Source organism: Antechinus flavipes, chromosome 5 (genome assembly GCF_016432865.1).
Source record: "Antechinus flavipes isolate AdamAnt ecotype Samford, QLD, Australia chromosome 5, AdamAnt_v2, whole genome shotgun sequence".
NCBI lineage: Eukaryota > Metazoa > Chordata > Mammalia > Dasyuromorphia > Dasyuridae > Antechinus > Antechinus flavipes.
The window spans coordinates 240531738-240675916 of record NC_067402.1 but is presented as its reverse complement, the minus strand read 5'-3'; the positions used below and the strand labels follow the sequence as shown (position 1 = coordinate 240675916).

Below are 144179 nucleotides of genomic sequence, written 5' to 3'. Positions count from 1 at the left end.
CCAGACCCTTTGATTTTTTAATGTGGAAGCAGCTAGATCTTGAGTGATCCTTGGTATTTGAATTTTTTTTTTTTGTGGCTGCTAATAATATTTTTTTTCCTTAGCCTGATATTTCTGAAATTTAGCTACAATATTCCTTGGAGTTTTTATTTTAGGGTCTTTTCCAGAAGGTGTTCGATGAATTCCTTCAATGCCTATTTTACCTTCTGATTCTATTACATCTGGCCAATTCTTTTTGATGATTTCTTGTAAAATAGTATCTAGACTTTTCTTTTCATCATAGTTTTCAGGAATTCCAATAATGTTCAGATTATCTCTCCTAGATCTATTTTCCAGGTCTGCTGTTTTTTTAAGTAGATATTTAATATTTTTTTCTAATTTTTCATTTTTTTGGTTTTGCTTGACTGATTCTTGATGTCTCAATGAAGCATTCATTTCCATTTGTTCAGTTCTGATTCTTAATGAGTTATTTTCTTCATTAGCTTTTTTTAAACTTCTTTTTGTATATGTCCAATTGAGTTTTTAAATGAGTTGTTTTGCTCTATGGGATTTTTTTTTCCATTTCACCAAATTTTTTTTACTATTTTATTTTCCCATTTAGCAAATCCTACTTTCTTGGGAGCTCTTTATCTTTTCCAATTCCCAAATCCTAGTTTCTTGGGAGTTCTTTACCTCTTCCAATCCACAAATTCTGTTTCCCTGCACTTCCTGGGAGTTCTTTACCTTTTCCAATTCACATTTCAGGAAGTTATAACTCTCTTGTATAGCTTGACAGTCTCATTGTTAGCCTTTTCCACCTGTGGAAATATAAGCAGATCCTCTTCCCCAAGCAATTAACCTAATTCCCTTCTATTTACCAAATTTGGGATTTCTTCTTATCATCTGGTAATTACATTGGAGTTGTTTGCATTGGATATTGTCTTGTTGTCTTAAAAGGCCTGTATTCTCCCCAACTGTAATCCTGATTGCTTTTCTGTTGGTTGATGACATCAGAGTACTGAATTTCTAAAGTCTCTCTGGGTGTAACCTCAGCTGCTATCATGCCCCACCTGTCCTTTGATTGATACTTTGGAGCTGGGCCTTGCCTCTCCTTCCTCTGGGTCAATATACATTTAGAGGCCCAGTGAAAGCCTTGGTTACATTTTGGACATGGGGTTTTGGGTTTTCTCTCACCCTGTCTTCTCATTGTATCTCCATATCTACAATGAGCTCTCAAATGTCCAACTTTTCCGCAATGAAAACATCGACGAGTTTCTCTAGAATTCCTCTGCCAAGAAGGACCTTGTCTTTCCATGTTCATCATAGTCTGGGCATAGGCCCATTTTTATCATAGAATTGACAAAGATCCTCTCCAACCAATTTCCATTCATTTAGATCTAATTCCTTATCAAGAGAGAAACAAGGACATATGTCCTTTACAGTTTGTAAAAGTTCAGTAATTTGCTGTAAACTTATAATTAAACCTTGGCTTTCCATAACTTTGACAATGCTCTCTAAACATTTTCCTTGAACAGAAACAGGCTGTTTTCTAAATATCTGTCCCATCTTAGCTGAAATTTTACTTTAACTCTTCTAACAAAATTTCTTTGTTGCACTCACCCTAATTTCTGGGTTGAAGAGTCTTTTCCATTGGATCAGGATCAGAGGCTTTTCCACTTGAATCAGGATCGTAGCTTTTCCACTGAAATCCACTGAAGGGTCTTTCCCCATTTTTCTTCCAGCTCTTTCTAAAGATTTTTTTATAGTTTATTCTAGGAGAGCCTTGTATGATGGGGATCAGGTTACATCCCCCTTTTTGGTATTGTCTGGAGACTGTCGGCTGTTAGTCTCCCCAGGGTTGAAAATCTGCTCTCTTTCTGTAAAGAAGCTATCGATAGTCCTTTTGATTACTCATTTTTTAAAAAGCTTTTAGGATCTGCCTTCAGGGCAAGGAGGTTACCAGCTTCCTCTGCAGAGCAGGAATCGGTATATGGACAGTTGCTGTCCTGCAAGTGGGCTCCAAAGAGCAGCCCAAGCTGCAGAAGTGCTCTGGGAAAAGTTCCACACTGGAAGTGATTCAAGCCTGGGTAGCACAAGCAGAGTTGGGAAAGTGCCCTGCAAGGAGCCCTGCTGTGCAGATTAGTGATTGCCCTAGGGCTAGAGGCTGAGTAGAGAAAGTGTCATTATCCCAAGTAAAAGCCCCTTGTGGGTATAAGCAGTTGCCCTGCCCCACACAGTACCAGAAGTGTCTCTGTCCAGGGGAGCACAGTCGCACTGCAGAAGTTCTATTGCCCCAGGCCAAGCCACCACTATGCAGATTAGAGGCTGCCCTAGGCTGCGCCCCACTGCTGTCCCGATTTGTGACTGCCCCAAGCAAACCCTGTGCTGCAGAATGTGGCTACACAACTGTGCTGTGGTCTGTGCTGATTCACTCACTTTCTGTTTTGGGTGAGTATAGCCAGATCCTGTAAAGTTCTGGCATTTTTTAGAGTACCCTCTATCTTTGGCTTTAATTTCTCTGCTGGTCTACTGCTTTGAAACCAAAGCAGAGCAGCCAAGCTATGGTAGAGTCCACTCTCTAAATTTTCCAACCATGGAGACCACCCCAGACCAGTCAGCTCAATATGCTAGTCTCTGGTTGTATCCCTGTTTGTGCTGGTCTGTTCCCGCTGCTCAGGACAAACCTTTTCTGGTGATCTTCCAGATTATCTTCAGCTGGTAAGTTGTTGCATTTCCAATCTTCATGAATTTTACCAGTCAAGCGCTAATTTTGAGGCTGAATTTAATAATTAGTAATGAGGGTATGAGAGAAGCTCAGAAAGTCGTGTGTGTCTTTTCTGCCATCTTGGCCCACCCCACTATGTTCTTTCTTTGGGTATAGCTGGTTCTGTTCATCACTGATCAATTGGAACTGAACTGAATCTTCTCATTGCTGAAAATATCTACTTCCATCAGAATATTTCCTCACATAGTATTGTTATTGAAGTGTATAATGATCTCCTGGTTCTGCTCATTTCTTTTAGCATCAGTTCATGTAAGTCTCTCCAAGTCTCTCTGTATTCATCCTGTTGGTCATTTCTTAGAGAACAATAATATTCCATAACATTCATATACCACAATTTACCCAGCCATTCTCCAATTGGTGGGCATCCCTTCAATTTCCAATTTCTAGCCACAACAAAAAGGGCCTCCACAAACATTTTGGCACATACAAGTCCCTTTCCCTTCTTTAATATATTACTCTTTGAGATATAAGCCCAGTAGTAACACTGCTGGATCAAAGGGTATGCACAGTTTGATAACTTTTTTAGCATAGTTCAAATTGCTCTCCAGAATGGTTGGATCCATTCACAACTCCACCAACAATGAATAATGACTTTGATTTAAAGAACATTTTCTATATTTCACTCTTCTCCAAATGAGTTTCTTTTTAAAAATAATAATGTTTAAATAATAATAGACACTAATAATGAAAATCCCTGATAATCTTCTCTTTGTGGGAAAGGTGCTAGGTTAATAAACATACTTACCAGGATCTCAGTTTTTTATTAGGAATGTCTGCAGGATTTCCCTCTGTGTACCATCATTTTATTCTGTAGGGGTGAGAAAGCTCTGATTCTATTTTCTTCCCCAAAACATCTGATGATTTTTTTTATAATGATGATATTCATTTTCTTGTCATCATAACTTATTTTCATCATAACTTATTAAGAAACAAAATAAGAAGTGTATAAAATTTTATAAACATTAAGATTCAGGAAACTTTTGACTGATTCAGATCATTAAAGCCCCTATGCTCATAAATAAGGTTTGGTTTGTGACAGGATAGATCTTGAAATCTTGGCTTCAAGTCTCTATAAGGCATCATGGTTCCTCAAGAATTACTTCATCCCATACCAAGGAAATTATAAGTACAGTTCAATTTTTTAAAAAAGATATTTATTCTAGAGTAGTATTTTTTGTTGGTACTATTTAGTAAATTATGTTTTGTGTATGCTGAGAGAAATGATCCTGCAATTCTCATTTCAAAGTTCAAACTCTTAAGAACATTACTAATGATGAGATTGAATTAACTTTCTTAATAATTTTCTTCAGAACTCCACAGAGATCAGGAAGCCATCATGCTTTACTCATGTTGGGTATAAATCTTTTGAATAGATTACCCAAGGCTGGAGATTAAATCACATAATCAAAGTTCTTTAGAATATGCTCCAGCCCTTCACTGTGATATTTGTTTTCTCATTAACTGTTAACCAAAATAAGTTGATTGCCACACTCAGGAACACCATTTTTCCAAGGGTTTATAAGCTTATAAACTCTTATTTATAAGTTTATATACTGCCATGATGATCTTTGGCATTCAAGGGTGTTACTGACTGTATTAAAGGGCTGACATTCTTAATAAAATGAACAATTACACAGAAATTATGTCTCTCAAAGTTTTAAAGCATCACAATACTTTCTGGAAAGAGGTGAGTCAGTTCATAGAAAGGCATTTTATTCAAGAAAGTTTTATCTCCACTATAGGGATAAATTTTTGACATTGTTAACTAGACAATGGCACCCATGGGTATTCTTTTTGTACTTTCCAAAAATTGCCTTTCTAAGGTATACCTTTTTGGTCTAATGAAAGTACACTGTATCTCCCACATTGCTTGTTTCTATTGCTTAATAGGTGATATTGAAATTCCCATGAATTACTGGAAGCATTTTCCTCACTGAGAAAAAAATATGCTGAGACCTCTGGTTTTTTTTGGTAGAATGGATGAAGCTTAGTGCTTTTTAATAATATTCTTCTGAGTAGGGTATAGAATTGTAAGATAAAATAAAAATGTCTAGCCTGATTCTTACCTCTTCTTATCTTCTGTGATGATCAATATACATCATTTATCAAAGAAAATGCTATGATAGGAGAAAGGACAATTCTCATAGAAGCAATGATACAGTGCTAGAAGGGACTATAGAAATCATTGAATCCAACTCATTATTCTTGAGACAGGGAGGTTATTTATGCACAAAAAATTGAGGTGACTACATCAGAATCATAAGCAAGTATCTGAGGGAGTATTTATAACTAGTTTTTCCTGAATGCAAGTCCATTGTTCTTTTAACCACACCATTTGTGGAAGAAGTGCAGGATCTTATTCTAGGTTCCAAATCAAAAGCCCAACATAGATTGGAATGAAATAAGGGTTTCTTTGGAATCCCTCAATCCAAGGGGTTAAGAAAGAGGGAATCATCTTCCAGAGTAGAAATTCAGGCCAGAATTTTGGGTTTGCACTAGAACAGGAAAGTGATCACCTGGGCTCAAAACCCAACTTTAGATATGAATTACCTATATAATCTTGGTAAAATTATACTTCTTTGGGCCTCAATTTCCTCCTCGGCAAAATGGATGGCTTAGAATCTATTAAGTCTTTGCTATCTCCTCCAGCTATGAATCAAGGTGATCTAATGAATACATTGGGGAAAATAATAGACTTTTTATTGAATGCTTCCAATCTTTAGCTTTCTGTAGATGTGCTAAATTCACAGTTAGCTTTCTATTTGAGAATAAGGGTCTTTCTGTATGCTACTTGCTCTGTAGGGAAAGGTAATTCTTATTCAGTGAGAGTGAGACTGAACCTATCTCAATTTTCTTAAATTTCTAATTTTTTTCTAATAAATTTTGGCATCACTGGAGCAAACTTTTAGTAGTTCTAAAGCCACAAAAATCTAGCTCTTGAATCAGATTTCAAAGATAGAGACTATTGTGTTTCCCCCCCAAAGTTTGTAGCCATAAATGCTCTGCAAAGTGCCTTTTTATTTTATTTTATTTTTACAAAGTAAATGCATGTTTCTTTAATCAAATTGCATTGAATGAAGGGTTTTAACTTTTGATGCAACACTTAATAAGAATTATGGCTTTTATTTCCATAATATTTAAAAGTCAGGAAATAATTTCCACCCTCATTGACTTTATGAGAGAAACAGTATTTATTATTGAATGTCGAAGTTGAAGATCAGTGAGGTGATCTGCCCAGGGTCACATAGCTAGTAAGTAGCAGATCTGGGACTCACACTCAGTTGTTCTGATTTCATAGCTGATGATTTCAAATGTCTTTCAAATATCTTTCCTATTTAAAAAATTTAATTTTACTTTTCTCAATTTTCATATTTATGTTTTCTCCAATAAAACAAGAGTGAAAAAGAAGCAAGAGAAAACTCTTGTAATAAATATGCATAATCAAAGTAAAATTCCCACTGTGTAGAACACTATCAGAGACTTTCAGAGTAAGAAAAAGCTAAAGGGTTTATTACGATGTCCCAAGAAAGGGCAACTCCCATCTGACAAAGTCTTTGTCAGCAAAAGGAGTGTAAAGTATAAATTGCAAAACACCAGATTAAATAGAACTGGGCCCCCCTCCCCCACCTTGAACTTTCCTCCCATTGTTTGGGTGACTTCAGGCTTATACACCATAAACCCAGAAATCTATGCCAGAAACAAAAGAATACAAGTCAATAATAATACTCTTAATTTAAATTTCCCTAGAGAACTGCTATACAAGCAGATATTCTAAGATAAGAGAATTCAAAGTCATCATCACCTTTAAAAGAAGTAATTAAAATTTAAATATAAAGTAGTGGAAAACAGGAGGGGACAAACACCTGCAACTTTTAGCTATAGTTCTATAAGTCCTAACAATTAAAGGACAGTTTAAGGCTATATTTCCATAAAAGTGTCTTCACTCAGGTAATTCTACACCTCACATGAACCATATCCAATATTTTTTTTTTTACATTTTAGTTTTATTTTATATGCAAAGGATTATGGTAAGAATTGAACATAAAAAGAATAAAAGGCTCTGTTCTCAAAGAATTTATATTCACTTTCACCCTTAAAATCTGAATGCCCCTACACAACATGGTCACTTAACCCCATTATTTCACATCAATTCACCAGCTCTTCAACTTATCACTTTTTTCCTTTTTTTTATTAAAGCTTTTTTTTTATTTTTAAAAGATATGCATGGAAACTTTTTCCACATTAACTTTTGCAAAACCTTTTGTTCCAATTTTTTCCCCTTTCTTCACACCCCTTTCCCCAGATAGCAAGTAATTCAATATATGTTGATTGTAGTAAAAATATTAATACTAAATCCAATATATGCATACATATTTATACAATTATCATGCTGCATAAGAAAAATCAAATCAAAAAGGAAAAAAAAAGTAAGAAAGAAAATAAAATGCACCCAAACAGCAATGAATGAGAATGCTATGTTGTGATCCACACTAATTCCCCACAGTCCTCTCTTTGGGTGTAGTTGGCTCTCTTCATCACAAGATCATTGTGACTACTCAGAATCATGTCACTGTTGAGAAGTGCCACATCCTTTAAAATTGATCATCATATTATCTTTTTTTTTTCTGAGACAAGTGGGGTTAAGTGATTTACCCAGGGTCACACAACTAGGAAGTGTTAAGTGTCTTAGATCAGATTTGAACTCAGGTCGTCTTGACTTCAAGGTTGGTACTCTATTGACGGCACCATCTAGCAGTCCCAAGATCATCATATAATCTTGCTGTTGCTCTTTACAATGATCTGGTTCTGCTCATTTCACTTAGCATAAGTTCATGTAAGTCTCTCCAAACTTCTCTAAATCATTTTCCAGCTTCTTGCCACTACAAAAAGGGCTGCCACAAACATTTTGGCACATATGGGTCCCTTTCCCTCCTTTAGGATCTCTTTGGAATATAAACCCAGTAGAAACATTGCTGTATCAAAGGGTATGCACAGCCCTTTGGGCATAGTTCCAAACTGCTCTCCAGATTGGTTGGATCAATTTACAACACCTCTAACAATATATTCATGTCTCAGTTTTCCCACAGCTCCTTCAATATTTGTCATTATCTTTTCCAGTCATCTTAGCCGATCTAAGAGGTGTGTAGTGGTACCTCAGAATTATCTTAATTTGCATTTCTCTGATCAATAGTGATTTAGAGCACTTTTTCATGACTAGAAATGGTTTCAATTTCTTCATCTGAAAATTGTTTGTTCATATCCTTTGACCATTTATCAATTGGAAAATGGCTTGAATTATAAATTTGAGTCAATACTCTATGTATTTTAGAAATGAGGCCTTTATCAGAAACTTTGAGTGTAAAAATGTTTTCTCAATTTATTGCTTCCCTTCTAATTTTGTTTCATTAGTTTTGTTTGCATAAAAACTTTTTAACTTAATATAATCAAAATTATCTGTTTTTTGTTCAATAATGATTTCCAGTTCTTCTTTGGCTACAAATTCCTTCCTTCTCCACACATTTGAGAGATTTACTTTATTCTTCTAATTTGCTTATAATACTGTTTATGTCTAAATCATGAACCCATTTTGATCTTATCTTCCTATAGGGTGTTAAGTATGGATTACAGCTTAATTTCTGGCATACTAATTTCCAATTTTCACAGCAGATTTTGTCAAATAGTGAGTTCTTATCCTCAAAGCTGGAGTTTGGAGGTTTGTTGAACACAAAATTGCCATAGTCATTGACTATTTTGTCCTGTGAAACTAACCTATTCCACTGATCAACTATTTCTTAGCCACTATCAAATGGTTTTGATGACCACTATTTGTAATATACTTTTAGATCTGACACAGCAAGACCGCATTCATTTGCATTTTTTCCCATTAGTTCCCTTGAAATTCTTGACTTTTCATTCTTCCAGATGAACTTTATTATTTTTTTCTAGATCTGTAAACAATTTTTTTGAGAGTTTGATTGATATGGTACTAAATAAGTAGATTGATTTAGATAGCATTGCCATATATTAGCTCAGCCTACACATGAGCACTTGATATTTTTCCAATGGATTAAATGAGACTTTATTTGTGTGGAAATTGTTTTGTAGTTGTTTTCATATAGTTCCAGACGTTGCCTTGGCTAGTAGACTCTCAAATATTTTATATTATCATCAATTATTTTAAATGGAATTTCTTTGTATCTCTTGCTGCTGGACTTGGTTGATAATATATAAAACTGCTCATGATTTATGTGTATTTATTTTGTATTCTGCAACTTTGCTAAAGTTGTGAATTTTTTCTAATAGTTTTTCAGTTGATTCTGTAGGGTTCTCTAAGTATGCCATCATATCATCTGCAAAGAGAGATTTGGTTTCCTCATTACCTATTCTAATTTCTTTAATATCTTTTTCTTCTCTTGTTGCCAAAAGCTAACATTTCTAATACAATATGAATAGTAATGGTGATAGTAGGCAACTTTGTTACACCCCTGATCTTACTGGGAATGGTTCTAGTTTATCCCAATTACATATGTTGATTGCTGACTGTTTCAAATAGATGGTACTAATCATTTTAAGCAAAACTCCATTTATTCGTACACTCTCTAGTATTTTTAATAAGAATGGATGTTGGATTTTATCAAATGCTTTTTCTACATCTATTGAAATAATCATATGATTTTTATTATTAGTTTGGTTTAGAGTCAATTTAGAGTCAATTATGCTAATAGTTTTCCTAATTTTGAATCAGTCTTGCATTCCTAGAATAAATCCTACTTGGTCATAGTGTATTATCCTGGGAATGACTTTCTGTAATCTCTTTGCTAATATTTTATTTAAGAATTTTAGATCAATATTCATTAGGGAAATTGTTCTATCACTTTTGTTCTCTGTTTTCACCCTATCTGGTTTATGTATCAATACCATGTCTGTGTCATAAAGAGAATTAGGTAGGTTCCTTCACTCCCTATTTTTTCAAATTGTTTATATAGCATTGGAGTTAATTGTTCTTTAAATGTTTGGTAGAAATCACATATAAATCCATCAAGCCCTGGAGATTTTTTCTTAGGGAGCTGATTAATAGCTTGTTCTATTTCTTTTTATAATATGGGACTATTTAAATAATTTATTTCCCCTTCTGTTAATCTGGGCAATCTATATTTTTGTAGGCATTACACTTCCTCCATTTCACCTAGATTATCATATTTATTGACATACAGTTGGGCAAATATAAATACTAATTATTGTTGTCATTTTCTCTTCATTGATGGAAAGTTCTCCTTTTTCATTTTTGAGACTAATCATTTGATTTTCTTTTGTCCTTTTTCTAATCAAATTAAGTTTATTTTGTTCATTTTTTCATAAAACACACTCTTAGTTTTGTTTATAAGTTCAATAGTTTTCTTACTTTCAATTTTATTAATCTTCTCTTTTATTTTTAGAATTTCAAATTTGGTATTTAATTGGGAAAGGTTAATTTGTTCTTTTTATGGCTTTTTTAGTTACAAACCCAATTCATTGATCTTCTATTTTTCTATTTTATACAAATAAGTATCTTTTTAGTATGTTGTCTAATTGTTGTCATTCTCTTGGATGAAATAATTGTGTCTATGATTTGTTGTTTCATTTACTCATTCCTTAGGATTAGAATATTTAGTTTCCAATTTATTATTGGTTGAATTTCCCTTGGCCTTTTATTGTGTGTCATTTTTATTGCATTATAATCTGAGAAAAATGCATTTATTCTTTCTGCCTTTCTGCATTTGATTTTGAAGTTTTTATGCCCTAAATGTATAGGTTCCTTGTACTGCTGAGAAAAATGTATATTCCTTTCTAACTCCATTTAATTCTCTCCAAAGGTCTATCATATCTAACTTTTCTAGAATTCTATTTACCTCTTTAACTTCTTTCTTATTATTTTGTGGTTCAATTTATCTAGTTCTGAGAGAGCAAGGTTGAGCTCACTCACTAGTATAGTTTTGATGTCTAATTCTTCTTGCAACTCTTTACCTTCTCCTCTAGGAATTTAGATTCTATATTGCTTGGTGAACATATATTTAGTGTTGATATTACTTCATAATTTATGGTACTTTTTGGCAAAATATAATTTTCTTCCTTATTTCTTTTAATTAGATCTATTTTTGCTTTTGCTTGATCTGGGATTAGAATTGTTACCCCTGCTGTTTTGCCTTAGCTGAAGCATAACAGATTCTGCCCCAGTCTTTTAGTTTTATTCTAAATGTATCACTCTGCTTTAAATGAATTTCTTGTAAACAACAAATTGTGGGATTCTGGCTTTTAATCCAGTCTGCTATTTGTTTCTGTTTTACGAGAGAGTTCATCTCATGTAAATTCACAGATACAATTACTATCTCTATATTTCCTGCCATCTTATTTACCTCCAGTTATATTTTTCTCTTCCCTTTCTCCATTTTCCTCCTCCCCAGTATTTTGTCATTGATCACTCCCTCCCCCAAACAGCTCTCCCCTTTGTAGCTCTCATTTTTTTTATGTCTTTCCCTTTCTACTTCTCTTCTCCCTTCTATTAGCCTCTCCCCTTCCTTTCCCCCATCACCTTCTCCTTCCCTATGAGTGAAACAACCTTCTCTGTGAAACTAAATGTTTCTGATATTCTCTCTTTGAGCCTAATCTGATAAAAGTAAGATTTGCACAATGCTCATCCCTCTCCCCTTTTTCCCTCAATTGCAATAGGTCTTTTTTGTCTCCTCATGAGATGTAATTTATCCCATTTTAACTCTATTTCCTCTTCTTCTAGTATAATCACCATTCCTCCTCTTAATTTCTTTTTAAAATTCATCATAATAAAATCAAATTACACCTACACCCTCTATATGTAACCATAACAGAACTACAGAGCTCAAGAATTAAACATGTCATCTTCCCATATAGGGATAAAAAGCTTTTTAATTTTTAAAAGGAAGTTATTTTGTCTTTTCTTTTTACCTTTTTATGCTTCTTTTGAGTTCTGTATTTGAAGATCAAATTTTCTATTCAGCTCTGGTCTTTTAATTGGAAATAGATGAAATTCACTTTTTTTTGAATGTCCATCTTTTCCCCAAAAGATGATGTTCAATTTTGCTAGATAATTGATTCTGAGCTGCAATCCAAGTTCCTTTGCCTTGTGGAATATCTGATTCCAGGCTCTCTGATATTTTCAGGTGGAAGCTGCTAGGTCTTGGGTAATCCTGATTATGGCTCCTCAATATTTGAATTGTTTCCTTTTGGCTGCTTACAATATTTTCTCCTTTATTTGATAACTCTGAAATTTAGCTACCATCTTTTCATTTTGGGGTCTCTTTCAGGAGGTGATTGGTGAATTCTTTTAATGGCTATATTACCCTTTGGTTCTAGGACATTAGGGCAGTTTTCTTGATGATTTCCTGAAAGATAATGTCTAAACTCTTTTTTTCATCATAGTTTTCAGGAAATCCAATAATTCTTAGATTGTCTCTCCTAGATCTATTTTCTAGGTTAGGTTAGTCATTTTTCCAATGAAGTGTTTTACATTTTCTTCTATTTTTTTTCATTTTTTTAAAAAAAAGTTGCTTGACTGATTCTTGAAATCTCATTGATTCATTCATTTCCATTTGTTCAATTTGAATTTTTAGTGAATTTTTTCTTCAGTTAGCTTTTTTGTCTTTTGCATTTGGCCAATTGAACTTAAGCTGGTGTTAAAGTTCTGCCATAGTCTTATCAACAATTTTTTATTTCAGGAAATCCAGTGATTCCTGATGGTTTTGAAGTTGTGTATAACTCTTATGTCTCAGGGAATCCAATGATGCCTGCTGGTTTCAAAGTTCTGTAACAGTCTCATTACCACCCATGATCTTTCAGTGTCAGATGTTTCAGACAACTGTGCTCATTTTATATGTCAGCAAGATTATGCTTAATACTTCCTAGATGTGTGATCCTAGACAAGTCATTTAACCCCAATTGCCTCAGGAAAAATGAATTTAAAAAAAATAAAATAAATTACTCCATAGCAAGTTGTGACAGGTTTCATGATTTCCAAAAATCTCTATTTTAGTCCTTTTGAATTAACTTCTTTGATTGGATCATTTTTTAAAAATGCTAAACTTTTTTTTTTTGATGTACAATGTAGTTTCTTTAGAAATCTACCTTTCTATCAAGTGTTTTTTGTTCTGGCCAGAAACTTTGAGAATTTTTCCCTTGTGATGGTAAATTATTCCATCTTTTGTTTCACTTCTTGTCTACATATTAATCATTGAATGGAAGTTGCCTCAGATAAGCAAAGACATGAGAAAGATCTTCATTTAGAAGAACCACTGTTCACCCACTACATCCCAGATCATCTCCAGTCATCTTGACTGATATTTTATCAGTGGACTTTGATATCTCTGGAGGAAAGTGAGGCTGTAAGCTCTACTTCATTTCAATCCAACTTACATGGATGTTAAGGCATTACTCTCATGTCATTTGTCCTCTTCAAGAACAAAGGATGAATAACCTCCTTTCTCTCTCCACATTTTTTTTTTTTAGCAAAGAAATGATACCAATGGTGTTCAGCTCTTCTTTAGTTTTCTTCCATGTCTCTGACTACCATAACATTTCTTATTCCCCTTAATTCTCTCTACTGTAGAAATCAGTCTGATTATTCCAATACTTATACAGAAGAGATATATGGGTTATTTTTCTCCATGGATCATCTTCATATGTCATTTAAAGTCCAGCACAATTTCTTCTCAAGTCTTGTATAACCTAGTGTAATATCTTTTGTTCTTAGATTATCATTTTTAAAACTACATTTTGTATACCATTCAATAATGATAATAGTAAGATTTAGTCCTAAGATCTAACAAAAAGTTTGCAATTCACTTATCAAGAAATGTTATTGTGTGTATTTACCCCTCCTATTCATTATTTCCTATTATCTTTATTATTTTCTATGTTGTTTTCAATACATCTTGCAGTTTTTTGTAGTTCAACGTTTCCCTTGGCTTTCTTCAAGTTTTTCATTGCTACAAGACTGAGCTTTATGGCAGTAGTTTAAGATAATTGCTGATTTCCTGTTTTCATATTTCCTGTTTTCACTATCTCTTCAGAGTCTAACAGTGACCAGGACTGAAGTTGTTAGGTTTAGAAGAAAGGCTAATTATCACCTTTTGGACATTCAGGAGCAGAAAAGCTAATCACTAACCCTGTTGAATGGCCCTAATTAGCCAGAAATCAAAAATTTCCTTCATAAAGCTTTCTCTTTTAGATGGTCTCCACCCTCTTTTCTGACCTCTTCCTTCAGGCTTTTAAGCTCAATGAAAACCTTGCTTTTTTCTTGCTAAATGCTGCTCCTCAGGGACAGACATATAATGTTCTTGGTTTGGGTTTTCTAGTGGTCTCTGGAGCAGCCTTCATTTCAGTAGAGTAATCACCATAAGAGTAGCCAGGGGTTAAAGTGCAAATCCTTTGTTATCTCTTTCAAAGTCTTATCTCCTTGCCTGGGGCTTCAGCTAGATTTCTTAGAGGCTTTCCAGAATCTTGGTTTCAATGAAGAAGCTAAGAAGGACAGTGCTAATGAAGATGGAAATGAATCTCTCCCTCATTGGTTCCAAGAGCTTGAACTTCTGCCCCCAGGCCTTTGTCTTCTCTGCCTTCTCTTCTGAATGAATCTGGTTGAGGCTCCCAGCTTATATGCTCAACACTGAATATAAACCAATCATTATATTACTAGGAAGCCATTATTTCTTGTTAGATTAAATCAATCATGCTGAATTTAGAGATCTATTAATCACCATGCTAAACTAGATAGCCATTGTCTCATCAATTCCACTGACTGTTAAGGCATCTTGTAAGAATCCTTGTTTCAGAGTTCTGGCCCATAACATCTCTCGCTTTCTTTTGTTTTAGAACATAAGGTGATCACACTCTCCCTGACTTCTCAAGAAGGTGAGAACCCCAAAAAAGGAGGTGATCATCCCTTCCCTGATGCCTCAGGAAGGGAAATGAAACACCAAAAAAAATGGGGAATCAAAACAGATTAGTGGGTTTCTGAAGGGTCTCACTTGAAACAGGTATACATAAATTCATCAAGATGGGAGTTATTACAAACAAACAACATGAATCAGCGTGAGCAATTATAAAGTTCTGTAACAGTCTCATTATCAGCCATGCTCTTTCAGTGTCAGATGTTTCTTAGGTAGTCTCCTTTGTTTTGAGGGTTTTCTCTTTTTCTATCTCTCTCAAGTTGCTTGTTGGCACCTATATGATTCCTTCTCCATCTGTAGAAATATAAGCAAACCCTTTCCCCCAAGCAGTTAACCTATCTAGTCCTTTCCATTTACCACTTTCTAAATCTCTCTTCATCACCTGGCAATTACATTGGACCTGCTTGCACTGGACACTGCCCTTCTGTTGGGTAAAAAAGCCTGTATTTTCCCCAATCATAATCCCTTTCTCCCATCTGATTCCTTTGCCACCATAGGGTGTGAGATGGGATGAATTAATCTGAGTCCAAGGGCTTGTGCTTCAGCCTCCAATCTGCTTGTCTTCCCTAGCTCTGAATCTGGCTGAGGCTCTCAGCTTATATCATTATATCACTAGGAAACAATTATTTGTTGTAAAATTAAATCAATAATGCTGAATTTAGAGATATATCAATCACATGCTAAACTAGATAAGCATTGTCTCATCAATTCCACTGACTTAACATCTTTTTTTATTTTTAGATAACTTTTTATTGACAAAACCCATGCCAGGGTAATTTTTTACAACATTATCCCTTGCATTCACTTCTGTTTTTTCCCCTCCCTCTCTCCACCCCCTCCCCCAGATGGCAAGCAGTTCTATATATGTTAGATATGTTGCAGTATATCCTAGATACAATATATGTGTGCAGAACTGGACATTTCTCTTGAACAGGGAGAATTGGGTTCAGAAGGTAGAAATAACCCGGGAAAAAAAACAAAAATGCAAACAGTTTACATTCATTTCCCAGCGTTCTTTCTTTGGGTGTAGCTGCTTCTGTCCATCATTAATCAGTTGGAACTGAGCTAGATCTCTTTGTCGAAGAAATCCACTTCCATCAGAATACATGCTCATACAGTATCGTTGTTGAAGTATATAATGATCTCCTGGTTCTGCTCATTTCACTTAGCATCAGTTCATGTAAATCTCTCCAAGCCTCTCTGTATTCATCCTGCTCGTCATTTCTTACAGAACAATAATATTCCATAACATTCATATACCACAATTTATTCAACCATTCTCCAATTGATGGGCACCCATTCATTTTCCAGCTTCTAGCCATTACAAATAGGGCTGCCACAAACATTTTGGCACATACACATCCCTTTCCCTTCTTTAGAATCTCTTGGGGGTATAAGCCCAGTAGTAGCACTGCTGGATCAAAGGGTATGCACAGTTTGATAACTTTTTGGGCATAATTCCAGATTGCTCTCCAGAATGGTTGGATTCATTCACAGCCTTGTTTCAGAGTTCTGGCCCATAACATTGCCTGCTTTCTTTTGTTTTAGAACATAAGGTGATTCATTCTCCATGACTTCTCAAGGAGGTGAGAGTCCCAAAAAAGGTGATCACACCTTCCCTGATTCTTCAAAAAAGGGATAAAAACACCAAAAAAGAAGGTGATCACACCCTCCCTGATGACTCAGGAAGGGAGAAGAAAACAAAAGGAAAATGGGGAATCAAAACAAATTAGCGGGTTTCTGAAGGGTCTCACTTGAAACAGCTATACATAAATCCATCAACATGGGAATCATTACACAAGCACATAGTAACACAGGCTAATGGTGACATAACAAACATGAATCAATATGAGGAATTATACATGTCCATAAGTCCTAGAAATAGTCCAAAACCAATCTATTGCCCATTACTTCACATGCATAGGGAATCCAATAATTCCTGAAAGTTTTGAAGTCCTATATTAGTCTTATGTCTCAGGGAATCCTATGATTCCTGCAAGTTTTTGTAGTCCTGTGCAATCTTTATCATGTCTCAGAGAATCCAATGATTCCTTCTGGTTTTAAAGTTCTATAACAGTTCTTATTATCAGCCATGCTCTTTCAATGCAGATGCTTTTTAGGTTGTCTTTGTTTTGAGGTTTTTCTCTTTTTCTGTCTCTCTCCAGGTGCTCGTTGACACCTGTTTCCTTCTCCTTCTGTAGGAATACAAGCAAATCCTTTCTCCCAAGCAGTTAACCTATCTAGTCCTTTCCATTTACCACTATCAAGATCTCTCTTCATCAACTGGCAATTACATTGGAGCTGCTCCTACTGGACACTGCCCTTCTGTCAAGTTAAAAAGCCTATATTCTCCTCAATTGTAATCCCTTTTACCATCTGATTGCTTCTCTGCTGATTAATCATATCAGAGTCCTGAACTTCTAAAGACTCTTTGGGTGTAACTTTGGCTGCCATCGTGCCCCACCTGTTTTTTGTTTGGGACCCTGGAGATGGGTTCCACCTCTCGTTTCCCTGGGTCAATCTACATTCTGAGGCCCAGTGGAAGCCCTTATGACATTTTATACATAGGGTTTTGGGTCTTGTTCTCTCACCCTGTCTTCTCACTCTGTTTCTATGCCTATATTGAGCTTTAGATGCCCTACTTTATCACATTGAAAGCATCAGTGAGTCTCTCTGGAAATCCCTTGCCAAGAGGGACCCCATCTTCCCGTATTCTGCATCATAGCATGGGTATAAAAGGCATTTGTGCCCACTGTGGCATAATGTCTTATGATCTCCAAAGGAGAAGCTTTGTGTAGTCCCCATATAATTCTTCTACAAATCTCATTAGCATTTTCTTTAGTGAGTTGTCTTATCAAAATTCCTGGAGCTGCATTTTTTCCAGTAGTTCTTGGGACAGCTGTTTGCAGAGTCCCACAAAATCAGCAAAGGGTTAATTTGGACCTTGCTCTATTTTTGTGAAGGCTTCCTCTCCATCTTGTTTTCCTGGGAGGGAGCCCCATGCTTTGATAGCAGCAGCAGCAATTTGCTCATATGCTACTATGGGGTAATTAATCTGTGCTGGAGTGTCTGCATTCTGACCTTTACCTGCTAGTTGATCAAAGGTGATTTATATATTAACCCCAGTTTGCCTATTTCCTTGGGCTTGTATCCTGCATAGTTCACTATATTCCAAAAGCCACAACAAATTTTGTCCAGGTTCTAAACATGTCCTTGTGATAGATTTCTAATCACTAGGGGTTAAAATTTCATAAGCCAAATTTTTGAATATCATCTTAATATAAGATGATGTAGCCCCATAAAGAGTGCAATCCTTTTTCAAATCTTTAATAATTTCCAGATCAAAAGGAGTGCATCTTCTCCTGGCTTGACTTGAAAAATCAAATTCTTCTATCACAGGGTATGCATTTATCAAATCAAATATATCCTGTCCTTTTTTGGCTTTAAAGTGCCTTTTGTAATCTTGTTATAGGCTGCTTCATAAGTGGTGCTGATTGTGTCACTGCCCAACCCCCTCCTCCTTCTCCCTCCACCCATGAAGGGTTAATTGAGGGAGGGAAGTCAGGGATTAGGGAATGCCCTAATGGCTCTGGATGTGAAGCACCATATTCCTTAATTTCATCAGAATTGTACTTAACTCCATTCTTGTCTAATTCTTCATCCTTTTCACCTAGTTTGTCAGTTTCCTCCCCCTCCTGCACTTTCTTCTTTTTCTTACGCTAATAATTATATAATTCTTAAAGCCAGTCATAATAAGTTATATGTATAAAATGTTTCTTTGGAAATTGAATTAGGGCCATTATCATTATAGTATTCACATAATTGCTTTCCTACTAATTTCCACTAGTCTGGATCTAATTCTTTTTACTTAGAGAATCAAAGAGATGTGTATTTTTAACATTTTGAAGAGTTCAATGATCTGCATCCAAGTTACAATCAAATATTGGTTTTTCATAAGTCTAACAATGCTCTCTTCACATTTTCCTTGAATTGGAAAAGGCTCCTTTCTAAACATTTGTCCTATTTCATCTGCAATACTAGTTTAGCTCTTTACAAAGTTTCCTTCTTATCTATTTTTGTACTTTCCCTAATTTCTGAGTCACAGATGTAGATTCTTAGCCCCACATTGGGCACCAAAATGTAAAGTTCTTAGATCAGTGCTTTTTTTTTTTTTTTTTTTTTTTTTACTTTCAATTTTATTGCTCTCTTATTTTTAGAATTTCAAGTTTAGTGTTTGATTGGGGGAGGTTTAATTTGCTCTTTTCCTAGCCTTTTTAGTTGTAAGCCTAATTCATCGATTTTCTCTTTCTCTATTTTATGCAAGTAAGCCTCTAGAGATATAAAATTTCCACTTATTACTGCCTTGGCTGCATCTCACACATTTTAGTATGATGTCTGATAAGTGTCATTCTCTTGGGTGAAATTATTAGTTGTGTCTATGATTTGCTGTTTCCCCCAATCATTCCTTAAGATGAAGATTATTTAGTTTCCAATTACTTTTTGGTCTATTTTCTTCTACCTTTTTATTGAATGCAATTTTTATTGCATCATGATCTGAGAAGGATGCATTTAATAGTTACGCCTTTCTGCATTTGAAATTGAGGTCTTTATGTCTAATATACGGTCAATTTTTGTATAAGTTCCATGAACTGCCAAGAAGAAAGTGTGCTCCTTTTTGTCTTTTTGTATATATTGGTGTATAATTTTCTTTCTCTGTTTTCAACCTACGTGGTTTAGGTATAAGTACCATGTCTGTGTCATAAAAGGAATTTGGTAGGACTCCTTCATTCCCTATTTCTTCAAATAGTTTATATAGCATTGGGGCTAATTATTCTTTAAATGTTAGGTAAAATTCACATGTAACTCCATCTGGTCCTGGGCATAAAATTGGGCAAAGTAACTCCTAATTATTGCTCTAATTTCCTCTTCATTAGTGGAAATTTCTCCCTTTTCATTGTTACTTTTTTCCCTTTTCATTTTTAAGACTAACAATTTGATTTTCTTCTTTCCTTTTTCTAATCAAATTTACCATGGGTTTAATCTATTTTTTTTTTCACAAAACCAACTCTTAATTTTATTTATTAATTCAATAGTTTTTTTTTTACATTCAACCTTAATGATGTCTCCTTTTATTTTTAGAATTTCAAGTTTAGTGTTTAGTTGGGGGGGGTTAATTTGCTCTTTTTCTAGCTTTTTTAGTTGCAAGACTAATTTATTGATTTTTCTTTATTTTATGCAAGCAAGCCTGTAGAGATATAAAATTTCCACTTATTACCACTTTGGCTGTATCCCACACATTTTGGTATAACATCTCATTAATTGTCATTCTTTTGGGTGAAATTATTAGTTGTGTTTATGATTTGCTGTTTCCCCCAATCATTCTTTAATTTAATCAAAATTATTTGATTTCCAATTACTTTTTGGCCTATTTTCTCCTGGCTTTTTATTGAATGCAATTTTTATTGCATCATATGAGAAAGATGCATTTACTATTTCTGCCTTTCTGCATTTGAAATTGATGTCTTTATTTCCTAATATGTGGTCATTTTTTTACAGGTTCCATGAACTGCTGAGAAGAAAATACTCCTTTCTTTCTCTATTCAGTTTTCTCCAAAGATCTACCATACATAACTTTTCTAGTGCTCTATTTACCTCTTTAACTTCTTTCTTATTTATTTTGTGGTTAGATTTATCTAGTTCTGAGAATACAAGGTTTAGATCTCCTTCTACTATAGTTTTGCTATTTATTTCTTTTTGCAGGTCTCTTAACTTCTCCTTTAGGAATTTAGATGCTATATTACTTCATGCATATATGTTTAGTATTGATATTGCTTCATTATCCATGCTACCCTTTAGCAAGATATAGTGCCCTTTCTTATCTCTTTTAATTAGATCAATTTTGGCTTTTGCTTGATCTGAGATCGGATCAAGAGTGGCTACCCCTGCTTTTTTGGCTTCACCTGAAGCAGAGTAGATTCTGCTCCAGCTTTTTACCTTTACTCTGTGTGTATCATCCTGTTTTAAATGTATTTCCTGTAAACAATATATTGTAGGATTCTGGCTTTTAATCTATTCTGCTATCCACCTCTGCTTTATGGAGGAGTTTACCCCATTCACATTTATGGTTAAAACTATTAATTCTATATTTCCTGCCACTTTATTATCCCCAAATTATGTTTTTCTCTTTCCTTTCCCCCTTACCCTACTCCCCAGTATTAAACTTATGAGCACTACTTGCCTCATGCAGCCCTCTCTCTTTAGAATCCCTCCCTCCCCCTTGAAGTCCCTCCCCTTTTCTTAAAACTTTTCCTTACTATTTCTGCATTCCCTTCTATTTAGATTACCCCTTCCCTTTTCACTTTTTCCTTCCCACTTTTGAGTGAGGTGAGAGAAGTTTCTATGTAAAGCAAATATGTCTAATATTTTCTCTTTCAGCTAAATCTGATGAGAGTAAGACTCACACTATGTTCAACTGCCTCCCTTCCTTGCCTCAGATATAATAGATTCTCTTTGCCTCTTTGTGAGATGTAGTTTCCCTCTTTTTACCTCCACTTTTCCCTTTTTTTGATACAATTTTCTTTCCACCCCTAGTTTCTTTTTTATATTATAAGAGTAAAAGCATATGTACTCTTTATGTATACTCATACCAGAAATCCAGTTCTCAAGAGTTCTTATTACCCTTTTATCCTTCTCTTGAGTCCTATAGTTGGAGGTTAACCTTTTTGTTTAGCTCTGTTATTTTCATCAAAAATAAATGGAATTCACCTATTTCATCGAATGTCCATCTTCTTCCCTGGAAGAAAATGCTCAGTTTTTCTGGGTAAGTTATTTATGACTGCATACCAAGTTCTTTTGACTTTAGGAATATCAGATTTCAGGCCCTTCAATCCTTTAATGTGGATGCTGCTAGATCCTGAGTGATCCTTATTGTGGCTCCAAGGTATTTGAATTGTTTTTTTTTTTTCCTGGCTGCTTGTCATATTTTTTCCTTGGCCTGATAGTTTTGGAATTTAGCCATAATGTTTCTTGGAGTTTTGATTTTGGGATCTCTTTCAATAAGTGGTTAATGAATTCTTTCGATGTTTATTTTACCTTATATTTTTATAACATCTGGGCAGTCATCAGATTGCTTTTTGACTGATTGATCATAACAGAGTATTGAACTTCTAAAGACTTCCTGGGTGTAACCTTGACTGCCATTATGCCCCACCTGTTTTTTGCCTGGGACTCTGGAGCTGGGCCCCACCTCTCATTTCCCTGAGTCAGTCTACATTCTAATCCCCAATGGAAGCCTCTGCTGCATTTTGGACATAAGATTTTGGATCTTGTTTTCCCACCCTGTTTTTTCACTCTATCTTTATGCCAACATTGAGCTTTCAGATGCCTTACTTTACCACAGTGAAAACATTGACGAGTCTCTATGGAAATCCCTAGCCAGAAGAGACCCTGTCTTTCCATGTTCCTATCTTGAAAAGTCTGCATCATAGCCTACGTATAAAAGGCTTTATTGCCCACTGTTGCATAGCATCTTATGATCTTTTCTAAAGGAGCATTGTTGGGTAGTCCTACTATAATTCTTCTACAAACCTCATTAGCATTTTCTCTAGCAAGTTATGTTGTCATAATTTCTGTTGCTATATGTTCACCAGTAGTTTATATGACAGTGATCAATGAATTCTTTCAATATCTATTTTGTCTTCTGTTTCGATAACATCTGGGCAATTCTCTGATGATTTCCTGAAACATAGTGTGTAGGCTCTTTTTTTCAATGATGATTTCCAGGGAGTCCAATAATCCTTAGATTATCTCTCCTAGATCTATTTTCCAGATCTGTTGTTTTCCCAAGTTCCCAAATATTTAACTTTTTTTTCCTATTTTTTTGGTTTTACTTGACTGATTCTTGGTGTCTCCTAGAGTCATCCATTTCCATTTGTTCAAGTCTGATTTTTAATGAATTACTTTCTTCATTTTTTAAAATTTATTTTTCTATTTGTCCAATTGAGTTTTTAAATGAGTTGTTTTGTTCTATGAATTTTTTTTCCATTTTACCAATTTTTTAAAAAAGAATTATTTTCTTTTTCCAATTCACAAATTATGTTTTCCTTGGAATTGTTTACCTTTTCCAATTCACAAATTCTTTTTTCCTGGGGGGAGTTTATCCTTTCCAATTCGAAAATTCTGTTTTTCAGGGAGTTGATTGCTTTATCCACTCTATCTTTTAATGACTTATACTGACCCTCTTGCAAAGCTTCCCTTTCCTTTCCCCATTTTTCATCTAGCTCTCTTTTAAGATCCTTTTTAATTTTTTCTATGAGAGCCTTGTGTGATGGGGATCAGATCATATCCACCTTTGGATCTAGAGACAAACTGTTTTTTGTCTACTCAAGATTTGAAATCTGCTCTCTTTCCATATAGAAGCTATCTATAGTTAGAGCATGCTTTGCTTTTTTGCTCATCTTGAAATAAAAACAAACAAACAAAAAAAACCTACAGTCTGCTTTTCAGTGGGGTATTTCTAAGTTGCCTCTCTAGAGAACAGGAAGTGGCAGTGAGAAAGCACTCATTGGCTGTGCTGGAACCTGAAATCAGCAACAGTGGAAAGGCAGCTACTAGGACTATGCTTGGACCAACTATTGGGACTGTGCCTGGATCAAGCTGTTGGTCCTGAGTGGGTGTGGCTATGTCCAGAGAGACTCTAGCTTTTGGGGTTATTGTCTTTAATGTATTTATAGCTTCTTTGCTGATTTACTGGCTTGCTGCCAGGGCAAAATAGCTCATACTGTGGTAAAGTTCTCCCAGCAGATTTTCTGACAGCAGAGATCACACTCTGCCCCACTCTGGTTTGCTCAGCATGCCCTGTTTCCCATGCTCTCACTGCCTTCCTGAGGTCTGTTTATGGCCTACCCCAATTCTGTCCCAGCCCCAAGCAAAAACCGACCTTTTGTGGAGAATTTTGAGAATATTTTCTGTTGATAATGTGTTATACTCCCAATATTCAGGGAGTGCAATAAAAAGAAGGCAGAAGCTGTGGGGAAGGTGAGGATGGAGCTACATTAAAATAAAATGTGAGCTAAGTTGGTACTATAAAGTTTCATCAGACCCACCCATCCTTTCTTGCCAAGTGAGCCTCAGAACATAAGAGAAAAGATTAATGTTGAAAGGACAGCTTTAGATTATGAAAGAATAGGTGCTTGTCAAAGAAAATGCCCTTTGCAAAGGCGACTTAACTTTCTAGAGGGGAGTGACTTTCATTTGGACCAGGAAGACACTTCAGAATGCTCCAATCCATCGGTTCTTTATTAGGGTTGGGGAGTACTGCTCGTATCCATCCAAAGCTCCATCCCCAGTTTTCTATGATGGTGACTGTGGGCTCGTATGCTGAAGCCTGGTGTACATCTCGTAACATGAACGCAACGACCCAGCTGTTTGGCAGAGGGGGTTGTTCCCAAGTTCAGCGTTGAGGGAGGCGGCATAGCCACCTGAACAGGAAAAAATCCAACAATTAGTTTCTCATTGGTGGAAAGAATATCGGCTGGGCAAGAAAGTCGAGAAGGGTTGGAAATCAAGCAGACTGATTTTCTCTCGGTCTCTCGCTTGTCAAGGTATTCTGGGATGGAAGGAAGACTGAAGAGGGAGGGAAGGAATGGATTTGGGGATGCTGTAGAATAAGTGCACTTGGCTGTCAGGCATACCCTCCTACTGTTTGGGCATCAGACTGTAGTGGCCTCAGGGAAACCTCGGGGAAAGATAAGCGGTAGGCTAGAGTTAAAACAACTAGTGGCGATGACTATCTGCCAACGGCTATCCGCTAAAATGTCCTCCTTGGATTGGTCTATATCCCTCTTAGAAAGCAAATGCTTTTCTCCGGTGTCCCCTTCCCCCATTACCTCCTGGGAATGAGAGCTCACTGAATGGATTATTTGCATTTAGAGGGACTGCTCCAAACAATCTGTTCTCCTGCCCAGCTCCCTTCCTCCGAAGGTGGGAAAAATAGGAGATTAGGTAAGGGTCTGTTAGGTAAGAGGCAGCCTTATCTATTTGTTTATTTATATTTATGTTATTTATATTATGACTTCTGCCTTCAATCCTTTTGACTATCCCCTAAGGCCAAGTGAAGAAGTGAACCTGAGTTAAAGATCTCGAGCTTAAATAGTACACTATTTCAAAGTCCGATTCTTTTTGTACAGCAAAATAACTGTTTGGACATATATACTTATATTGTATTTAATTTATACTTTAACATATTTAAGATGTATTGGTCAACCTACCATCTGTGGGAGAGGATAGGGGGAAGGAGGAGAAAAATTGGAACAAAAGGTTTGGCAATTGTCAATGCGGTAAAATTACCCATGCATATAACTTGTAAATAAAAAGGTATAATAATAATAAAAAATCTCGAGCCTAGGGGAACCCAAAACTCAGTTGGGAAAAGCAACTGTCCCTTCCGTGTTTGTTGAGGGTTTGCTTTTTAATTATTTATTTATTTAAAATCAGGGACTTTTAAGTCTGGCTAGGAATAGGGAAAGAAAAGGAAAGGTTGCGGTTACCTCACACTGGTTCTTAAATTGTGAGAGCAGTGAGGATCATGAACTCCCCAGCCCTTGGGGAAGAGTGGAGCAAGAGGAAGAAAGGGATGGATAGGAAGATAAGGGGAGGAAGGGGAAAGAGATGAATTAGGGGAGATATCAGCGGAGCCAAAAGGGCGTGAGCTAAGGAAAACTGAAAAGATCGGATAAGATCTGAGGCAATCTGAAGAGGCTGGAGTAGGTGTGACGAAGGGAAGTTAGCATCCAAAGCTGATTCCTCCAGCTTTTGGACCCCTTTCCACTCTCATTGTCATTATTCACTTCCTTTCGGGGGTGGAGGAGTTTGTGAGGAAAGCGGGGGTGGGGGGTTGAGGGGTGGGAGGTGGCCTCTTGCTTTGTTTTTAACCCGGTGGTGTGTTCGCCTTCCCTCAGTCATGTCTGAGCTACAGAAATGGGCAAGATCGAGAACAACGAGAGGGTGATCCTCAACGTGGGGGGAACCCGGCATGAAACCTACCGCAGCACGCTGAAGACCCTTCCAGGGACCCGCTTAGCTCTGCTAGCCTCGGAGCCCCAAGGAGATTATTTAACTGGAGGTGATGAGCAGCAGCCATCTCCCCCTCCCCAGACGCCTCCCTCTCCGCCGTCTGGCCCAGCTGGAGGCTGCTTCGAGAACAGCGCAAGCAACTGTAACCCCCCGGCCGCCCCCGGATGCGGGAGGGCCGAGTTTTTCTTCGATCGACACCCTGGGATCTTCGCCTACGTACTCAACTATTACCGCACAGGCAAGCTACATTGTCCTGCTGACGTGTGCGGACCCCTGTTCGAAGAGGAGCTGGCCTTCTGGGGCATCGACGAGACTGACGTGGAGCCCTGTTGCTGGATGACCTATAGGCAGCACAGGGACGCGGAGGAGGCGCTCGACATCTTTGAGACCCCCGACCTCATTGGCGGCGACCAGGGCGAAGAAGAGGATCTGACCGCTAAGAGGCTGGGCATTGAAGAGGTGGTAGGGGTGGGTGGCCCGGACTGCAAAAACAGCCGTTGGAAAAGGCTTCAGCCCCGGATGTGGGCTCTCTTCGAGGACCCCTACTCTTCTCAAGCCGCCAGGGTAAGACCAGGGTCGACCCCACCTTCTTCCCCAAACTCCCTAATTTCATTATTTCTCGATTGCTTTCTTCCTTTCTGCTCTCATTTTGGAAGGGTGGTTCTGTGAGGGTTCCAGAAGTGGCCTATGCTGCCTAGAGACTCCATGGATCCACAGGATTGTAGACCATAAAAAAGCAACTCTAGTTTTCTCCATTTAGGATGGGAAGCGGGGTATAAATAAAAGTTATCTTACTTTCTGGATTAGTGCAAATCTTGGTCTGGGAGTTCCAGAAATTCAAATCACTTTTAACTCTTATTTTTTCTACTCTATCTTCCATTTTTTTTCATTTATCTTTACCATTTTCTCCTACAGTGTAGTCATCCTGATTTAACATTTCAAATGAAGCATAACTTTCCATAATCTTCTAATTCATCCAGAATAGTGACTTCAATTAGAGTCCTATTTTGGGAAATGAAGGAATAGTGTGTGTGTGTATTCATGCAAGATGTTTGGCCAAGAGAATCTTACTTCTTTTTAAAGTTCACTCCCTCCCTGCTTTGGAAGTCTGCTAAATTTCACTGAGTTGGTTTTGAGGAATTTATAAAACTCATCAGGACAATGAATTTGGAATAATCCACATATTTTTTTTTTAAAAAAGCAAAAACAAAAAAACAAAGCCAGGCAAAGAGTTCAGCCAGTTTACTAACAGCTTAATTTTGAATTGCTTATTTAGGCAAACTTTAAATTTTGTTTGGAATTAAGCCCAGCTCAATTTTCTTTTTAGTTTCTATCTTCATTCATTGCTTAGAAAGAACTCAGATTAATTCTTTAATTTTTTTTCAGAAAGAATTTAATTTAGAGGTTCATTTATAAATACAAATAGAAAGTCACATAGTTATGGGGTTTTATTTTGCATGGGAAACTAACTTATTTTTTCCCCTTTTAAAATCATTGTATCAGATTTGTCAAAGGATTCTCTTTTTACACTTTAGCCCCATTTTCATTTCCTCCTCTGTCAATTTTCAATGGTAATATTTGGGAACAAGATTTGATGACTGGTTTTAAATAACACCTGTTTAAAATGGAAGAGATTTGTTACATATGTCTTGAGGAGCAGAGGGTAATAATATTTTTAGTTTTTGGAGAAGAAAATCTGGTATAGTATTTCTTTCCACCCCTTATAAAAGAAATCTCTCTCACACACATATTTTCTCTTGTTTGTTCACATATTTATCTTTAAAAATAGTATTAATAACTTTCTTTGGGATGATTTTTCTTAAAATTTAATCCTAAAGATCTAACATTCACAAAGAGAGAGCTACTAATTCCACTTTATGATTATTGTAGTCCTCTTTTTTTCAAGCTGAGAACCCCAGAATCCTCTCCTTTGTTGGCTGAAAAGAGAAGCATGTTTGGTTTTTTTCTTTCTTTTAGGGCTCACTACACATTAGAGTTTGCAGGTATTGTATATGCTTGACAATGTTTTATTAGCATTCTCTATGATAACTCCAGGAATATATTAGTCTAGGTCAATAATGAGGTGTTCACTTTGCGATGGAATTTCATCATGTTGAATTTTTCTTCATAAATGTAAATCACTGCATCAGAAGTGTTTTCAACACATTGAGATGAATAATATGGAAGATTTGACCTAACTTATAGATGAGATAAGAAACAATGAAGAATAACAATTAGAAAACAAAATTATCAACTTTTATGCCTAAATTAAATCTTTTAATTCTCTGTGGATCTATGTTGCTTTGTGAACTGGTGTATTGTTTTATAGTTATTGAAATTTTAATATTTAGGAATAATATGCAACTTTGGTGGTTTTGTAATGGCATTTAGGTTAGTAGAATTGATATTCTTTGCTTCCTGTGGAAAGAGTGAGAATGCAGAATAATTTAAAAATAATCTTTGAAGTTCTGGGAAGTCCCGTTTCAAATTACTAGAACCTTTAAAAAGATATTTATATTTGTAATTGACAAATAATAATAATGAAACGTTATAAATAATAATATCTACATATTTAAATAGTGATTTTAATGCAAGTGAGTTTTAATGATGACTCTGAACGTATTCAAGACTTTGGACAATGTTTACAATTAAGTCAATACCCTGAGTAATGAGCCCAATTTAATGAGCCTTGGTAGATTGAGGTAGAAATTATATCTCTCTATATAACATGTACATATATAATTGTTATCATAATAAATGAATTAATTAAATCATTTGATTCAGCAAAATATTTTACTGACATGTTTATTTTTAATATATCTTTAAGTATTTTAATTTTTATGATCATTGGAATAAAAAATATTATTTTTATTCCCTTTTGTTGAATATTTTCAGCTACACTAATACATTTAAATGTGTTTTCATCTTTTGTATTTGAACCTGTATTCTTCATCCTTTTTCTCAAATCTCTATTTTGTACTGTCTAGTAATTGCTTAAGTGAGATGTTTGTTTTGTTTAATAACTTAATGTTGCAGATGATGAAACCACAATTATTAGAAATTTGATAGTTTTGCTCAAGTTGTTGCCCTAATCCCCTCCTTCCACTTTTTTTCCCCTTAAAAAACCCATAATCACAACCCATAAATGTGCAAAATTAGTTTAATGTATTTTGGTAAACAAGATCACATTTCTTATTTATGACATGAAATTTTATCCTTAACTGTGTTCTCTATAAAAATAGAAATTTATAGAAATTCAAATATAAATTGTCATGGTAACCTGTTAGCAAGAAAATCAGATCAGGAGAGGAAAGGAGAGATTATTCTAGTGATATTATCAGATCATACTGTACAAACATTCTGAACAAGGTTATGCTGAGATGTTTACAGACCTTATGTTTTGTCTCTCACTTCTAATTCAGTACTTACATTTTAGAAGCAAATGGAACATGTATTTTATTTTCTGTTAAACTATTTTATTACTAGTGAACAGAAAGATGCCTGTAGAAAGATTCTTTAATGAACCTGAATTTTTAAAGTTTAGAAAAGATACTCTTAAGGACTCAAGGTGATTACTAAAGGTTATGTTTAAAAAATATTTACCTCATCTTTTTGGTATTGTAATTATGAATATATGAAACTTTCTCTTGAAACTTAATTTTTTGAGAAGATTGAAATTCAGATACTTAAAAGAGTTTGAATCTCCTTCAATGAATCTGTATACCATTCACAACTTATGCAACTCTATTGCCTTTTTCCAGAAACATTTTGTAGGGAATGTGAGGGAAGGGATTGGGTAAGGAAAGTATGAATTTCTACAATGACACAGCAAAGTATTGCTTTTTGTTATTACATCGAAAACATTTTTTAAACAAAATATAAAAATCTTGAGACAATTGTTAAGTGTGTCTTTTCATGATATTTAAAAATATCACAGTGATTCCAATGATACAGTGAAGAGGCAATGTTAGTAAAATGCTAGTGAAATTATATCCTCGATTGCCAGTAAAAGCAATGGGCATAACAGCACTTATTCCATGAAATCTGGTCTTTGTTTAATTAGTTCTTAAGGATTTTTTGTTGTTGTTATTCCTATAGTTGCACCAAAGTTACTGTAATATAATTATTGTGTAAAAAGGCAAAGACATCTGAAGAAAATTGAAAACAAAACAAAACAAAAAACCAAATATTTTAAGTGGCTGATCAGGAAATTTGCCCTAAAGACAATAGAACGACACATACTTAAATAACCAAATAATATTGAAGTGGTACTCCTTCCAAAAATGCAAATTGTTGTCTATCCATACCAACCCATCCTGTGTGTTTCTTGACTACCTTTGAATATAAATCTACCACAGGTAGACCATCCTTACTGGAATTTTCTTTTTGATATTTTAACATGGAGCACACAGACCATTTACTGTATGTCTTGCTGTGTGGCTGGCATTTTTATTTTTTATCTTTGTGATACATAGGAATGTTGATATGAATGAAATGAATGAATAAAATGAATGAAAGTTGGGTCAAACATTATTTTATTTTTTGTAAAAATTTCTTTAGATGTTTTGAATGAAGTATATTTGCCTTTATCATGGTTCTCATTCAAAGAATCGAGATTCCAAATGGACTTTTAAAAATCATATTAGCTAGTGTTAATGTAGTGCTTAAAAATTTTAATCCCACTTCATTCTTACCTCAATCTGAGAGGCTAGTGCTATTATTATGTCCATTTTACATATGAAGTAATTAAGATATTCATAAGTTAAGTGAAGGTCATACAGCTAGTAAATGTGTGAGATAAAATTTGAACTCAGATCTTGGCTCTAGGATGAGCATCCTATTCACTGTGATATCTAGCTACCTCTAACATATGCTATCTAGTTTTAGAAAGTTGGGTTTACTACTGTAGTGATAAGAATAAATTAATATTAAAAGGGATATTATAAATTGTAAAATTGCATTATAAAATATCTGACATTAAATATATGCATCCATTTCTGTTAGAAATATGATCACAAATATTGTCTATCATAATTGTGAGGTTATTGTGCTTTTGGTTCATTGATTTGTATTTCTCATGTTTTTTTTTTCAGTTATTTGGGGATATCTTTGTTATAGTAACAAGCCGTTGACATATCACTGCTTCAATGCTGTTCTTTTCTAAGACAAATGAACCAATTGTGGGATGTTCAATTCATGTTAAAAAAAAATGGATCAGTGGCTGACCACTTAGCATTTACCCAGTCAACTACATAGCAACACAAACTAAAGTAGTTCAATATTTTTTTTTGATTTAGGTATATGCCTTTACAAATGTCTTAGTTTGGTGAAAGCCAATTGATATGGAGCAGTTTTATTTACTTTATCAATCATATGATAAAGTGCTGAGCATTCATTAGGTTAGATTGCTGAAGAATTGGTGTACTTGGTTCATTAGAATTATCCAAAGAATCAAAGTAGTCAATTGGTCCATTTTAACATAATTGGGTCAATTATTTATTCATGATCTTTGACAACCAATCAGCATTCAAAAAATAATCTGATTAATGTAGTTTACTAGGTTCAGAAGTGTTTACAGGAGTATTATGGCATAATAATAAAAATAAAAGAAATGTGAGGAATGAGAAAAAAGAGGGAAAATGTATCATTTGTCAAAAATGTTACTTTCTAAACATCTGAAGACAAAGAAATATCTATGTTTTCATAAAAGTTATGACGTTTTCAAATCTTAAAATGCATATCATTACCTTCCTTTTTTACTTCTACAAATGAAGTCAATGTCATTTCAGGTCTCATATTTTTAGATCTTCTGAGTCATATATCCATATATTATGGTAATCTTTGGAAATACATCTAAACAAAGTAGTAAAGAATATTAAATGATTTGTAAAAGACCTTTAGCTAACAGCATAAGAAAATAATAGCAACTACCTGGTGGAAAAGCAATCTGGTCAAATGAAATCTAGGGTGTTATATAAACTCATCCCAGAGTTCTATTTGAAGTAAGAATGGAAAATTGCTTCTTCTTGTTTTTGTTTGTTTTTTGAGGGGGTAGTATTTTTTAGAGATGATAAAGCACTTTTATATTCTATTACTGTTGTAACTTCTTAACTGATTTCCATAAACATCAGTATATTTTAGAAAGTAGTTTTGAAATAAGGAGACAGACATGAGAAACAATGTATTAATGCAATGAATACAAAAAAGAACCTTGAATGAAAGTCAGGAGACCTGAGTTCTGTCACTGAGTGATCTTGAATAAAGTTACTTTTTTCTATCTTGGTTTTCTTATTTGCAAAATAAAGATGATCTCAGTACAGCATAATGGACTGGGTTTGGAATTAGGGAAAATGAATTTGAAACCTGGATGTATTATGTGACTTCTTTGGGGACCCCCAAACAAATTATTTATCTTTCTTGGCCTTGGTCTCTTTATTTGAAAATGGTGGGAAGAAAATCAGAGTAGAGTGGAGTGTCAAGCTCACAACTACTGATAGCAGTCCACAAACTTTCTGAGTATGGCCCAAATCAATTTAAAATATAATTGAGAAATACATAAATAAAAATGCAATACAATAGAGATAATGCTACTTTGTGTGTGTGTGCGTGTGTGTGTGTGTGTGTGTGTGTGTGTGTGTTTAAAGTCAATATATGGCCCAAGGGGATCTGTTTAAGTTTGACACCATTGGACTAGCAGATCTTCAGTTCATCCTGTTATCCTGTGGCTCAACTAGGGTCTCTTTCAACTTTGACTTTCTCTGATGTGTTGTGGGGATGTCTTGAGAAAGGTTGAGTTGATTAAAACTCATTGATGATTATCATTTAAAATGAGATGGGCCAGGGTCATGAATTAAGAGACAGATTAAATTTTGACTGGTATATAAGGATCATAATACTAATAAAATGAAACAAGAGCAAGATTTTTGTCTATGTTACTTGGGTCCTTTTATCTCCAGCTGTTGAGTAGCTGCTATACTGTTACTATAGAAACAGGTTAGCTCCTGATTTCTTTTTTTTCCATTGAAAACAGTCTTCTCTCAGCCACTTATTGATCTCAGAAAATCATTTTTGCTGTGGTCCTATCATGAAACCTATAAAAATGATCAGCATTGTAACTTCATAAATCTAAGATTTGATGCAGTCCCATAGCTACCCACCTCATTGGTTTTTTGGTTAGGTAATCTGAGTTTGCTTTTCACTTGAAAATTGTGTCTTCTCAAATATATTCACTTCTTCCTCCTCCCCCTGCATCTTAGAAAATGAAAAGTCTCATCTATTTAAGGATTGTCAGACATGTCTAACAACTTGTTCTAAATGTTTATAAAATATTGTCAAATTATTATCTGAATCATTACATAACTTCATAATGATTCTTAAGTGCAACTATTTATTAAATACCTTAAGTACCTTCAAATGCATATATATCTTCATAGAGAGGAAGGTGAGTGCCTAGGTTCATATCCTCCATTAGAGGGTTCAGAGATCTTACTAAACATAAGAGAGGATTCTATGTTTATTATCTAGATTTCCTCAGAAAATGATTGTGTAACTTCTTACATAAATAAGGGTAGTATTTTAGAAGACAGATGTATCTTCATAAATTCAGCTCTTTCACTGCTTTATTTATTTATTTTTTATATGGATCTGGGATGTACATCATACAGGGACCTCTTGGTAAGGAAAATTGCTACTGTAGCTCAACTATTCTCTAACTTTATAGTATAAGAAAGTTACCTAGTGACAATGAAAGAGTTTACTTTTATGACATGTCCAGGATCATACTGTCAGCATGTGGCAGAACGTGAATGCTGTTTTTTTGGATTTTAAGGCCAATTATCTATCTACTACATAGTACTACCCCTTTTATTGACTTTAGCTACTTATGCCATCCCTTTTTTGGGAGGGGGAGAGGGAGTAGCTGATATTCATATAGATGTATTCCCTCCTCTACCTCCCACCAGATTATTTATTTATATAGTTTCTAACTTAAAGTAAATAGTTTTGAAGTTATTTTTGACTTGTCCACTTTAACATAACACATGTATATGTATACACATATATGCATATAAGCACATATATGGTACATTCTATTTATGTAAGATTGACCATAGTCATATAAAACAGATATTATATATATAATATTATTGTGTTAAAGTTTTTCTCCTCTATCTCATCATGGTGGTCCTTCAGTGAAACATGAATCATTGTCTTCTAGTGATCAGTTAGAGACAGCAATAGATTCAGTCTCTGATCTCCTTATTCATTTATGTCTCAAGGATGGTTTACTATCTTTTAAGGTGAAGCACTAGCTCAGCTCACAATGAAGGCATTTGTACTCTTTTCCAAGAATCTCCTCCTACACCAAGTGATTCTTGTATCAAAACTTACCTGTTCTATGACTCAGTTTTTTAGGTCTAAGAGCCTGTTGACTAATGAGAAGTAATTGAAGCTGTCATTTCATTGTGATTTCTAGCAAGGCAGAGTAGTCTCTTTTTTTCTATAACTTGTAATGTTAATAAAGTTGGTTAGGGTATTGAGAGGTATCTCAAAACCATTATATTGGGCTTTATAACAAGTATATGGCAGTGTTGGCACATGACCATAGCCTTTTACTTCAAGGCTTCTCCTTTATCCACATTCTTGTTATTCCTCTAACTCTCATTTTCTAACTCACACTCTATTTACGTATAAAGGGCAGAACTGTGGAGAAGTATACTTGAAACAAAGTGTTAACGCAGAGGAATCGATAAGACAATGGTTATCTAGGTTAGCATGGTTCTCTAATTCAATATAATTGATTTAATCTTACAACAAGGTGTTAAATCAGTGGAATTAAAATAATGGTTCTCTAGTTTACATGTACTTTACAGTATAATTCTACAAGATTGACATCTATGATAGTGTACTTATAATAGAGTATATAAGAGCCAACAAAGATTGGAATAGAAACATTCCATCTTTGATCAGGGTCCTGGTGGCTCTCCTGCTTCCTGCACTTTGAGAGAGACAGACTTCAAGTTAGAGACCATCCTGGTGTCTCTCCTGTCTCTTGTACTACTGCATTCCTTTACTGAAGCCAAGACTTTTTCCAGAGGACCTCCAGAAAGCCAACCCGGACTCAAGCAAAGGAGACAGACTGTGAAGGAGATAATAACAGACTGTGAAGGAGATAATAAAGACTTTGGACTTTATTCCTGACTATTCTCATGATAATTACTCTGTTAAAACCAAGCCTGGCCCTGAGACCTCCAGAAAGCTAAGCAGAACCTTCCATTTGGAGCCCAAACATGGACTAAGGACATACATCCATGATCCAGAAATAGGGAGAGTACAAAAATAGACAAGCAGGAAACTTTGTTAAAGGCTAAACTAATATTTCAGCTGAAATGAGACAAATGCTTAGAAAAGAGTCTTCCCCATTCCAAGGGAAATGTGTAGAAAGCATAGTTAGGCTAATAAAAAAACCAAGGTTGATTTGTAATTTGGAAGCAGATCATTGAACTCTTCAAAACATTAAAATACACATCTCCTTAGTTCTCTAAGGAAGAAGAATTAGAGCCAGGCAAGTGGAAACTAGTAGGAGAGGAACTAATAGAAGATTACAATGATATGGTCCTGATTCAATTCCTAAAGAAATATTCTATACATATAATTTAATACAATTGGCTTTAAGGAATTACATGAGTGTTAGAATAATAAAAAAGAAGAAAGAGCAGGAGGAGGGGGGTACTGATAAAACAGCTGGAAAGCATGAAGAATTAGACAAGAAAGGAGTTAAGTACAATTCTGATGAAATTAAGGAATGTGATGCTTCACAACAGGAGCCATTGGGGCATTTCCCTATACCCTGACCTACCTCCCTCAATAAACCCTTCATGAGTGAAGGGAGAAAGAGGAAGGGGAGGGGACAGTGACACCATCAGCACCACCAAAGCAGTTTTGTCCACTCCCTATGACAAGATTACAAAAGGCACCAGTTAAAGCTAAAAATGAAGGACAGGATATACCTGAGTTAAGAATAGAAGCATAACCTGTTATTCAAGAGTTTGACACTTCAGGTCAAGAAAGGAGAAGATACCTTCCTTTTGATCTGGAAATTATCAAAGATCTGAAAAAGGGTTGCACTATTTATGGGGCTACATCATCTTATGTTAAGATAGTATTAGAGAACTTGACTTATGAAATTTTAACCCCTAATGATTGGAAATCTATAGCAAGGACATGTTTAGAACCTGGACAAAACTTGTTTTGGCTTTCAGAGTATAGTGAACTATGTAGGATAAAAGACAACAAAATAGGCAAACTGGACTTAATATACCAATCACCTTTGATCACCCAATAGGTATAGGTCATTATGCAGATATATTAGCACAAATTGATTACCCTTTGATAGCATATGAGCAAATTGATGCTGCTGCTACTATCAAAGCATGAGGCACCCTCCTAGGAAGACAAGATAGAGGGGAAGCATTCACGAAAATAGAGCAAGTTTCAAATGAACCCTTTAATGATTTTGTGGGACATCTGCAGCTAGCTGTCATATAAACTATTGGTGAAAATGTAGCAACAGAAATTATAACAACATAACTTGCTAGAGAAAATGTTAATGAGATTTATAGAAGAATTATAGTATGACTACACAAGGATGCTTCTTTAGAAAAGATCATAAGATGCTATGCAACAGTGGGCAATAAAGCCTTTTATACCTAGGCTATGATGCAGACTTTTCAAGATAGAAACATGGAAAGACAGGATCTCTTTTGGCTAGGGATTTCCATAGAGACTCGTCAATGTTTTCACTGTGGTAAAGTAGGGCATCTGAAAGCTCAATGTTGGCATAAAGAGAGAGTGAAAAAACAGGGTGGGAAAACAAGATCCAAAATCTTATGTCCAAAATGCAATAGAGGCTTCCATTGGGGATTACAATGTAGATTGACTCAGGGAAATGAGAGGCGGGGCCCAGCTCCAGAGTCCCAGGCAAAAAACAGGTGGGGCATAATGGCAGTCAAGGTTACAACCAGGGAGTCTTTAGAAGTTCAATACTCTGATATGATCAATCAGTCAAAAAGCAATCTGATGACTGCCCAGATGTTATAGAAATATAAGGTAAAATAAACATTGAAAGAATTCATAGATCACTTACTGAAAGAGATCCCAAAATCAAAACTCCAAGAAATATTATGGCTAAATTCCAGAACTATCAGACCAAGGAAAAAATACGACAAGCAGCCAGAAAAAAAAAAAAAAAAACAATTCAAATACCTTGGAGCCATAATAAGGATCACTCAGGATCTAGCAGCATCCACATTAAAGGACTGAAGGGCCTGAAATCTGATGTTCCTAAAGTCAAAAGAACTTGGTATTTAGTCATAAATAACTTACCCAGGAAAACTGAGCATTTTCTTCCAGGGAAGAAGATGGACATTCAATGAAATAGGTGAATTCCATTTATTTCTGATGAAAATAACTCAAGAGAAGGATAAAAGGGTAAAAAGAACTCTTGAGAAACTGGATTTAAAGAGTACATATATAATTTGATTTTACTCTTATAATATAAAAAAGAAACTAGGGGTGGAAAGAAAATTGTATCAAAAAAAGGGAAAAGTGGAGGTAAAAAGAGGGAAACTACATCTCACAAAGAGGCAAAGAGAATCTATTATATCTGAGGCAAGGAAGGGAGGCAGTTGAACATAGTGTGAGTCTTACTCTCATCAGATTTAGCTGAAAGAGAAAATATTAGACATATTTGCTTTACATAGAAACTTCTCTCACCTCACTCAAAAGTGGGAAGGAAAAAGTGAAAAGGGAAGGGGTAATCTAAATAGAAGGGAATACAGAAATAGTAAGGAAAAGTTTTAAGAAAAGGGGAGGGACTTCAAGGGGGAGGGAGGGATTCTAAAGAGAGAGGGCTGCATGAGGCAAGTAGTGCTCATAAGTTTAATACTGGGGAGTAGGGTAAGGGGGAAAGGAAAGAGAAAAACATAATTTGGGGATAATAAAGTGGCAGGAAATATAGAATTAATAGTTTTAACCATAAATGTGAATGGGGTAAACTCCTCCATAAAGCAGAGGTGGATAGCAGAATAGATTAAAAGCCAGAATCCTACAATATATTGTTTACAGGAAATACATTTAAAACAGGACGATACACACAGAGTAATGGTAAAAAGCTGGAGCAGAATCTACTCTGCTTCAGGTGAAGCCAAAAAAGCAGGGGTAGCCACTCTTGATCCGATCTCAGATCAAGCAAAAGCCAAAATTGATCTAATTAAAAGAGATAAGAAAGGGCACTATATCTTGCTATAGGGTAGCATGGATAATGAAGCAATTTCAATACTAAACATATATGCATGAAGTAATATAGCATCTAAATTCCTAAAGGAGAAGTTAAGAGACCTGCAAAAAGAAATAAATAGCAAAACTATAGTAGAAGGAGATCTAAACCTTGTATTCTCAGAACTAGATAAATCTAACCACAAAATAAATAAGAAAGAAGTTAAAGAGGTAAATAGAGCACTAGAAAAGTTATGTATGGTAGATCTTTGGAGAAAACTGAATAGAGAAAGAAAGGAGTATTTTCTTCTCAGCAGTTCATGGAACCTGTAAAAAAATGACCACATATTAGGAAATAAAGACATCAATTTCAAATGCAGAAAGGCAGAAATAGTAAATGCATCTTTCTCATATGATGCAATAAAAATTGCATTCAATAAAAAGCCAGGAGAAAATAGGCCAAAAAGTAATTGGAAACCAAATAATTTTGATTAAATTAAAGAATGATTGGGGGAAACAGCAAATCATAAACACAACTAATAATTTCACCCAAGAGAATGACAATTAATGAGATATTATACCAAAATGTGTGGGATACAGCCAGTGGTAATAAGTGGAAATTTTATAACTCTAGAGGCTTACTTGAAAAAATAAAGAAAAATCAATGAATTCGTCTTGCAACTAAAAAAGGTAGAAAAAGAGCAAATTAACCACCCCCCAACCAAACACTAAACTTGAAATTCTAAAATAAAAGGAGACATCAATAAAGTTGAATGTAAAAAAAAAAAAACTATTGAATTAATAAATAAAATTAAGAGTTGGTTTTGTGAAAAAACAAAACAAAACAAAACAACAGATTAAACCCATGGTAAATTTGATTAGAAAAAGGAAAGAGGAAAATCAAATTGTTAGTCTTAAAAATGAAAAGGGAAAAAAGTAACAATGAAAAGGGAGAAATTTCCACTAATGAAGAGGAAATTAGAGCAATAATTAGGAGTTACTTTGCCCAATTTTATGCCCAGGACCAGATGGAGTTACATGTGAATTTTACCTAACATTTTAAAGAACAATTAGCCCCAATGCTATATAAAAACTATTTGAAAAAATAGGGAATGAAGGAGTCCTACCAAATTCCTTTTATAACACAAACATGGTACTGATACCTAAATCACGTAGGTTGAAAACAGAGAAAGAAAATTATACACCAATATCCCTAATGAATATTGATGTTAAAATCTTAAATAAGACATTAGCAAAAAGACTACAGAAAATCATCCCCAAGATAATATACCATGATCAAGTAGGCTTTATACCAGGAATGCAGGGTTTATTCAATATTAGGAAAACTATTAGTATAATTGACCATATTAATAATCAAATTAACAAAAATCATATGATCAACTCAATAGTTGCAGAAAAAGCATTTGATAAAATCCAACATCCATTCCTATTAAAAACACTTGAGAGTATAGGAATAAATAGTCTTTTCCTTAAAATAATCAGTAGAATCTATTTAAAACCATCAGTGAGCATCATATGTTATGGGGATAAACTGGAACCATTCCCAATAAGATCAGAAGTGAAACAAAGTTGCCCACTATCACCATTATTATTCAATATTGTATTAAAAATGTTAGCTTTGCATTTGATCAAATCCAAAATCCATTCCTAATAAAAAAACACTTGAGAGGATAGGAACAAATGGACTTTTCCTTAAAATAGTCAGGAGCATATATTTAAAACCGTATGTAAGGATCATATGCAATGGGGAAAAACTGGAACCTTTCCCAGTAAGGTCAGTAGTGAAATAAGGTTGCACACTATCACCAGTATTATTATTCAATACTGTATTAGAAATGCTAGCCTCTGTAATAAGAGTTGAGAAAGAGATTAAAGAAATTAGAGTAGGTAATGAGGAAACCAAACTATCACTCTTTGCTGATGATATGATGGTATACTTAAAGAACCCCAGAGATTCTACTAAAAAGCTACTAGAAATAATTCATAACTTTAGCAAAGTTGCAGGATACAAAATAAATCCACACAAATCCCAGCATTTTTTATACATCACCAACAAAATCCAACAGCAAGAGATACAAAGAGAAATTACATTCAAAATAACTCTTGATAGCATAAAATATTTTGGAATCTATCTATCAAAGGAAAGTCAGGAATTAAATGAGCAAAGTTACAAAACACTTTCCACATAAATAAAGTCAGATCTAAACAACTGGAAAAATATTAAGTGCTCCTGGATAGTTTGAGCGAATATAATAAAGATGACAATCCTACCTAATCTATTTATTTAGTACTATACCAATCAGACTCCCAAGAAATTATTTTAATGACTTAGGGAAAAAAACAACAAAATTAATATGAAAGAACAAAAGGTCAAGAGTTTCAAGGAAATTAATGAAAAAAAATCAAATGCAGGTGGCCTAGCTGTACCTGATCTAATACTATATTATAAAGCAGCAGTCACCAAAACCATTTGGTATTGACTAAGAAATAGATTAGTTGATCAGTGGAATAGATTAAGTTCACAAGACAAAATCGTCAATAACTATAGCAATCTAGTGTTTGACAAACCCAAAGATCCCAACTTTTGGGATAAGAATTCATTATTTGACAAAAACTGCTGGGAAAACTGGAAATTAGTATAGCAGAAATTAGGCATGGGCCCACACTTAACACCGTACACCAAGATGAGATCAAAATGGGTCCATGATTTAGGCAAAAAGAATGAGATTATAAATAAATTAGAGGAACATAGGCTAGTTTACCTCTCAGACTTGTAGAGAAGGAAGGAATTTGTGACCAAAGAGGAAGTAGAGACCATTATTGATCACACAATAGAAAATTTTGATTATATCAAATTAAAAAGCCTTTGTACAAACAAAACTAATGCAAAGAAGATTAGAAGGGAAGCAACAAACTGGGAAAACATTTTCACAGTTAAAGATTCTGATAAAGGCCTCATTTCCAAAATACATAAAGAATTGACTCTAATTTATAAGATATCAAGCCATTCTCCAATTGATATATGGTCAAAGAATATGACCAGACACTTTTCAGATGATGAAATTGAAACTATTTACACTCACATGAAAGAGTGTTCCAAATTACTATTGATCAGAGAAATGCAAATTAAGACAAGTCTGAGATACCACTACACACCTGTCAGATTGGCTAAGATAACAGGAAAAAATGATGAATGTTGGAGGGGATGCGGGAAAACTGGGACACTGATGCATTGTTGGTGGAGTTGTGAATGAATGCAACCATTCTGGAGAGCAATCTGGGATTATGTCCCAACATTTATGAAACTGTGCATACCCTTTGATCCAGCAGTGCTACTGGGCTTTTATTCCAAAGAGATATTAAAGAAGAGAAGGGGAGCCTTATGTGCAAAAATGTTTGTAGCAATCCTTTTCATAGTGCAAATTGAAGGGATGTCCACCAATTGGAGAATGGCTGAATAAATTGTGTTATATGAATGTTATGGAATATTATTTTTCTATAAGAAAAGACCAACAGAATGAATACAGAGAGGGTTGGAGAGACATACATGAACTGATGCTAAGTGAAATGAGCAGAACCAGGAGATAATTATATACATCAACAACAATATTATATGATGATCATATATGATGGATATCGCTCTCTTCAACAATGAGAGGATCCAAATCAGTTCCAGTCAATATGTAATGAACAGAACCAGCTACACCCAGAGAAAGAACACTGCGAAATGAGTGTGGACCACAACATAACATTTCCACTCTTTCTGTTATTGTTTGCTTGCATTTTTGTTTTTTCTTCTTAGCTTATTTTTATCTTCTTTCTAAACCCTATCTTTCTTGTGCAACAAGATAACTGTATAAACATGTATACATATATTGCATTTAACATATACTTTAACATATTAAGATATATGGGACTGCCTGCCATTGAGGGGTGGGAGTGGAGGTAAGGAGGGGAAAAGTTGAAACAGAAGTTTTTGCAAGGATCAATATTGAAAAATTACCCATACATATGTGTTATATATTAAAAAGGTATAATAATTTAAAAAGCAATCTGATGGAAGAAAGGGATTATAATTGGGGAGAATACAGGCTTTATAATCCAACAGAAGGGCAGTATCCAGTGTGAGTAGCTCCAGTATAACCTCCAGATGATATAGAGAGATCCAGAAAGTGTTGAATAGAAAGGACCAAAGAACTGCTTGGGGGAGAGAGTTTACTTTTATCTCTACAGATGGAGAAGAAATCTGAAGGGTTTCAATGAGCCATATTTGCTTTGTCCATCAGAGAGAGATAGAAAAAGAGAAAAAGCTCAAAATAAAGGAGAAAACTCAAAAAACATTAGGTGGTTCATCTCTGACTACATGTGCCACTGAAAGAGCATGACTGTTAACCCAATGTATATGGCAGTTGACTCATGAACATCAAAAATTGTTGATAGACTGTTATAGAACTTCAAAACCTGCAAGAATCATTGGATTCTCTGAGGCATGATAAGACTGATACACGACTTCAAAATCTGCAGGAGTCATTGGATTCCCTGACACATGATGAGACTATTGCAGGATTTCAAACCTTACAGGAATCACTGGATTCCCTGACAAATGAAGTAATGGACAATAGATTGGTTTTGGACTATTTCTAGGACTTATGGACATGTATAATTCCTCATGTTGATTCATGTTGTTTGTTACATCATTACTAGCCTGTGTTATATATTACTATGTGCTTGTGTAATACCTCTTATGTTGATGGATTTATGTATATCTGTTTCAAATGAGATCTTTCAGAAACCCACTATCAAAATCTGGATTGACTCCCCATTTCCCTTTGGTGTTTTCATCTCCCTTCCTGAGACATCAGGGAGAGAGTGATCAACTCCTTTTTGGTGTTTTCACCTTCCTTTCTGGGAAGTCAGGGAGGGCATGATCACCTATGTTCTAAAACAAAAGAAAGCTGGAGATGTAAAGGGCAGGAACTCAGTATGATTGATTTAATCCTCTCACAAGGTGTTAACTCAGTGGAATTGACAAGACAATGGTTATCTAGTTTAGCATGTGAATTCTCTAGTTCAATATGATTAATTTAATCTTACAGCAAATAATGGTTCCCTAGAGATTTAATGATTGGCTTATACTCAGTATAATGTATAACATGAGTATAACAAACTCAGCCAGAGACAGAATTCAAGATAGAGACCATCCTGGTTGCTCTCCTGTTTCCTGCACTCCTGCATTCCTCCACTGAAACCAAAACCCATTAGGGAGGACCTCCAGAAAGCTAATCTGGCCTTAGGTGAAGAAGACAGACTGTGAAGGAGATAATAAAGACTTTGGACTTTATTCCTGATTATTCTCTTGGTTATTATTCTCCTAAAACCAAAGTTGGTCCTGAGACCTCCAGAAAGCTTACCAGAACCTTACAATCATGTGATCTAACCCTAGTCTACCCAATATAAAGAAATTTGACCTGAGGAGTTAATGGTTAATAATAACAATATGTTATCCCACCTAGATGTAGATGTTAATCCTAAAATGTAGATATTAATCTACATTTTACTTGGGACTATTAGTGCCTCAACTTCAGAGGTCTGAATCATAGGGAATCTAAGCACTATAGTAGGCTGTTAGGTGAAATTATTTTATGTAGGGAGGGAAGGACTGATATATAACTTCATCTAAATATATGTCTGGTCCTACTCCTTAAGAGATTTTAATTTAGAGACTTATGATGCTCAAAATATAGCCAGCTAGCTATCCATGTAATCAAAGAATTTCACAGCTGGAAGAGACTTCAGTAGCTATCTTTTCTATATAGTCTATATTTTTTTCTGGTCTGCAAAAGAATACCCCCTGTAACATGTCTGAGAGGTGATCATCCAATCTTTGCTAGAAAACTGACCCTGAGGAAGATCATTATTTTATCAGGGAGCATATTTACCTAGGGATGGCTCTTACTGTTGAGAAGTTTCTCTTTAAAATCAATTTGTTTCTTCAAAATAGCTGTTCTCTGCTCTTAGTTCTTCCTTTGGGGTCAAACAAAACAAATTTAATTTCTCTTCTATAGGGTAGGTCTTCAAATATCTGAGAGCAGCTATCATGTACTACTCTTGAATACCCTTGCTATTCTGTGTACAGATAATAGCCATCTTTGGTTGGTGTCTGTTGTCATAATTAGAAAATTTTGTTGCTATTTGATCTTTTTTCTGACTGAGAGGCCTAAGTCATCCTTTTAAAAAAGGGTAATACTGATCATTTTAAAAATGCATCTTAAAAGTGGTTCTTTTACCTTCTTTGTGAGGACTGTAATTTTCTTTGCCATGTGTGCATTTCTTTAATAATCTGATACTTTGCTATTCTTTATTTGAATCTAATGTGCAAGCCTAGCTCTGAGAGAAAGGGTCAGTTGCAATTTGTGTCCATTGCAATGCAGATAACTCATACTTATATTCATCTTTGTATTTTGAACATCATTTTCCTCAAAATAACTGTGAAGTAGTGTGGATGTTATTATTATCAATAATAATTAAGGATATAATCAAATTATAATCAGTTTGAAACACATCCTAATAATATAGACCTAGATTTGGAACGAACATTTTAGACCATCTAGTTCAGTTTCTTCACTTTAAGGATGGGGAAATTGAGACCTACAAAAGTTATTTGCTAAGTGTTAAGAGACTTGCTTAGTAACACAATTAAGAAAATGCATAGCCAACATCTGCATTTAGGTCTTCCAATTTCAGAACAAGTTGATTAAATTTCTCTGTTCCAGGAACTGTGTTAAATGTTAGACATACAAAAAAAAATTAAAATAATTTCTTGCCTCAAGGAACTTACATTCACTGGTCACCTGAGTAAAAATAACATAATCAATTTATTGACCGTTTTACTTATAAATTAATTTGAAAGTAGAAGTATCTTTTGATACTTGTGGTTTGACTTCTCTACTTTTTTGGGTTAAAAAAGAATTCATAGAGGCATTTCACTATTTGTTTTCTATTTTCAAAGTTCTCAGTGGATTTGCTCTCAAATCTTAACACTTTCTTCTTTGTAGCTCTGGCAAGAAAGAAGACTTTTTTGCCAAATGGCAAGTGATATTCCACAGTTTCAATGTGTTGAGATAGAGAAAGGAAGGGAAGTGAGAAAGAGAATGAGATGATTAATATGTCTTTGCTTCATAACTATACTTTCTCTTTTCTAAAGAAAAAATTTTTTCATGCTAATTAATATTTACAGAGATCATCCAGTCACCGTTCAGAGTTGATATGAGCATGTTTCTTTTTTCTGCAAAGTCATGGAAATTTAAAAACAGTGATAATTCCAGAAATTTTCTGACTCTATGAAATATTTCCTTCTACATTATGACTGCATGGTGATCTTAATGGAAACTGACACAGAATCCATAGGGAGACATCACTCATATTTTCATTCATTTGTTTCCCAGTGTTCATTGTCTTATGTGATCATGCTAACTTAAAAATGCCTTTTGGTATGAGAATTAATTGAAATGGAAATTTCTGAAATTTTAGTAATATAACCTCATTAAAAAAAACTTCCTAGTATGGGAAATATAAAATAATTCTTTATAAACCAAATTAGAGAGAGGGGTCCCCTGCTCCCATCTTTGTCTTTAGATATGCAAGTATACAATAGAGGAGAGCCAACAAATTTGTTGAAAAGTTAGTTAAACCAGCATTAATTAAGCATCTACTATGTGCCAGGCACTGTGCTAAGCACTAGAGTACTTTTAATGAGTCACCTGGGAATAATAAAATAGCACAACATCCCAGGGTTGTTAAGAGGATCATAAAAGATAATAATTAAAAATTGCTTAGCACTTACACATGAATTGGTAGATGGAATTGGTGGTTTTCTTCCTCCCTCCCTCTCTCTCTTTCCTTCTCTCTCTCTCTCACTCTATCTTTGTCTCTTTCTCTGTAAAGGGAGAAGATGGGCTTAAATTTCCTAAAAAAGACTTTTATATATAGACATGTTTTGAGGTCTATAATTCAAATTATGTTGCTTATTGCAGAGTTATCCTTATCCAATTATCCTAATCCAAAGTCTATTACTTTTCATAGTTTTCTTGCCTTTAATCTAGATTAATCTTCTCAGAAAGTTGTTTGATCTTCAATTTGCCAGATTAATTCAGTGTCTGCGTTTATAACTGAGACTTTTAATATCATCAGAGATTCCAGGACAAATAATTGTATATATAGGTAGTATATAATTTGAACAAATATAATAATAACATTAGTTATTTAGATGATATTCTGGGATGATTTCCCAGAAGCTAGGCCACACCAACCCTTGTTGGTCATTTTGGATTCAATGAATTCTGCTGAATAGTAGCTTGCAATTGCAAGGTCTTGACCATTTGGCAATAAGTAACTTCATAAACATTCCCTTGTAAAGTGGTATTTATAAAGACAATTAAAGCCAATCTGACACATGACAGAGAACTTGCCTTGGAGACAGAGAGACCTGGACTGCAGTCCACCTTTGACAGTTATTAGCTGGGTAACCCTGGACAAGTCACTTAACTTTTAAGTGCCTCAGGAAACTCTCAGGCTATGAGTTGTAAAAAGATGTTGATCTGTTTTAATAGAGGGAGTTTTCATATTGGGCAGCCCTATACTTGTTAAAATATAGGTCTGATAAAAGAGCAATTAAAACAAAATCAAAGAACAGCAATAAAAACACCTTTCAGATGATGCAGTGGATAGAATTTGGGACCTGAAGTCAGAAAGACCTGAGTTCAAGCTGGTCTCAGATATCTGTTAGCTGTGTGACCCTGGGGAAGTCACTTGACTCAGTTTCCTCATCCATAAAATGGGGATAAGAACAGAATGTACATCTCAGGGTTGTTGTAAAGATCACATAAGATAATAATTATAAAGCACTTAACAATGCCTGGCATATAGTAAGGGCTATATAAATGTTAACTATTATTTTTACTACCATATGAAGTAACTGTATATAAATATCAGTAATATGTTAAATATGTTTAACTTCATGTTTATTTGATTTCATTTTTGATGAACAAATCTTAGGGTATGTCACTGACCTGACTATTGACTGTACCAGTAAATAGTATGGAGAACCTATTGTAAAAATACTAGTGAAAAAATATCTGCTCTTGTAGCTGGACAAACATCTTAATCCCTATAATTTTAATACAATCCCAGATGATGCTTACAAAACAGAGAGGAGGATGACCAAGCCTAGATTTTAGATTTCGTCGAGGTACTAATTTAAGTAATAGTAGATGGTACAGATATGTACATATGAGCAAAAGTCAGATGTTAAGCTTTTTAGAAAAGCTGAAAGAAACATCAAAAGCCAAAGGCATTTTCCACCATTAGAAACTCTGCAAGTTAAATTTCTGTAGGGTAGGTAATAAAGGTGGAGTGAAGTACTTAAAGCTTGGTCAGTCATTGAAGATGGTAAGATCATCTACTGCTGCTAGTCATACTGACTTTGGTCCTGTCATTGGATTTTGATGACTCAGAAAAGGAGAACAAGACTGAAGACTTTATGCAGTTCTGTCTCACTTAAATCTAATTCATACACAAGTCATTCTATCACCCGTGCTGAGGTCATTAATCTTCTTTGAAAATCAATGATAGATTGAATGACAGAAATCAATGACAGTAGAAACACCAAAATATATTATTTTTGTTTCTTGTCAGAAACTCTAAGGGCCTTCCTTTTGCAGATAATTTTATGTTGGTAAATTAGACCATCTTTGGTCTCTCTTCTTTTATGGCCCTTAGTCACTGACAAACTGAGGCCTAGGAAAAATTTTAATTTAGAAAGACTAAGGTCATGCATTGTATGCCCCTTCATTGCCAGCCATCTTGACTTTTGTGTTGCCACTCTGAAAGAGATAGTGAGGCTGACAATTCTGTCTCACTTAATTCCAGTTCATACATGAAACATCATTTTATGTCATTGATCCCCTTTGAAAACAAAGGACAAAAAACAAGTATCAGGTAGTGAGCCATTAATTTATATTTCACTTTAAGGTCTGTAAAAGTATTTTACACATTATAGCTTCATGAGGTAGATGCTATTATTAGATCTATTTTGCAAATGAAACAGGCATTAAGTTAGTTACTAAAAGTCACACAGCTGCTGTGAAGCAGGATTTAAAACTCTAGTCTTTTGAAGCAGCTAGGTGGCTCAGCAAATAGATCACTAGTCCTGCAGTCAAGGAGGGCCTGAGTTCAGATTTTGACTTAGGCACTTATTAGCTGTGTGACCCTGGGCGAGTCACTTAATCCCAATTATATCCCCCCTTCAAAAAAAAATCCTGTCCTCTTGATTCAGTTTCAAAACTATTTCACTTCTTCATTTAGCTGGCTTTTGTTTTTTACATATTTATATATAATTTAAAGTTTTAGTCATTTTTTTGTTTTATGGCAATCATTTCAGAATACATTCTCATCCCTTCTTCTTGCTTGTAACAAATAAAAGAAAGGAAGTTAAACAAAACCAACTGATTCATATTAGTTAGTCTGACAGAGGATGTAATATTTCATGTTGATATTACTCCTCCTCTCCAATGAGAGCCTTTCTTGTAATTTCTGCTCAAATCCTAATTCTAATCTTGTTTCTTCCTGTTGATTCTTACTTAATTCTGTCTACCCTAACCACTTCTTCAGAACCAAGATTGTCCATTACAATTAGGGTTTTCTGTTTCAACTTATTCTTTTCCTTTTGAGTTGTTCTAATTGTTGTATGTTATTTTTCCTGATTTAATTCAATTTAATGAATATTTATTTAGCATCTATTATGTGTTAGACACAGTGCTAAGCACTGGAAATTCCTAGAGAGGCAAAAGACAGTCCCTGCCCTTAAGGAGCTTATGAGGCAAAGGATGTAGGTAACATGTAAACAAATATATACAAATCAAATACATACAGGGTAAATAAGAAATAACAATGAGAATTATGAGGGATTTGGGGAAGTCTTCTTGTAGGAGATAGAATTTTACCTGGGAATGGGGGACAGCTGGAGAGAATCTGGAGTATGGAGTCCATAGAGAATCCTGTTTGTGGAACAGACAAGAAAAGAGTGTCACTGTATTGAAGAGGATATGTTGGGGAGTAAGAGACAAGAATGCTGGAAAGGTAAAAAGGGACTAGATTATGAAGGGCATTGAACTAAACAAAGCATGATGTATTTGCACATGAAGGCAATTTATGAATGGGGTGTGTGTGTGTGTGTGTGTGTGTGTGTGTGTGGAGTGAGAGAGAGAGAGAGAGAAAGAAAGAGAGACAGAGACAGAGACAGAGAGTAAGATTATCTGCATTTTAGGAAAAAAATGCTTCTAGTGGTTGAATAAAAAATGGATTGAAGTGAGGAGAAGTTTGAAAGAGGCAGAAATCAAAGTATGAGGTGATGAGGGTTTGCACCCACATTGATGGCAATGTCAGAAGAGAGAAAGCATATTCAGGAGATAATGCAAAGATAAAATTGGCAAATCATGATAGCAGATAAGATATGGGGTTGAGAGGTAGTAAGGAATATGGGATGCTTCCAAGGTTAAAAACCTGAGGAGCTGGGAGAATGGTATTGCCTTCCTGCTACAGTAATAGAAGTAGGAAGAGAGAAGACTTTAGGGAGAAAGATAATGAATTCTATTTTGAAAATAAATTTAAGATTTTTACTGGATATTTACTGGAGATGGGAGCTTAAAGGTTATCAGAGAAATTGGGGTAAGAAAAGTAGAGGTGGAAATTAAGTCCATGAGAACTGATGAGATCACCAAGTGAAATAGCATGGGGGAAGATGAGGGGAGGACCCAGGACAGAATCCTGCAGGATATCAATTCTTGGAGATTACAGTCTAAAGAAAGGTGCTACAAAGGAGAAAAAGGAGGAACGAACAGTCAGATTTCTAGGAGGAAAACCAATATCAAGGAAAAAAGAGTGATCAACAGTGTTAAAGGCTGCAAGGAGATCACAGAGATTGAGAAATGAGAAAATAAGACAACTAGGAGATCATTAATAACTTTGAAGAGAGCTGTTTTGGTAGAATAATAAGATTGGAAGTCCAATTGTGAAGAATTAAAAAGAGAATGAGAGGAAAGAAAGTGGCCCTTTTTGAGGAATTTAGGAATAGGATGATTGTTATCCAGAGATGGAAGGATGAAGTAAAGATTTTTTTTCTGGATAGGGAAGCCAGAGGCATGCTTGTAGGCAGTAGGAAATGGGCTAATAGAGAGCCAGAGACTGCATATGAATGATTGAGTGGGGAGGACAAAGGGGCAATTTGTTGGAAGTGATGGAATGGGATCCAAGTTAAAGACCTTACCTTGGTAAGAAGTAAAGCCACTTCATCACATGAAACATCTAGTAAGCATCACAGATAGCACTTATTTAAGGCTGGATTTGAATTCAGGTCTTCCTGTTCCCAAGCACTTCCCACAAGCCCTTTGTCACCAAGTTATTTCTTAAAATTTACAATGTTCCAAGCATTTTGTGGAGTGCTGCATTTGTGAATAGAAAAATCAAGACAGTCGTTACTCTCAAGGAAAGGAGGCCATATATAAAACAAAGTTCAGCTGTGAAGCAGTTAGGAAAGACTGGAAATCCTACAAGTATAGTGTGGCTAATGGCAAGGACTCAGCATCCTTAAGTTAGAGGATAATGTTACAGGCATAAGCAAATGTCCACTGGATGTCATCATGTCATCAAACAGAGTGTAGTGTGTATGTATGTGTGTGTGAGTGCATGTACATATGTTTACTGGACCTATGGTTTCATCAGTGTAGGGAGCTCTTCATGAAAAATCTCTGTATCTTCTAGGTGGGATTGAGTAAGAATGTCTGAAAATATGGAAAGGAAACTAGTTTAGTTTAGGGTTTAGAAACTCAAAATCAGTCAGAACTTTGTTTGGGTTTGCCTCTGATCCACACTGAGTAATTCTGAATAGCTCACGTAACCTCTTGGTTATCTAATCAACTCTCCATAAATTGTAATAAACATGCCAATCAAATAAGAACAATATCTTTGATGATAATAGTACTAACACCTGACATTTATATAACATTTTAAGATTGCTTCTCTAGGCTTTCTCTCTAGTAAGGTGATCAGGATAAATGAGTAAAACTTACAAATCATTGAAATTTTATGATGAGTAATGTTAGTCCTTTGGATAAATCTAAAGAAGGCTGCTTGGTACAATGTAAACATCCATATATTTGGAGTCAGAGGATCTGGTTTCTGTTTTTTATTAGTCATATAACTATAGGCTTTCAGTTTCCAGAATTATATATTTAGAGATTTATACTAGGTTGATCTCAAAGATGCCTTTTATTTCTAAATCAGTGATCTTGAGTCTTAGACCAAATAGTCTTCACTGTTTAATAATTGGCCATCTTTTTGTTTATTTCCATTGAGACATGGACATCCAAGATAGTGATGAAAGCAATCACGTCCCTCTTAAACTTATTTGATCCACATTATTAATGATTTTAAGTTTTGACAATATATAATTGAACAATTAAATTAGAAGGAGCTTACCTAATTATTTGATTAACTAAAATAAATCATACTATCTATTGGGACTATTTCTTTTATTAAATATCATCCCATAGTAGATTAACTTTATTTTATACAGCAAGACAATTGACCATTCTGTGTCTTGGTTTTTACTAAAGATTGTCAGGAACTCTTGGAATCTGATCTAAGGAATCTGATCACAGCCATAGAACATAGTGTGCTTCAAAAAAATAATTTTCAAATTCATACATTGAGATTCTGTATAAACTTACATTATAATGGGTAATCATCCATTTTAAGGAAATTCACAAGATCACAGAAGCCATCCTGTTCATTTAAATTTTGTTTTAATTAATCAATTTTCCAATTCTATGTAAACACAATTTTATCATTCTTTGTTTTTTTTTTTTTCAGATTTTGACTTCCAAATTCTCTCCTTCCATCCTCTTTCTCTTATTGAGAAGGCAAGGCAATGTGACATAGGTTATTTATAAAAAGACATGCAAACACATTTTCATGCTGTGAAAAAAACACAAATTAAAAAAAAAACCTAAGGAAAATAAAGAAAAAGTATTTTTGAACTGCATTCAGCCTCTACCAAATTCTTTCTCTCGATTTGGACAGAATTTTTTTTATCATAAATTCTTTTGTTTTTTTTCTTAGAGTATTGTATTTCTGAGAATAACTATTATTCACAGTTGATTATCATGCAATATTGCTGTTACTGTGTACAATGCTTCTTCTTTTTTTACTTTGTATCAATTCATGGAAGTCTTTCCAAGTTTTATTGAGACCATCCTACTTGTCATTTCTTTTAGAGCACAATAGTATTTTTCCATCACAATCATATATAATATTTGTTCAATCATTCCCCATTTGATAGACATCTCCTCAATTTCCAATTCTTTGCCATCAGAAAAGAACTGCTTTTGCACATGTAGGTCCTTTTCCTATTTTAAAAAAAAATCTCTTTGGAATAAATATCTAGTGGTAACATTGCTTGGTCAAAAGGTATACATAGGGACAGGTAGGTGGTGCAATGGATAGAGCACTAGTCCTGAAGTCAAGAGGACCCTGAGTTCAAATTTGACCTCAGACACTTAACATTTCCTAGCTGTGTGACCCTGGTCACACAGTCATTTAATCGCAATTGCCTCAGGGAAAAAATTATTTGCTTAAAAAAAAAAAAGGTATACATAGTTTTATAGCCCTTTGAACATAATTTTAAATTGTTCTCCAGAATGGTGGACTTAGTATACAATCTCACCAACAGTGAATTAGTGTTTTCATTTTCCATGTGGGGAATTTTTGGTGTATGGTCATCCTCAATGGAAGAAGATTATAACTACTCTATGATAGTAGATGTCTTAAGAAATTGTTCAAAGCACAAAGAAGCTAAGTGACTTATCTACTTACTGTAAGAAGGATTTGAATTCAAATCTTCCTGATTGTAACCCTAACACTCTTTTTGGTGATAGCACACTGGTCTATCTCCTCTTCAGTAAACAGAAATAGTAATTCTTAGAAAATACTATATAAAAGTTAATTATTTTTATAATAGCTACCTGGCAGAGTAGTTCTAAGACTCAAAGGTGTACAGCAACAGGCTTCAAGTGAGGAAGATTTGGTTTCAAATCCTCCCTCAGCAACTATTTCCTATGTGACTCTAATGTCCTTCTGCCTTAGTTCTTTCATCTATAAATGCAAGAATTGGATTCAGTAGTCTGTAAGATCCATTTTATCTCTAAACTCATTAGATAATTCAAATTTTACATAGATATGTATAATGTAATATGTATAATTTAAATATATAATATATATTTACAGATAAGTATATCTGTATGTATGTGTGTGTATATATGTGTGTGTGTGTATGTATGTGTAAATATATATCTGCTCACTCTCTGTACACACACACACACACACACACACACACATACAGAACTTCATGTTTTGTGGAAAGCAAAGTTTAAATATTACATTTTAAGCTGCAGTTTATTCCAGGTTTGGTGACTTGCTGATGTCAGGTTCACTGCTAGCTGTTTGAGCTCAGTCATCTATTTCTCTATTTGACATTTTGTTTTGGAATAATTTCATTAAAGTAGCAGAATTCAGAGGCAGCTTTAAGCTTGATAGTATCAGTGAAATTTTTAATTGGTGTAGGGAAATTCTGAATGAACAACTATATTTTTACCATTGCAGGTTAGGATCTAAAGAAAAAATTCTGCCATGAACATTTTGGTAAATATCAGACATTGTATTTATTTCTTTGATTTTTCTGAGATATATGTTTAGTAGTAAGTAGTGTGTTGGGGCAAACCATTTGGTCAGTTTAGTTATTTTTCTTAATGTTTCCAAGTTGAAATATTTGATGTTTGATATCTCAATAAGACATTCATATGTCTTTTTCCAATAACCCCTGAAACTTTAACTATTGAAATTTCTTCTTCTCTTTATCAATTTTCAATGTGTGCAAGTAAAACCTCAGTCAATACAAGTGGTCTTTTTGCTAATGATTTGTATCATGTTTTCATGTGACCATTTGTAGTTTAAAATTTGCAGAATTTTATAGAACTTGGCTGATCACTATAGGACTTCCTCTTTTGTCTTTCTTTCACTTTCAACTCTCAGACTGCCCAGAAATGATATGAGCTGCTTGCTTGACTTCTAACATTTGGGAGTCAATTGAGTGCCAATTTTTATGTTCTTTCTAATAAGGTAGAAGATAACTATACTTTGACCCTTTGCTTTAGAACTGTCATTTGACTTTCAGATGCATCTAAGGATACTTGGGCCTTATTCCACCCTCTCCCATCACCCTAAGAAATTCGAGGCTTTTCTATCTGCTTTGCAAATGAACTATTTTTAAATAAATGTGTTGTTTCTGCTTTTTAGAGTATGAACTTCTTGAAAATAGCCATTGTCTTGATTTTTCTATTTGTATTCCAGAACTGAACACAATGGTTTGCACATAGCAAGAACTTAATAAATATTTCTTATTCATTCATTCCATTAAAAAAAAAACATTGTTTGCTCTTAAGGGGATTTCTAGGATATGCTCATGATCCAGTCTTGTAAGTAATCAGCTTTTCTCCCATTATGGAGATTTATGTTATGTCTGTGTCTACATCTATGTCTACATTTATATTTGCATCTACATCTATGTCTATCTTCATCTGTCTTCTTATCTATCCATTCATTTGCCTCTTCCTTTTCTTCTCTTATTTATAAAAGCACATGGAGAACATACATGATGAGGCTGATGTGAATTTGGTGCATAGTTTTTCTGTGAAAAAAAAGACTAAAGGGTTTTAGAAGATAGAAAATTAAATATGAATCAAAAGTGTGACGCAGAACCTATACAAGTAAATACAATTTGGGAATTTATTGGTAGAAATATTATGTCAATGCCATGGTTTTTAATGATCTTATTGTATAGTCTATGCTAGTCAAATAACACTGTGAATGCTATATCCAATTTGGGATCCTGAATCTTAAGGGAAAAAAAGACAAATGAGTATGTCCAGAGAAAAGCAAACAAGACAGATCTAAAAAAAAGTCATATCAGAATAAATAAAAGAATATGGGATCATAGGATCTTAGATTTCAAGGTGAAAGGAAATTCAGAACCCATCAAGTTCAATTGTCTGATTTTATAATTGAAAAAACTGAAGCTCAGAGAGCTTAAATGGTTTGCCTAGGGTCATATTGCTAATAAATGTCTGAGACAGGATTCAAAATGTCTAAGGAGGATTCCATCATTACATACCCAGTGTTCTATCCACTTGAACTGACATGTAGAAAAATGTTAACTCCTTTTGTTCTATTCCATAAAGAAAAAAAATAATGATAATAAGCATTTATATAGAGTCTCCTATTTTCAGACCCTGATGTATGCACTTTATTATGTGATTTAATCCTTACAACCCATGGAAGGTAGGTACTATTATCAACTTATCTTATAGCTGAAGAAATAGGGGCAAATAGAGGTTAAGTGACTTGTCCAAGTTTCCTCAGCTAGTAAGTTTCTGAGATTGGATATGAACTTAGGTATTCTTGATCCCAAGCAAAATATTTTTATCCCACTAGAACTAATGCATGAAATTTGAGAGTATCAGATTTAATCTTTAATTAAGGAATAAATGCCCACTAATAAAAATAATGCAACATCCTCCCTCATGAAGCAATGAGTTTATTCTCACTTATGCTTAAGAAGAGGTTAAATGAACACCTCCTTTGGATTTTGCAGCAAAGATTCTTGAATTAGGGAGAAAAAGGTTTAGTTCAGAAATGTTATTAACTGGTTTGTAATCTGCATGTGACCCACAATACTCCTGAGTGTGGTCTGAACCAGATTAAAATATAATTGGGAAAATTTAACAAAATAAATAAAAACAAAAGCATACCTAATATTAATATATGTTCTTCGCAGTCAATGTGCAGCCTGCAGGGCTCATTATCTGTGACTTAATAGCGCTCTGTTCCTATTTGGTTAAATGATGTCAAAAGAAATAGATCTCAACTAGACCTTTAACTTGGGTGAATAATACAAAAGAAGACTGAAGTCAGAGATCCTGAGTTGTAATCCTTGCTCATCCAGGTATTTCTTATAGAACTTTGGAGCAAATCACAAGGCCTCAGTTTCCTTTATTAAAAAATAATGAAGTTGGATTACATTATTTCATTGACTGTTCTAACTTCAAAATCATTGTCAACATGTTTACTTCATCTGGTAACTCTTCCCAGAATTTAATGCACCATTTTGAATTCTTATGATTGATTTTTTCAAGTGCCAATATCATTTATACCATTATAGAAAAGTATTAATCAGGTATTTTGGCCGTGTGATACAAAACAAATCACATTCTTTAAACTTTTCTGTTATTTATTTTAAAAACTTTTTAGAGAGGAAGGTACAGATGGTGCTGATTATCATAAATATAGGCTTTGCATTACTAGGTTTTCTATCTGAATCCAAAGGAGATAATTTTATTACATGTATAATTTCCTTGAAGTGGAAGTTATTGTACAAGATGATAATACAAGTGGGCTTTAAAGCTAGAGGTATGAATAGGACTAGAGCTTTTAAAAATAGTAATAAGCCACTGGGAATGAAATTGTTCCACAGAATAATAGCCATTAGGTAAGAGCAAGAGTGTTGGGCAAAGATGAGAAGTAGGGCTGGTTTAAGCATGAGACTCTGTGGGATGGGAATGCTGAGATTCATAACATCTGTCTGGATCAGGTACCTGTGCATCCTAGGTACAGATTGGAAAATCATCCTGAATATGTATTATTATTCTCTAGGTTCAAGTTAGCAAGCATTTACTGAGAATCTACAGATAGTATTGATAGCTAGCACACATATGATGTTTTGACAGTAATAAAGTGCTTTCTATGTGTTATCTCATTTGGTCACCTCAATAACCCTCTGAAGTACATGCTATTAGTATGCCTATTTTAAATCATCAGGAAAATAATAGGTTTTAATGGGGTGGCAGCAAAGTTGTGTGCTGCACTTAGTCCATATGTAATCTCAAAAACTATCCTCAGTTATCTCATTTGTGAAGTGGGAGTAATAATAATACCTCTCTGCTGGGGTTGTTGTGAGAATAAATAAATAATATTTATAAAGGACTTTGTAAATCTTGTAGTGCTTTATGATGCTAATTATTATTATTATTAATATGGTTCTGTCCTCTATTATCATAATGGTTATATTTCTGTCATTAGGATGTTATTTCTAACCCTTATTTAATATTATTTTTGCTGTTATTCAGCAAGAGTTTTGTGGTCTTGGTATTCCCCCATTCCCAGATGTTTTTAACCTCATTCTTTTAGGTCAGTGTTACTCATCTGTCTCTGTTCTTCAGCTTCTGTCTTCTTGGCATGTTTTCAAGAAAAGATTTTTATTTCTTTTCTCAATAGCATTTTATTTTTCAAATTCATTTTTGTAAGATTTTGAGATCCATTTTTTTCTCTCTTTACCTTCCCTCTTCTTTCTACAAAACAGCAAGCAATCCAATATAGGTTATACATGCACAATCATTTGAAGCAAATTTCCATATTTGCCATGTTGTGAAAGAAAAATCAGGACAAAAGGGGAAAAACATGTGAAAGAAAAAGCAAAGAAACAAACAAACCAAAAAAGGTGAAAATAGTATGCTTCAATGTGCATTCAGTTTCCATAGCTCTCCTTCTGGAAGCAAAGGACATTTTCCATCCCAGATCTATTGGAAGTGCTTTGGATCACTGCATTGCTGAGAAAAGTTAACATAGTTAGTCATAACATAATCATCAAACATGGATTCTTAACCTGTTATACATGAACTTTTTTAAAAGAAATAATATTTTGATAACTGTATTTTAATACAAATAGTTTTTCTGTAATCCTATTTTATTTTATGCACTTAAAAACATTATTCAAAGAAGTTGTCCATAGGCTTCCCCAGAAGGCCAAAGTGGTCTGTTATGCAAAAAAGGTTAAGAATGCTCCTTTTTTAAATTTATTTTTGTTGTTGTTGTTTTTTGCTGAGGCAATTGGGGTTAAGTGACTTGCTCAGGGTCACACAGCTAGGAAGTGTTAAGAGTCTGAGATGAGATTTGAAGTCAGGTCCTTCTGACTTCAGGGCCACTCCACAGTGCCACTTAGCTGTCCCATGAATGCTCATTCTTTTTTCCCCCCATATCATTATTTTTTTAAATTTTAATAGCTTTTTATTTACAAGTTATATGCATGGGTAATTTTACAGCACTGACAATTGCCAAGCCTTTTGTTCCAATTTTTCCCCTCCTTCCTTCCATCCCCTCCTCCCCTAGATGGCAGAAGACCAATACATGTTAAATATATTAGAGTATAAATTAAATACAAAATAAGTATACATGTCCAAACCATTACCTTGCTGTACAAAAAGAATTGGACTCCGAAATATTGTACAGATAGCCTGTGAAGGAAATCAAAAATGCAGGCAGACAAAAATATAGGGATTGGTGTGGTGTTTTTCTTCTTTAAAATATAATGGTTCTCAGACAATTTTCAGAGGATGAAATTGAAACTATTACTACTCATATGAAAGAGTGTTCCAAATCATTATTGATCAGAGAAATGCAAATTAAGACAACTCTCAGATACCACTACACACCTGTCAGATTGGCTAAGATGACAGGAAAAAATAATGATAAATGTTGGAGGGGATGCGGGAAAACTGGGACACTAATGCATTGTTGGTGGAGTTGTGAACGAATCCAACCATTCTGGAGAGCAATCTGGAATTATGCCCAAAAAATTATCAAATTGTGCATACCCTTTGATCCAGCAGTGTTTCTATTGGGCTTATATCCCAAAGAAATACTAAAGAAGGGAAAGGGACCTGTATGTGCCAAAATGTTTGTAGCAGCCCTATTTGTAGTGGCTAGAAACTGGCAAATGAATGGATGCCCATCAATTGGAGAATGGCTGGGTAAATTGTGGTATATGAATGTTATGGAATATTATTGTTCTGTAAGAAATGACCAGCAGGATGAATACAGAGAGGACTGGCGAGACTTACATGAACTGATGCTAAGTGAAATGAGCAGAACCAGGAGATCATTATACACTTCGACAACGATATTGTATGAGGACATATTTTGATGGAAGTGGATTTCTTTGACAAAGAGACCTAACTGAGTTTCAATTGATCAATGATGGACAAAAGCAGCTACACCCAAAGAAAGAATACTGGGAAACGAATGTGAACTATCTGCATTTTTGTTTTTCTTCCCGGGTTATTTATATCTTCTGAATCCAATTCTCCCTATGCAACAAGAGAACTGTTCAGTTCTGCAAACATATATTGTATCTAGGATATACTGCAACATATCCAACATATAAAGGACTGCTTGCCATCTAGGGGAGGGGGTGGAGGGAGGGAGGGGAAAAAATCGGAAAAGAAACGAGTGCAAGGGATAATGTTGTCAATATAAAGTAATCATTAAATAAAAATTAAAAATAAATAAATAAATAAATAAATAAATAAATAAATAAATAAATAAAAATAAAATAAAATAAAATAAAATATAATGGTTCTCACTGGGAGCATCTGGAGGCAGCCTTAGTTTCACTTAAAAGTAATAATCACCCAAATGCAGCCAGGTGCTAAAAGTTCATATCTTTTATTGCTTCCTCCAAAAATAGCCCAGTTAATTTTCTTGGCCTATCTCTCTGCTTGGTTCCAAGAGCTCCCTCCGAATGTCTCCAAATCCAATGTTCCAAAGTAAAACTAACTTACGGAAGCTAAGAGCCTCTTTGTATATGATCTCCCGAAGGTTGATTCCTCCTTCTAGAGGCAGGGATTAAGGGAGGTGTGAATTCGGATATCTCATATTAAACCCTGAAATCTCTCAAACGTGTGAACTCCATAAATATTTCTTGATTATATGAGCTCTCTAAAGGTGTGAACACAAGCATTGAATCAGTTCCATTGAGTTAACATTAGGATTCTAACAGATTGGGAATTCGATGTAATGGTTCTTAATCATCTCCCAGAGTTCTTTTGCTGTGTGTAGCTGGTTCAGATCATTACTGCTCCATTAGAACTGATTTGGTTCATCTTATTGCTGAAGATGACCAGGTCCATCAGAATTGATCATCATATAGTAGTGTTGTTGAAGTATATAATGATCTCCTGGTCCTGCTCATTTCACTCATCATCAGTTCGTGTAAGTCTCCAGGCCTTTCTGAAATCATCCCGTTGGTCGTTTCTTACAAAACAATAATATCCCATATTATTCATATACAATTTATTCAGCTATTCTCCACTTGATGGGCATATACTCAGTTTCCAGTTTCTGGCCACTACAAAGAGGGCTGCCACAAACATTCTTGCACATACAGGTCTCTTTCCCTTCTTTAAGATCTCTTTGGGATATAAGCCCAGTAGTAACATTGCTGGGTCAAAGGGTATGCACAGTTTGATAACTCTTTGAGCATAGTTCAGAATTGCTCTCCAGAATGGCTGGATGTATTTACAATTTCACCAACAGTGGATTAGTGTCCCTGTTTTCCCACATCTCCTCCAACATTCCGCATTACCTTTCCCTGTCATTCTAGCCAGTCTGACAGGTGTGTAGTGGTATCTCAGAGTTGTCTTAATTTGCATTTCTCTGATTAATAATGACTTGGAGCATCTTTTCATATGGCTAGAAATAGTTTCAATTTCTTCGTCTGAGAATTGTCTGTTTATATCCTTTGACCATTTATCAATTGGAGAATAGCTTGATTTCGTATAAATTAGAGTCAATTCTCTATATATTTTGGAAATGAGTCCTTTATCAGAACCTTTGACTGTAAAAATATTTTCCCAGTTTATTGCTTCCCTTCTAATCTTGTCTGCATTAGTTTTGTTTGTGCAAAAATATTTCCATTTGATATAATCAAAGTTTTCTATAGTGTGATGAATAATGATCTCTAGTCCTTCTTTGGTCATGCATTCCTTCCTCTTCCACAGGTCTGAGAGATAAGCTATCCTATGTTCCTCTAAGGTCCATGAATCCATTTTGACCTTATCTTGGTGTATGGGGTTAAGTGTGTGTCAATGCCTAGTTTCTGCCATACTAGTTTCCAATTTTCCCATCAATTTTTGTCAAACAGTGAGTTCTTATCCCAAAAGCTGGGATCTTTGGGTTTTTCAAACACTAGCATATTAAGGTTATTGACTGTTTTGTCCTTTGAAACTGATCTATTCCACTGATTCTTAGCCGATACCAAATGGTTTTGGTGACTGCTGCTTTATAATATAATTTTAGATCTGGTACAGCTAGGCCATCTTCATTTGATTTTTTTTGTTTTTCATTAATTCCTTTGAAATTTTTTATCTTTTGTTTTTCCATATGAACTTTGTTGTTATTTTTTCTAGGTCATTAAAATATTTTTTTGGGAGACTGATTGGTATAGTGCTAAACAAATAGATTAGTTTAGGTAGTATTGTCATCTTTATTATATTTGCTCTCCCTATCCAAGAACATTTAATATTTTTCCAATTGGTTAGATCAGACTTTATTTGTGTGGAAAGTGTTTTGTAGTTTTGCTCATAAAGTTTCTGATTTTCTCTTGGCAGAGAGATTCCTAAGTATTTTATACTATCAGTAGTTATTTTAAATGGAATTTTACTTTGTAACTCTGATTGTTGGATTTTGTTAGTGATATATAAGAATGCTGATGACTTATGTGGGTTTTTTTTGTATCCTGAAACTTTGCTAAAGGTGTGGATTATTTCTATTAACTTTTTAGTAGAATCTCTGGGGGTTCTCTAAGTACACCATCATATCATCTGCAAAGAGTGATTGATAATTTGGTTTCCTCATTGCCTACTCTAATTCCTTTAATCTCTTTCTCAACTCTTATTGTCAAAGCTAACATTTCTAATACAATATTGAATAGTAATGGTGATAGCGGGCAACCTTATTTCACTCCTGATCTTATTGGGAATGGTTGCAGTTTGTCCCCATTACATATCATATTTACTGATGATTTTAAATAGATGTTACTGATTATTTTAAGGAAAAGTCCATTTATTCCTATACTCTCAAGTGTTTTTAATAGGAATGGATGTTGGATTTTATCAAATGCTTTTTCTGCATCTATTGAGATGATCATATGGTTTTGTCAATTTGGTTATTAATATGGCCAATTATACTGATAGTTTTCCTAATATTGAACCAGCCTTGCATTCTTGATATAAATCCTACTTGATCATGGTGTACTATCCTGCGGATGATTTTCTGTAGTCTTTTTGCTAATATCTTATTTAAGATTTTAGCATCAATATTCATTAGGGAGATTGGTCTATAATTTTCTTTCTCTGTTTTCAACCTACTTAGTTTAGATATCAGTACCATGTCTATGTCATAAAAGGAATTTATCAAATAGTTTATATAGCATTGGGGCTAATTGCTCTTTAAATGTTTGGTAGAATTCACATATAAATCCATGTAGTCCTGGGGATTTTTTCTTAGGCAGTTGATTAATAGCTTGTTCTATTTCTTTTTCTAAAATGGGACTATTCAAGTAATTTACTTCCTCCTCTGTTAATCTGGGAAGCCTATATTTTTGGAGGAGTCATCCATTTCACTTAGGTTATCAAATTTATTGGCATAAAGTTGCACAAAGTAACTCCTTATTATCTCTCTAATTTCCTCTTCATTGGTGGAAAGTTCTCCCTTTTCATTTTTAAGACAACTAATTTGATTTTCCTCTCTCCTTTTTCTAATAAGACTTACCAAAGACTTATGTATTTTATTGTTTTTTTCATAAAACCAACTCTTAGTTTTATTTATTAGTTCAATAGTTTTTTTTTACTTCCAATATTATTAATTTCTCCTTTTAATTTTAGAATTTCAAATTTAATATTTGATTGAGGATTTTTAATTTGGTCTTTTTCTAGCTTTTTTAGTTTCAGGCCCAATTCAATGATCTTCTCTTTCTCTATTTTATTCAAGTAAACCTCTTAGGATATAAAATTTCCTCTTATTACTGCTTTGGCTGCATCCCACAAATTTTGATATTATCTTCAGTGAAAGTATTAATTGTGTCTATAATTTGCTGTTTCACCCAGTCATTCTTTAAGATGAGATTATTTAGTTTCCCATTAATTTTTGGTCTATTTACCCCTAACTTTTTGTTGAATGCAGTTTTTATCGCATCATGATCTGAAAAGAAAGCATGTACTATTTCTGTCTTCCTGCATTTAATTTTGAGGTCTTTATGTCCTAATACATGGTCAATTTTTTGTATAGGTTCCATGAACTGCTGAGAAGAAAGTATATTCCTTTCTGTTTCCATTCAGTTTTCTCCAAAGATCTATCATACCTAATTTTTCTAATATTCTATTTACCTCTTTAATTTCTTTCTTATTTGTTTTGTGATTTGATTTGTGTAATTCTGAGAGTGCAAGGTTGAGATCTCCCACTATTACAGTTTTGCTGTCTGTTTCTTCTTGCAACTCTCTTAACTTCTCCTATAGGAAGTTAGATGTTATACCACTTGGTGCATATATGTTTAGTATTGATATTGCTTCATTGTCTATGCTACCCTTTAGCAAGATATGTTTTCTTTTCTTATCTCTTTTAATTAGATCAGTTTTTGCTTTTTCTTGATCTGAGATAAGGATGGCTACCCCTGCTTTTTTGACATTACCTGAAGCACAATAGATTCTGCTCCACCTTTTTTTTTTTTTTACCTTTACTCTGTATGTATCTCCCTGCTTTAAATATGTTTACTGTAAACAACATATTGTAGAGTTCTGACTTTTGATCCAGTCTGATATCCACCTCCGCTTTATGGGAGAGTTCATCCCATCCACATTTATGGTTAAAATGACTAATTCTATATTTCCTGCCATGCTTTTCTTTTACTTGCCTCCCCAACCCTCTTTCCCAGTTTTAAACTTATATGCCCCACTTGAATTACGCCACTTACCCTCATTAGAATCCCTTTCTTCCCCCTTTGAATCACTTCCCCATTATTGTACCCTTCCCTTATTACTCTTTTCCTTTTCCCTTTTCCTCTCCCCCTTTTTAATGAGGTGAGAGAAGATTTTCTGTAAAACAAGTATGCCAATTATTTTCTCTTTGAGCCTACTCTGATGAGAGTAAGATTCACACAATGTTCCTCCCCCTCTCTGAATTCCCTCAGATATGATAAGTTTCCTTTGCCTCCTTGTGGGATGTAGTTTCCCTCTTTTTATCCCCTCCTTCCCCCTTTTCTGACATTATCCCTTTTCCATAATTATTTCCCTTTTTTATGTTATATCAGTAAAAGCAAATGATACATGTAGTCTTTTTGTATATCCACAACAGAAATACAGTTCTTAAAAGTTCCTTTTACCTTTTCTGCTTCTCTTGAGTTCTATGGTTGGAGATCAAATTTTGTGTTTAGTTCTGGTTTTTTCCTTAGAAACAAATGGAATTCATCTTTTTCATTAAATGTCCATCTTCTTCCCTGGAAGAAAATGCTCAGCTTAGCTGGGTAGTTTATTCTTGGCTGCATTCCAAGTTCTTTTCCCTTTGGAATATCAGATTTAATGTGGAGGTAGCCAGATCTTGCATGATCCTTATTGTAGCACCTTGGTATTTGAATTGTTTTTTTGTTTTTTTTTCTGGCTGCTTGTAATATTTTTTCCTTAATCTGATAGTTCTGAAATTTGGCCACAATATTCCTTGGAGTTTTTATTTTAGGGTCTTTTTCAGAAGGTGTTCAATGAATTCTTTCAATGCCTATTTTACCTTCTGATTCTATTACCTCTGGACAGTTCTCTTTGATCATTTCCTGTAAAATAGTATCTAAGCTCTTATTTTCATCATAATTTTTGGAAAGTCCAATAATCCTCAGATTATCTCTCCTAGATCTATTTTCCAGGTCTGTCATTTTTTCCAAGTAGATATTTCATATTTTTTTCCAATTTATCATTTTTTTTTGGTTTTGCTTGACTGATACTTGCTGTCTCAATGAATCATTGGTTCCTATTTGTTCAGTTCTGATTTTTAATGAGTCATTTTCTTCATTAGCTTTTTTAAAATTTCTTTTTGTACATGTCCAATTAAGTTTTTAAATGAGTTGTTTTGCTCTATGGAATTTTTTTCACTAATTTTTTTTTTTTTTAGTGAATTATTTTCTTTTTCCAATTCAGAAATCCTACTTTCTTGTGAATTCTTTGTCTTTTCCAATTCATAAATCCTACTTTCTAGTGAATTCTTTATCATTTCCAATTCATAATTCTTACTTTCCTGAACTTTTTTTTACTTTTTCCAATTCACAAATTCTGTTTCCCTGCATTTCCTGGGAATTTTTTTACCTTTTCCAATTCATATTTCAGCAAGTTGTTACTTTGTTGCAAAGCTTCTCTTTCCTTTCCCCATTTTTCTTCTAACTCTCTTTTGAGACTTTCAATGGTCTCTTCTAGGAGAGTGTTATGTAAAAGGGGATAAGTAACATTTGCCTTTGGGGTATTGTCTGGAGACTTTGCTATTAGTCTCCTGGGGTTGCAAACCTGCTTTTTTTCTTATAGAAGCTATCAATTATCCTTTTGATTTTTTTTACTCATTTTTTAAAGCCTTTAGGGTCTGCCTTCAGGGCAGGGGGGGTTACCAACTTCCTCTGCAAAGCAGGGAAAGATGTAAGCAGGCTTCAGGCAGCTAGGTATGGGAGTGCTCTGGGCAAAAGTGCCCCCTTCCTCCCAACCGGAAGTGATTCAGCATGGCTGAGTTACGGAAGTGCCCAGTGGAGAACCCTGTTGTGTGGTTTTGTGACTGCCCTAAAGCTAGAGACTAAGCAGTGAAAGTGTCACTACCCCAGGCCAAAGCAGCTGACCAGAGAATAGCCCCATTCAAACCTGAAGGGTCTCTGTCCCAAAGCAAATCGCACTGTGAAAGTTCTATTGCCCCAGGCCGATGGTGATCTGGTACTATCTGTCAGAGCAATGATAAGTTAAAGACCACTTATGTGATTTCTATAATAGTGAAGGTTTTTACTGGACATTTGAAGAAAGGATAAATGTTTAGTCTAGGGAAGAGAAGAATTTAGTGCAGCATAATAATGATAATAATCACATGTATACATATATAAATAAAACATATAATCATATATACACTTACATAATAGCCTACAATACAAATGACAAGTGGTCATTTGGTTTTCGTGTGAGTATTTCTATGGAGTTATGACTCCATTATGAGTTTATGTTTCCTGTAGTTAATGTCTATATTTGCCTCTGCAACTTCCAGCTATTCCTAGCTCAACCCATTCCAGTCATGTAGGACAAGTTTAATTTCCACTTAATGGACTTTCAAATTTCCATTTAATGGGCTTCTAAGTGCTTGAGAACCCTAACGTTTTCTCTCTTTTTCCCTTTCTCCAGTCGTTCCAAATCTCTTCTTCAAAATAAATACTCTCAGTTCCTTTAACCCATAATCATAGAGCAATAACTCAAGACTATTCAGGATCTTGATTGTTCTCCTCAACAAATTCTCCAGTTTGTCAATGTTTTTCCAGAATATAATTCCTAGAATTAAGCACAGTACTTCCAATGTGGTTTTACTGGGGCAGAATCTTGAGAAATAATTTTAAAGAACTAATCTTTGTAATGTTTGTGGCAGCCCTCTTTGTAGTGGCCAGAAACTGGACACTGAGTGGATGCTCATCAATTGGAGAATGGCTAAATAAATTGTGGTTATGGAATATTATTGCTCTGTAAGAAATGACCAGCAGGATGATTTCCAAAAGGCCTGGAGAGACTTACATGAACGGATGTTGAGTGAAATGAGCAAGACCAAGAGATCATTATATACTTCAACAACAATACTATATGATGATCAATTCTAATGGACGCAGCTCTCTTCAACAATGAGATGATCCAAATCAGTTCCAATTATTCAGTAATGAATAGAACCAACTACACCCAGCAAAGAACTCTGCTAAATGAGTGTGAACCATTACATAGCATTCCCATTCCCTCTATTTTTTTTGGCCTGCATTTTTGATTTTCTTCATAGGTCAATTGTACATTATTTCAAAGTCTGATTTTTCTTGTGCAGCAAAATAACTATGTGAATATGTATGCATATGTTATATTTTAACATGTATTTTAACATAGTTAACATGTACTGGTCTACCTGCCATCTGGGGGAGGGGGTGGGAAGAAGGAGGGGAAAAATTAGAACAAATGGTTTTGCAGTTGTCAATGCTGAAAAATTGCCCATGCACATATCTTGTAAATAAAAAGGTATAATTAAAAAAAAAAGAAAAAAAGAACTAATCTTTGCTAGAGGAAAACTTTGGAGTTCTATAATGAATACTTTGAATTATTTTTTTTTTTTTAAATAGAGCTTCAGCCCTGAATTCAGGACGACCTGAGTTCAAATGTCTCTCAACCCTTAGCCCATCCTCTCTGTGTGACCCTGGACAAGTCACTTAACCCCACTTACCTTAGCCAAAAAAAAAAAAAATACTGAAGGCCCTTTTAAAAATATCTGTATAATTTAAATAGATATCTGCAAGTAATGGCTAATATTTTACAGGAATTCAAAGCCTAAGGAGTTTTTAAAATTTTTATTATAACATGCTTTTTTGACATTGGGCTTCTTTGAAAGGGCTTTGCTAACAAAAGGTTCTTTGCCTCAGAGTCTGGTTAGTAATGGAATTCAAATGACCTCTTATTTTTTAACCCTTCTTGCCAGAAAAAAAATCTATAGAAGATTAATTGCCAACAGCAATTTTGAATAATAGTACTTAAACGCCATTGGATATAGAAGGGCCTGTAGTCAGTAAACTTTGGAAAAAGTTCAATGTGAAATTAGGCCTTATTTTCCTCCATTCAGAAATTTGCTAGCTTCCTCAAAGGAGGAAAGATGACAGTTAAAAGAGGGGTATGCTTGTTTCTTAGTCTTGAAATTCTATTTGAAAAATCTCAGAACTATAAAAACCTATATTTATATAATTGTAATAAGCATGCCAAAGATGAAGACTTTCATGTCAAAGTTAGAAAGCAGTTTTAATTGGTTTGTCCTTTATTGTTTTGATGATTCTTCCCCTGGAATCCCTTCTGTAAAACCAAATCATATGCTTGCTGGACATGAATATATTTTGACTAACCCCAGTACTACAAAGGCTAATTAAAGCTCCCTGTCTCAATTTCTTTTGGATCAGAGTAGCATTTATTTTCTTTGATGCAACATTTGGAATGACCTGATTTAATGTAATCCATATAAAATATCATTTAATCTCTTTTTAAAGAAGCAATTTAGGATTTAGATGTAGAAGGAACCTTAGATTGTTATGCCACAAAAACAAGAGCAGTGATGTTTATTCATTGTAAGTGGAGATTTATTATCAGCCAGCATGGTTGCAGGGGCTTGTTGCCCAAATCAAGTGATTTTGAGTAGAAGGAGGTGGGGAGTTTCTAAAGGTTAACATCACAAAAGGGAGGGAAATCTGTAACGTAGGCAGAAATTACAGAAGCAAGAGGTAAAACTCTTACATTTCTTAATGCTGTGTGGAGACAAAGGAAGGGCACACATGACCTCAAGTTTTGGCTAATCTAAGTGAGACATGATGAAATGTCAGGGTGCTCTCCAGGCATAACCTTGAGACAAAAAGGGATCCCAGTTTTCAGGTGTTACTGCCAGATTACAGGAATATTGCACGGACCTACATGTTCCAGGAAATACCAATCTTGCGACCATGAGAAATTTCAAGGGGCTGCAGCAGTTTCTAGTGCTCCCTTTCCTAGAAGCACAGGGGGTCACTGGATTCAGAGTATAAAGGGAGTTTGGGTCCTCTGGATCCAATCTAGTATTTCCAAACCCAGTTTTTTCAAGAAGGGAGCTATGGCCTTATATTCAGGGTCTAAGTTTAAAGAAATCATGTAATTATAGATTTTAGGGGAATGTTTGAGATGCCTATGGGTCAAAAGTTGCGCAGATATCCAACAGACAAAATATATATAAATTGTAAGATCAAAGATTAGAGAGGATCTTGGACCTCTTATACTCCAACTTATAGATTTTACACATAAAAAAAAAAAACTGAGTTTAAGAGACATTAAGTGCTCAGGATCTTATAGATAGTTTAGTAAGAAAAACTAGGATTCAAATCCAGGTTCTCTGGCTTCAAATCCAACATTCTTTCTACATCAACATATTAGTTTCTAATTAATTAGTTCAGTAAAATTGTACTTACTTTACTTAGAAAGTTAGATTATAGGTAATATTGAGGGGGTATAACTCAGTGATTTCAATATTCTTTTTTATCTTTAAGATTATATGATTTGGTGATTCTATGATCCCTTGAGTTTTGTAGAATGGAATAACAATGCAAAAGTCAAATCTGGACTCCTCTATCAATTCTGTTTTTTTTTTTTTATTCCATACTTGTAGCTGTTATGAGATTGGGATTCCAAGGAAAGAGAATGTGGTTGTTCTTCTCAGAAGTTAGAGGATCCTAAGATTTATTCTTCTTCTATTTGGTCTTAGCAAATAAGTATAGTAGCTTGAAATACTACAGACAACAATTTACAAATATAAGTGACAAAAGATAAATTATCATATGTGTGTTGGTGAATAGTTGGAGATATTTCTGGCTTAGAGGACTTTGTTCTTATCTATATTTCATTTTCTTGTCCATGGGGCAAACAGAAGGAAGTATGGCTATATCATGCCAATAATTATGAAAATACCATAAGACTTTAGACATTAAAATAGTATTATTATTATTATTGTGTATCTCTGACAGTGTCAGAGGAAGGAAAGGGGAAATATTTGAGAAAAGTTGCAAAGATGAAATTGGAATTTAGGATGACTCCTAGATTGTGAGCCTAAAGGAGGAAGATAGTTTTGCTCTGTGAAGGTAAAGGTTGGGTAGGGTGGAAGATAATGAGTTCCATTTTGGATTTATTGAATTTGACATACAGGTTGAGATGTCTGAAAGACAGTTGGCAATATGAAAATTGCAGGCCACCTGAGTGGTTTGTAGGACAGCAGATTTTAGAATCATCAACATAAAGATGATAATGAAATCCATGGGAACCGATGAGATCATTAAGTGAAGTAGTACATTGGGCACAAGAGGATCCAAGACAGAATCCAGGGAAGGTTTCAGCTGCAAGTCACTTGGAAAAGTCCCATGTTCTTATGACTGTAGCAAAGCATGTGATAGTGACTCTTTTTTAAAGTCATTTCCAGGCTTAAACAAACAAGCAAACAGAAAACAGAAAAAAAAATTGTATTGTAGAGGGCTGAAACTATTGGGTTGATTCACTGAGGTCGGGACTGCTGAGTGCTTGAGGTTAAATACTGATTGGACAATATTCTAGGGCCATATGCTTGGAAAATGATCCTTTCCACTATCCATACTGGCTCAATGATTGGTGTATAGAGGATTGTAGGAGGGACTAGGGGGTGGAGTAAGACTAGCCAGAAGACACTCTTGGCTGTGAACGAGAGAGAAAGCAGTCAGGGAGATTCTGCTTCCATCCTGTTCAAACTTGTGTCTAAGACCAAGAATAAAGACTGAGGACTTTTACTTATCCTGATTTCGGCTGATTCTGGGGTGTCCTGGGTTCTAACATGGTCATCACATTGGACCAAGGTTTAAACTTCTGTCCTTTTTAGTTTTATGTACCACAAACTATTCAATGACTTCTCATGGAATTCCACTATATTCAACAACAAATATCAATATATAAGAGTTGTGGCCAGCCATGATTTTATATGAAATTAAGAGAGGATTAAAATTAAGAATAGCTTAAAAAATAAAATATTATAGAAACTGGCTGCAATTTGCAAGTACATGGGAGGAGAAGGAAATAAATCTTCACTATTTTTTAAAATTGGTGAGCAACAACCACACATAGCTTTGTTAGTTCCAGACTCATACCCATATCACATTTATATATGTTTGTATAGAAATAGTTGTTATATAAATAATATTGTCAAGGATATGGAATCTAGGCTGTAATGGTGACTAAATGAATTACCAATATATATATGACACACAGTCAAACTACATGGTTCAGAAAATTTGGATTTATTTTTTTTGCTACCTGAATTATCAGATTTTCTTTTATATTTATTAACAAATTGAACACATAATTCTTTCATTTCATTTAGTGTAGACACTACAATCTTTCAGAAGCATTAAAAGTCATCCTGATTGAAGACTGGGGAATTTAGTTAATTTTTTTTCCCTTCAAAATCTTTTCTGTGAGTTAGCATACCATACTAGTGGATAGGAGATCTCTTTTGAAGCCAGTAAGACCATAATTCAAGTGCCACCACTGACATTGACTTTGGGACCCTAAATAAGATACTTTATCTCTTGGTGTTCTTGGAACTATAAGGTTATAGTTTACAAAGTAGGAACTGATATTCACTGATAGAAAGAACTCTATAACTAAGAGTTCCTCACACAAATGAAATCACAGACCAAATGCAAATATTTTTGGTGTGGTTTTCTCCAATGTGGACACACAAGTCATTTATAACTTAGAGAATTCTCTGCCAAAATATTTACATTACACTACATTCTGGTAATACATTCTATGAGATCCCTGATGAAAAATATCCTGTTAAACTCTTTGGAAAATGAATTTTCAGACCTATTCCAAATGTCTCAACCAGTACTTTTCCCAAGTCCATTTCCTCCTGTCTACCCCTTTAAAAACCTAGACATGCTGTAATAATAGTTCATTGAAGTCTTTGTTTTTTGCTTGTCTTACATGCTGACCATAAACTTTTAGTTCCTGATCCTTTAAAAGCAGCTTTACAAGCAGCTATATTCTTAATGAATATAGGCTAGACTTGGAATTGGGAACAATTGGGCTCTAGTTCTGACTGCAACAAGTATTAGTTGTGTGATTCCAAGCAATAGCTAAACTTCTCTCAGCCTTATTTTCTTCATCTGTGAAATAGGTTCAAGGACAGCACCTACCTTAGATAAGGCAAGTGTGAGAATCAATGAGCTTTACAAATATATAAAGCACTTTGTAAATCTTATATCAGGGTTACCTGTTATTATGCTCAGATAGATCTGCATTTGTCTCCTTGTTATGCATTGTCAGATACCCTTAATATTATCTGTCTAGAGTTGGAAGAAACCTCAATCCAAATTATTCTGTTTTACAACTGAATAAGCTGAGCTTCAGGGGACTTAAGTGATAGTATTTGAAGAGTTTTGAACTAAAGTTCTTTGACTCCAGCATCAGTGTTCCATTTCTTTGCTGGCTTAAGTATTTTTTTAAAATTCTGATTGTCCTTAATTCTTTTGTCTTCTGCTTTGCTCTCCAACCCTCTCACTCTATCAAACAGATAATGAGGTTTCTTAGTTCTAACATCTATGACTTAATGCTATGCAGGTGTTGGCAACCAAGGGAGGGTCTGAATTGAAACCTAAGAAAATTACTTTGGTCTCATCTACCTTGATCTTCATATAACTATGTAAATTAATGCTCCAATGTTTTACCCTATTTCCCAAATGATTTTTTTCTGGTTAATATAAGCATTTTACTATTAATGCCAACATTTTAATAAAAGGATAGTCAGTTAGCTATCTCTGTCTTAGGCCAAAGACTCATGGTGATGGGGTTAACAACTTATATGCCCTTTTGAAAAAAATATATTCCTGAAGGTAGCAGTCAATTGATTGGTTAACTATTAATCACATCTGAATTTTAGATAGAGAATTGATTTTTAGGCATTTATTTCAGAACTTTTCTATCCAGGTAGATAGCAGCAACAACAGTAATGTTAATGGTGACAGTACATTTGTTTAGTCTTTAAGATTACATGGAACATTTTATAAATATTCTGATCTGATCCTCTTATCCAACCTATGGATTAGGAATTATCATTCTCATTTTAGAGATGGCAAAATTAAGGCTCAGTGGTTCTTCCAGGATGACATAGTTATCAAATGTCTGAAAGGAATTTGAATCCCAGTCTACCTGACTCTAAATCCAAAGCTCTTCTTCTAGACCATGCTATTTGGACATGTTTTATAGTTATGAGCTGTCCCTAAGACTGTGTTATCATAATATTATATCCATTTCAGGCTCATTGCCATATAGGATTATAATAAACTGGTCCAGTTTTGCTTTTTCTCTGATTTTTGCTTTGTCTTGTTGAAACCTTGAATGAAATGAAACCCCAATGAATTGCTTTTTCAAGGTGATGTTTTATTTTTATGTATTTTTTCCTTGATAGTGTTTTTATTTTTTCAAATACATGAAAAGATTTTCAAGATTCATTTTTATAAAACTGTATTCCTTTTAAACATATCCCGTTGTGCTTTTCTTTTATGTGCTATTCTTTTAAACATTTCCACATTTTTCATGTTTTGTATGGGGAAAAAAAAACCATGAGAAAGAAAACAAACAAAAAGGTGAAAATACTATATGCTTCAATCCACATTCAGTCTCCATAGTTCTCTCCCTGTATGTCCCACATGAATTATAAGCTAGAAAGGAGCTTTCTTAATTCTGACATTTCCAATACTTCTAGACAATACCTGATTACCCCTAAGAATTGAGAGACAACATAACATAGTGAATAGAATGTTGGCCTTAGAGTTAGGAAGACCTAAACTCAAAAATCATCCCCTGAAACTTACGAGCTATATGACCTTTTATGTAGTACTTTAAGATTTACAAAGTGCTTGTGTTAATATAAGTGTTATCTTTCCCATTAGCACACATCTTTGAGAGTAGAAACTGTTTATTTTTTCTCCTTGTATTCTCAGCTCTTAACATGTCATAAACAATAAGTGCTTTTCTTCTTTTGATCTTTATAACAACATTGTTGGGTAGGCTTTGTTATTGCTACTTATAGATAAGGAAAAAGAAGCACAGTGATTGCAAGACTTGTCCAGGGTCATACAACTAGTGTCTGAATCAAAATTTGAACCCCTGACTCCAACTCTCGCTCTCTAAAAATTGTACTTCTTGACTGCCTCAACTTTTTTGAAACATCATCTTTTCTGTAAAAATGGGAGGTCTCTGAAGGTCCTTCTCATCTCTAAATCTGTGAAGGTCATTCATCTCACTCTTACATGGTTAGGATTTGGTCTTCACTGTAAATTATTATCTCATTTGCTTTATACCTATTAATTTTTTTCCATGTTTTAAGCTTCCCGCCCCCCACCTTCCGAATTTTCCCAGGGACTATAAGCAAAATAATAATAAAAACACTGAGAAGCAACCCTGTGAAGTGGGTTGTAGTGGTTATAGTATTTCAATTTCATAGATGAGGAAACTGAGGCTCAAAAGATTTGAGTTTACCTAGTGACTGCTCCCATGCATGCACATCAATGTTTAGCACAGTCATCGAGTCTTAAAAAGAGACATAGACATGAAAATTGGCTGTGAGGAGAAATTAATTCTTTTTCTTTTTCTCTGATGCTCAAAAGTGTGAACCTATCCATGGTCATAATAGTGGTGTTGTTCTCATCACCCAGTCCTCTGTTTAAATTGATGAAAAAAAGTTTTGAAAAGTATTTTTATGTATTTGAAAATACTTCATGACTCAAGTTCATAATGAATTGAGCATTTAAAAGATGAAAAATTTTATGTTGTAGAAAAATTATGAAATGAGGCAGGATTCCCTAAAAGCAAATGTCATATTATGATTATTGTGGAAAGTCACAAAACTTGGCAATTCATTTCCCAGTTTCTATACACCAAATGGGTAGTTTTTTTTTTTAATAGCAGCCATATTCCATGATTTATTTATGTGATAGCATCATATAAAAACAACTGAAGAATTATAAAAGCTTTAAGTGGTTTTCCTTTCTTATTCATTAGGGTGACCTATTCCCACAGTTCAGGGTGCAGGGCCCACTATTACAAATTGAATTTTTTTCTCTTGAAACAATGGCTGCACTCTCCCTATACTGCAGAAACCAAATGGGGCTGAGAAATGTAGCCAATCTGAGTCTTTAGCACTACCCTGCTCAGATCCATAAATAATGGGATTTAGTAGTCCTGGCTCCTGGCCTTTGGCCAAGCCTTGTAGACCAGCTGTAGCAAATGAGACCCAGAAAACCTTTCATTTAGGTTGGGGAAGTAATGCACAACAATGGGTAAAAGAAAATGGCAAAAATGGATTGCAGGTGCAATGGGAATTGATGAAAGAGAATAGACAATAACCAGCTGCTCTCTGATGACCCAAACTAGATTGTTCTGTAAGAGGCAACTTTGCCTAAAGAATACTGCCTTAGGGTAGCTAGATGGCGCTGTGGATAGAGCACCGGCCTTGAAGTCAGGAGGACCTGAGTTCAAATCTAGTTTCAGACACTTAGCACTTCCTAGCTATGTGATCCTGGGCAAATCATTTAACCCCAATTGCCTTAGCGCAAAAAAAAAAAAAAAAAAAAAAAAAAAAAAAAAAAAGTGTCTTAATTGGATCACCAACCTTCCCTTCAGAAAATCTCATTCTGCTGCCATTGTGTCTCATTTCCCAGTGTGTCATATTGCTGTATATCCTGCTTTAGTATGCAGTCTCAGGGTTGAAAAGGTCTGCCTCATTTCAAACAGTGCCAAACATGGCAAATCATTAACTTTGAAGTTATGAAGATCTGGGTTCAAATTTCAACTTAAATACTTAATATCTATTTAAAAACTGGGGAAGTCATTTAGTGTAGTCATCTGCAAAATGGTGATGCTAATACATTTAGCCTTAATTTGACAAGGTTGTTGTGAAATACAAATGAGATGAAATATATAAAACGTTAAGTTAATGTTATCTATTTTTTATTGCTAAAGTTCAAAGCCTCTAACTGAATCGGCTATTATAATAATAATGGCTTACATTTATATTGCATTTCAAGATTTACAAAGTACTTTATATGTGTTTTATCATTTAAGTTTCACAATGGTTCTGTTAGGGAGGTGCTATATTTATCCCCATTTTACTGATAAGAAAACTGGGACTGAGTGAAGTTAAGTGATTTGCCCATTTAATTTGCCATTAAATCAATGTCTGATGTAAGGAATCAAACTCAGGTCTTCTTGAATTTAAGTCTAGCACTCCTAATTGTACCCATAATTTTAAGACTTCAGTCCTATTTATTTAAATTGCATTATGAAACTTCTCAGCTTTATGCAGTTTCTCTTCACCACTACCATACTTAGAAAAATAGGATGAATAGTTCAAATTTATGGGGAATTTTTAAATGATTTCTCATAAATAAAGTTTTGCTTATTTCCTTCCACATTAATATATGTTTTTATCATGCTTCTCTGTATTCTTAATATTTATTATTTCTTATAATATAGTAATATTCCATTATATTCATATATAATGATATGTTTAGCCATTCTTGAATCAACAGGCATCTGCTTTCATTTATCTTTATTAATGAATTAATTTTGCTTATAACTGTTAAAAACTCAGCTATAGATATTTTGCTGTATAAGTGGTTTTTCTTTTTATCTCTAATTTTCTTTCCTTGGAGGAGATGTCCTAGTAGTGAATGATCTGGATCAAAGGATACACATACACACAGAGAGACATACACACAGAGACATGTATGCATGCTTACATATATTTTAAAGTGTTACTTTAAATTGTTTTTCAGGTTTGGTGGGTTAATTCACAGCATCACTAATGGTCTATTAATGTGCCTCTCCATTGTCAATCTCATATTAGTTATTTCCAGTTTTTAATTGGATCTTGTATGTGACTGGCAATTGTTTTCAGTTCTTCATTTGAGGATCATTTGGTCACATTCTTTGATCACATTGATTGAGGAATGGCTTTTGGTCATATGTGTGTGTTAGAGTCTGTGTTTCTTGGCAGTCAGACATATATGAAACATTTAATGCAAATATTTTTTCTCAGTCAATATAAATCATTTCAAGTTATACATCTCAGAGTAGAAAGCATTCTCAGAGGCTGCTAGTCCAGTTGAGACTTGAAGAATCCTTTCTCCTAAATCCTCAGATGTAACTCCAATGGTGAGTAACCCTCAACCTTTGCTGTTATTATTGTTCTTCAATAACCAATTGTTTGTTATTCCATCTGGGAGCTTCTTGCTTGGAATTGTTTTCTATTTCTTTTTCTAGCTCATTTTACAAATGAGGAAACTGAGACAAACAAGGGCAAGTTTGTGATTTGCCCAGAATCATACAGCTAGTATGTAACTGAGTCTAGATTTAAACTCCCAGAAATGAGTGTTCCTATCTCCAGGACTCTATGACTACTTCACCTAATTGCCCTGTGACCTTACATATCAGATATTTCATTTTCAAATAATTGTAATTGTTGTGAAATTTTAGTTTGCATCAAACTAACAATTAAGCTCTCTTCAATTTTTACTCAATGCTCATACTCAACTTTTTGAAACTAATCAAATATAATTCCTATTCCACATAATGCCTTTAACACAGCCATGATGTTCCCTCAAATCTTCTTCCCATAGCATTCATAATATTTTCTAAGGATTGTGCCAGACTTTTTTGTTTGGAGATGGTAAACTGAAAAAGAAAGTGACCAGTTAATTTCAAAGATGACATGAGTCCTGGGTCACATTGTTTTACAAGATAAATGAAAATAAATTTACAGGGACTTCCGGCCAAGATGGCAGAGAACACACACATCTATCTAAGCTCTGTCTTGCTCTCAGAATACTTTATTTCATGGCAAGGCCTCGGAATTAGGTCTTGACTAAAAAAAACAAAAAACAAAACAAAAAACCACGAAAACATTACTAACAGAAGATATCCTTGAAATTCCCTAGAAAAAGTCTGGTTTTGCTCATGGGCGGGGATGGTTAGATCAGGTTCAGACTGAAGGCACGCAGAGAGACACAGTAGGCAGTGAGAGTACGGAAGGCAGAAGGCAGCTAACATTGAGCACACCTGAGGGGGATGGGGTGTAATCTCAGCGGTTTCTGCTGAGAGAACTTTTCCACAGTGTGGCTACTTTGCCCTGGCAGCAAGCCAGTAGATCAGCAGAGAAGTTGTAAACACAGTGGGTAAAGACCCCAAAACGCTAGGGTCTCTTGGGACCTGGCCACACCCACCAAGAGTGACTCAGCACCCTCTCAGAGTCTCAGAGCATACACGCAGTGCAGCTATTGCTCTCCTGCTAGTGCCTCACTGCTGCCCCCTGCAGTCTATAGAGGAAGCTTGGTAATACCATCCAGCTCCCTCCCCCCCCCCAAAAAAAAAAAAGTAGACTGCATTTGCTTTTTTTGTTAGTTTGTTTTCTTTGATTCTTCTTTGACAAAATGAGCAAAAAATTAAAGCACAGTCTAACTATTGATAGCTTCTATATGGATAGAGAGCAAACTTTAAACCCTGAGGAGACTAAAAACAGACTATCTTCAGAGGAATCCCCAAAAGGGGATATGATCTAGTCTTCAATACACAAGACTCTCATAGAAGAAATTTAAAAGGTTCTTACAAGAGAGCTAGAAGAAAAATGGGCAAAGGAAAGGGAATCTTGGCAAGAGGGTCTGAATAAGTCATCCCACTCATTTCAAGATAGAGTGTTTAAAGAAATCAAATCCTTGAAAAACAGAATTAGTGAATTGGAAAAGGTAAACAATTCCAAGGAAAACAGAACTAGTCAACTGGAAAATGAAAATAGCTCTTTAAAAAATAAAATTGGCAAAATAGAAAAAAAAAATCCATAGAAGAAAACAACTCACTTAAAAACTCAATTGGACAATTAGAAAAAGAAATAAAAAAGAAAATGAAGAAAATAATTCATTAAAAATCAGAATTGAACAAATGGAATTGAATGACTCAAGGAGACACCAAGAATCAGTCAAGTAAAACCAAAAAAATGAAACAATGGGAAAAAATGTCAAATACCTTCTTGGGAAAACAACAGATCTGCTGTATGTGCACTAATGTTTGTAGCAGCCCTCTTTGTAGTGGCCAGAAACTGGAAACTGAGTGGATGCCCATCAGTTGGAGAATGGCTGAATAAATTGTGGTATATGAATATTATGGAATATTATTGTTCGGTAAGAAATGACCAACAGGATGAGTTCAGAAAGGCCTGGAGAGACTTACACGAACTTATGCTGAGTGAAATGAGCAGGACCAGGAGATCATTATGTACTTCAACAACAATACTATATGATGATCAATTCTGATGGACCTGGCCATCCTCAGCAATGAGATGAACCAAATCAGTTCCAATGGAGCAGTAATGAACTGAACCAGCTACATCCAGCAAAAGAACTCTGGGAGATGACTAACAACCATTACATTGAATTCCCAATCCCTATATTTTTGCCCACTTGCATTTTTGATTTCCTTCACAGGCTAATTGTACAATATTTCAGAGTCCAATTCTTTTTGTACAGCAAAATAACTTTCACCATAAATGTGAATGGGGTAAACTCCCTCATAAAGAGGAAGCGGATAGCAGACTGGATTAAAAGCCAAAACCCTACAATATGTAGTTTACAGGAAACACACTCAAAGGAGGGCAATACCACAGAGTAAAGGTAAAAGGCTGAAGCAGAATCTACTATGCTTCAGGTGAAGTTAAAAAAGCAGGGGTAGCCCTCCTCATCTCAGATCAAGCAAAAGCAAAAAATGATCTAATTCAAAGAGATAAGGAAGGACACTATATCTTACTAAAGGGTAGCATAGACAATGAAGCAATATCAATATTAAACATATATGCACCTAGTGGTATAGCATCTAAATTCTTAAAAGAGAAATTAAGAGAGCTGCAAGAAGAAATAGACAGCAAAACTATAATAATGGGAGATCTCAACCTTGCACTTTCAGAACTAGATAAATCAAAGCGCAAAATAAATAAGAAAGAAGTCAAAGAGGTAAATAGAATACTAGAAAAGTTAGGTATGATAGCTCTTTGGAGAAAACTAAATGGAGACTGAAAGGAGTATACTTTCTTCTCAGTAGTTCATGAAATCTGTAAAAAAAAAAATTGACCATATATTAGGAGATAAAGACCTCGATTTCAAATGCAAAAAGGCAGAAATAGTAAATGCATCCTTCTCAGATCATGATAATAAAAATTAGATTCAATAAAAAGCCAGAGGAAAATAGACCAAAAAGTAATTGGAAACTAAATAATCTCATACTAAAAAGAATAATTGGGTGAGACAGCAAATCATAGATATAATTAATAACTTCACCCAAGAAAATGACAATAATGAGACATCAAACCAAAATGTGTGGGATGCAGACAAGGTGGCAATAATTGGAAATTTTATATCTCTAGAGGCTTACTTGCATAAAATAGAGAAATAAAAATTAAAGAATCAGGTTTGCAACTAAAAAAGCTAGAAAAAAGAGCAACCAAATGCTAAACTTGAAATTCTAAAAATAAAAGGAGAAATTAATAAAATTTAAAGTAAAAAAAAACTTTTGAATTAATTAATAAAACTAAGAGTTGTTTCTATGAAAAAAAAACAACAAAATAGATAAACCCTTAGTAAATCTGATTTAAAAAGGGAAAGAGGAAAATCAAATCTTAAAAAACGTCTTAAAAATGAAAAGGGAGAACTCACACTAATGAAGAGGACTTTATGCCAATAATTTCAATAACTTAAATTAAATGGAAGAATACCTTCAAAAATATAACTTGCCCAGATTAACAGAGGAAGAAATAAATTGGTTAAATAGTCTCATCTTAGAAAAAGAAATAGAACAAGCTATTCACCAACCCACTAAGAAAAAATCCCTGGGACCAGATGGATTTCCATGTGAATTCTACCAAACATAAAAAGAACAATTAACTACAATGCTATATAAACTATTTGAAAAAAAATAGGGATTGAAGGAGTTCTACCAAATTCCTTTTATGACACAGACATGGTTACTGATACTTAAAGCAGGTTAGGTTGAAAACAGAGAAAGAAAATTATAGACCAATCTCCCTAATGAATATTGATGCAAAAATCTTAAAATATTAGCAAAAAAATTACAGTAAATCATCCCCAGGATAATACACTATGACCAAGTAGGATGTATACTAGGAATGCAGGGTTGGTTCAATATTAGGAAAACTATTTGCATAATTGACTATATCAAAAATAACCAAATTAACAAAAACCACACGATCATCTCAATAGATACAGAAAAAGCATTTAATAAAATCCAACATCCACTACTAATAAAAACACCTGAGAGTATAGGAATAAGTGGACTTTTCCTTAAAATAGTCAGGAGCATCTATTTAAAATCATCAGTAAAAATCATATGGTAGGGGAAAAACTGGAACCATTCCCAGTGAGATCAGGAGTGAAACAACATTGCCCACTATCACCATTATTATTCAAAATTGAATTAGAAATAAAAGCCTCAGCAATAAGAGTTGAGAAAGAGATTAAAGAATTAGAATATTAATGAGGAAACCAAATTATCACTCTTTGCAGATGATATGATGATATACTTAGAGAATCTTAGAGATTCTACTAAAAAGCTATTAGAAATAATTCACAACTTTAGCAAAGTTGCAGGATACAAAATAAATCCACATAAATACTCACTATTTTTATATATCACCAACATAATCCAACAGCAAGAGATACAAGGAGGAATTCCATTCAAAATTACTGTCGATAGCATAAAATATTTGGGAATCTCTCTCCCAAAGGAAAGTCAGGAATTATATGAGCAAAATTATAAAACACTTTCCACACAAGTAAAGTCAGATTTAAATAATTGGAAAAATATTAAATGCTCTTGTGTTGGCCGAGTGAATATAATAATGATGACAATACTACCTAAACTAATCTATTTATTTAGTGCTATACTAATCAGATCTAATTCCATTCAGATTGATCAATGATGGACAGAATCAGCTATGTCCAGAGAAGGAACACTGGGAAATGAATGAGGACTACTTGCATTTTTGTTTTTCTTCCCAGGTTATTTTTACCTTCTGAATCCAATTCTTCCTGTGCAACAAGAGAACTGTTTGGTTCTGCACATATATATTGTATCTAGGATATACTATGACATATTTAGCATGTATAAGACTGCCTGACATCTAGGGGAGGGGGTGGAGGGAGGGAAGGGAAAAGTTGGAACAAAAGTGAGTGCAAGGCATAATGTTGTAAAAAAAATTACCCATGAATATGTTCTGCCAATAAAGTTATAATAAAAAAAAAACAGAAAGAAATAAGAAAATAAATCTACAGAGATCCCCTGGTTTTTGTTTCATTTGAAATGAAAATTGAAGCAGTTTAAGATGAGATCTTGTTGAACTATAACTAAAGGAAATTTCATTATTGATGTTGCAGTTTAGAGAATTATCAAGGTAAGTTGCCTTCAACAGATGTTCTGGGCAAGATTTTCATGTTTTGGGGATCAAAATAGGTGATACTACAATTATGTGGAGAAAGAGAGGGCAAGAGAGAGACAGACAGAGACGCAAAGAGAGACAGAACAGAGAGTCAGAAAGAGAAAGAAAAACAGAAGACAGAGAAAAAAGGCAGAGAAAAAGAGAGAGAGAGAAGAAGAAGAAGAAAAAGAACAAGAAAAAGAATAAGAAGAACAAGAAGAAGAAAGAAAAACAGAGACAGAGATCGATAGAGAGACAGAGAGAAGCAGAGAGAGCCTTATTTGAGAAACTAAGAAATAATGGTAAGAAGAAAACATATCACTGTGAAATTAAATGATGATATGCTTTTGTGGATGCATGTGATGCAGTGCAAAAAGAGTTGAATCTGGGACCAGAGGACTAGATTTTGTGTCCCCAACTCTACTGTTACTACTTGAGCAAAACACTATAACTTTTCAACCCCATTTCATATAAACCTCAAGTATCCCTGATGCATAAGCTCTGCAAAGTTTTATTAGCTAATCTTATCAATCAATCATCAATCAATTTATTAATTTAGAAAAACAAAACAAAGCAAAAAACCTCATATTTAAAAGATTGTTTGTCAGATATACTGACTAGGTGCTAGGGATGCAAAAACAAGGACAAAATAATTCTCCCTAGCTCCCAGGTGAAAAGACATTGAATATGGAACTAGCACTGGATTACATATCTGCCAGTAAATTAATTATCAAGTCATATGGGGTCTGACTAGGTGAATTTGAAAAAGCTAATCACCAAATTGGCCACAGGATGATTTCCCCTTTATTTTGGCTTTGGGTATAGAGTGATTGCAATTTGTGTTGATGGAGTAAACTCCCACAGAGATGAAATCCCATGATGCATTTAATTTATTTAATACAGGAATTGTAGTGATTCTATGTTGTAACCTTTCTTTTATATCAAACAGAGGCTCTGCCATGCTTGGAAGGCAATAGAGTATTGTGGAAAGAGCAGTGATTCTGAAAGCAAAGAATCTGATTTCAAATCTCACCTCTACCAATTATGTACCTTGTGATTTTGGGAAAGTCAAAATTTGTGCCTCTTTTACTCATCTGTAAAATGGAGATTAGGCTAGATAGTCTGTAAGGTCTTTTCGAGCTCTATCTATATAAGCTTTGTATCTTTCTACTATAGTTCTTATCCTTATACTTCTTGTTTAGTCATTAACTATCTACTGGTTGCCTAGCACTGTTAGGCCTTGTGTCCATCACAAAATAAAGTAAAAATCATGAGCTCATGGAAAAGGTGGGATGGAAGCAGACCTTGGAAAATTTAAAGGGTTGAAAGGGAAGGAAGAGGACATTGCAGATGAGGGTAAGCACTCCTCCTATTCATAAGATTATTTAAATGCATTCAGGTCACAAACTGTGCATCAATAACTTGGCATCAGGAGCCTACAATGAGTGATAATGGAATCTGTTTTAATTTTTGCCAGATGCCAATTTGGCTCCTATGTTAATCATGCCTGTTTTACCAAACAGATATGAGATCCCTTGCTAGATTTGTTGGATTCTTTAATCAACTTGATGAAGCATATAGGGAGGTATCTGAGGGACCCCTCTCAACATATTGTGCATATATGTACCATATTGATGGGTCACAGAATTCAGATGCATCAAGGCTCAGTGAGAAAGACTTTTGGAAGAACTGCACCTTTTATGGCTAGCAAACTAACAGAATAGTGTGCTCTCTCCTTCCCTGACTCTCTATATTTCTGTATGTGTCTCTTACTCTGCATTTGTCTCTATCTCTTTGTTTCTGTTTTTGCCTTTGACTCTGTTCTTATGTCTATTTGTGTATCTCTGTCCCTAGTGTCTCTATGATTTTGTGTATCTCTTTATCTCTGTGTCATTCTTTCATTCTTTTTTTCTTTGTTAAAAAGATAGATCATTGTGTAGCAGAGTTGTACTGTATTTTGGGATGAGGATTGGAATATGTGCTTTTGTTTATTGTACTCCACTCCACCTTTCTCCCCTTGCCCTCAGGAACAATTAATAAATATAGTGATTTGTAGCTGAACACATACACCCAGTTTAAGAGGATGATATTCATAGACAATATTCATGAATCCTTTCAGTGTATATTTAGAAGGTGATTATTTCCCTAGGCAATGTGAAATGAGAATCTATCCTCTCCAAGAGGTTTTGTGCGTGCGTGTGTGTGTGTGTGTGTGTGTGTGTGTGTGTAGTACCAGTTTAGAGATTTGCTTCATGACTCAAATTTGAGCTTTCCCAAGTTTGTGAATTCAGTATTTAGACTTTCTAAGGAGAGAACATTTCCTGACAAGATTGTTTCTTAGAGAATAATACCTATACAATGTCTATTTATAATGACTAAATTTTTTAGATACAATATTCTATTTTGTCTATTACAAAAGGTCTATTACAAAAAGAATTGTTTGCTCTCCATATATAAAGATATATATCTTTAGAAGATAGTCAAAACAGAAGGTGGAACTATATTTCTGTGGCAAAGGGGTGGAGGGAAATTGCAAAAATCTATGGGAATTCTCCAAATCTCAAAGAATGTCTTTCTAAGAGAACTGAATGTGCTATTTAAGTAACAGATGTCTTGTATCTTTTTATGGCTCTCTCTGAGTTCTTTGCTTTTGTGTGTGTGTGTGTGTGTGTGTGTGTGTGTGTGTGTGTGTGTGTGTGTTATAACAAATGATATACTTTACCTGATATGCATCTGGCACATCAAATGCTAATATGGATATATGGACCCCCATTTCCTACATTTGAGGAAGCTGAGACAATTTTTTTTTCTATGTGTTATGTTATAAAATTTTCTTGGAGCAATTCCATTGGGAGACAATCACTCTATATATTAAATTTTAGTTTGTATGAACCCAGATTCTGACTTAGGGGTAAGTAAGTGGTATAGTAATAGATCTTTAGGCTTGGAATTAGGAAAACTCATCTTAGCTAAGAGCTAAGATTTGACCTTAGGCACTTACTAATCACTTAACCCTATTTACCTCTGTTTCTCACCTGTAAAAATGAACTGAAGGAAGATATGGCAATCACTCCAGTATCTTTGCCTTAAAAACTTGAAATTGGATCATAAGGAGTTGGATACCTCTCAACAACTCTTGCTTTAGGTACTTAGGGGCCAAATGTGTTAAAGGTGTCTGATTTTGTTGCTAAAACCTGCTCCAAAAATCTTCTACAATGTCAAAAGATGTCATTGGAGATGCCCTGGGTCCTTGAAAGTTCTTCTAGCAGACTACAGGCTCTGAAATTTTCTACATTGTAAGAAAGACTTTAAAGCATGACCAGATTACAAACCGTATGTCTGTTGTCTCAGAAAATTTTAACTACCAGATGATAATTCATTTCTTTTCTCTCTCTCTCTTTTTTTTTTTTTTTGTTCACAATTTATGAAGAACATCTACTAAGGTATGTGAAGGTTGTGATTTGCCTCAGGGAAGTGAATAATGCAGTAATTAAATCTCTGTCAGTTGTGGTATTGATGTATGAATTGGAGACACTAAAGGTATTATTGGTGGAAACTATAGTGATAAAGATTGACTCTCCAGTGATTGTTCCCATTATGATATAGCTTGTTTTTTTTTTCCTTCTGAATATTTCAATTTTTAATTGGACAGTCAAACTCTGGGAATCCATTTGACATACTTGGTATATGGATTTAATCATACTGTTGCCAATCTTTGATTAATGGAAATAACTAAGAAAAAAGATATTTAGGTTTAATTAAATTTTCTAGAATCCTTTTTCTGCAATAATTTCCCATTAAATTCATAAATAATAATTTGCTACCGAAAATCCTTTTAGAATAAAGAATTATATCCTTACCTTATTAAATGCAGTGAAGTGAACATAGAATGAATTTTTCTTTGATTGAAAATATCAAGCTTTGCCTCAGAGTCACCATGCTGAAGATAAATGTTCATTGTTGTAATAACGTAGGAAAATGGCAGCATTCAGTGGAAAATAATAACTCATTCAAATAGTAATTTTAAAAATTAAATATTTTATTAGAAATTTAACAGGGACTATCAATATAAACAACTTTGCTTAAAAACTATTTATATTGCAGACATTATCTTTAAAGTTTTTGCAACATAATCATATTTAGACATTCCCCATGTCCTCCTTCTAAGTGAGCTTTCCCTTTTAACAACAACAAAAGGTTACGCAAAACCAACCACCCTATTAACAGCTGTGACCTATGAGGCAATCATTTATAGAATTTATAGAATACTTTGTGCTATGTGCTGTGCTCAGTGCTATGCCTTTCAAAAAGGGCAAGTCTGTATATGGATAAGAATTCACAAAATATATACAAAGTGAATAGGAGGTATTTTGAGAAGGGAGGACACTAGCTCCTGGTAGGGGATAAAAAAAGACTTTAAATAAAAAATCCTTATTTTAAAGGGGAAAATGGGAATTTCAAATGATAGAGGAAAGGAATAAGTATATGCAGGGCATAAGGGATAGTGAGAGTGAAGGCGAGGTGGTAGAGTGCTATGTGTGAAGAACAGAGAGAACACTAGTAGGATTACGGAGAAAGTGAAGAATGGTGATATATAATGAAGTAAGAAAGATGTGTTAGATCAAGTTGTGAAAATCTTTAAATTCCAAAGATAAAGGAGTTCTATTTTTAAAGAGAGACCTGTGGGATATTCATTTCAAAATGTCCAAAAGCCAAAGTGATGTGATAAAGGACGAATTCAGGAGAGAAATTGACCTAGATGTATATAAATGTGCTGGATAGATAGCCTGCATTGAAATGATAATTCAGCTCCTTGGGACTAATGAGGTCACCAAGTTAGAGAAATTAGAGAGAAAAGATAGAGCCTTGGGATACATTCACAGTTAGTGAGCAAGACACAAATAATGAACCAGCAAAGGATATTGAGGAAAAGCAATGTCATGAAAATTCAGAGATAAGGGTGTTTGGTTAGCAGTGTCTACAGAGATAAGAATAAGAACTGAGAAAAAGCCATTATATTTGGCAGTTAAAAGATTCGAACATTGCAGAAAGAAAATCATTTAATCACTCCTTGGAATCTAGCATTCTTCCAGTATACATAGGAGAAACCAAATAGCTGAAGAATGTCTAATTGCCCAACTTTTAACTTGTTTTTGGAAGCATACCTTAAAGAATTTATTCAACAGTATAAATATCTGGAGCACATAATATGGTTAGATAATAAGCTAGGTCAAAAATGAAAAGCTCAACCTTGCAGTGAAATCTTTAAATTCCAAAAGTAAAGGAGTTCTTCAATCAATCAATTTTTCTTCAGTCAATTGTTGCACAACATGATTCATAGCAGTACAAATTTAGATCTGGAAAAGAGCCAAAGACCTTTCACTCTAATCCTCTCATTGTATAGATTGGAAAACTGAGGCACAGGGAGAATATGTAATTTGCTAAAAGTTACCCAGTATATTTCTGGAGTGAAGCTTGAATCTAGATCTTTCTTGTTCAAGTCTTGTGCCCTATCTACTATATCACACTGGCTTGAATTTAAGTAAGTGGCCAATAAGAGAATTTAAATTCAAATTGTTGACTTTTCTAATCATCTTTGTTCATCTCACACCATGATTTTTGCTCAGCAGCTAAGTAGCAGTGTATAGAGCACTAGGCTTGGAATCAAGAGAACTTATGAGCTCAAATCTAGCTTTAGACATTTATAAGTTAGTGATCTTATATAAGTTTGCTTAAATTTCTTCATCTGTAAAATGAAGAAAAGGAAATGATAAACTATTTTAGTATCTTGTCAAGAAAACCTCAAATGAGGTCACTAAGCATCAGACATGACTGAAAAAGAATGAAAACTATTTTCATCTTATTAAACTCTAGTGAGAGGTGGAAAAGGAATACATACACATGTATAGCACATCTATAAAGTGATATGTGAGATAGCTATTTGTGAAAAGTAAGAAGATATTTCTCTGTATTTCAACTTATCCATTGAAGTTTTCTTCTTGTTTCACAATAATGTGAAGTAGATACATAACAGTGTATAGCAATTCAGTTTATGTTTTATGTCTTTCATGTCCTCTTTTTTGTATTCAGTGGAAGGTAATGGTAGTATTGTCATCAGAAGATTTGAGATTAAACTAATTAATAAAGATGAAAATGCTGCCAGCAGTGACTGAGTCTTGTATTTGTTTGTGTTTTCAGGGAGAGGTACCTGAGCTGATTATATGGATCAGTTTCTTCACTGCTTTTCCTTGTAGCCTATTGGCTGAATAGATAATTGGTAATATAGATAATAGTGATGGTAATAGATAATCTCCCAATGATTATTGCTTGTATTTATTATTCAGAAGCTAGGAATGAATGAACTCCTACCCTCCCATTTTCACATCTGTCAAATTACCTGAGGCACTTGAAAGAGCTTTTAGTTCTTTTAATTAGGAGTGTGTTGTTATTTTTTTTTTAAAGAAAATTGAAAAGCATCCTCTTTCTATGATAGTCTTTGACATTTTGGGCTTCCTCCCATAATGTGTTGAACCTGGATCTTTATTTGTAAATAATATAGACAACTGAATCTTGGAGAACTTGCTGAAGATTTATGGCTCTGCATTTTTAACTAACACTTGATTAGGTAGAGGTTACCTCTTCAGTTTGTTAATTACCTGGATCAGATACTTTTTTTTGAAAGACTAGACATGATGGAGGGGATGTGGGAAAATAGGAACACTGATACATTCATTGTTGGTGGAATTGTGAACACATCCAGCCATTCTGGAGAGCAATTTGGAACTATGCTCAAAAAGTTATCAAACTGTGCATACCCTTTGATCCAGCAGTGTTTCTACTGGGCTTATACCCCAAAGAAATACTAAAGAAGGGAAAGGGACCTGTATGTGCCAAAATATTTGTGGCAGCCCTGTTTGTAGTAGCTAGAAGCTGGAAAATGAATTTATGCCCATCAATTGGAGAATGGTTGAGTAAATTGTGGTATATGAATGTTATGGAATATTATTGTTCTGTAAGGAATGATCAGCAGGATGAATACAGAGAGGACTGGCAAGACTTACATGAACTGATGCTAAGTGAAATGAGCAGAACCAGGAGATCATTATATACCTCAACAACGATACTGTTTGAGGATGTATTCTGATGGAAGTGGTCTCTTCGATAAAGAGAGCTAATTCAGTTTCAATTGATCAAGGATGGACAGAAGCAGCTACACACCCAACGAAAGAACACTGGGAAATGAATATAAACTGCTTGCATTTTTGTTTTTCTTCCCGGGTTATTTATACCTTCTGAATCCAAATTCTCCCTGTGCAACAAGAAAAGTGTTCGGTTCTGCACACATATATTGTATCTAGGATATACTGTAACCTATTCAACATGTAAAGGATTACTTGACATCTGGGGGAGGGGGTGGAGGGAGGGAGGAGAAAAATTGGAATAGAAGTGAGTGCAAGGGATAATGTAAAAAATTACCGTGGTATGGGTTCTATCAATAAAAAGTTATTTTAAAATTTTTTTTTAAAAAAGACTAGACATGAAATCAGAAAGACATACTTTCGAATGCCATCTCTAATTCTTAGTAACTGTGTAGCCCCAGAAAGGTCATGTAACCTCTCTGAACATAATGACACATTTCTGGCTTCTAACAAGGAACTAAAGAATTATTCTATGTCTTGTATGTAAAGAATGTGAATTCCTTGAAATCAGGTAACATTTTGCCTTTCTTTGTATTATCAAAACTTAGCACAGAGTCTGGTGCTTTGTGGACATTTACTTATAGTCTGATGTATATGCATTTATTTATTTTCAAGAACTTATCTTTTTAAATTTTTTTTATTATAGCTTTTTATTTATAAAATATATGCATGGGTAATTTTCCAACACTCACCCTTGCAAACTCTTGTTCTAAATCTTCCGCTCCTTCCTCCCACCCCTTCTCCTAGATGGCAGGTAATCAAATACATGTTAAATATATTTTTAAATATATGTTAAAATATGTTTAAAATATATGTTAAATTTAATATATGTATACATATTTATACAGTTATCTTGCTGCATGAGAAAATCATATCAAGAAGGGAAAAAACTGATCAAGAAAAAAATGGAAGCACACAACAACAAAAAGAGTTAAAATGTTATATTGTGGTTCACACTCAATTCCCATAGTCCTCTTTCTGAGTGTAGATGGCTCTCTTCATCACAAGATTATTGGAACTAATCTGAATCATCTTATTGTTGGAAAGATCCATGTCCATCAAAATTGATCATTGTATAATCTTGTTGCCATGTATAATGATCACCTGGTTCTGCTCATTTCACTTAGCATCAGTTCATGTAAGTCTCCCCAGTTCTTTCTAAAATCAGCCTGCTGATCATTTCTTAAAGAACAATAATATTCCATAACATTCATATACCATCACTTTTTCAGCCATTTTCCAACTGATAGGCATTCTTTCAGTTTCCAGTTTCTTGCCACTATCAAAAGGGCTGCCACAAACATTTTTGCACATGTATGTCCCTTTCCCTTTTAAGATCTCTCTGGAATAAAAGCCCAGTAGAAACACTGCTGATTCAAAGGATATACACAATTTGATAAATTTTTTTTAGTATAATTCCAAATTGCTCTCCAGAATGGCTGGATCCATTCACAATTCCACCAACAATGGAATTTTAGTATCCCAGTTTTCCCATATCCCCTCCAACATTCATCATTATCTTTTCCTATCATGTTAGCCAATCTGAGAGGTGTGTAGTGATATATCAGAGTTGTCTTTACTTGCATTTTTCTGATCAATTGTGATTTAGAGCACTTTTTCATATGATTAGGAATGGTTTTAATTTCTTCATCTGAAAATTGTCTGTTCATAACCCTTAACCATTTATCAATTGGAGAATGGCTTGAATTTGTATAAATTTGAGTCAATTCTCTATAGATTTTAGAAATGAGGACTTTATCAGAACCCTCAAATATAAAAATGTTTCCCCAATTTATTCTTCTAATCTTGTCTGCATTAGTTTTGTTTGTAGAAAACTTTTCAATTTAATATAATCAAAATTATCTATTTGATGTTTAACAATGAGTTCCAGTTCTTCTTTGGTCATAAATTACTTCCTTCTCCACAGATCTGAGAGATAAATTATTTTATGTTCTTCAAATTTTTGTATAATATCACTTTTTATGTCTAAATCATGGAACCATTTCAACCTTATAGTGGTCTATGCTGTTAGGTGTGAGCCAGGGATATATGTGCACTTACATAAAATGTAATTGAAATTACATGTTAGCTTTTTTACTTATTTTCCCACAGAACATACAAAGTAGAATGGGAAAAGGATCTAAGGGAAAACTCAATTCAATTACTTAGTTCTGTATAACTCTATAAGAGTTGGTGGGGAAAAGTATGGAAACTAATGGCTAATTGATTTCCTCAAAAGTCACCCACAGTTAGTTGCTGGTTTCCTCAGAACCAGATAAGGAGTACTGCTTTCTTCTACACTTCTTGCTCTTGTATTTTTTTTAAAAAGTTTTTAATTGATGCTTTTAAATCATAATCTTTTTTTCTACCTCACCTATTCTGATTTAACCTTTTTCTGTGATAAGAAAAAATAAATAATCTGAAACAAAGATTATATGTGACAATTTTTTGTATTTTTCATTTTATATATATTTACATTTTACATATTTCATTTTATTTTACATATGAAGTATATAATATCATCAGTTCTCTGCCACTAGGGAGGAGGCATTGCCTTAATAGTTCTATGGCAATATTATCTCCTAATGCAGAAGCAATAACTCCCAACATGTTTCACAATTAGCAAAATTTCTCTTTATCCCCTCCTCTTCAGGATACAAACCTGGAACCCTAAGGTTCCTGAAGATTTTCCCTTCCAAACAGTTTTACCTACAAAAAGAACTGGAGGTATTTGCAAAAAATGTCTATATAAAACTTAATGTTATACAATTATTGCTTCAGAAATGTCAAAGTTAGTTGCAAACAAACTCTAAACATAGCACGGACATTTTTCATTTAAGCATTTTTAAGTGCCTACTCTGTTAGGCACTGTCTTAGCTTTTGAGATAAAAAGAATGGTAAAACACTCTTTACTGTTGAGGATCTTAAAATCTAATGGGGAACATAGCAAGCAGACCACTGTGTGAAAAATTTTGGAAATAGTCAACAGAGAGAAGACACCAGACTCGAGAGGGATTGAGCAGGATTTTAGTTGGAGGATGATGGAAGCTGGGAGAGTCAGATAGTTAGAAATAAAGAGGGAGTGACTTCCAAAAACTGAGAAAAGCCATTGAAAATGCTTAGATTTGGGAGATAAGTGTCTTGTTTGAGGAAAAGCCAAGGAAGCCAGTGTCATTGGTACAAAAAATACTTGATGAAGGAGGGGAAGTGATAGCTGTAAAAAGCTAGACATGGAAGAAAGAAATACAGTTTAGAATTCCAAACAGAAGGTTTTATATTTGATCTTAGAGATGATAGGAAGTGGATAACCACAAAGAGTATAAGCCAGCCTGGAGTCAGGAAGATTTGCCATGTGACTCTGGACAAGTTACATAATCATCTTTGCCTTAGTTTCCTCATTTGTAAAATTAATTTGGGAAGGAAATAGCAAATTACTTCAGTAGTTTGCTACCAATAAAACTCCAAATGGAAGAATCAGACACAACTGAAAAGACTGAACAACTTTATTTTAGGATCTTTAATAGGAATTCTCCAGTGCAGTTCACAAATCTAACATTTTTTCTAATTAGTATTTTGCTTTTCTTAATATATGTAAAATAGTTTTCAACATTGATTTTTGTAAGAGTTAATAACTTTTCCTCCTTTCATCTATTATTTCCTTCCTTTCCAAGACAGCAAGCAATCTGATATAGGTTAAATATAAAAAGCAATCTTTTTAAAACCTATTTCCAAATTTGGAAATACTGAACAAGAAAAATCAGACCAAAATGAGAAAAAAACACAAGAAAGAAAACAAACAAAAAGGTGAAAATACTATAGTTTGATTCACATTCAGTCTCCATAATTCTCTCTCTGGAGGAAGATGGCATTTTTCCATTCCGAGTATATTGAAATTGCTTTCAATCACTGCCACTAACATTTTTGAAATCTCTTTTTTTATCATTTATATTTCCTACTGGATATCCTTTATTCCACCCTCTTACCCCTGAAGAGCTTTCTCTTGTAATGGAATGTGAAAAGTTCAAAAGTTTTATAAAACTGAACTTTATATAATGTTTGTCACTTCATATAATATCTTAAAATCTGGTCTTCCATTTTTGCAAAGGAGTGAGTATCTTTTCTATTGAGTCAAGTTTGATCATTATAATTCTATAAAATTGTTTTAATTTACACTGTTGTCCTTGTTGACATTGTTTTTCCTGTTATTTATTTCACTTTGTGCTAATTTGTATAAATCTTTCCATCCTTTTCTTTATTGAGGATGTGCATCATTTCTTATAGCACAATAATATTCTATACCATCTGTGCACAACAAATTATTTAACCATTCTTTATTCAAGAGGTATATGTTTTTCCCATAGTTCTGTGATACAGCAACGAGTGTTGTAATTATTATTTTGGTATTACAGCATATGGCTAGTAGTGGCATCTCTGGGTCAAAAGGATAGGAGCATTTTAGTCCCTTTTTAACATAATTCCAGAATGATTGACTCAATTCACAGACCCACCAAAAACATATTCATTGGGTCTTCTCATCTTCCCACAAACCTTTCAGTGCTATTTGTTCCCATCTTTGGTTCTCTTTGCAAATTTATTGAGTAGGATGTGAAGCCACATATTTGTTTTGATTCCCCCCCCCCCCATTATTGACATAGAGCATTCTTTCATTACTTAAAATTTTGTACTTCTTTTGAGAAATACTTATTCATGTCATTTGACTACTAATCCATTGGAAGAATGATTGTATGTCTTATATCTACTAGTTGTCTGTAGGAGAATGAAATTTAGTAGAGAGGGAATAAAAATATTAATTAGAAATTAGAGAAGCTTCAAGCCATAGTAAATTGAAAGTTAGCCATAGAGATTGGAAGACCATGGCTTGAGTCCTTCCTCTAGTTTACTGATTGAATGACTCTGGGTTCTTAACTTCTCAGTGTTTTAATTAACTCCCTGAAGATTGCACACAAGGCAGTAGTTAGTAGATATAATGTTGAAAACACAGGTCTAGAGATGTATATATGTATGCATATTTATCTCTGTACATGTGCATATATGCATGGATATATACATATATGTATCTATACCTAGGTATATAAGCATATATCTATTCATCTATATGCATATCTATCTATTTATCTGTCTATTTATCCTTACTTAACTCCAATTCACACACAAAATATCACACAAGATATATTATTAGTCTTAGAAAACAAAGGACTAATAACAACAGCAATAACAAAATCTATTTGTGTATGTATACACATAAATAAATAATAAGATCCAAAATGTAAATCAGTATGTACTCTTGGTTTCTAAATTAAATTATTTGTTTAATATACTTTTCAACATGGGAGGACAGTGAATGTGAGAGAATGAGAAAAGGCTGGGATGGACTTCTTGCAACTCTATGTACTTTATAACCTAGCAATGCCTGCTTTTTTTTTGGGGGGGGGGCTGTTTATTGAACACTCCAGTAGTATCCTTTTCCAATAATTATTCCTTATACCTGGAGTGCTCTCCTCCCTCTCTCTTATTCTTAATTTGCCTGGTCTCCCTCAAAAATTTACTTTATATACTACCTTTTACAGGGATTCTTTCTTTATTCACTCCCTTTCTTCACATATCTAATCTCTTCCTTCTGGGGTTACCTTTTATTTATTCTGTATATTTTGATTATAAATAATTGACATTGTCTCTTTGTTAAAGAGACCTTTGTAAGGTCCTTGAAGAAAGGGAACTGTTTTTGCTCTGTGTGTGTGAGTATGTGTGTGTGTGTGTGTGTGTATCCCTATCCTTAGCACAGTGCCTGGCACATAAATATTTATTGATAGACTGGAGAATTTGGCTGGAGGTGGCAAAATGGTGTTTAATAGAGGAAATAGAGGATTTATGAGAAAATTTCCTACATCATGCGGTCCTTGAGTAGTACATATGTATGTTTGCTTAGACTTGTGGTTGGGCTGTTCACATTCCTTTCCTTCCTCCTAAATATATACCAGTGTGGAAAAAAAAAACCAAAACAATAAGAATTATCACTATCGGATTTCACTTATTTTTACTTTATTTGAATCATGGAAACACTTATCTTTGAGATTCTGATCCTAAAGGGAGTGGGGAAGAGAGAGAGAAGGAGGATGTTTTTGTTTTTTAAACTTGTGTTCTCACTTTCTGGCAATTTGATATGCTGAATGGAACACAAACCTAGAAGTCAGCTAGACCAAGCTTCAGATATTATCTTCAGATACTTTCTAGCTTTGGGACCCTTGGCAAATCATCTAATCCCTCTGACCATCAGGGTTTTTTTGATCCATAAAATGGGGATAATTACCTAAAGGACAAGTTGAGGTTCAAATGAGATGATTATATATATGAAGAATTATATGTTATTTTTATTTTTTCTCATCTCTACTCCCCTATTCCTACTTGGATATCACTTAGATCTCAAAAGCCTGTTACTACAATCAGTGAGACGAGTCATTTGAGATGTGTACCCACACACCATCTGGTAATAATTTTCTTCAGGGTTTCTTGGGGTGGTCTATGAATTTTAAAAAATAATAAAACTCTTCATTTCTTCTCTCTTAATCTACATATGCACAGTATAACAATACATATACATGTGTTTGTATACACATATACAATTATGTATCATTTTAAAAGGGTGTAAAATGGATACTTATATAAAATATATATGTTGTTATACATATGAGATACAAATATGTATATTTAAAATAAGCATTCTTTGTAATCTTAAGTATTTAATGCATTATAATGAAAAGGGGTCCATAAGTTTTAGCAGTCTGTCAAAGATGGCCTTGAAATAAACAAACAAGGTCAAGGGACCCTTCCTTTTCTAATGTCGTTATCTCTGATCCCCCTCCCCCACTTCATTATTAACCTTGCATCTGGAAATAGTATACTGAAGAGAGAATAGCCAATGTTTCTGGACTTTCCTTAAACCACTTTATATAAACTTAATCTTTAAGAGTACAGGGTAGAAAAAAAGAAAAAATAGTAAACATGATAATGTTATTATATATTTAAAAGGAATAGCAAGTTGTATATAATAGACTTGCAGTTTCACATACATCTTAGTTACGTTTTCCTATGTTATAAAAAAGAATATGTTATTTCTTAAGTCTAGAATTAATTAGGATTAGGAATAATTCATTGTGCCATTAGTGGTAATTATTGTTTTTGTTGTCGCCATTTTAGAGAATCATAAATTTTACAGATTTACAGTCACTTCCATGTGAGAATGAATAGTTGGTTTTGACCTTAGGGGCTTACTTATAAAATGCTTTATAAATGAGTTATATAGGAAGATGCATTCTATGTATTCTGTTTACTTCATTGACTTCTGTAATTCAGAATTACATTTTCTATAGTTTATCTTGCATGTAATTCTTATACTTCAAACCCAGTTCTATTGTATATTTCCCAAACTAATGTGTATTCTTCCTTCTGTCTACTTTATCATCTAGTCTTTGCAATATAGCTCATTCTATTTTCAACATACTACTTGTCTTATTCTTATCTAGAAAAGTGTTGAGAAAGATAAAAAAGCATATTCACCTGGTGAAATTTTGAAAATTTCTCCCAAAGCCATGGAGCAAAGTGATCATAAGAGCTCCAGATGAATTCTCATTTCTCCCATTGATGGAATTGAATCATGATACATCTCAGAATAGCAATGCAAGCAGAGAAATTGCTTTTGACACTTCCCTTGGACAGTTGGCTTTTTTGTGTTGTGCAGATTATTGATACGTGTGATTATTTTTTCCATTTGATTATGTATGTGTATATGATCTGAGCTCACAGTGCTAGGATAAGCAATTTGAACTGGATTATTAAATTTGGTCATAGGAGATGAAAAAACAAAGCACTGTTTCCCTTTTTCTCCTTGGTGCTCTTGTCCTTCCTCTCTCTGAACCTGCTAGCTACAGGAAATTATAAAATCAATAACATCATATTGAGGTTGTTTTATTTAAAGTATGATCACTAAAAAGGATAAATCAGACCTCTCTCTTTGGAACCTTTCAGTTCCTTAGGCAGAAATAGTTTACACTGTGCAATCCTTGGGGGTGGCGGGAAATGAAAAGGATGGTCTTTTTCCAAAGAGAAAAATACTCTGTTTAAAATTTATCAAATATACACTCCTCCTCATTTTAAAGATGTTATATTTGTGGAAGTTTTTTCATTCTTGTTCAGACTGAAATAGACTAATACTTTTTGTCTCCATGTTAAATCAGGTCTGTGACTTCTTTGGCTCCAACAGTACAGCTAGGTCACTTTGAGAGCATTAAGTTCATATCAGTGACTAGTGACAGCTATACCTTATGAAGTCACACAATGTGGACATGAGCACTATGGTTTAACTTTTTATATTTTGATAAGAAAACTATGATAAGGAGTCAAGGATAACACTAAGGTGGCCAATCCAAATGAGTAGGAGCATAAGACAGTAAGAAAAGCCCTAAACAGTAAAAATATTAGGAACAGAGAAGAGTTTAAAGAGTGATAGGATGTGATGAAATAGATCATTATCTATACATGCCTTCTTCTCCCAGTGTAAGGTTGTCTTACCCCAAACAAAATGAGGTGGGAGAAAAGCCCCTATGGTGAGACACAAACTGGTCTCATTTTATCTTAAAGAATTGAATGGATATTTGGAATGTTTGTTATGCTTGAAAATTGCTTTGTTGGGAAAAACAATTTTATTAGCATTTGTAATCAATATATGTAGAAGTTGAAAATTTTATTCCTGGGGGAATGATAAATGTCATCATCTCTGGTTAAGTAAATATATCTAAAGTTTTAAATAAATATTGGCTTGTACACACCATACTTATGTAGGTCACAGAGACATAGAAATAATAAAAAATACAGAAAAAGAATTTAAACATTCTTGTTAAGTTCTTTACCTTATCTCTCCATTCCACCCACTATTTTGTACTCATTTCTGGAAGGATGAATACAAGATTCTAGCTTCTATGCACTGTATTATCTTAAATGTCTGTTAAAGTGTCTTTCACCTATAAACTTTCTTTTGGAGTGAATTTTCTTTTCATCACCATGGATATTCTTTCAGGTACCTTCAGGGACAAGAGAAATTTCTTTTATACAAAGAAAAACTAGCTAAATATGCAAGTTCAACAGTATACTTATGGAACTTATTAATTTTACACCCATACACCCATGATTTTACTTTCATAAAAACCCTACTGAAATATCCAAGTAATATTTAATATTTTCTTATCTATGAGTATGGCTACTCTCAGACTCTGAGCAAAGGCTTCAATAGCACAGATCACTCTCTATTTATTTCTTTTTCTTTTTTCTTTTACAGTTCATTGCTTTTGCTTCTTTATTCTTTATTCTGGTTTCAATCACAACCTTTTGCCTGGAGACCCATGAAGCTTTTAATACCATTATAAACAAGACAGAACCAGTCATCAATGGCACAAAAGTTGTTCTGCAGTATGAAATTGAAACCGATCCTGCTCTGACGTATGTAGAGGGCATATGTGTGGTGTGGTTTACATTTGAATTTTTAGTTCGTATTGTTTTTTCCCCAAATAAACTGGAATTCATCAAAAATCTCTTGAATATCATTGACTTTGTGGCTATCCTACCCTTCTACCTGGAAGTAGGACTAAGTGGGCTCTCATCCAAAGCTGCTAAAGATGTCCTTGGCTTCCTCAGGGTAGTGAGATTTGTCAGGATTCTAAGAATCTTTAAGCTCACCCGCCATTTTGTAGGGCTGAGAGTCCTTGGCCATACTCTTCGAGCAAGCACTAATGAATTCTTGCTGCTAATAATCTTCCTAGCCCTAGGAGTTTTGATATTTGCCACCATGATCTACTATGCTGAGAGAGTAGGGGCTAAACCTAATGATCCTTCAGCTAGTGAGCACACACAATTTAAAAATATCCCCATTGGGTTTTGGTGGGCTGTGGTGACCATGACCACTCTGGGTTATGGGGATATGTACCCACAGACCTGGTCAGGGATGTTAGTGGGGGCCCTGTGTGCTTTGGCTGGGGTACTAACCATAGCCATGCCCGTGCCTGTCATTGTCAACAATTTTGGAATGTACTATTCTTTGGCAATGGCAAAGCAGAAACTTCCGAGGAAGAGAAAGAAGCATATCCCTCCAGCTCCTCAGGCAAGCTCTCCTACCTTTTGCAAGATGGATTTGAATTTGGCCTGCAATAGCACACAGGGAGATCCATGCCTGGGCAAAGACAATCTATTGCTGCACCATAACCAATCAGGTAAGACAGAACACCAAATGCATGACTCCTCAAGTCTTCCAGAACAGTATGTTCTGTAGGCATTAGACAAGAACCTCATTTTCTGCAAATAGAACCCAGTTCTCAGTCCTCTCTCCCTACTATTGTTTCTGAATATGCTAGACTTATGAGAGAGACAAAGTTGAAGCCTTCTTAAGCTAATACTAACTAGACTTGTGCATAGATGGCCTACATAATATTCTTGCTTCACTGCAAATGCTTTTTGCTGATGGTGCCAACCTTTTCTTTTGCCTGTCTCTTCGTTGGTCTCATGCCAATGTTTCTTTGTATTTTTGCATGATGTGATGGTATGAATATCTTGTCATGTTTCACATTGTAAATTTCCATGTTGTTTTGCTTGGTATGTTTGTCTCTTGTGTCAGCTTTACCTCAGTCACTCTGTGGCAAACATTATAAAAAAAGTCACACCAAACTATCATTTAAAAGCAATAGATATTTACATTGTAAAGGCCTGAATCTCAAAGAAGTCATGTGGAAAGTTGTCCTCTAGACCTCAAACTTTGTAGCATTTGTATAACTAACTTAAAATGTTCATCATCCTTGAATTAAGGACAAGCATCTTATTGTATTCATTTTTAAACTTGTTTTTAACTTTAAATTTCATTATTAGGGTACTCCCCATCTACATTGTTTCCCTCTCCTGTCAAAGTTGACTATAAACGATTTGTGAATTATTTGCTATTCTGGACTTTCTATATTGCTTTCCTCCCCTCTCCCCTTTTTTTTTTGAAAAGGAGAATGAGAAGTCTATACCCATGATTTTATCCACATAGAGGACCTAGTGGATGTGGAAACTCACTCTACCAATGTAAATGGGCAACTTACTACTCCCTTTAAGTCTTAAATACCCCTAAGGTACTGAAAAGTTGAATTAGAAGGAGGAATTAAAACAAGGTCTTTTGACTCTAAGTCTAATGATCTCTCAACTATACTAGTGATCCTTAAAGTGTGGTCTGAAGATCTCTGGGGTTGCTGAGGCCATTTCAGGAAGTCTATGAGGTAAAATGGTTTTTATAATAATACTAAAATATTATAATAATACTAAAATATTAATAACAAGTAAAAAAAAGCTCTTTTTGGGGGGGAGTCTCCTAAATAATTTTAAGAGTATAAAGCAGTCATGAGACTAAAAAAGTATGAGACCAACTGAACTATGCCATTCTGCCTTTCTTTTCTCCTCCATTGATGTACATAATTGTCTGACCCATAACACACACACACACACACACACACACACACATAATCTGTACTGAATAAGTAGTTGAAGATTTGATTTACTGCATCTCATTTCCATTCTGTTCAATAGCACTGAATATTCTTTCTAGATAGATATCTGAAAATGAGCCTACTGAAAATGTCAGTAAGAATTGTGGCTTGTAGTTCAAATAACAGTTCTTACAGGTCAGTGCTCAGAAAATACCTCTAAGGCATTCCCATGATAGAGAATCTAAAAGAAGCCATATGCCCATGAAAACAGAGCTAGTAAGCTTATACACATGCTGTAAGCTTAAGTCTTTGAGAACTTGATGGAAACAAAAAAAATTCCATACTTCAAGGACATCTCAAGAAGTTTGTCTTTTCAAGTTGATTTCCTTGGATAGCTCTGTTTTAGAGCTTTAGAACTGAGCATCCTGGTTTTCTGCTCAATGAGACAATGTGTAAAATTTTATCTGTAGGAAACAATAAAACATCAGCATAGCCCTAGCTCAAATTCTTATATTGGATCCCTTCTGTAAATAGGTAATCCTTTCCATGTATTCTTATTTACATTAAAATTGTTTCCTTTACACAATGACTTTCATTATAGAGCTACATGTCAAAAATAAGATTATCAGCATGGTCATAGTTTATTCCCTGAAATCTATTTCCTTTTAGATAAAATCTCAAAAGGAAACAGATGTCCCAAAAGGATTCTCTCCCTCTCCTGATTTAATGTTTACTTTTTGCCCTATTTAGATGGTTGTGACTAAAGATGAAAATTCTTTTTCTTTTTGTATCATGAGTTGACTACTGTGTTTTGTATTGAGTGGCTGGAATATCTGGCAATCAGCTTAAACCTCTATGTGCTGTGTCATTTCTTCATTCATTACTGTCTGTAAATGGGCATGATGCTTTGGCCAGTGTTATCAGGTGAAGACAGTGCAGGAAGTGAGCAACCATTGTCACCCCCTGAAAAGCTACCAATGAGACGCTCTAATACCAGAGACAAAAACAGAAGAGAGGGAGCCTGTTTCCTACTGACTACAGGTGATTACACATGTGCCACGGATGGAGGAATCAAGAAAGGTAGGATTGAATTTTATCAGCTTTTGGAGGGTCATTCTCTAGTTAAATGCTGAAAATAGAAATGAAGTGTAAAATGGATTGCTTTTGAGGAGAGATTGCATCTAGTACAATGGACATTGCTATCCCATTCCCTCTGTCCATCTCCACTGTTTTTGACCTTGACAAAATCATTCTTCCTTTTTTTTTTTTTTTTTTTGCAAAACCTGCTTGCTGTTGCTTTTGACATTCATTTCATTTTCTTTTTTAGTCTCTTTCAACTTTTTGTTTCTTTAATCCTTTCTCTTCTGAGCAGGATTATAATCACAGGGTGAGCTGTTAATGGTTAAGAACTGGTGTTCCATGGGAGGGGGGAGTAAAAAATAAAAAGGATGACACACTTTTAAGTTTAATTTGTATTATTATTAACATTTTTCCATCACTTTCTTAAGTTGATGATTAAATATAACAGTAGCTAAAGTGTAATTTCTAGCATTTAGTCATTTCTGAGATATAAATTCTCATACAAGACATTTATCAATCAATTCTTTGAGTTTAATTTCAGCAATGTGCTGAAATTAAAACATTTTTTAAAAATTTAATCATTCATCTCTTTAATCATTCCCAAAGTCTTAAAATTTGCTGGAATTTTCTCATAATAAGTAATTGGGAGTAATTAAAATTTTATATAATGTATTTTAAAATTATAATTGAAGAATGTTGAGCATTAAAAAAAACTTCTAAATGTTTTTAAAAATATATGAATAACTAAGTAGACTCCCATAAATTTGTGCAGCTTCTGCCCAAAGTTTTATGTAATAAGAAAACAATGACTATTCTATACCTTTATGAAATAGAATGATATCAAGAGAAAAAGGAGAAACCTTCTCTACTATCTTATTAACTAGGATTTTTTCTTGAAAATATCCTTTAGACATCACCAGACATTATTATTTATGGGTTTATGTAATTTCTCTTGGTAGTGCAAATTAAAAAAACCAACTACCACCACAACAAAAATTTAAATTTCCCCTTTAACAGACATTTTTATAAGAAAAAGAGTATACATGAATAGTTTAATTGAAATCCATCTCACATTTCTATGACTATTTTTAGAAGTGTCTGATTTTTTAAAACATAGGTATAATTGTGCCTTTTTCCTTTTTTCTTTTAAAATATATCTTTAAACACCTTTGCCAAAATCTTGGTCTATGCATAACATACTGCATACTATTACAGCTTCATTTTAATTCTTGTTTTTACATTAAATTGCAGCTATATCAATGTGTACATATGTAATCATATACCTTAAATATGTGCATTGCATATGTGCTACATTTTCATTTTTTAACAGAAATATTATCAACTTATAGGTTTAAAATTTTTCTGTAATACCTCATTAAAAAATTAAAAAAAAGGTATTATGGTATCATGCAATAAATTATTAAACATGTATTGTTTTCTTTATGAAAAAAGCTGCACAATAGCATGGTAAAAATACATTCATAGTTATTTTTAGATGCATATATATATAAACATATATGGGTATGTATATAATATTACCCATATATAATATACATAATAATATAGAATTTTATTTAACTTTCCAAGGATTTGTTCCAGGTTATCCTCCATACTTCCTCCTTGTCCATTCTTTTTTTAGTTCTCATTACGCAGTATATTCTATCTACTGCTTCTAGTTGCCTAGTCTTGGCCTTTCTCTTTGCCTTCTTACTCTTGAGTTTTATTTTGAAGAAGAGTAGCTTTTTTTAAATTTCTGTAATGCAGGATATGCTTTTCTCCCCCTCTTCCCAGATCTCCTCTCCATGTTTCTATATCTTAATATGATGTGTAATACATCTTATAATTATTCTAGTAATCTCTCACCATATTGCTATTTAACATTTAGATATGATGGTTTATATTTTTCTCAAAAGAATTTTTAGATATTATATATATATATATATGTATATATATATATATATATATTATGTATATAAAATACTTAAGTTCCGATATTTTAAACTGCATTTCAATCATAGAGAAATATTGATTTAGGAGATTTTTTTCCTATCTGTTTCTTTTTCTATTTTCTTTCTCTTAGGCTCTATTTTTTTTATCTCTGATTCAATTTCTTCTCATCTATCTCAGTCTCTGCTGAGTTTCTGCCTTGCTCTGTCTCTGTCTCTCTGTCCCCATATCTCTTTCTCTCAATATCTTTGCCTCTCTGCCTTTCTGCCTCTCTATCCACTCAAACTTTCTTACTCTGTCTCTGCTTGTCTCTCAAATGCTTACTTTTCATAGATACACCAAGTGTATTGTAACAAGATCATACTTGATCTTTTCTTTCTTATACAAGAATATTTTTAAAATTCACATTGTAAAATGAAATAGTATATATGAGTATTTGCAAAGCTAAACACATTTTCCCAATGTAGGGCATTTTTATTATTTATTTTGAAAGTACAAAGCTGTGTGCATTGTAACTAAGTAGACTCCAATAAGTCTTTTTGCCCTATTTAGATGGTTGTGACTAAAGATGAAAATTCTTTTTCTTTTTGTATCATGAGTTGACTACTGTGTTTTGTATTGAGTGGCTGGAATATCTGGCAATCAGCTTAAACCTCTATGTGCTGTGTCATTTCTTCATTATTATTTATTTCATTATTATTATCTTCTCATCTTGATGTGGATCTTTCTTTCATTCCTTCATTTCTTCTTTCTTTCCTTCCCTCTCTCCTTCCCTTTTTCCTTCTCTATTCTCTTTTCCTCTCCCTTCCTCCCATCCTCTCCCCTCTCCTTCCCTCTCCTCCCCTTCTTCTTCTCCTTTGCTTTCCCTTTTTTTTCCTGCCATCCACTTCTCCCTTACCCTCCAATTCTTCCCTACTTTGCTTTCTTCCTTTCTTTCTTTTTTTCTACCAATTCCTCTTCTTTCTCTTTATGTATTTTTATTGGTAGTAATATCAAATAATCATTTCCTTCACTGTTTTTCTCTTACATTTGAAATTGGTTTCTACTGTTTTATCTTTAGCAAGCAGAAACTTATTTCTCTCTCCCCATCTTTATTTGAATGAAAAACTTCATCATTACTTTTTTGAAGCATTCTCTTTCATGCCACTTCAAGTGGCTATATAAGTATACCCTATTTTAAGAAACCCAGAAATAGAAAAATGGGAACTTGCAAACATATGCATTCTGTCTTAAATAATGAGGTCTTCCTTATAAAAGAAAGACAGAAGGGGGAGGGAAGAGAGAGGGAGAGAGAAAGATTTATACAGAAGTTTTAGGAAGAAATGTTGTTTGTCCTTTGTTCTTGAATATGACCATGATATCAGGAAGGTGATGCCATGACATGCAAGTGAATTGGATTGGGAGGCCTGTGCAAGGTCATCTGCTTCACTTTCCCCTTCAGAGCCATCTGGGTACAGTGACAAGATATAGCGCAAAATGATTGGAGATGGCCCTGGATGTAATGGGAGACTTTGGCCATTTTAAACTAAGGTCTTCAACCAATTTCAGTTTGACTGAAGCCTCACCTATTCAGTGAGCAATTGAGGCAAAAAATCTCCTATTTCACCTAGCCCCTACCCCTGCCCTTCCAAAACAAACAAACAAACAAACAAACAAACAAACAAACAAAAACAACCCTAAATAAATAAATGGAAGGGTAAGACTCTCAGAGTCTCAGACCCTCAACTAAAACAGAAATGACATCAGAAATGACTACTATTTACATTCAATCTATACCTATCAGGACCCAAACAATGACCAAATGGAGCTTGATTTTGATCCTATTAGTGACCAATTAAAATCAGACTAGTTTTTTTTTAAGGCTTAGTCCTTAAGAAAGAAATCTATCAGCAAACCCAAAAACTACATTGGGGAGGCTTCAGAGGTGCAAAAGAGAAAAAAATGCTTTTAAGAGCATCTATAGGTAAGGTCATGACATCCCATGTGGATAGTAGGAGGGAAGGAAGGAAGAATAAATATTGTATAGCTAAAGGCATATTTATGTGTAATGATAACAAGTTTTCTAAAATTTTGTTTGATTAAACAAATACCATTAAAAATCCTAAATATCCAAGCCAAGATAAGTAAGATGAAATTTCTGAATCTTATAGGTTTATATTACATATGCTCAGAAACACAATTTCCTCTCAGTATTAGATTAAATTTTATTTTAGGCATAATTGCTCATTAAAGTTTCTTGTACAAAATAAAACCTATTTATATGAGTTGAAATATATATAATTCAGATGCACTGTGTAAAACATAAATTTCTCAATTAAACAATTGCTTCCAGTTGTGATTGAAAACCTTGAGTGAATAATAGTGAAATTAATTCAAATGAAATATTTAATAAGCTGATAATTCTGTTGTTAATAATCATATTACAAAGGAATAATTGTGATTGAAAATAGTATTTACTGTATTATAGACAAGTTCTCCTCAGTAAAACTGTTTAATTTCTAGGACAGTTCTCACATTATTATGAAGATGGAATATGGAAGTTTATGTAATATTGCATGAGACAAAATTATAAATAAATAGGTTATGATTTACACAATTTTCTTGCATGTGTGCCTATTTAATACTGTAAATTCATCCTGGGAGACAAGAAGGCTATTATAGTTTGTTAGTGAAATATTCTGGAGTTATACGAAGAATCATAAGGAATCCTTCAGTCCATGAACTCCATGTTCCTGAATAGAGAACAAAGAGTAGTTTCTAAGGAAAGAAGGCTAGGATAAAGGAAAATGAACATATAGTACACAAATATGGGAATCAAGAATAATATGTATTGTATTAACATACATTTTCTAGTAAATCTTAACTACTTTAATGTGGCATTCTTAAAGGATTTTTTTTAAAAAATCACAAAACCAAAGACTTTCAAAGTTGGAAGGGACTTTTGGCTGAATCCGTGGGGTCTGTTAATTTTTAAAAAAATATTTCATAGTTGGGTCCCTTTTTAATACTCCATATTTTATTTTAATCATTTTTTTTCTGAAAAGAGCTCCCTAGGTTTCATCTATCTATCAGAAGTTTCCATGACACACAAACTGCTTAAGAACCCCTATTGCAAGGACTCACACAATATCTAAAGACCTCCAATGAGAGGGAGCCCCCTCTCTTGCAAGTCAGGTCATTCAACTTATAGGTAGCTCTTAAGTGTTAGGAAGAGGAGAGTGCCTTTCAGTCAATCAAATAGAATTTTGATAGATAAAAAATGAATTCCCTACTATCATTCTGTGATTCTTCAAATCATCTATAAGAAATGAAAACCTAGTCTCCTCCAATGTTTAACTTAGAGCAGTTGGCATCCAACTTTTTCAGCAGAATTACTTATGTTCCTTAACACAAGTTGATGAATTTGAAAATGCTAAAACATTACGAAATTTAATTTGAATTTTGGTGGCAGAGTATTGGACTTGTGATTTCATTAGTGTGTGTGTGTGTGTGTGTGTGTGTGTGTGTGTGTGTGTGTATCTGCAGATGTAGCTATATGGATATGTATATATACACTTGAGCGTGTATGTATATAAATATATAGTTACACACCCATATAAATATATAGCATGTGTGTGTATGTGTGTATAAAATCAAGTCTTCCCCTCCTAAATGTATTTATTTATTTAGATTTAATTTAATTTCTTTTTGACTAGGTGAAAGAGGAGATTCTCTGCCTCAATTACTACTTAGCCTTAATCACTGAATGAGTGTGGCCTCAAGTTAACTGAAATCTGTTGTAAACCTTAGCTTAAAAAGGCCAAGGTCTTCAATTGCATCCAGGGCCATCTCCAGTCATCCTGATCTATATATCTTGCCATTAGATTCAGATGGCTCTGGAGAGGAAAGTGAGACAGGTGATTTTGCACAGCCTTCCCTCACTTAAAATCCAATTCACTTTCTTAATGTCATGGTCTCTTTAAGAATGAAAGGCAAACAGTACTATATACATATACCTATCTCTATCTATCTATCACTTTCTATTTATCTATCTATCCTAGTATGGAAATTCATTTCACTGATACAGATTGATAGTTCATCTGTAATTTAAAATTGATTGGTGGACATAGAAAAGCTATTTGTCATCATTATACAGCTAATATGAAGGGTAGGCCAAGCAGCTGCAAAAGTTGTTATTCATTATTATTTTATTATTAACAAGGATTATAGATGGCTCTATCCATAGCAATGGCTTTTGCTTTGAGTGAGGAATAGTTTAAATGGTTTGACTTAAGCTTAGTAGAAAATAAGACACCTTTCAGGATTCAAAAGATCCCAGAAGAAATCACAGCACGTCTGCTATCTGCTTAGTGGATTGATGGAGAATTTTGTAGTACTCTACAAATGGCAAATTCCCCAAAGTCTGTACCTTTAAGTATCCACTAAGGAATTTCAACTCCTTATCATTATTATTTTTCATATCAGCATTATTTTTTAATAGAGACAATTAGAATATACACCTTCAAAGGCAAATGAGCTATGTGGTTAGTTGAAGACAGAGAGATAAAAAGAAATACCTACAGAGACAGAGTAAGAGAAAGAGAGAGATAGACAGACAGAGACAGAGAGAGGGGTGGAGAATTGTTCTTGACATCAAGGAGTCTTAAACAAAATTCTGTCCTCCATATAGCTAATCTTCTTTCTTCCCACTCTCTACAATGCCTTTTATTCTCCCTGAAGTGGATGAATGTTGACAAGTCACTTTTGACAGAGAAAAAAGAGTGTTAAGTTGTTAAGATACACTCTATGGCCAAAGAAAATGAACCCTTTATTCCCAAACTTCCTTTACTTGAATAGAAAATGAAAATCATTTTCTGAAGCAGGGAGAGTTGACCTTAACCAAAAGAGAAACTAAATCTCAATTATATTCCATATAAACTTTGGAGCTAATCTATTAACAATACACTACTAAATGCAGGCTTTATTCTATTAAATGCAAAGCAATCTGGTTTAACATATTCTTTTTTTTTTTTTTGAGGGTGGAGGTATAGGCAACATTTTTTTAAAATATTCCCTGGAAAATGGCATTAAATGTCATTATTTATGATTCAGAGTACACCAACCTTTTTAAACTCTGATATTTGACTATTAAATACATGTGTTGAGTGTTCTCAATTTCCTTTTTACATTTTCTCTATAATCTTGCCATGGATGTTAGTGCATAAACAAACAACTATATTAAATGAATGATAAAAGTATGAAATGAGTCTCAAAATAGCTTATTGTTTTTTTTCATTTTCTTCCTAGAAAATGTCCTCAAACTAGCCAACATTTCGATCCAGTGTATAGCTTTTTTAAAAGTATTTTTTCATAGTCTTATGAGAACTTTGAATGCCCCATGCACCAAAGTTTAATCAATACTAGAGATGGTCTCTGGAAAGATTGCTTTAGAACTGCATTTTCAATGCAATTGGGATGGCTTGAATTAATTGCATTTGAATGGCAGCCAGAGGCAACTTCACTTTTTTAGAGCTACAAAATTATCTCAATATGGAATTCTTTGCAAACAAGTCTTCTTGGAGCTTGAATTAGCCCTTTTGATGACCATTTTCTATATTATTTGTCTATGTATATTTTATGGTTGAATTAAATTGATGCCTGTTCATTTTTTATAAAAGATTATGAAAAATCCAGAAGTTTAAACAACATAGCAGGCTTGGCAGGCAATGTTCTGCAACTCTCTCCAGTAATATCACCTTGTCCTCGGAGACGTTCTCGATCTCTTATTCCATCCATCTTTTAAACCAAACTGCACCAGGAGGCCAAATTGCATCAATTCAAGTACTGTTTACCACATAATGAAAATAATTACATATAGCATTATTGTAGGCTCCACTAATACAATAGAAATCCTGCATGATACTACTATTATCAGAAGTCAAAAATGCCACTTGAGTATCTAATGAGTCCCAACTTGACTCTACAGATTATATAAGTAGTGCTTCTCTTTCTCTTCTGCACCAATTTTCTAAACAAGTGTTTTCTGGCAATAAAGAAACAGATAGTATCATCAATTGGCCAGTTTATACAAAAAATAAGCATATTTTCAGGGAGATCTGTTTAAACCAATGTGCCTCCAAATGACTACTACTTCTTTAGATTTACCTTCATTTCTCATGATGCTCTAATTCATTCTGAAGATGTCTGGAATATTGTCTTGATTGCATAAATTGTCAATATGACTTTAGTCAAATCATTTGCATGGACCATCCTGTCTCCATCACTTGAAAACAGTGTTATACTACATGAAAATCCTGGATGGCTTTGGATGCTTTTTGTTTTTGTTTTTGTTTATTTTTTCCACATTAAACCATCCTGTTGATGCAAAAACAGTGGGCAATGATGGGAGGAGGAATATAAAGGATAAAGGAGGAGGGAAGAGTTCCTCTGTTTTTTTCTAATACTTTAAAAGAAAAATATATTTACATGGTTTATTTTTAATTGCTTTTTGTCTTCTAAAATGCTGTAATAAGAGTTCTAAATGTCTGGTTATTTGCACACAGATAACTACAAAGAGGTTGTCATTACTGGTTACATGCAAGCAGAGGCCAGATCTCTAACATAATGACTTGAGGAAGGCACAAAACATGAAAGAAAGGTAAATGTCGGCCAGGTTTGCACTCTTCTTCCCTTCCCTTCCTTTCCCTTCCCTCCCCTCCCTTCCTTCTCCTCCTCCTTTTCCTCCTCCACCTTCTCTCTCTCTCTCTCTCTCTCTCTCTCTCTTTCTCTCTCTCTCTCTCTTAGTGGGACTAAAAAAATACTTAATATCATAACCATTTTTTCCCTTATTCCCTTCAATTTTCAAAAGAGGCCTAGGATCAAGTCACAATCCAAAAGACTTGTGCTTCTTTTTTTAGGGGATAAAATGAGAATGGGTAAAAATGTAGAAGGGCAAACATTTTTTAAAGAAATATCTTTGACTAGCCTTAAATCTGTGACTTACTAGGTCCATAAGAAGTTCAAGCAGTACTTTTTGCAGGTGTTTTGTCCTGTATGTTGTTTCTGTCTATCTAACTATCTGTCTTAATTGTAAACTTCATCTTTCTCTGTAAAGCACAAAGATGCCTTAGGGGTAAAAAGGCTTCCATCTGATTCCAAGTTTTCTCCTTTCTCCCTATTCAGTCCAGCCATCCTTCTTCACATTCAAGTTAATAATGTCCTTCATACCATCTGCCATGCCTATGAATGGTTTTGATAAGCATGATTTAAATAGAGGTGTTTTTTTTTAATTATTTGCACTCAGTTGCCAATTGGCATGTCAGTTCTACTACCTAGTCAGCAGCATTCATCATTACACTTCAAATAAGCCTCTAAAGAATCATAGTTAGTTTTTAAGGAATAGGATCTGTTTACCAATTACTATGAATTAAATGAATTTGGTGCTTAGGGATAATGAGACGAAAGAAAATGCGATGTAAAAACAGGATTAAATAATTCCTTCTGAGGCAGACAACATTCCTGGCATTGTTAAATAATACCTGCTTCCCATATGTTTAATTTTTTTTGTTATTTTGTTAAGAATACAATGACCATTTTTCTAGTTGACCATGTGAAATGTATTAAATTGATATGTATGAGCCCTAGAGCATGAACTGCATGTCAGAATCCTTGTACAAAAGTGTATTTATCTAAACATACATTTCTGATATTTAGAGATGTACATTGAAAAATCTTGCTCATATCACCTGTAAACATTAAATATCAACAGCTTTCTGGCAAAGGAATTAATTCACTGTCTGGTCCTGCTGTTATTGACTACATTGTTGCCCAGACTTTTTCATGGATTTTTAATTGCTGATAAGAGACAATGGAATTTAGCCATACCAAAAACTGTATTGGAAAGTGACTATTGCTGCTGCTAAATGGGTCCTGATAGGCATGTTATGCCTTGAAGAGGTCTTTGGATCCTTACTTGAATTTAAAGATGACTAAAAGATCATGGAATGAACTTGGTGTTTCCAGTGTGAGAGAGTTGCCAGTGGACAAGCCAGTGTTGATGAACCCATTCTAAATAAATTTTTAAAAAGAAATACACATTGTGCATGGGGTGTCAGCTTTAGTTATCTCACATCAAAAATAGCTGAATTTGCAGCAATTGCTGGCCTTTTATGCTGCTTGCAAATGCACAAGTCTCTATGTGTTTCCTCATGGGCCTCTCCCTACCCAGTAGATTGTGCTGTGAATCAAAGACACATGTGTGGTGTTAATTCCATGTATGTTTGTCTTAATTTTCCACACACTTACTACATTTTGGGGTAAAAAATTAATTCTTAAACATTGTTCCTATTTATTAATAGTCATTGATGTGATTATATTGGTTAATTATTTTATAATTTTTAGTGTCTATGAAAAACATTCTGATTTTCATTTTTTTGAGAAAACAACTGTTATGGCTGGGAAAATATCACTAACATTGTTCATAGTGTAAGTATTTTTTTCATTGTTACCTCAAGTATATAAATATTTTGAAAAAATAAAATTCTGACAAATAATATTTTTCTTACAATAATAATGGAGCAACATCAGTTGCTACATAGTGAAATATGTAATCAAATTATATCTTAAAATGTATATTTTGCATAAGAGAGATATTCTTTGATCAATTATTCTTTGTGAGTTTTGTGGTAATTGAAGCCAGTCTATTATATGTCTCTGAAGTTTCATAGTTGAAAATGTTAAAGATTATTTCATTTTGTTGAATGAACATCTCCAGAATGTATTAGTGGCCCTGGGATCCTGGAAATTTGAATCTATCCCATTTGTGAAACTCTCTATTGTAGATCTTTTGTGAACATTTAAAGTGCATGGACAATCTTGGTGAAAACCAATGATAATGTAACTAATTGAAATGAAGAATAAAGGGTAAATGAGTTTGGGATGAATTTGGATACGAACTACTAAATGGCTCATTTTTTTTCCTTTACATTTTCCCCACTTCTTTGTTCTTATCTTTGCTCTTTTCCTTTTGAAGTTTCATTATCTCTCTGTTTCTAATTAATTCATATAAGCACCTGATCCAGATTTCCAAGTATAAAAGTTTAAATCAGATATAAAATTATATATGTGTATATGTATTTATATATATGTGTGTGTGTGTGTGTGTGTGTGTGTGTGTGTGTGTGTGTGTACATGCACATAGTCAGATATAAAAGTGGATTTTCATAAAATAGAATGAGAGCAACAAAACATTGCTTCTTCACTAACACTCATTTCCTAAAATCTATTAAAATTCAGAATCTGTGTAAAAAAAATTTTTTTTGCCAGACAGTACTTTCTACCAAAAATCATATCTGGTTGAAATAACACCTGATGCTTACATGTTATTTTAACAAAGTCTGAAAACTACTTTTAATACTTTATTTGAGCCTCAAGTATTAAAGGTATTCTTGCTATTCCAATTTTACAGATGAATGAACTGAAGCAAATAGGTGAGATGTCTTGTCTGCCCATTGCTATACAACTAGTAGGTGTCAGAGGCAGAAATGAAGTCTGTGAATTTTAAACTGTTCTTTATATCAAAATTTGATGGCAATTATTTTCCATTTAAAAATGCTCCTCTCTCATCCCTATATTCATCCTTTAAAAAAATATGGTTCTACTTATTCAAATTATCTTTAAAGGATACCTTGTTTATATCCCTATAAATTTATATAATATATAATATAAATATATTTAGATAAATACCTTCTTCTGAGTCTCTTCAAGAGGTTCTACTCAATGATGTTTCTCCAGTTTGGGTTCTTTTTACTTCTATAATTCTTCTTCTGCTTGAAGGTAACATGTATCCTTTCTCCTAGTGACTTCACCCATTAACTTGCACAACTGACCTTCTGATGAGATTTAATTGAGACACACGACCCAGTTAACATTCAGACTATTATATGGCATTGCTCATAAAATTATCCTAGTAGGTTAGGATGACAATTAGACACAACAAAGTAGTATAGTGAATAGATTGCTGAGCCAGACTTGAGTTCAAATACAATCTCAGACACTTTCTAGCCTATGTGACCTTAGGCAAGCCACTAAACTATTTGCTTGAAAGGGAAAATAAAAAGAAAATATGACAATTGTAAAGAAAATAATACCCCTTAATTTGTTAGAGTAGTTTCTGTATTAAATTTCTCAGATAAAGAATTGGCATCAGGAGCCAGGAATAGTTAACTTTGAAGTCAATGATTAGAAATTACCCTATGTGGTCCTAAAATTTACTTAACCTTTCTATATTTAATTTTGATATGTTTAAAATGGAGATAGCAATTCCTCAGTCACTGAGTTACTGTGAGAATAATATGAGATAGCCCTTCCTTGGACTTCCGGTTAAGATGGCAGAGAGGAGGCACACTGCTGCATAAGCTCCACGCTTTCTCTCACTATCCATTCCATTACAAGCCTCTGAATTAATGCTTGACTGAAAAAAAAACCCACAAATAGTTACCAAGAGAAGCCATCCTTGAGATTCGCCAAGAAAGGTCTGTCTTTACTGGTGGGCTGGGACGGTTTTAGATCGGGCGCAGGCGGCGGGCAGCGGCAGTGAGAGCACGGGAGCAGACTGGAGAAGGGGTGGGGAGTGATCGCAGCCGTCTCTGCGGGGAGAGCTTCGCTACAGGTTTGGATACTTTGCTCCGGCAGCAAGTCAGCAGCCCAGCAGAGAAGCTAAAAACACCGGGGGGTGAAGAATACAACCCCAAACAGCTGGAGTCTCCCGGGCCCTGGCCACCCCCCCCCTTTCCCCCCCCACAGTGACTCAGCACACTCTGGGATCTCAGAGCGCACGCGCAACACAGTCCTGCTAGTGCCTCACTGCTGCCCCCTGCAGTCTGGAGAGGAAGCTCGATAACATACCCAGCCCCTCCCCCAAAGAAAGACTCCAGTTTTTTCTGTTTTTCTTTGGTAGTTTGTCTCTGATTATTAGACAGAATGAGCAAGAAGCTGAAGAGGACTTTAATCCTTGACAGCTTCTATACAGATAGAGAGCAGACTCTAAATCCTGTGGAGACTAAAAACAGACAGTGCCCAGGTGAATCCCCAAAGGAGGAGATCACCTGTTCCTCAGCACAGATGAACCTCATAGAAGTGATTAAAAAGGCTCTCACAAGGGAGCTAGAAGAAAAATGGGGAAAGCAGAGTGAGGCTTGGGAAAAGGAGAGGGAGGCTTGGCAAAAGAGCCTGGAGAAAGTTAAAGAGAGAGTGGATAAAGAAGTAAAATCCTTGAAAAATAGGATTAGTGAACTGGAAACAGAAAACAGCTCTCTAAAAAACAAAATTGGCGAAATGGAAAAAAATTCCACAGAACAAAAGAACTCAATTGGACAATTAGAAAAAGATTTTAAAAAAGTGAGTGAAGAAAATACTTCACTGAAAATCAGAATTGAACAAGTGGAATTGAATGACTCAAGGAGACAAGAAAAATCAGTCAAGCAAATCCAAAAAAATCAAACAATGGAGAAAAATGTGAAATACCTTCTGGGGAAGACAACAGACCTGGAAAACAGATCCAGGAGAGACAATCTGAGAATCATTGAACTTCCAGAAAAACATGATGAAAAAAAGAGCCTGGACACTATTTTCCAGGAAATTATCAAAGAGAACTGCCCAGAAGTCATAGGAACAGAGGAAAAAATAAACATTGAAAGGATTCATCGATCACCCACTGAAAGGGATCCTAAAATCAAAACACCAAGGAATATAGTGGCCAAAAGCCAGAACCCTCAGATGAAGGAAAAAATATTGCAAGTGGCTAGAAAAACCCAATTCAAGTATCAAGGAGCCACAATAAGGATCACCCAGGATCTGGCAGCATCCACATTAAAAGATCGAAGGGCCTGGAATATGATATTCCGAAAGGCTAAGGAACTTGGTATGCAACCAAAAATAACTTACCCAGCGAGAATGAGCATCTTTTTCCAGGGAAGAAGATGGACATTCAACGAAGTAAGCGAATTTCATCTATTTCTGATGAAAAAGCCAGAACTTAACAAAAAGTTTGATCTACAAATATAGAACTCAAGAGAAATCTAAAAAGGTAAAGATTAATCTTGGGAACTATATTTTGACTATATAGATGTATAAAGAATACATGTATACCTTGTTCTAGAAATTGATGTGGAAAGGACATTGTATCAGAAAAAGGGTAAAGTGGGGGTAGTACATCTCATGAAGAGGCATAGGAAACCTATTATAACTGAGAGAAAGAATGGAGGGGGATGAATATAGTGGGTATCTTACTGCCTTCAGAATTGGCTTTAAGTGAAAAATCTTAAGACATATTCAATCTATGGTGAAACTTCTCCCACCTCATTGAAAAGTGAGAAGGGAAAAGTGAAAAGGGAAGGAATAAGCTAAGCGGAAGGGAATACGGGAACTGGGAGGGAAAGGGGTAAGATAGGGGGAGGAACTCTAAGGCGGGGGGAGGGATACTAAAAAGGGAGGGCTGTGAGAAGCAAGTGGTGCTCACAAGCTTAATACAGGGAAGGGGGGAAAGGGGAAAGAAGGGAGAAAAGCATAAACCAGGGTTAACAAGATGGCAAGTAATACAGGATTGGTCATTCTAACCATAAACGTGAACGGGGTAAACTCCCCCATAAAGAGGAAGCGGTTAGCAGAATGGATTAAAAGCCAGAATCCTACAATATGTTGTTTACAGGAAACACACCTGAAGCGGGGAGATACATGCAAGTTAAAGGTAAAAGGTTGGAGCAAAATCTACTATGCTTCAGGTGAAGTCAAAAAAGCAGGGGTAGCCATCCTGATCTCAGATCAAGCTAAAGCAAAAATTGATCTAATTAAAAGAGATAAGGAAGGGCACTATATATTGCTAAAGGGTAGCATGGATAATGAAGCACTATCTATATTAAACATATATGCACCAAGTGGGGTAGCATCTAAATTCTTAAAAGAGAAACTAAGAGAGCTGCAAGAAGAAATAGACAGTAAAACTATAATAGTGGGAGATCTTAACCTTGCACTCTCAGAATTAGATAAATCAAACCACAAAATAAATAAGAAAGAAGTCAAAGAGGTAAATAGAATACTAGAAAAGTTAGATATGATAGATCTCTGGAGAAAATGTAATGGAGACAGAAAGGAATACACTTTCTTTTTAGCAGTTCATGGAACCTATACAAAAATTGACCATATATTAGGACATAAAAACCTCAAACTCAAATGCAGTAAGGCAGAAATAGTAAATGCATCCTTTTCAGACCACGATGCAATGAAAATTATGTTCAACAAAAAACCAGGGGGAAGTAGACCAAAAAATAATTGGAAACTAAATAATCTCATACTAAAGAATGATTGGGTGAAACAGCAAATCATAGACATAATTAATAACTTCACCCAAGAAAACGATAATAATGAGACATCATACCAAAATGTATGGGATGCAGCCAAAGCGGTAATAAGGGGAAATTTCATATCTCTAGAGGCCTATTTGTATAAAATAGAGAAAGAGAAGGTCAATGAATTGGGTTTGCAACTAAAAATGCTAGAAAAGGAACAAATTAAAAACCCCCAGGCAAACACTAAACTTGAAATTCTAAAAATAAAAGGTGAGATCAATAAAATTGAAAGTAAAAAAACTATTGAATTGATTAATAAAACTAAGAGTTGGTTCTATGAAAAAACCAACAAAATATACAAACCCTTAGTAAATCTGATTAAAAAAAGGAGAGAGGAAAATCAAATTGTTAGTCTTAAAAATGAAAAGGGAGAACTCACCACTAACGAAGAGGAAATTAGAGCAATAATTAGGAGTTACTTTGCCCAACTTTATGCCAATAAATTCGACAACTTAAATGAAATAGAAAAATACCTCCAAAAATATAGCTTGCCCAAACTAACAGAGGAAGAAGTAAATATCCTAAACAGTCCCATCTCAGAAAAAGAAATAGAACAAACTATCAATCTACTCCCTAAGAAAAAATCCCCAGGACCAGATGGATTTACATGTGAATTCTACCAAACATTTAAAGAACAATTAACTCCAATGCTAAATGAACTATTTGAAAAAATAGGGATTGAAGGAGTCCTACCAAACTCCTTTTATGACACAGACATGGTACTTATACCTAAACCAGGTAGGCTGGAAACAGAGAAAGAAAATTATAGACCAATCTCCCTAATGAATATTGATGCTAAAATCTTAAATAAAATATTAGCAAAAAGATTACAGAAAATCGTCACCAGGATAATACACTATGACCAAGTAGGATTTATACCAGGAATGCAGGGCTGGTTCAATATTAGGAAAACTATTAGCATAATTGACTATATCAATAACCAAACAAACAAAAACCATATGATCATCTCAATAGATGCAGAAAAAGCATTTGATAAAATCCAACATCCATTCTTAATAAAAACACTTGAGAGCATAGGAATAAATGGACTTTTCCTTAAAATAGTCAGGAGCATATATTTAAAACCATCAGTAAGCATCATATGCAATGGGGAAAAACTGGAACCTTTCCCAGTAAGATCTGGAGTGAAGCAAGGTTGCCCACTATCACCATTATTATTTAATATCGTATTAGAAACACTAGCCTCTGCAATAAGAGTCGAGAAAGATATTAAAGGAATTAGAGTAGGCAATGAGGAAACCAAACTATCACTCTTTGCAGATGATATGATGGTATACCTAGAGAACCCCAGAGATTCTACTAAAAAGCTATTGGAAATAATTCATAATTTTAGCAAAGTAGCTGGCTACAAAATAAATCCCCATAAATCCTCAGCATTTTTATACATCACCAACAAAACCCAACAGCAAGAGATACAAAGAGAAATTCCATTCAGAATAACTGTTGATACCATAAAATATTTGGGAATCTATCTACCAAAGGAAAGTCAGGAATCATATGAGCAAAATTATAAAAAAGTCTCCACACAAATAAAGTCAGACTTAAATAATTGGAAAAATATTAAGTACTCTTGGATCGGCTGAGCGTACATAATAAAGATGACAATACTCCCTAAACTAATCTATTTATTTAGTGCTATACCAATCAGACTTCCAAGAAAATATTTTATTGATCTAGAAAAAATAACAACAAAATTCATATGGAACAATAAAAAGTCGAGAATCTCAAGGGAATTAGTGAAAAAAAAATCAAATGAAGATGGCCTAGCTGTACCTGATCTAAAATTATATTATAAAGCAGCAGTCACCAAAACCATTTGGTATTGGCTAAGAAATAGATTAGTGGATCAGTGGAAAAGGCTAGGTTCACAAGACAGAATAGTCAACTATAGCAATCTAGTGTTTGACAAACCCAAAGCCCCTAACTTCTGGGAAAAGAATTCATTATTTGATAAAAACTGCTGGGATAATTGGAAATTAGTATGGCAGAAATTAGGCATGGACCCACACTTAACACCATATAACAAGATAAGATCAAAATGGGTCTATGACCTAGGCATAAAGAATGAGATTATAAATAAATTAGAGGAACATAGAATAGTTTATCTCTCAGACTTGTGAAGGAGAAAGAAATTTGTGACCAAAGATGAACTAGAGACCATTACTGATCACAAAATAGAAAATTTTGATTACATCAAATTAAAAAGCCTTTGTACAAATAAAACGAATGCAAACAAGATTAGAAGGGAAGCAACAAACTGGGAAAACATTTTCACAGTTAAAGGTTCTGATAAAGGCCTCATTTCCAAAATATATAGAGAACTGACTCAAATTTATAAGAAATCAAGCCATTCTCCAATTGATAAATGGTCAAAGGATATGAACAGACAATTTTCAGAGGATGAAATTGAAACTATTACCACTCATATGAAAGAGTGTTCCAAATCATTATTGATCAGAGAAATGCAAATTAAGACAACTCTGAGATACCACTACACACCTGTCAGATTGGCTAAGATGACAGGAAAAAATAATGATGAATGTTGGAGGGGATGCGGGAAACCTGGGACACTAATGCATTGTTGGTGGAGTTGTGAACGAATCCAACCATTCTGGAGAGCAATCTGGAATTATGCCCAAAAAGTTATCAAATTGTGCATACCCTTTGATCCAGCAGTGTTTCTATTGGGCTTATATCCCAAAGAAATACTAAAGAAGGGAAAGGGACCTGTATGTGCCAAAATGTTTGTAGCAGCCCTGTTTGTAGTGGCTAGAAACTGGAAAATGAATGGATGCCCATCAATTGGAGAATGGCTGGGTAAATTGTGGCATATGAATGTTATGGAATATTATTGTTCTGTAAGAAATGACCAGCAGGATGAATACAGAGAGGACTGGCGAGACTTACATGAACTGATGCTAAGTGAAATGAGCAGAACCAGGAGATCATTATACACTTCGACAACGATATTGTATGAGGACATATTTTGATGGAAGTGGATTTCTTTGACAAAGAGACCTGAGTTTCAATTGATAAATGACGGACAAAAGCAGCTACACCCAAAGAAAGAACACTGGGAAACGAATGTGAACTATCTGCATTTTTGTTTTCCTTCCCGGGTTATTTATACCTTCTGAATCCAGTTCTCCCTATGCAACAAGAGAACTGTTCAGTTCTGCAAACATATATTGTATCTAGGATATACTGCAACATATCCAACATATAAAGGACTGCTTGCCATCTAGGGGAGGGAGCGGAGGGAGGGAGGGAGGGAAAAAAAATCGGAACAGAAACGAGTGTCAATATAAAGTAATTATTAAATAAAAATTAAATTTACAAAAAAAGAATAATATGAGATAACATATATAAAGTGCTGGTATCAGTTATTACTAAAAGTGTTAAGGAACTATTAAAGACTCAGAAAAAGGAATTTATCCAAATATTTTTAAATATAAATTCTAGAATCAGTTCTTACTAGTGCATAATTTAATTTCATATAAAAATGAGTGCTACTTAATTCCTTCATAATTTTTTATTTTAATTTTTACATAAAAATTTGATGGTAATTATTTTCTGTTTAAAAAACCCTTCCCTATATAGTTCTTCCTTATTTTACAGTGATTATACAATCTTGAATTATATGGATATGTTAAAAGAGTACATGACTCAAGAGAATTTATCCCATTCCTTGAAAATTATTACAGCTAAATGAGTCTAGAAAATATATATTAACTAATAGTCCAAGAACATTAAAATACATTGATCTGAATTGATCTAGTTTTCAAATAGAAAAACAAAAACAAAAAGGAGCCCGTTCTTCTGTGAGGAAGACCAAAAACTCCTCTGTGAGTCTTGTTCAATGACCCAAGAACACAGGGACCACCGAATTGTTCCCTTGGACAAGGCTATTGTTGAAGGCCAGGAGAAACTTCAGGAGGCAAAAAATATGCTACATAATAAAATGGAAGAAGTTACATTTTTATTGCATACTATGAAGGAGAGAGAGACATCATTTAAGGGAGATACTTATATTTATAAAGAATTAATTAAAAATGAATATAAGAAAATCCATCAGTTTTTATGGGCTGAAGAAAATATTCACCTGCAAAGGTTAGATGAAGAATCCAGGGACAATGTGGCAGAAGCCCAGGAGAAGGAGAGCAAATTAGTACAACAAATCCAGAATCTGAAGCTAATGATGCTAGCAGTACAGGACACATTGGACAAGGATCCTTTTGAAATGGTTCTGGATAAGGAAGACATCTTGGCTAGGAAAGAGGAACTGCTAAACCAAAAACCAGAGCTTTCTTTCCCTTGTTGGAGCACCTGCCCCACCTGTCCTTTGATTGATACTTTAGAGCTGGGCCTCGCCTCTCATTCCTCTGGGTCAATATACATTTAGAGGCCCAATGAAAGCCTCGGTTACATTTTGGACATGGGGTTTTGGGTTTTCTCTCACCCTGTCTTCTCACTCTATCTCCATATCTACAATGAGCTCTCAAATGTCCAATTTTTCCGCACTGAAAACATCGACGAGTTTCTCTAGAATTCCTCTGCCAAGAAGGACCTTGTCTTTCCATGTTCATCATAGTCTGGGCATAATAAGCATTTGTGCCCACTGTGGCACAGCGTCTAATGATTTCTTCTAAAGGAGCATTTTTGTCTAGCCCCCATATAATTCTCTTGCAAATCTCATTGGCATTTTCCTTAGCCAAATGTCTAGTCATTATTTTCTGTTGCTGCATTGTCTCCAATGGTTCTTATTACAGCTGTTTGTAAACGTCCCACAAAATCTGCAAAAGGTTCATTGGGACCTTGCTCTATTTTTGTGAAAGCATTATTTCCATCTTTCTGTCCAGGGAGAGAATTCCAAGCTTTTATTGCAGCCTTAGAAATTTGCTCATACACTATTATGGGATAATAAATCTGTTCTGAACTTTCTGCATACTGACCTTCACCAGCTCCTGTTTGCCTATTGCGTTGGGCTTGAATCCTACATAATTCATGAAACTCTGAAAGCCACAATAAATTTTGTCCCGGTTCTAGACAAGTTTTTGCTATGGATTTCCAGTCATTCGGGGTTAGGATTTCATAAGACAAATTATCTAGTAACATCTTCACATAAGATGATGTAGCCCCATAAAGAGTGCAACCCTTTTTCAAATCTTTAATTTTTTCCAAATTAAAAGGAGTGTATCTTCTCTCTTTTTGACCTGAGGAGTTGAGCTCTTCAATCACAGGATATGCATTTATAAAATCAGATATATCTTCTCCTTCATTTTTTGCTTTAATTAATGCCTTTTCTAATCTTGTCAAATTCTGCTTTACAGGAGAAGTTCATTATTTCTGTTGCTGCATTGTCTCCACTGGTTCTTATTACAGCTGTTTGTAAACGTCCCACAAAATCTGCAAAAGGTTCATTGGGACCTTGCTCTATTTTTGTGAAAACATTATTTCCATCTTTCTGTCCAGGGAGAGAATTCCAAGCTTTTATTGCAGCCTTAGAAATTTGCTCATACACTGTTATGGGATAATAAATCTGTTCTGAACTCTCTGCATACTGACCTTCACCAGCTAGTTGGTCAAAAGCAACTTGTACGATAGCTCCTGTTTGCCTATTGCGTTGGGCTTGAATCCTACATAATTCATGAAACTCCGAAAGCCACAATAAATTTTGTCCCGGTTCTAGACAAGTTTTCGTTATGGATTTCCAGTCATTCGGGGTTAGGATTTTTCCTTAGTTCTATAGTCTTCAGTAAATGTTTCTTCTCTTTTCCGATTATTCTCTGAATAGTCTTTTTCTTCTGGTGTTAATGTAAATAAATCAAACGCATTCCTCATTTCTTTATATGTCTTTATTCCCTTTTGCTCTTTTTTCCCTCTTTCTTCCTTGTCAGAATCATATCTTTTCTGATATTTTTCTTTTACTTCATTTTTCCGTGTTTCTTTCTCCTCCCCAACTGAATCAGTAGACCTTCGACCTCGTTCTTCACTACCCAGTTTTGTGCTCTTCTGAATTTGAGCAGGTGTAGATGCTAATTTATCTATCTCTATGGAACTTTTGATTTTTTCTTGATTCTTTTGCTTTTTGTATAAATTTTTCTTCTCTGAGTATGGGTCCTTATTTTCAGCTTTTCTAATCTCTTCTTTACATTCTTCAACTTTTTTAAATTTCTTTTTTTTCCTTTTAGTTTTAGTATCAGCATCTTCTTCAGCACTTGCTGTATCATCTGGTTGTTTATCAGAAATTACATCTTGAATTATATCAAGTTCTAACTTATCCTTTCCACTTTTAAATTTTTGTTTGTCTCCTTTATTATCAAAAGGCAAATCTTCACTGTCATCATCAGCCAACTGAGAAAGTGAATCATCAAATGTACTTGATTCAGATTCTAACAGAGAATCACTAAGTCTCTCTCTCTTCTTTTTGCTTTCTTTAAAATCATCTCTTACTTTTCCCTTTGAGTCTCTAATTTCACCTTTTTTTACTTTCTTTGCTTCTTTTAAATCATCTTTTTTGGTCTTTTTGTACTCCTTTGAATCTTCTTTGGATTCCAAAATTCTTTTCTTAGACTTTGAATCAAAGACCAAATTTTCTGAGGAAGTTTCCAGTTGTGCTTTATTCTTATCTTTTACTTTACCAGATTTCCATTTTCTTTTTTTCAAATCATCAGGGCTTTTGTCTTCTCTGTGCCGTGACTTTTTCTTTTTTTTCTTGGGAGAAATGTCCTCTTTTGTTTCACTTTGCCAATCGCTGTCAGATTCTGCCTCAAATATGTCATCATCATTCAAAACTAGTCTCTGTATATCCTTCTTAACCGGTTTAGTTTTGTTATCAAAAATTTTTTTCCTAAATTCAAGAAGAACTTCTTTGTAGTCCTCAAGATGAACTTCTGGCTCCCACGTATCATAGAATTGACAGTACCCAAACTCTTATGCCTCATTATTTAAACTCCTTCATGATATTGGAATTGTAATTATGTACATATATTTTCTATAGAGCAATCTCAATTTCCCTTCATGGTATCAATCTAAGTCCTTATTTTTTCCTATATTCCTCTAAATCAACTCCTTTCAATATACATCCTCTTTCATAGTTACCCTAAAGTCAAATTAGATTTTTACATAAGGATTATGAAAATTCCATTTTAACAGGTTAATATTTTTGAATCTACATTTTATTATAAACCACACACACACACACACACACACACACACACACACACACACACACACACACAAAGCCTCCATAGAGAATTCTAGTAATATAGAATAGATGTTTCCCTTTTTGGTGTTACAACTAGAAGCCTGATATTCCTATATACCTTGAAGGAACCTTTAAATTTGGATTCCCTATACAGAGTAAAATGGGAAGATGGAGGGGAAAAAAAAAAAACTAAAGGTATCCAAGAACTCAGGAATGATGTGCTACAACACTTATTGAAAATAAATATTCTGTGCACAGAATACATTTTGTTATATCAGAAAAGACACTTATTAACCTTTCATTTTCTCATTTTATTGAATCTGAAAAGTACAACACTCAGAGCATAATCAGAACTACACAAAGACAAAGCATATATAATTATAAGACCACATTTTAAAATATAAATTCTAGAATCAATTCTGACTATTGCATGATTTAATTTCATAATAAAAATGAATGCTGCTTAATTCCTTCATAATTTTTTATTTTTTTCTAAGAACTGATTGATTGAGGACATAGCAACATCCTATCACCTTAATTACCTTTGCGTTTTATGTGTGAAATATACTCAAGTCCAATAATCCTACCCTCAATAGAAATATTGTAAGACATGCCTCTATAGTCAGAGAACCTCTGTTCAAATACCTCTCTGACACTTATTACCTATATGACATTGGGAAGGTCACCTAACCTCTTTATTTCCACATCTGTAAAACAAGTATAAATTATGCCCTATGTACATATCTCATGGAGTTCAAATGAAATAACATATAAATTGTTTAGGAAACCTTAGTTGCTCCATAAATGCCATAATGATGATGATGAAAAAAAGAATGAGGATGTCTTTACATGACACTAAACTAAACCAATAAACATATTCCAAAGAAATTTTTTGAGATGAAATATCAAAAGCAGTGCTCCTAGAGTAAAAAGTTTTAGTTTTAATTCTTTTTCTGACTCTTATCATGAGTGAGATCTTGGGCAAGCCATTTCACTTTCTTGGGCCTTTTCTGTTGTAAAGTGCTTAGATGGTTTCTGAGGTCCTTTTCACATTTACATTTACAATCCTATGAAAGGAAAGAAAAAATTCTCCCACTATTTCCTCTCGGTAATAAAAAATTACTTTTATATTTTAATTTAAATCTGCTAATTGCTGTTTCACCTTTTCCTTGTCTCTAAAGCTTATGAAGTTTTCTGCATCTTTTTTTTTTTGAAAAGACAAGGCTTTCTTTCAAGTTGAAAGAAAGTGGTGAGGACTTCCAATTAACCAGACAGCTATATTTAATTTTATATACGATGTATGTAATTGTTTACACAAAACAGATGCGGGGAAGATGCTGAATGAATAGTACATTACTGCTCCCCACCTCATTTCATAAGTAAGTCACAATCAAGAAGAGTGGCCATCCAGGCATAGTTCAACTGACTGCATTTTAACCAGTCAGAGGAATTAGATTTGTGATAGAAGTTCGTCTCTTTCTCACTTCCTTATAAGCTTCATATGCATGGGTTCTGTTTCTTTTTCTCCTTTTTATCCATGTTTCTGAAAAATTTGCAGATAACAAATATTTTTTAAATGTTTGTTTAATAAATAAATAAACAAATGAATGAATGGTCAAATGAATGACTTCCTTTGATCATTGTGATTCTATGACTGAACTGCTCTTCTAAATGCAGTACAAGTCAGTTTCACCCAGCTACTTTTGTTAAATCTGTCTAGTAGGTTTTCTCTTCTCTTTTGATCTATAGCTTACAATGTCACCTCTGTCTTTCAAAATTGTTTTGAGCACAATACTACAAAACAGCTTTAAGACATTCATGTAACAACTTCATGGATTATACATAATAATGCAAATTTATTTTCATGTAGCCAGTGTAGCATCATATTAGTGTTATCTCCTTGATTTCTGTTTAATAGTTTATTTCCATTCTAAATGAGTCCTGAGTATAATTAGCCTGAAGTCTAAACAGCAAACAATTCTTCTACAGGTATGTTAAGGCTAGAAAAAAAAAAAAAGATTTCTACTTGAAATATCTTTCCATGGGACAGGAAAAAACTAATTTCAAAGTTAAGGAGATTTGTTTTCAAATCTTCCTTCATATATATAAGGTCTTTGTTATCCTGGTCAAGTTCTTTATTCAGTGAATATTTTTAAAATGCTGAACCTAGGTTTCATATTAAATATTGTATGTACAAAGAAAGGCAAAATTACCAAAACTAAAACAAACCAACAAAATGAACCTTACTTTCAATGAGACAATATTTTAATGGAAAGAGTCAATATGCAAATATTGATGTACATAATATATTTTATGTCCAAATATGCATGCTTATATAGTATAAATGGAAGATAATATCTGAGGATAGGGATTAAGGGAAGGAAGAGAGACTGGAAAAGGATGCCTGTTAAGAAAGTGGAATTTGGACAACCAAGGAATCAGAGAAAGAGAACATTGCATTGTGGTGTTGGGGGGACAGTCAATGAAAATTCACTAAGGCAAGATATTGGGTGAGGAATGTAAAAGCAGACCGAGATGGCTAAATTGTAGATGTCTTAGAGAGGTAAAGGGGAATAAAATAATAAAAATAAAATAAGAATATTGGAAAGAAAGGAAAAGATCATGATGTGAAGAGCATTAAATGCCAAATAGAGGATATTTTATTTAATAATGAAGATAACTAAATAGGAGGTGATATGGTCAGAAATAAACTCACAATCTATCAATGGTCCAGATATTGTCCAAGTTAATCCAGAGAGTAACTAAACATTGATAAACAATTGCTGATCTGCATTGGCTGAGTGAGATTTCTTGATCTGAATTTCGTACACCAAAGAAATCAGAGAATAGGACAAAAATTGCTTACAATGAAGATATAAATTCATGTTCATTGTAATGACCATGCTAGCACCCAGGACACCCCAGAATCAGCCAGAATCAGGATAAACAAAAGTCCTCAGCTTTATTCTTGGTCTTAGACTCAGGGTTGAACTGGATAGAAGCAGATTCTCCGCAACTGCCTTCTCCTCATCTAGGGCCTGAAAGTGTATCCCTGGCTAGCTTTACTCCATCCCCTAGAACCTCCTAAAATCCTCTATGCACCAATCATTGAGCCAGTACGGATAGTGGAAAGGACCATTCCATAGAGTATTGTCCAATCAGAATTTAGCCTCAGGCATTCAGCAGTCCCCATCTTAGTCCATCAACCCAATAGTTTCAGCGCTCTACATCTCCCACTTTCTTTTGTTTTGGAACACAGGTGGTCACGCCATCCCTGACTTTTCAGGATGGTGAGAGCCCCCAAAAGGAGGTGATCATGCCCCTCTTGACTTCTCAGGAAAGGAAGTGAAAGCATTAAAAAGGAGATGATCACGCCCTCCCTGACATCTCAGGAAGGGAGATGAAAAGCACCAAAGGGAAGTGGGGATTGCTAGCAGGTTTTTGGGCTGAAGGCTCTTATTAGAAACAGGTATGCACAAACCCATCATCATGGGAGGTATTACACCAGCACATAGTAATAAGGAAGAAGCTATTAGTGATGACTCTCCCCATAATCAGTGCAGGCTGGATATGAACAAACATGAATTGGATATGCAAGTAGTGATATAACAAACGATATAAATCAATATGGTATTATGAGATTTCCAGAAGTCTTAGAAGGAGGGTATGTAAACAACAGTCACACATATGCCTTCTTCAGCAGCCAAGAGATAGTCCAAAACCAATCTATTGTCCATTGCTTCACCTATCAGGGAATCCAATGATCCCCACAAGTTTTTGAAGTCCTGCAGTAGTCTTTTCATGTGTTAGGGAATCCAATGATCCCAGCAGATTTTGAAGTCCTGTAACAGTCTTATCATTTCGCAGAAAATCCAATGATTCCTGAGGGTTTTGAGGTTCTACAATAATCTTATCATGTCTCAGAGAATCCAATGATTTGTGAGGGTTCTGAAGTCCTACAACAATTTTATTATGTCTCAGAGAATCCAATGATTTCTGAGGGTTTTGAAGTCCTACAACAATCTTATCATTTCTCAGAGAATCCAATGATTCCTGAAGGTTTTGAAGTCTAACAATTTTTGATGTCCATGAGTCAAACACCATAACTGCCATGCTATTTCAATGGTGGACACAGTCAGCAATGGAATCATCTGATGTTTCTTGGTTCTTCTCTGTCTTTTCAAGGGTTTGCTCTGTCTCCCTCTGATGGACAAGGCAAATACGGCTCATTGGCACCCATCTAATTCCTTTTCCACCTGTGGAAATACAAGCAAACTCTCTCCCCAAGCAGTTAATCTATCTGGTCTCTTCCATTCACCATTTTCTGGGTCTTTCCACATCACTTAGCAATTATCTAAAGATAGTGGAACTGCTTACAGTGGACATTGCCCTTCTGGTGGGTTATAAAACCTGTCTGCTGGAGCCAGTGGATCTTTGTCAAAAATCAAGAAATTAAGAGTATAAAGAGCTAGATTTAGAAGTTCTCTAGGGTTACCTGTGGCATCCCTTTCTTTTGTTTTTGGAGGAATGTCTTAATGTCTGTTTCTCCTCTCTACTATTGCCTGTCCTTGAGGATTAAAGGGTATGCCAGTGGTGTGTAAAATCTTATACTGTGCACAAAAGTATGCAAAATGTTTAGAGGTAGATGCAGGTCCATTGTCTGTTTTTATGGCTTGTGGCACACCCATAATTGCAAATGCTTGTATAAGGAATTCAGTGACCATTCGGGTTGTTTCTTTTGCTGCTGGTATTGCAAAAGTGAATCCTGAAAAAGTGTCTACCACAACATGGGTAAAAGATAGACGACCAAAAGACTTATAATGAGTCACATCCATTTGCCAAATTTCACTGGATCTCAAACCAAGAGGGTTTTTCCCTGGAGGTAATGTAGGAGCATGGAAAGGAAGGCAAGCTGTACAAGCTTTTACTATGCTCCTAGCTTCCTCTCTTGTTATTCCAAATTGTAAATGTAAAGCTCGGGCAGCCTGATGATATTTAGAATGAGATTCCTGGGCTTCTTGAAATAAAGGAGTATTGGCCAGCATAGTTAGAAGGCTATCTGCCTTTGAATTACCATCAAAAATGGGACCTGGAAGTCCACTATGAGAGTGGATATACAAAATATAAATCTTACCTGGATGCTTTCTCATTTGCTCTTGAAGTTTCTTAAAGAGCTGAAATATATTAGAAGCTACAAATTTTATTTGGGCCGTGGCAATTCTTTCTACCACACCTACTAAATAGGCCGAATCAGATATTATATTTATATCTCCTGGATAATAAGCAAGAGCTAGAATGATTGCATGCAATTCATTCTGCTGAGTGTATTGAATAGCATTCCTAACTACTCTATAGTTAACTCATGAGAGTATACAGCGCAAATATTATGTTTGGAGGCATCTATAAAGAGAGTTGGTCCTTTAAGAGGAACTTTAGAAACTTGTTCTTCAAGAATCCATTGCCAATTATGTAATAGTCTAGTTATCTTTAATGGAGACCTGTGTGTAAAATTTGGAGCCATGGCTAATAAAGTTTGCTAAGCTGGGATGGTCTCATAGCACACATTAATTTGTGTATTAGTATAAAAGGTGTATATCTTGTCAGGTCTTGTCCCAGATAATTGTACTTCTCGCTTAATGGCCTTTAATAAAATTCTTTTTTTTAAATAACTTTTTATTGATAGAACGCATGCCAGGGTAATTTTTTACAGCATTATCCCTTGCACTCACTTCTGTTCCGACTTTTCCCCTCCCTCCCTCTACCCCTTCCCCCAAATGGCAAGCAGTCCTTTACATGTTGAATGGGTTGCAGTATAGCCTAGATAGAATATATGTGTGCAGAACAGGGAGTTTTCTTGTTGCACAGGGAGAATTGAATTCAGAAGGTATAAATAACCTGGGAAGAAAAATAAAAATGCAAGCAGTTTATATTCATTTCCCAGTGTTCTTTCTCTGGGTGTAACTGCTTCTGTCCATTTCTGATCAATTAAGGCTCTCTTTATCGAAGAGATCCACTTCCATCAGAATACATCCTCAAACAGTATCGTTGTTGAGGTATATAATGATCTCCTGGTTCTGCTCATTTCACTCAGCATGCCTTTAATAAAATTCTAACCACAAGCATTGGGTAAGGAGTAAGGCTTTGTTCTGGTTGTGTGGGAAGGATCACTCACTCTATCACACTATCTCCTTGATGAAGGACTGCTGTGGGTATCTCTTGTGTAGCAAAACCCGTTATTTCCAAGGGTGTTTGAGTGACCCTTTCAACCACATTGGATAAAGCCAGTTCAACTTCTCTCAAAGCCTCTTGAGCTTCTTTTGTAAACTGGCATGTTGAGTTTAAAGCACTGTCATATAATGGTTGTAATCAATAGGTAGTCAAGCCTAATACTGGATGCATCCATTGGATATCTCCTATCAATTTCTGAAAGTCATTTAAGGTGTTTAGCTTCTCTGTTCTTAAGGACAGTTTTTGTACTGTAAACACCTTAGAATATACTTCATATCCTAAATACTGAAAAGGAGCATGTCTTTGAATTTTTTTCTGGAGCTATGTGCAATTTTGTAGTGTCTTAGTGTTTCCATGGTCTTTTGTAGACATGCTTTTAACATTTGTTCCTCAGGTGCACATCCCAATATATCATCCATGTAATATAATAACATTACTTTTGGAAATGCTTTTCTTACTGGAGTAAGAGCAGCAGCAACATACATTTGACACATAGTAGGGCTGTTTTTCATTCCCTGTGGCAAAACTGTCCATTCCTATCTTTTATAAGACTCAGTTAAGTTAACGCTGGGCACTAAAATGGCAAATCTTTTCATATCCTTCTTATAATAGATATAATAGAATATCTATATAGAATATATAGATATATATAGAAATATATATATATATAGAAAATATATATAGAATATATAGAAATAGTCCTTATTGTCTATAAGCCAAAGAGGCCATTCTCTAGGCAATTGAGTGGGAGATGGAAGCTCAGGCTAAAGAATTCCCATAGTTTCCATCTGTTCATTTACCTTTCTTAAATCAGTCAACATCCTCCATTTTCCAGATTTCTTTCTTACAACAAATACTGGGGAATTCCAAGGACTTAGAGAAGGTTGTAAGTGACCTTGGTGAAGTTGCTCCCGTACTATATCTAATAAAGCCCGAATTTTATTGCTACCTAAGGGTCACTGTTCTATCCATACTGGTGTATCAGTTTTCCATTGGATAGGAACAGGTGAAAGTGTTGTCAGGCCTTCAACAGCAACCCTGCCTAAAATACTAGGTATTCATTTGTAATCCTAATTGTTGTAAAATGTCTCTTCCCCATAGATTGATGGGGATTTTTTCAAGTATAAAAGGAGTAAAAACTCCTGTTTCACTTTCAAATATCCATCTCAAAGGGGTAGCACTAACTTCAGCTACTATTGATTCCCCCTAAGCCAGACATCTAGGTGTCTGCCTTAATCTTTGGCCAGTGACTGGGCCAGTTGGCACCTCTAATGACTGTATGATCTGCACCTGTGTCTACCAATCCTTCTAATTGTATGCCATTTATATAGATAGTAACCATAGGTTGCTCAGCTGTCACAGCTGCTGTCTAGTATATTCCTGGATTTTTTTGCTTGGAGTCAGAATCTGGGCAACTATCAGAAGATTATTTATTAAGATTCTGTATTAGTAAACCTGATTGCTACTACTTTTCCTGGTTGATAAGTCACACATTGTCTACCTGTATTAGTAACTGGGATATTATCTACATATTCCCCAGTTTCCCACATCAGTGTGTGGATGGACACTGTTTTGGACGTACAAAAAGGAGGTGAAATGATCAAGCCTACTGTGCCTGGAGGCAAAGAATCCATAGGCTGGAGAGGAACAGATTTCACCTCTCCAAGAGGTATCTCAGTTGTCCCAGCTGCATACAACTGTATTCTCCCCAATTGTAATCCCTTTCTCTCATCAGATTGCTTCTTGGCTGATTGTGTAATCCCTTTCTCCCATCATATGGCTTTCTGGCTGATTGGTCACGTCTGGGTACTGGATTTGTAGGAACTCTCTGGGTTTACCATTGGTTGCCATCATGCCCAAAGTGTTTTTTGCCTTGGGCTCTGGGGCTGGGCCCCTCATCCTGTTTCCCTGAATCTGTCTGCATTCTGAGGCCCAATGGAAGCCTCTGTTGCATTTTGGACAGGGGGTTTAGGGTCTTGTTCTCCCACTCTGTTTTCTCACTCTGTCTCTATGCCAATACTGAGCTTTCAAATACCCTACTTTACCATACTGAAAGTATTGACGAGTCTCTCTGCAAGTCTCTTGCCATAAGGGATCCTGTCTCCCCATGTTTGGATTTTGGGAAGTCTGCATCACAACCTGGCTATAAAAGGCATTTGTGCCCACTGTGGCACAGTGTCTTATGAGCTCCTCTAAAGGAGCATCCTTGCATAGTCCTAGTATAATTCTTCTACAAACCTCATTAGCATTTTCTTTAGCAAGACATCATAATGTCTGTTACTTGTGTAATTCCCTTCTCCCATCATATGGCTTCCTGGATGCTTGGTCATGTCCAGGTACTGGACTTGTAGGTACTCTCTGAGTGCACCATTGGATTTTCACCATTAGTTCATATGCCAGCAATCTGTAGACATCCTACAAAATCAGCAAAGAGTTCATTTGGCCCTTGTGTTATTTTTGTGAAGGCTTCACTCTTGTCGTTTTTATTGGGAAACAAAGGCCATGCTTTGATAGAAGCAGCAGCAATTTGCCTATATGCTGCTAAGGGGTAATTAATCTGTACTGAAATTTCTGCATAAGAACCCACACCTGTTAGTTGGTCACAGGTGATTGGAGGATTAAGTCCACTATGACTATTTTGTTGGGCTTGTATCCTACAGAGCTCACTATATTCAGAAAGCCATAACAAGTTTTGTCCAGGTTCTAAGCATGTCCTTGCTATAGATTTCCAGTACCTAGGGACTTTATAAGCCAAATTCTGTAGTAACATCTTAACATAAGCTGATGTAGACCTATAAAGAGTGCAAGCCTTTTTCAGGTCTTTGAGGAATTCTATATCAAAAGTAGCATATCTTCTATTTTCTTGACCTGAAGAGTCAAACTCTTGAATCACTGGATACATTTCCATTTGCAAATCACTTAAATTCTGGTCTTCTTCCTTGGCTTTAACTACTGCCTTTTGCAATCTAGTCATAGGAGGGGGTGATTTTTTGGGGGGAGGTGCTGGTGATGTCACAGCCCCTCCTACTACTCTTTCCCCATCCATCCTGGAAGGTGAAGTTGATGGGGGCATGTTGAAGATGCTTTGTGAGAGTGAGAATCACCATGCCCTTCATCTTCACTTAACTCCTCATGCCCTCTGGTGATATCACTGTTAATCCCTCCTTTGTTCTCCTCATTTTCCTCACACTTCCACATCTGGCCATTTTTAGAATTTTTCTTTTTTCTATAACTAGCAGGATTTTTTAAGGCCAATTGTATTATGTTGTGTGTATATACATGTATGTGTATATATATATATATATATATATATAATGACAATGGTTCTGATTCACTTACCAAAGAATCTTTCTTTGGTAATCATAAATAAGCCTTGTCTCTTTATCAATCTGAATATGCTTCCTGCAGATCACCTTTGGGGTGGGGTTGGGGTTGGGGGTGGGGCTGGATCTTTTCCTAATATCTACCCTATTGCAATTAGAAAAGGTTATTAGTTTAGCCCTTAACAAAGTTAAGTTCCCTGTTTGTCTATTAAAATACTCACCTAATTTCCTGGTCATTGGAGACCAGAGACTTCTTCAGTGAAATTATGGTCCTTGGTTCCCACGCTTGGGTGCCAAATGTAACGACAGCGCTAGTACCCAGGATACCCCAGAATCAGCCCAGAGTCAAGATGAGCAAAAAGTCCTCAGTCTTTATTCTTGGTCTTAGACTCAAGGTTGCAGGATAGAAGCAGATTCTCCGCAACCACCTTCTCCTCGTCTCACACCGAGAGTGTGTCCCTGGCAAGCTTTACTCCACCCTCTAGTCCCTCTTACAATCCCCTATACACCTATCATTGAGCCAGTACAGATAGTGGAAAACATTATTTTCCAAGCATATGCCCATAGAGTATCGTCCAATCAGAAGTTAGCCTCAGGTACTCAGCAGTCCCAACCTCAGTGCATCAACCCAATAGTTTCAGCCCTCTACAATTCACATAGAACTCCAATTTAATATTACTTAAGTTTTTAAAATGTTTCTTTCAAAAGTCAAATTAATAAAATGTTTTGGTCAGTGGCCAGTTTTTGGATTGAATCCAATTTCACAGTATAGATGAGAGATTAGCTTTTCTTTTTGCGATAGAATGAAAAGTGCAACAAAAGAAAGAAAGTATCATTATGGAAAGGACTCCCAAATGTATTCCATAACCCTTTCTTTTACTTAGCTCCTGGATTCATTTCTTTGCCATGATTACTTAGAAAGCAACCATAACAATAATGATAAAGATAATAATAACTGGTATTAATAAAGCACTTTAAGGTTTCAGAATACTTTTCCTACATCTTATCTTGTGATCTTTTTTTAATTGTTTACAAAAGTAACAGATATGCGAATGAGAAGCCTTCTTTTATTTAGAACAGTTCAGATTACCTTATGTAAACTTTGAAAATAACTTTAGTTTGCTAACTAATTAAAAGTTGGCTTCAGCTCGAGCAGACAGGATTGATTTAATGATCTGATGATTCTAGCCAGAGGGCAAAAGAAATAGCTGGGCTCCAAAAATCAAAATAGTTGAATCCCAAAGCTAGGATTAAATATATTTATTTTTAAAGTTTCTCTGTTTGTTATTGATTGAAACTTTATGATCTTCTACTTGTGTTTTCCAGCGATCCCTGCTTTGTTGTTGATGGTGGTAATAGTGATGAGGCGAGGATGCAGCAAGTTGATCATTTGAGCATGAAAGTTCTGAGCAGCAATAGAACTAAAGCTGATTAGGTGTCTCTATTAATTCAAACATCAATGAAGTGAAATCCTAGGAATGAGAGATTATCTAAGGAGGGCTAAATAACTGAGGTCAAGGAAACAAAAAGCAGGTTAAATCATCTGTGCTGATCAGTTTTGCAAATGTGTCAGTGAGAGGCCACTGAACTTCAAAGGAAGGAAGGAAAGAGGGAAGGAGGGAGGAAAAAGAAAATAAAAAGGAAATAAAAGAAAATCAGGAAGGGAGGCATAGAAGAATGAGAAAAGAGAGGCAAGAAAGAAAGAGGGGAAGAAAGTACAAAAGAAAATAAATAAGAAATGTAAGGAAAAAAGGAATGAGTTATAGAGAAAGGGAAGGAAATCCATGATTCCTAGACAACTATCTGATTTACACTTAGAAAATTCTTTATAGCTATTATTACATAGGAACCTAGGTGCACATTATGTTAAGATAAAAAGAAAAGACCAATTGAGCACACATTTCTTTTATTATTATGCATAACCTCTAACAATGAAAATGTAGATCCTGATTTACTGAACTCAACCCTATGTACTGAACTCTGAATTCTCCTTCTATGTATTTTTTATTATCCATGATTAGTTTTACTATTGATATACCTGGGTCCCTCTGAAAACCCGGAAAGCAGTTTTAATAATCAGCAAATGATGCCTCCTCTGTTATTCTAAAAACATCCGATCACACTAAATTTTAGCCAGTCAATATTCAAAATATTCTGTACCATTCTAGAAGAATGGTACAGAACATCACACTCTAAAGTTAGGAAATGGTAGCAACATATAGAAATTAAAGAAAGGCATTCTTCTAATGGAGAAAGTCCTGAACATGACCAGGTTCAGACATGAAATATATGAATAGAAAGGCAGTACACCAAGGTAAATAAATAATCACAACAAAATTGATTCTCTTTTTAACACTAAATTTGAATTGATTCTATCCTGGTGAAGTGCCCATAATCCATTAAATAGGAGAACTTGACAGCTTTTCCTATATAGAAGAGGGAGAGAGAAGAAGAAAGGTGAGGATGGCAATCAAATTTTATAAGGCATAGGAGAATGATGTAATGGGCTGGGGCTCGAGTTGATGCACTGAGGTCCCAAGCACGTGAGGCTAAATAGTAATTGAACCATATTCTATTAGTATATATGCTTGAAGAAAGAATGGTCCCCAGCCACTTTTTGTGAAAGTCCTGATGTGTTGTATAGGAAATGATGATTTTGGTGGGTGGAGGTAGAGAGGTGGAGAAGGAAGCACAAAGAGAGAATGCTGGCTGGCTTCCTGTAGCAGCTGCTCACATTGCTACCCTAATTCCCCTTCAAATCTAATCCCCCTTCACCTCCGATTCCCCTTCACCTCCAATCCTTCTTCACCTCTACTGAGAATAAAGATTGAAGATTTTCCCTTAACCTGAATTCCTGAGTCTGGCTGATTTTAAAATATGTGGTCATCACATTTGGCACCCAAGCATGGGAACCAAGGACCCTACTTTCACTGAAGAAGTTTCCAGTGACGAGGAACTTGGGTGAGTATAATAGACAAACAGGGAACTTATTTTCTTAAAGACTAAACTAGTAACCTTTTTTTGGCTGAAATGGGACAGATGCTAGCTAAAGATTCTCCATCACCCCCTCCAAGTCCCTCAGCCCCATCCAGGAGTGGTGCTATAGAAAGCATGCTTAAGCTGATAGAAGGACAAGGGCTACTTATAATTTGGGAACAGATAGCTAGACTTCTGGGTACATTAAAACGCACCTCCCCTTGTTTCTTAGAGGAAGAGTAAATCCAGATAATTGGACTTAATTGGGCAACAGTTCTCCGCATATTACAATGAAAATGGTGCTCATTCAATTTCCATCAAGGCATTCTATTTACACAATATAATATAGTTGGCCTTAAAAAATCATATAAGTTATAGAAGAAAGAAAAAGAGCTCTAGGAATAGCCAAATGGGGAAGCCTGACATAAAGGAGAATGAACAAATTAATGACCATATCCCTACAGGGCATGGAAACTTAAGTGAGGCTCAAAGGGTGTGGTGGCTTTCCACTCCAGGAGGCAGCTTCAGCACCACCTAAGGAGCAGGTAATTGACTCCCCTCCACCAACTCCACCTTCTGGGATGGAGGGAGGAGGGATAATGGGGGGGAGGGGCAGTGACAGCACTCCCTCCCATCTTCCAGTGGCTCCTATGATTAGATTGCAAAAAGGACTAATTAAGGCCAAGGCAGAAGGGAGAGATATAATGGAATTCCAACATCACATTTTTCCTGTAATTCAACAGTATAATTGTTCAGATAAAGAAAGTAGAAAATATGCTCCTTTTGATAGAGAAATCCTCAAAGACCTGAAAAAGGCTTGCACTCTTTATGGAGCTACATCAGCTTTCATTAAGATGTTATTACAGAATTTGCCTTTTGAAATCTTAACTCCTAATGATTGGAAATCTATAGCAAGGATATGTCTAGAACCTGGACAAAACTACTTGTGTCTTTCTGAATATAGTGAGCTCTGTAGGATACAAGCCCAACAAAATAGTCAAAGTGCATTTCATGCTGCAATCACCTATGACCTACTAACAGGTGTAGGTCCCTATGCAGATGTCACAGTACAGATTAATTATTCCATAGCAGCATATGAGCAAGTTGCTGCTAATGCTATCAAAGTGTGGGCTTCCCAATATAAAGATGGCAAGGGTGAGGCCTTCACAAAAATAACACAAGGGCCAAATGAACCCTTTACTGACTTTGTGGGATGTTTGCAGACGGCTATCACAAGAACTAATGGAGAAAATGCAGTAACAGACATGGTGATAAAGCAACTTGCTAAGGAAAATGCTAATGAGGTTTGCAGAAGAATTATACTAGGACTGCACAAGGATGCTCCTTTAGAGGAGCTCATAAGACCCTGTGCCACAGTGGGCACAAATGCCTTTTATAGCCAGGCTATGATGCAGAATTCCCAAGATCTCAACATGGGGAGACAGGTCCTTTTTGGCAAGGAACTTCCAGAGAGACTTGTCAATGCTTTCAGTATGGTAAAGTAGGGTATTTGAAAGTGCAATGTTGGTATAGAGACAGAATGAGAAAATAGGGTGTGAGAACAAGACCCAATACCCCCTGTCCAAAATGCAACAGAGGCTTCCATTGGGCCTCAGAATGTAGACAGATTCAGGGAAACGGAATGAGGGGCCCTGTGGGGTTCCTGGCGTGCCTTTATTGCGGGAGGAGTATCTGCCATCTACTTACCCACCTATCTGGGGTCTTCGGGGTACCGCCGGCTCCCAACTGGGAAGAACTGCACTGAGTCGAACTGCCGTGGAGTCAATCGGTGCTTTTATTCAGGGATCGGTTACATGTGTGTGTGTCACATGCCTGTCCCAAGGGCCTCATACTCCCCTTACTCAGCAGGAAATGTAGGTTCAAGTTGACCCTGTACTCCAACAATTCCCCCTTTTTCTTTAATCACAGGAAAATGGCCACATGTCGCTAAGGAATTTTCTAGCCATTGAGTACTGGCTTGGGTCGCGGAGTCAACCCTTGTATCCAAGGTGCACCTGCCATGCCAGGTCCCGCCATTGGTAGGGTTACTCCAACGTTGCCCGTCATGGCACTGCAATGGTCTTACAGACATGGCTTAGCATATTCTTTTGTACCATGGCACGTGAAAATCCTCATCCGTGAAACAAAGAGGTTCTGGTGAATTTGGAGTATTAGATAAGGCGAAAAGATCATCCACTGAGTCAGAGGGATGAAGCCCTTGGTAAAGGACCTGGACATTCTTCTGTACCACCGAGTCAACTTGACTCTTTATAAAGGTAGTCAATTTCTTAAACAGCCAAGGGCCAAATGATATAAGGAGGAGAAAACCTATAAAGGGACCCAATATGGTGGGGAGTAATGTTGTCAACCAAGGGGAAGTGGAAAACCACTTCGTATACCAAGATTCTTGTTGTTCTCTCTCCCTTTTCCTTTTTTCTAAATTATCTTTGACCTTCTGGATACTATTTTCTACAAGCCCAAGCTTGTTTACAAAGAAACAACATTCTTCCTTCAGTGCTGCACAAAGTCCACGCTGCTGTAAAAATAGCAAGTCTAGACCTCTTCTATTCTGTAAAACTACTTCAGCTAATGATGCGACAGAGTCTTTTAGATTTTCCAGGCCAGTTTGAAGTTCCATGAGGTCTTTATCTATGATAGCACTTAATTGTGCGTATTGGTGATTGGATGTGACTAAAGAGGCAATCCCTGTTCCTGTACCAGTTAGACCAAGGCCAATGACCACGGCAAATGTGATTGCTGTTAAAGGCTCTCTTTTTGTTCTGATCCTAGCGTCAGTCCCTGAGTCCCAAAATTGTAAGAGCTCATCGGTTGGGTGTACCGTGAGGTGAGGAAAAAGTGACACGAGCACACAGTAGTCTTGTTTGCTTATAAAGGAGGTGGAACTGATAAAAGTGGTCAGCCCAGAGGAGCATGCAAAGTGAATAGGAGCTAGGCATTCCCATTCTTTCAGGTATTTTGAAAAAATATATACCGGGTTCCCCAATGTTCTATCTCTACCTCCCCCCTTTTTTTTTTTCTCACGGAAAGGAATTATCAAATGACCATTCCCCATATAAATTCCAAGAGCAAATCAAAATCCCTATACATAACAGACTAGTACAGTAGCATTTCCTAAAAATCCCTCAAACATAACAGTAACAGTTACACAGTATTAACAAATCCCATCCCAAATCTTAAGCACACAGTAATAGATGATCTAAGCAAGGTTTAACAGTCATTCATCAACCATTCCCAAAGTCCCTTATATTAGTCCAAACTACAGTAGATGCAGGGTCCAGTCCATGGCTCTCATTTAAAACTGCTGCTCCAGGCTGTGAAGTGACAGGAGGTTCTCATTCCTTGCAGAGTGGGTGCATCATGCTGACAATCAAAGCTGATCAAAGCTGATCCAGGTTCCAGAAGCAAGCCAATATCTGTAATTTGACCAAAATCTAGAGCAAAAACACAAATCTAGCACAAAGATTAGATCAGTCTCAGATAGAAAGACTCAGTTCATCAGGTTGCTGCAAAACATGAGGAGGCCAAAATGAATTGTTCCCTATGTGAAGAAATGAGTTTGCTTTACAGGCCAAGCAAACGGGTGCAGTCCCAAGTTGCAACATCAGTGAGGTCTCACAGACCCCTGTTAATGGTCCTCTTATCATGTAGAAACCTTAAAGAAATAAAACACAAATACCCAGTAACAGACAGATGACCAGGCAAAATGCTCAGTTGCCCAAGCATTTAGGATACAATGATTACATATGACCAGACTGAAAATAGTAAGGCATGACATAATTGAATTACATTAACAGTTCTATTGACCATTGCTCTGATCAGAGAGATCAGTTACAAAAGGAAAAATGCAAGAACATAACTATAACATAACATAAGCAGTTGAGTTTTAACAGCTTATCAATCAATTGTCCCAGTAACTGTCAGAGGGTGGAGCTTTAAAACTCCCAAATAGCATTAACTAATTAATTCTAAGCCCAAAAATTTTTTTACCTCCAATAACAGATGTCATTAATCAAATTTCTGATAACTCTTAAACAATTATTTATCATAACCTTGTAGTAATAACAGAAAGAAATTTCGTCTCAATAAGTTCACAACTTAGAACAATTATCATATCTGGGTAGATGTTACATAAGTGAACATTATACATACAAATCATTTGGCTTTTAAAATATCCAATACATAGAAAAATATCCCAAATGCATATTGTCCATAACAGAAACATTTTCAAAAGGACAAAGAAAAAAATTATTATTTTCAGAGGCCCTTTAAATAACCTCAGGATGACCCAATACAATCAATTTAAACTTATACAAAAAAAAACCAATAAAAGAATTCAAGAAGGTTTTTTTTTTTAACATAGCAATTAAACTTTTAGAAATATTCGTACCAAAGTATGGATCACATTTATGACCATTTTCTTTTAACCAAAAAACATTTATGTATCAAAAAAAAAAAAAAAAAAACAAGTATTCAATCAATTTAACCTAAAAGTATGTCCTTAAAAATCAGTTTGCTGAACTGGCTGTAATCAGATAAGAAAAAAGCAGCAGGAACATACTTAAGAGGGGTGAGGGGAGGAGAGGATTCCACATGGCCACCCTTCCCCCACTCCTGCCCCCTAGAAAAAACTTCCCTCAGGTTCCCCATTCAAATTTCCTAATGGGGATCCTTTTCAAGATTTAACCCAATATCAGGTTTCTTCCCAAATTCACCCATTTCCAACCTTCTCTTTCTCCCTGGCTACATATTTGAACAATCTCCTTAAAGAACTTTCCTATCAGATGCTCCTGATGCTACTATAAAGACAGTGGAGGTGGATGGCTCCCTCCCCCCACTTCTTCACCTACTCCCAAAAGATTTTCTTTCACCTTTTTTAAAACCATGCAAACCTCTAATTGTTCCTACCAATCAGTCCTTCCTAAATCACCTGCATTCCTCTTTCCTTTTCTGTCCGTTTAAAACAGCTAAATTACATGTACTTACAAAATTAGTACAACAGGTTAAAAGTTTTAAAATCACAAGCAAATTTTCAAACAACCAATTCCCAAATTTCTTAATCATTGTTCTTAAAACTTAACAAAGCTTTTAAATCAGCAAAAACAGACTAGGGGCTGTTTCCAGGACCTCTACCCCCAGAGAGAAGTTAGTTTCACCTTTTCCCATTTCAGAATCCAAAGGGGTTTCTGTAAATTTCCAAGCTCATTCAGTACTTTTCTCTGCCTTCACAGAGAATGCGTAGATATTCCATTCAAACTTCTTTCCTTTAAATGTTAGCACACTGGTCTTCTATATACATATTTTAACTTTCCGAAATTCCAAATCCCTTTCAATCTATTTTTTCATTTCTTTTTCTTCCTTTCTCTTACTTTTCTCCCTTTGTCTCACAGGCTGCTGCAGTCAGCCAGAGACAGAGAGAGGGAGAGAGAAAGATTTTTGAAGTTTCCTGACAAAACCTGATCACAAAAACACTGAATAAAAGACTAAATTCAATAGAATGGCAACTAGATAGGAAAATGCAAGAATTGGCATCAATGCTTAGAAAGGGGAAAACTGCAATAATTCCCTGAGAAAAGAGTCCTTTTGAGAAACACTTGCTCTAGACTTAAATATAAATATAATACTGCGTGCAGGAGGGTAAATTAAATTGATATCACATAGAATCAACATAGATATCTAAAGTCATCAAAAGGCCAAGAAACAAATGGCAAAGAGCCAATTAGTTACTTGTGTCTCCCAAGTTAGAGTAAAGGATATAACAGACAATGATAGATGTAAGAACATAAAAATGAGAAAAAAACAGTTAATGCTTTAGATATATGTGTCTAGAAAATTTGGATCAACTGATTTGAATTCAGGTTTGCTAATAACTTTTGCATTCAATTCCATCATTCTTATGCAAGGAGTTATACTTACTTATGCTCCAAAACCTCAATGATGTGCACCAAAGTTTTGCATAAATTGGCTTATTCATTCCATAGGCCTCATGACATAACAGGAAGTAATCCTTAGAATTTAATCATTCCCATTCTTTCTTTTTTGAAAATCCAACAAGAAGTTTGCTGGCATTTCAATGGTTGAAACAAAAGCCTGATCACAAGAAACACTGAAAAAAGATTAAATTCAATACAATGGCAATTAGATAGGAAAATGCAAGAAATAGAATCAATGCTTAGAAAGGGGAAAGCTGCAATAATTCCATGAGAAAAAAGGTCCTTTTGAGAAACACTTGTTCTAGACTTAAATATGAATATAATACTGCGTGCCAGTAGGGTAAATTAAATTGATATCACATAGAATCAACATAGATATCTAAAGTCATTAAAAGGCCAAGAAACAAAGGGCAAAGAGCCAATTCGTTACTGGTGTCTACCAAGTTATATCAAACGATAGCACAGACAATGATAGATGTAAGAACATAAAAATGAGAAGAATCATTCATGCATTAGATATGTGTCTAGAAAATTTGCATCAACTGCTTTGAATTCAGGTTTCCTAAATTTTTTTGCATTCAATTCCATCATTCTTATGCAAGGAGTTATACTTACTTATGCTCCAAAACTTCAATGATGTGCATCAAAGTTTTGCATAAATTGACACTCATTCCATTGTCTGATGATGTAACAAAAAGTAAAACTTTAGACTTAATAACAACCATTCTTTCTTTTTTGAAAATCCAACAAGATATTTGCTGGCATTTGAAGTTTCCTGACAAAACCTGATCACAAAAACGCTGAATAAAAGACTAAATTCAATAGAATGGCAACTAGATAGGAAAATGCAAGAATTGGAATCAATGCTTAGAAAGGGGAAAACTGCAATAATTCCATGAGAAAAAAGTCCTTTTGAGAAACCCTGGACCTAGCCTTAAACATAAA

General features: G+C 34.8%; 2 protein-coding genes and 1 long non-coding RNA gene across 6 annotated transcripts; 1 reads left to right on the top strand and 2 right to left on the bottom strand.

Annotated features, from left to right (window-relative positions):
- Positions 1 to 23997: 23997 nt before the first annotated feature.
- LOC127537919 (uncharacterized) lies at positions 23998 to 25859 on the bottom strand. The gene is made up of 2 exons (XR_007947643.1): positions 25762 to 25859; positions 23998 to 24197 (listed from the first exon to the last, which is right to left on the bottom strand). It is a non-coding gene; the product is annotated as an uncharacterized LOC127537919 (long non-coding RNA).
- Positions 24226 to 113067, top strand: KCNC2 (potassium voltage-gated channel subfamily C member 2). Of its 4 annotated transcripts, XM_051961262.1 has the most exons (6): positions 24552 to 24720; positions 25677 to 26355; positions 98947 to 99874; positions 102035 to 102199; positions 110689 to 110783; positions 111894 to 113067. In XM_051961262.1, exons 2-5 carry the CDS (start codon positions 25696 to 25698, stop codon positions 110748 to 110750), a joined length of 1815 nt encoding a protein of 604 aa, XP_051817222.1. In that variant the 5' UTR covers positions 24552 to 24720; positions 25677 to 25695; the 3' UTR covers positions 110751 to 110783; positions 111894 to 113067. The 4 variants fall into 4 exon arrangements, 3 of the variants coding, with proteins under 3 accessions (XP_051817221.1, XP_051817223.1, XP_051817222.1); XM_051961261.1 differs by lacking the exons at positions 24552 to 24720; positions 111894 to 113067 and adding an exon at positions 24226 to 24320 and having other exon boundaries at positions 110689 to 110899; XR_007947641.1 differs by lacking the exons at positions 110689 to 110783; positions 111894 to 113067 and adding an exon at positions 100276 to 100912 and having other exon boundaries at positions 24551 to 24720; positions 102035 to 102133.
- A 10191-nt stretch (positions 113068 to 123258) lies between these two features.
- On the bottom strand, positions 123259 to 139350 carry LOC127538723 (M-phase phosphoprotein 8-like). The gene is made up of 2 exons (XM_051962475.1): positions 139258 to 139350; positions 123259 to 124479 (listed from the first exon to the last, which is right to left on the bottom strand). Exons 1-2 carry the CDS (start codon positions 139348 to 139350, stop codon positions 123274 to 123276), a joined length of 1299 nt encoding a protein of 432 aa, XP_051818435.1. The 3' UTR covers positions 123259 to 123273.
- Positions 139351 to 144179: the final 4829 nt, after the last annotated feature.

What these genes read in the sequence shown, in the direction of transcription:
- KCNC2 (XM_051961263.1), top strand. Translation starts at nt 25,696, where the DNA reads ATGGGCAAGATCGAGAACAACGAGAGGGTGATCCTCAACGTGGGGGGA. An exon ending in ACTCTTCTCAAGCCGCCAGG is followed by an intron (nt 26,356 to 98,946) that starts GTAAGACCAGGG and finishes TTTCTTTTACAG; the next exon opens with TTCATTGCTTTTGCTTCTTT. An exon ending in GCTGCACCATAACCAATCAG is followed by an intron (nt 99,875 to 102,034) that starts GTAAGACAGAAC and finishes TGCTTTGGCCAG; the next exon opens with TGTTATCAGGTGAAGACAGT.
- LOC127538723 (XM_051962475.1), bottom strand. Translation starts at nt 139,350, where the DNA reads ATGACGGGCAACGTTGGAGTAACCCTACCAATGGCGGGACCTGGCATG. An exon ending in TGACTCCGCGACCCAAGCCA is followed by an intron (nt 124,480 to 139,257) that starts GTACTCAATGGC and finishes GAGGCATAAGAG; the next exon opens with TTTGGGTACTGTCAATTCTA.